This window comes from Thermobia domestica, chromosome 11, assembly GCF_964235325.1.
Source record: "Thermobia domestica chromosome 11, izTheDome1.hap1.1, whole genome shotgun sequence".
Classification (NCBI taxonomy): domain Eukaryota; kingdom Metazoa; phylum Arthropoda; class Insecta; order Zygentoma; family Lepismatidae; genus Thermobia; species Thermobia domestica.
In genome coordinates this window covers 11,226,538-11,348,433 of record NC_137464.1, presented here as the reverse complement: position 1 = coordinate 11,348,433, position 121,896 = coordinate 11,226,538, and the positions used below count along the sequence as shown (strand labels likewise).

Below are 121,896 nucleotides of genomic sequence, written 5' to 3'. Positions count from 1 at the left end.
CTGTGAGGTTAAGAAACCCCTACCATTCCTACAGGTGAAGAGGGAGACGACACGTAAGAATAATCAACAATGACCGAAATTACTACCGAATCCATAGTTTTCGGAGTTGCTGAGATGAACAGTGACACTTCCTATATCGTTTAAATCCAAATTCAGCCCTGCAACTTGCGGGAGGTGGAGATATATAAAAGTGATCGAAAATGACGGATATCAGAGAGCGATCCAGTAACAGTAAAAACTGACTGACTAACGGAACATTTTACTATTTTTTCTTATTTCAACCCAGAGAAGCAGGTAATTGGCGCGAGTTTGAAATAAAAATTATTTTAATACAAGTACCGTTTATTTGCATTTTCTTTAATCTCTTTCATAAACAATTAACATTTTGTCTAACTTTTAGATAATAATTAAAAGTATGTACGTTCATATATTCTTCTTAAATGACTAATAAATAAAGATATGCGAAGGTTAGGCAAGTTTTTCATTTATTTTAATAATTCAACAACAAAATTTCATTTATAACCATGTGTCACATACCTAAGCACACACCAAGCACGCTCAAATTCAAGAATACATAATAGTTTTCTTTAAAAAAAATGGAATTAAAGGATTCTATAGTATTTTATTTTATCTTTTACATAAATACTAAGGAATCTCTCCCAGAAAACTAGACAATATGTTTTACAATGCTTTACACTGAAATGATGACTATCAATGGGTGAAAACTTCCACTCCTGACAACATGATTATATATATATGTGTGTGTACGCTTTTCGTTTTGTTGATTGATTGATCACAGTTCAGCTATCGACAGTCGCTGTCATCCACTTTATCGGAACTGCAGAAGGCTAATTCTCAGTCCAATCACGTCCATTCCTACCTCTGCCACAGTACATACTTTGCAGACGGATCCTTTGAACTGAGGGAGATAGCTGGCGCCACACAACGGACATTTCTCTTCAGGTTTTCCTCTGTAGATGGGTCTGTAGGTCTGGCCACACAAGGCAAACGGATTGTGTTCATCATACTGCAACTGGTGCTCATCTACAGGGTTTTTGTCGCAAGCCTATCAACAAGAAAGAACATAAATTTTATTCAAATGAGATTTTTTACTATAATGTTGCATAGACTGATGGTTAATATCTCGATTTTAACAGGAAGTTTTGAGTAACTTCAAGAAAAGTTTCAGACTGCTTCTGTAAAAGTTCTAATATTTAAGAGCGCAACTTCTGTTACACATATATCTAAAAATACATCGGGAAGATACTGTTCACCACCATCTTACGGTCTGCGATCGAACTAAGACTCTTTGCATCAGAGGTAAGCACTCTAACACAACCACTATATCCCTCTACACATGTTATTATAGATGCAGTTTACAGTCTATGTAACTATTCAGTCCACTGAATTTAATGAACCAACTAACTACATTATTTTTAGAACATAGCAGTGTACTCAGAAATAACCAGGATTGCTTCTTGGTGGGAATATGTCTCTTTCGGATCTCATATTACATTGTAGGTCCAAATCTCATACAGTCCCAATGCTTAAAAGAAACATAAGTTTGAGTCAAGCAAAATACACCTATTGTTATCTACAGAAATCAAGTAAAATTTACAAAAATATTACTAGTGATCATAAATCATTCGCAGTGACGACCCACTTCCAAAACTAATGTTGAAGCGTTGCTCTGGTTTTATTCAATTTCTGTGTAAGACTTAATTTTATCACTGAGTACACGCCTTTCATCGTACCACACAGTACACTCTCTCTCTGCGCTTAGAGCAAACCGCGCATACAATGTATTGTCGGGGCAATTCCTTACTTCACTCGAAGTATCTGACAAGTTCTTAAATCTTAAATGTAGACTCACTGTAGAAAACAATGTAAGTGCTACCTTGAAATTGTTTCACCTATTTTATTTTTTGAATACGTTTATGTCTTAGTTAGATTTTCATACTTGGTTATATGCTAGGTTGTGATTCTAAGCAATAGTATTTTCTATCTTTTTGACGCTTGGGCACAATTTACTATCTTTTGTTTCTACTGTTACAGTAACTTTTGTTCTTGGCACTTACATTGTTTTATACAGCGAATCTTCAAATGTAAAACCAAGGCCAATGTGCGATAGGTTTTACTGTTTGTAGTACAGGATATGTCATCCTGTAAATGTAACAGGACTTTTGGATCACTTTTGTACAGCAGTAATAGTAAGATTCAAAACTAATACCACCTTTTTCAATACGTATGGTTTTGTTTATATGGCAATTTATTATTATTATTATTATTATTATTATTATTATTATTATTATTATTATTATTATTATTATTATTATTATTATTATTATTATTATTATTATTATTAAATGCAGAATATTAAAGATACATACAAACAAGCTTACCTGTAAAATCTTTCTAGTTTGTTGTGCTACTTCAGGTCTCGGTCCTAATTCTAACAATCGTCGAGCAAACGAGGCAGCCGTCTTATAGTTCTTGAGCTTGAAGAACAGGTTGAGAGCCGTTCGGAGGGTTAGGATTTGATGTACAGGCTGAAGATTGCAATGCGTGAAATATGCAGCCATCTCACATATTCGTTTCTGTTCCTCTAATGTGCTCTTTGGAAGCTCCTTTCTAGCCGTTTCCATTGTTAAACCTGAAAGATAAAGTAAGGTTTATCTATTTGCTAGAAGGTACATATTAATAATTAAAATAAGCGCTAACCTCGTATTCCGAAAGAATGTTTCGTATTTTATTTATATAATTTCGACTCTTACTGGGGTCTTCTTAAGCAATTCTCTCCTTATCATTTTCTAGAATGTTCATTCAAGAGGGAGAACCATCACCATTATTCCATTCATGAATCACCAAAACTACGAATCTTCAACTTTCTCTTGTAGTATCTCACAGATTTCCACTTTTGGCCTTTGTATTTGAAAACTGAATTATAGACATGTAAATGATAAAACTAATTATTTATAAAATGGTTGAACAAAATGATTTAGCTAAAGAGTATTAAGTTTTTAATTCCCAAACGGGCCTATCCGGTTTCCATAAGGACCAGACTGTCACGTGATCTCGCGTGCTAAATCAAGTCTAGATTCCAAACCCAGATGTGTACTATTTCAAGCACGTAATCTCCGCGTAGGGCGCCCTGGGTAATTCGCAGAAGATGCATATACTTTATCATTATTATTGATTTTACTCAAACAACTTGGCTTTTGACAATATTCTATCCAATATTTACCTTACGTGCTACACATCGTTTATAAGCACTTCATTATGTATTTGCAATTAGCTTTCAATTAGGCATCTCTTTATTATAGTTTTTGAGATATATGGGCGACTTCAGTTGTTTCATTGATGTTCCATTGACTTCGACGTTCATGTTTCGTGATATTTTTCATGTTCCATCCATTTTAGGACGATTTATTTCTTGAATGTAGAATCTACATAGTCTGTTCTATCTTTAAGCTGGATTTCAGCATCTATCTCTTTTTGGTTTTTGAGATAAGTGGAAGAATTATTTGGTTTTCATTGATTTTCCATTGACATTAATGTTGTGTGCTTTTTTCTTTTTAATGTTCCATCCACTTTAGGGCGATTTGCTTTTGGAATATGTAGAATCTACATAGCCTCTTCTATATTTACGCTGAATTTCAGCCATCTTTTTTTTTTTTTTTTCGTTTGTCTGTTTGTTTGTTTGCTTTTGAGATAAGTGGAGGAATTATTTGTTTTTCATTGATTTCCATCGACATTAATGTTAATTTTTTTTTCTGTGTTCCATCCTTTCAGGACGATTTGCTCTTGGAATATAGAATCTATATAGTTTCTTCTACATTTGAGCTGAATTTTAGCCATCTCCCCCAAAGTCTGTTCACATCATTGCAATCGGATAGGCCCTTTTACAAAAGGAGCAACAAAAAATGTTCACAGGAGAAGTTCAGTTTAGTTACTTCAGCAAACAGATTGTGGATACGTATGAAAATGGACTCACTTTGCACAGTAGCGTTGGAAGGAAATGTGCGTTTGAACTTCATACTTAGTTTCTTAACGTTATTAGTAGTACACTTTTGCAGTTAGTTTAAAAAAAAAAAAAAAAAAAAAAAAAAAAAAAAAAAAACTGAGAGGCAAAATTGTTTAAGAGTTAAGAAATGTAGTTCTATTGAGATACTTAGTTGATTATTCTTTACAATGCTCCTCTTACATGTGTGTGTATGTTACAAATGTTAATTTAATTCTTAATATAAAGTTAACAATTATTAATATACACGGGTCTATGATAAGTCTTGGACTCTAACATTTCTTTTACAAAGTCAAAATACACGAATATTAATAGGCAACACACTTGCGTATTTCCAATACCGCAAAGGACTTCTACAGAACAAGTGAACCAAAAAATTAGATCTCATTTAACGTCACAGCCTATTTTTTTAATTACTTCTTTTAATAATATGTTACGCATTTCCTTGTATATGATGAAGATTCAGAAAGTGAAGACAACACTCATAAAGTCTGAGTTGTAGGTGAGAATTTCACTGACTTAAGAAAAATACCTGAAATTTATATTTAGATTTGAAATATACCAGGCTTAAATATTTATAAACAACAGTTGTATAATATACAAGTAGAAAAGCAGAGAAACGTAGAACTGTTTGGTACATACATATTTTGCTCTAATGATGTCGATATTTCACAAAGCACTAAAGCAATAAGCACTTGACTAACTCACCCAAAATGTACTCCCTGCAGATCTGCAACAATTGCTGAGCTTCTGCAATTTCTTGCCTCGTTTCGACAACAAGCAGAGGAATACTGAGTAAGATGGTTCGCAACTTCTCTATCGCTTCATGGAATTTTCCGCCGGTGGTCAGTTGATAGCACACCTGCAAAAACACATTGAAATCTTTAAATACTATATACTATATATACATACTGCTACTTGAGTAAATGTCTCAGATAGTCTTTTAGTTTTGATACGAAAGTGAATCAGTACAACGCTTAATGCCTACCGTTATAACAGTTACTGATTAACCTTAATATGTTTATACATATACTTCAAAGAAAATTGTACAAAATAATCATGTTCGAACTGTCAGAGCTAAGTGTACATTTTATTCACATGATGCATTATATCCAAGATAAACAGACACTTTGTTATTAAGAGCCCTGTAGAACTGGCGTGGCGATCTATTGGTCGAAAAAATGACATGAAATCTTTTAGTTTAACGTCCCACCATTATTCCCATTAGGCTAAGGAAGACGGATGATTAAGGCAAGTGAATGATGATGACTGTGAACACAATTTCCTCGTAAATATCCCTGACAATACAACTACAGACGTTATTGCTTCACCTACCTGTAACCTTTGGACCAAATCGTTGAGTTTTAAGCCTATCGCAGGTAATCCTCCTTTTGCCCCTGCATCCTTCCAGTTCCTATGCGGATGCCCGTACAATGGCGGAAGAGGAGAAATGGCTGTGTACGACGTTCTCGAGCGACTGAATGTACTGAGAAACAGCGTCCGATAAGGAGCAAAATTCACAACGCCAACCTGTAATTAGAAATATTTGTTAATGTAAGCCGTTTGCATAACAGTATTGTAAACACACACATCACACTTACTTCTTCTCTTTTCTATTATGTTGGAGTTTATTGAATAAGTGTGAAATCGTCGAATTCTCGTTGCCTTTACTGACAGCACTGTCAAAATAGGTAAACGTCACGGGGTTAATAAAAAAAAAGTAACGTACTATTCAAAATATAAATATCTTAAAGCTTCCATTGTGGGATTGTCAGAGTACAGAAATCTAAAACTGTTGTCCTTTTCGTTTAAAAGCAGAGAAATTCAATGACTAAACATTATTTAATAAACCCATAACAGTAAACAAAAGTACCGGGTGAATATTTTTAATTAGAGAGCTATAATTAGAAATATATTAAGATAAATGAAATAAGCACTAACTTTGTATGCCGAAAGCTATTTCTTCTTTTACGTAATTTCAAATATAGAAGTAGGAGCGAGAAAATATAACAGGTGACTAGTTTTCGATACCTGGGTAGTATTATCGATAGTAATATGAAGTGAGAACGTGAAATAAAAACAAGGACAGAAATGACGAAAGAAGCCTTTAGGAGAAAGAAAAGTCTATTCTGTAGGTTCGTGTGGAGTATTGTATTGTATGGAGTAGAAACATAGACATTGCGCAAAATTGATGAGAAACGATTAGAGGCTTTCGAAATGTTGGTGTGGAGAAGAATGGAGAGAATCAACTGACTTGAGCGGAAAACGAATGAGAGGGTGTTTAGAAATGGTGGGGGAGGGAAAAAAACATTTTAGATATTATTGAAAAAAGGAAGAGAAACTGGTTAGGACATTGGCTAAGAAGGAATTGTATCGTGAGAGATGTGCTAGAGAATCTGGTGGTAGGACAGAGAGGAAGCAGAGGAAGGTGAGAGGGACTGGAGACTGCTTATTTATTTTTTTTTAATATATATCCTATAATGTCCATTAACAAGTAACTGAAAATATATTTTACGCTCAAAACCTAGGAAATAAATTGATACGAGGGAGGATCAAAAACTAAGCTTACAAGGCCGATATTTCTGTAGTTTTGTCTGTTATAGACGAATGCAGAGTATGCGATAATTTTAATACATGAAGTTGGCAGCTGTGAAGTTTCAGCCACTCGCTACTTTCGGTGCTAGTTGTATGTAAACACAAATAGTTTCTCGTTTGGAAAACTAGTCTCGTGAAGAAGATCGCTCAGTTATTCGATTTCTGTGGGCAAAACATGTAACCGCGGCTGAAATTCACCGGCAGCTGATAGATGTTTACGTAGAGACTGTTATGTCTCGTCAGTGTGTTGCAGAATGGTGTCAAAAAGTTTGCGGTGGTAGAGCTCGCGCACCCGCATACAGCCCAAAAGATCACCACGCTGTTGAAGCAGTTTCGCTGGGACATCAACCACTCTCCCTACAGTTCGGACCGCGCTCCAAACGACTTTCATCTGTTCCCGCACTTTGAAGGAGCACCTAGGCGGCCGTCGCATCGCTTCAGACGAGGAGGTAAAACACTTGTGACAACGTCTCTGAATACGCAAGGACAGGATTTTTTTTTTTTTTTTTTTTTTTTTTTTTTACCAGGAAGGAATCTTCAATCTCATCCCACGATGAGGCAAGTATCCCAACCGATATGGAGACTATGTTGAAAAATAATGTATGTACTATCTGTTGGCTGTATTGGTTGTATGAAATAGTATATACTCGTTTACTGCAGACTGTAACCTTACTTTCCGATTACTCCTCGTATAATTTACGCTCAAAAATTTAAAAATACAATTAAGTCACGCTGCATTCTACAAAGATAAACACATTTATAAACATGTTTTAGTTACAATGTCCCTTTACAAAAATCAAAAACCGTAAAAATTCGTGTCAAACATCCAAGAAAAAAATCAAATACAAGTAAGCTTCAACAGAGGTCAGGTAGACCAACAGAGAAGACTGAAATGAAATATAACCATAACTATAAAAGTTACATGGGTTAGAATAACACATAGGTGTACTGCATTATTTTTGAACGTAACTAAAATAACTCCGACTCTTGACACCAGATCGGGAATTGAACTCTGTTAATATACGTAATTATCTTGTCCTTTGTTAAATACTGTTAGTATATTATATACTATGGTTGAATCCTGTGGTCCACCCCGAACTAATTTACCCATTTCTAGTAGAGCTAGGATATTATTCCTTAGTAATTAATGACCGAATTTTCTGTAGTTTACACACAAAATTTGAATTTCTTAACATGTATGCATTTCTTGATTCCAGATATCTAAATGATCAGAAGTATTAATTTGTTAGCAGAATGCGAGTTTGTCAAGCAGAGAACCATTACTAAATACTCGCAGGAACAAGTAATGATTCCAACCGAACTCTCAGCAATATATCAGCAACTGAAGAGGAATCTATTGAGTCCTGCTGTTACCAATTTAAATGTAGAGAATATCCTGTCAAGATGAACATGGGGACGGACCTTCAGAAACGTGTCACAGAATTGTTTACTAGCCAAGTACATGATATACTGATGCAAAATCAGAGAAAGACACTCTGGAGCACAGGCTTCCCAAAGTTAGTATACACAAGGCAAAGAATTATATATATATATATATATATATATATATATATATATATATATATATATATATATATAAGACAATAATTGTAAGATGGATAATGTTAATACAAAAGGAGAGTTGAGATTTGCAACCAAAGAACATTTTCAACAACTTTTAGTTAAATACACAAAATTTCTTAATAGATAGGTGGCGATGAATGGATCATGGGTTTACCACTATGATCTTGAAATCAAACTTTTAAGGTCATATCAATGGCGCACCGCTGCCACAAGTGCATCGATCTGCAACGTAATTATACTGAAAAATGAGGTTAAGAATTATAATTTTGCTACAGAAATAGATCTGGAGTGAGCACTGGGATAATATTCTCATACTTACTTGGTCATGTAATAAACGAAATGCAGATTCGAAAGAGCCTGCCAAAATATGATCCACAGGAAGCTGAGAATTGTTGGCCCAAATTTGAGTTTGTGGTGGACCTTTGACAGGGGGAACGAAGTAGCCAGCTTCTCCTCCAGCCGCAGGATGAAGAGACGCTTCTAATTCAGGTGGAAGCTCTATATCATCATCTACATCCCAGCCGCCTCCTGAGAATTTGAGAAAATATTAACATGTATAAAGATTAAAATCGTAATTAGGTTATCTATTATGTCTATTTCTATTGAAAAATACATTAGGTATTGAACAAACAAATCAACCATGCAGGTGAATAATCTTTCTAAAGAGTAATCGTATGCATTTAATTTGTTGAAGTACAAAGATGTATGTTTTCACTACAAAAACGTATAAAGTATTCACCAATATTTAATTGTTCTCATTTTACTATTTTCTATCTTTTCTTCTTTCTTTCTACACTCCGTCAATGAGCCATTCATGGCTACAAAGTTCAGTACTTTTAATGTGCATTTGTTTCCAATAAGCAAATACATTTTTCGTTGTTTTTTTAATTAATTAATTAATTTTCGTTACCTTCTTCTGCTGCAGCAACAACGACATCTCCATCTTCTCCAAATGGTTCCTCTTCCAAACCCAATTCCGCATCATCTCCCCACCCTTCATCTCCTGTGTCATCAACGCATTGTACATTCATAGCTGCACTCACTACGCCTTTAGAACGAGCAGCCATTGCACCTTCGAAGAAACCCTGCAAAACACACATTAAATTACGGTTTGCATTATTTTTCATTAAAAGGCTTGTCAAATGAGGGATCCTGACACTTCTATACATGTACAATCAATAGCAAAAATTAGATTAACCTACACAATTTTTCTCAAAAAAGTATTTAAGTACAGATTACAATTAACTTAATAAATAAATGGTAAACTAAAGGAAGTGCTAAACTATCTGCGCAGTAAATTTAAGTAGCTGCACGGTTTCTTTTTTCTTTACTCCAGGCTTCTCATGTAGGCCAGTTGTTGGTTGCAGACACGCAATCAAAATTATTGATGAGTTGATTTTGAGTTTAACGTTCCTTTCAGCAGCGAGGCTATATGAGACGGAACCTACTGATTAACATGGAATCACATGAGCTCCCGCAGGGAATCGAACCCGGGCTTCCCCAACGCCAAAGGCGCGTATGCTAACCGTCAAGCCACAGAGATCCTCAAAATTATTTACCCCAATAAATTAAATCATTGTGCAAATAATTAAGAATGTTCCTTAGCCTTTCATTTAGTAAAACATGCCCACTGCATGAACTCACTCTTGAATGAATGAAAGAGAAAATGGAACGAAATCTTTAAGTTTTACGTCCCACGGTTATGTCGGCTACGCTAAAGGATAAGGTAATAACGAGAAATGAATGAAATGGTGGAATGGAGAAAGTGAGAGGAAACGGGAGAACCCCGAAAAAACTCACGCACATGGTGTTTGTCCACCACAAAGCTTATTTGGCGCGAGCTGGGATCGAATCAAAGACCCCATGCAGCAGAGTGAACGCACTACTACTACTGGAATGAATGAAACAAACAAAGAATGAATGAATGGATGAATGAAAAAAGAACATGAAAGAATGACACAAAGGAAGAACGAAAAATAAATAAATAAATAATGAATGAGTGAATGAAGAAAAAACTAACTAAATTTTACGTATATGATATTTTCTTTAAATTACAGGAACATGAACTTCACGAGTTACCTGCATTTGGAATTTTTTGAGGGAAGAAGTAACCTAATTTTTGCTTATGACAGTACCATTAAAAATACTGCCCGAAGTCTAGCAGCAGCTGGTATATGACATCCTGAAAGAAGATTTTAGACTGGGAGAGGCCCACTATATCATACAAGCATGCAGCTAATGTTCCATCTAAAATGTTGATACTCGATATATATATATATTCCCTGAACCGAATAAATACAGATCGCACGCTGGGGGATCTTGGATTATAGGATGAATCTTCCAGCACTTCTGAATGAAACTGTCAATGTGCGATTGTTTTCTGAGATGTATGTTGCTGGGAGCTGCCACCAACTGATGAATGACAATAGGTATAGTGCCTTTCGGGGTTAAGATCCTACCACAGCATCTTATATATTGCCAGAAGAATTTTCCATTCAAAACACAGGACATCTTCACGAGTTTACTAGGCTACATTTTCATTTGACCACTCCAGAAAAAAATAATAAGGTAATATGTACGAGGATCAGTCAAAACGTTAGTTGCACTGCTTAAGAAAATAAAATAGGATAGAAATTTTACAATAATTTTATTTGTATCGTAAAATTCCAGTCACAATCTACTTTTCAACGTAATTACCTCTGTTATTTAAACATTTGTTCAGCCGTAGTACAAGTTTTTCTATGCCTTCTGCAAAGAAATCCCGTCCAATGCCCGATAATCATTCTTGGGCTACAGGTTTCACCTCGTCACCCGAGTGGTATCGTTGCTTTGAAAGTTCTTCTATTGTTATGCGTCTGTTTGCAAGAATACATTCATTCATGCAAGTAACGATTTCCGGATTTGTCACAGTTGATGGTTTATCCTCGCGTTCAGCATCGTCAATATCTGTACGTCCGTTCTCAAACATGTTCCACCACTTCACGATAGCCTGACGTGACATTGCATTTTCACCATACACCTCATGCAACTGCCAATAAATTTCCGTGCATTTACACCTTTTCGCCCACAAAAAACGAATCACTGCACGCATTTCCAATTTGGACGCCACTTGCAGCTGTCGAGACATTTTACGACTGATTATTATTACAACACCTCCACTTGCCTTGTGAAAGCCGCTACGTCACACGATACAGCTACATGTCTTCAGTCTTGCTACACAGTTTCATCGAAATAGCCTTTGACGAAAATATTTACGAAGGAGTGAAACTAACTTTCTGACTGAGCCACGTATGATCCAAGAAATACATAAACCACTGAAACGAAATTACATTTCAACTTTCAGGTTTTGCAATTAAAGTGTTTAAGCTGGAAGATGTATGATATATACAAATGAATAAAAATTAATGAAATGATCAGATGAGGTAATAAGATGATATACGAATCTTACCTTTGCTACTGTAAGCAACGGCCAATTGGTTTCAGCCTGCATTATGGGTACTGGAGGCCACAACAAAGTTGCATGACTATTCATTTCAGGTAAGTAACCCTTTGAATGCTCAAACTGTGACTGGATTTCCTCTGCTTCCTCATCAAAGCCATGATGTGCAGCCGTCAGGAACGCCAAGTGTTGCTGTCCACAATTCTGAAAATAAGAAACCATGGAAGTCGTGTAACTCTTCCAGTGAAACAAACTGTAATGTAACAACTCTTTGTACTTAGATGAATTAGAATACTTCTGTACTACAAGTAAAATACAACTCCGTCTTAGTTGTTCCCCAACTATGCTTCACCCAAAAAGAAATACTAAGTGTTTCACGGACTTACCATCCGCTCTGACAGAGAACTGACAGGAAGACTATTTAATTATTATTATTTTAAAGAGCATGGTCAAACCAAACTTCGTAATATTAATTGGTTCTCTATAGTTCCTCCTATTCCAGAAACAAGCATGTCAATGTATCACAAACATCACGGCTCACTATTCATGTTCAAAACAGATGAAGTGAAATGAAGTATTTCAGTTCAACGTCTCACGATTGTAGCTTTCGACCAAGGAAGACACTGATTAAGGCAAAGGAATGATGATGAAAGAATTGGTGGAATCCGAAAGTGGGAGGGAACAGAAGTACCCCATGTTCAAAGCAGCATTAATGTGACTAATACTCAATACCTTTTGAAGCATTCTGTCTCTACACAATATTTTATTGATCAATATATTGTTCTACCGAAAGTGTTCATCCTTGTCCAACTATCCCCTTCGGTCCTTCCTAGTTCAATAAAGAACAATGCCGACAGCTCTTGTTTATCTTAGATGTCTTAACACCTAAAGGGAAAAAAATGAAATGAAATCTTTAGTTTTACGTCCCACGGTTATGCCGGTTAGGCTAAAGGAGACGGTGATGATGAGAAATGAATGAAATGGTGGAATGAAGAAAGTGAGAGGAAACGGGAGAGCCCCGAGAAAACCCACGAGCACGGCGTTTGTCCACCACAAAGTCCACACGGCGCGAGCTGGAATCGAACCAGGGACCCCAAGCACCGGAGGTGAACGCTCTACCACTGAGCCACCGTGCCCCCAACACCTAAAGGAACAAAGCACTACGTACAAGCAGTGAAGATATACAATATACATATACATCAAACTTCAGAATAGTTATTTACGTTAGAAACCGGAGTTAAACCAGAAAGGGGAAAATTTTGATAAAATATGGACACCGCTCATATATCGTATTTGTCGCTCAAAGAATTCATCACTCACATTCGATTTAAAAAGAAAACGAAATTTCAATTATCTTCAGTGAACACCCTCATCTTGTTTGGTCGGCAGTTTGACAATTATGAACGGCTTCATCACCTTTTAATGAGGAGCCCTATCTTTGTTTCAGAAACATACGCTGTTACTGGAGCAAATTCTCTTCGCATATTGTGATGTTTTTGCTGTTTGCAAATATAACAGAAAATTGTTATTCTTCTGGTGCGGAAATGTTAGTAATAAAGTTTCTAATTCTTTTAACAAACACTTGACAGAATACTTAAAAAAAATTCCTTATACCTATGTGAAGATTTTACACGAGAAACATTTTAACAATTTTGTCCATCATAATATGGAAATATGGAACGAACATGTATAGGTTGTCATTTCAAAAGGTATTTTATTTTGTTAACGATTCAACAGAATGAAAAATTTCAACATGACGCAAGTTAAGCAACTCAGAAATAGTAAATGTTATAATGTATTACAAGGATGTAAGGTAAGATTGCGGAACCCAGCTCCCATTGGCGACGAAACTATAAATCTCTAAAATAAATCATAATAATAGTAATACATTATAACATCTTCAATGGTAGATCGAAACAGTACAAACGTAAGTTTAAAGCGAACTAAACTGCTACTTACTCTTAGTATCTTGATCCTCTCAGCTACATCACCCAGAAGAAGCGCGCCTTGGTACTGGCCCGACATGTCCTTTCTTATCTCAGCAATCTTTGTCATCTTCCGCAGTTTCTCTAAATTTCCAGTGATCAAATAGAGGAACGATAACTTATCGAAGTTCTTGGTTCTTTGGTAGCACATCTCTACGACCTATAAATACAATACAAGACAAATAGAAGGAATCTTAAGTGAGATATTCTTTCACACACCATTACTATTTGCATGATTAAAAAAGAATGTGTAGAGCTAACTCATTATGGGATATAATTGGCTAGAAACTTATCAGCTGAATGATGTTTGTTTAGTATAACGATTCGTATTGACAATATTACTGACTTTCATGATCCAATTCGCAACATCTTTAAGTAATTTCCAAATTGCCTGTCAATAATGGATCAACATTGAGAATCCTGGAGAGTGCAATGGAAAGGGGAATTCGACAGGAATGTTGTTTCTCGCCTACATTATTTAATATCTATCTAGAAGAGATAGCGAAAAAGAGCCTACAAAATGAAGAAGGCATTTCAGTAGGACGTAGAACAGGGTGTCTATTAAAATTCCAAAATGAAATTTCAAGACTTTCGTGTCCTTCCCCCCCTCCTCCCCCCAAACCATAAAACTTAGTAACATTTTCAAGAGCAAATTTGGGTGCGAATTGAGCCAAATTTTCATGTATGAGATAGAAGCGTGCTTTGATTGAGATTTGGTAGCGTCTAAAGCCGACCATACACATTTTTGGTGGTGAATTTTGACGCTTTATAAAACAAAATTTTCCAGTCTATACTTATATTTGTACAGATGAAAAACATCGTGACCCAAAAGCTAAATTACTTGACTTTTATGACCGTTTTCTGATTTCGTGACTTTTTCATGACTTTCGAGACCGATAGACACCCTGTAGAATGATTAGGTGTATAAAGTTTGCAGATGACATGGCGCTTGTTGCAGAATTTGAACAGAAAATTAATAAGTCAGAAAACTTGAGGAAGGGCTGTGAAGAATATGTGATGAAAATAAATGTTAGAAAGACAAAAGCCATGGTGATTGAAACGAAGGAGTCGGTGTCAAATAGAAGTAAGTGGGGAGAAAATACAAGAGGTGACTAGTTTTCGATACGTGGGTAGTAGTATTAGTAATGATATGAAGTGTGAACGTGAAATAAAGCCAAGGACAGGAACGGAGAAAGAAACCTTTAGGAGAAAGAAAAAGTCTATTTTGTGGAACCTTGAATAAAGACTTGAAAAAAAAGACACATATGGAGTGAGAAACATGGACATTAAGCAGAAAGCATGAAAAATGACTGGAAGCTTCCGAAATGTGGGTGTGGAGAAAAATAGAAAGAATTAGCTGGGTCGAGCGGAAAACGAATGAGAAGGTGTTAGAAATAGTGGGGGAGAAAAGAACAATTTTAGATATTATTAACCCTTAAGTACTCACGCGGGTTGTTCACAGACCCACAACCAGCTGTGGACACTAGTTTGTGTTATTAGCCAGAAGTCCTGATAAAAAAATATTTAAAAAATGTCTCGAAACGAGTTCAAAAAATCTGATTGCAGCAAATACTTTTAAAAACATGTCTAGAGTTACGCTACGTTGTGTTAATTATTTTAAAAAATATACTTTTATTGTAATAAAACAAATATCAATTTGGGGGTCTACTGGACCCCCGCGCGAGTACTACTGTCACAAAAAGGGCGTGAGTACTTACGGGTTAAGAAGAGGAAGAGAAACTGGTTGGGACATTGGAACTGTATCATGAGGGATGTGCTAGGGGCTATGGTGGCAGGAAAGAGAAGGAGAGGAAGGAGATTACAATTAATAAACCATATCAAAACAGAAAGATCGTACGTGAAGACGAAGAGTTAGCGGAAGACCATGGAGCATGGAAGCTTTTCAGCTGCAGAACTCGACCTGCCAATAATGGTAGAATACCTATACCATCATTGAGAATTCTGATTCACGCTCAGAAATCGAAAACAGGATCAATTTATATATCAACGCTAAACATTTGACTATTTGAGAATATAAATAAAAGTTTGTAATTACACAAATGAAAAGATATGTTGCGATTGTTCTTTGTACAAAAATAAAAGCTAATTGAATAAGATAAAAAAAAAAAAAAAAATCAGACCCTAACGTTAAAACGTGGTGGTAATAACGAGAGAACTTACCTGATGATTTCCTTGCATGAGGGCTGCTTGGCCTAAACGTTCCCAGCAAGCTTTGTCATCCAACGCACGAGCAGCCTCCAAAGCTATTTCAATGTTTCCGCATTCCAACGCAAGGCCAAACCGCGTTTTCTCGTCCTTCACAAAATGCAATGCTACTTCAGGATAACCCTTCTGCTGCAGATAAGCGATGATCGACTGACCAACTAATCTAGCGTTGCGAACCATGTGCAATACCTGGAACACACACAAATTATATCGTCATAGGTACACATGTACTACAAATAAATACACAGACGGGTAGTCCTTTAGAAATGGATTTTCAACATGTACAATATTGTTTTCTAAAACTAACTAGCAGTGCCACGTGTCCACCACGTGAATTTTGTTTGATGAGTGGTTTTCACAATATTGAAACCGGGAGCCGCGGTGGCTCAGTTGTAGAGCGTTCACCTCTGGTGCATGGTGTCCTTGGTTCGATCCCCGCTTGCGCCAAGTGAACTTTGTGGTGGACAAACACCGCGTGCGCGGGCTTTCTCGGGGTTCTCCCGTTTCCTTCCACTTCCTTCGTTCTACCATTTGCTTCATTTTTCATTATCGAAACCGGAAGTGGTAACAGATCTCCACCACTTCCGGTTTTAGTACAGAGAAATTAGAGTGGAGGTGGAATAAATTCTTGGAACCTTAATTTATTGCAGAAAACCACTTTTCGCTATCGTTATTGTTTTCAATCTACAGCGATCAATGTTAAAACTAAAAGTGGTTGATTTCTTCCCTTTTCGGTTTGAATAGAGGGCTAAGAGAGAAAAATTATACCTATTCCTGGAGCGCCAAATCAATTCCAAAAAAAAAATCTCGCTCTCTTATCGTTTTCAATCTATGAAGATCAATATTGAAACCGGACGTTGTAGTGGATTTCTACCACTTCCGGTTTTAATAGAGTTAAGAATGGAGATGAAATGTATTTTAGGAACGCTCAATCGACTGCAGCAAACCGCTTCTCGCTATCTATTACCGTTTCTGCTTTATAGTGATCAACGTTAAAGAGCAGATATGATTGCTTTCTAGCACTTGTAAAAATGAAATGAAATCTTTGAGTTTTACGTCCCACGATTATGCCGCTTAGGCTAAAGGAGACGGTAATGATGAGTAATGAATGAAATGGTGGAATGAAGAAAGTGGGAGGAAACGGGAGTACCCCGAGGAAACCAATGCACACGGTGTTTGTCCACCACAAAGTTCACTTGGGGCCTGGGATCGAACCCGGGACCCCTAGGTGAACGCTCTACCATTGAGCCACCGCGGCCCCTTTTCAGCACTTGTGTTTGAATATCACTCAATTTCTAACTTCTGACCCTCTACATCCTCGCTAAAATTGGAGTTGAGTCATCGAGTAGTTCTTGATATGTTTTTGTCTTTCAAATGGACCGATACCCGAATAGAAGGGGAAACAGGGTGTCTACTGAGTTTCATTTTCAAATTCCAGTATATTTCCAGTACATTCAGTATAACTATCAGCAAAATTCCAGCACCTATTACAATGATATTTTTAAAGTTCTTTAAGAATAATCTCACTCTTGATGATTTCAGGTTTGTAACTGCTTTACCATTAAAAGTATATTTTATTTTCAATAAATTTAATCAGCCTTGATTTATTTGAAATACAAATGATTTTTTAACATTTTTTAAATGTCTAATTACAAAATGTATACAACTCTTGCTTTGGAAAAATTTACTATCTCAATGAATACAAAATTGTTTCTAAGACTATTAAAACATTTACAAAAAAAGTATTGAGACTATCCATGGCTTTGGATTGATTATTTTAACAAAAGAAACACTGACCAAAGCTTAAAACACACTTTATTTTAAATTATATTCTGAAGAATTTAATTTAAATGTCTGAAGAAGGATATGTTAGATATCCGAAACCGTCACAAATTATAATTTAAAATAAAGTGTATTTTACGCTTTGGTCAGTGTTTCTTTTGTTAAAAAAAAAAAAAGTATTGTTGACGAATTACCAGTTTCGTGATTTTTCCAGTATGTGGATCAAAATTCCAGTATATTTCCAGTATCAAAATTAAATTACAGTTAAGTATTTCCATTATTTTCAGTAAGTAGACACCCTGGGAAATATATAAAGTAGTGCTGGACTCCTTTAAAAAACCCTGACCATCCACCTGTTCTTAAACGGCCATATTCTCACAATGGTACCTATCATAACTTAGCACTTTGATTTGAAATATCTTCACAAGTCAAACGAGATTCAGATTTATTTCATTTACTCCCACTTATGAAGTACAATATAATTTCACAGGATAAGAGTATAGGATATTTCACAGTCAAGTGTTTATTGAACAAGATTGTACATAATGAAAATAAGGTACACTCATGTCCAAAATGATTGTCGCATATCTATAACTGTCTTGTTGTGGAAATACCATTTGATAATGATTTTGCAGGGCATTTTTTAATACTGTTACTTTGTGTATAATCGGGAAATGCATATTTGTGGTAAATTTCATAGGAAAAGAATTATAAATACGAAAATTACAATGAGTAAAACAAATGGACAAGAAAGTTTTTTTTTTTTCGTTATATTGTTTTTATTTACTGCTCTTTTGACTGAAATTTACCACATATATGTCTTTGTCGATTATACACATACTAACATTATATAAGAAATACCGGGCGAAATCGTTATCAAATTATATTCCTATACTAACATATTTATAGATATGCGACAGTCATTTTGGACACGATTGTACATCAGCAAGGATCCAGAAATGTCTAGTATCTGTAGTATGAAATACACAGGGTATCTGACATAGGGTAACTCTGTTATTTCAGAGTTGCAACAAAATGTAAGAGGAGAAACCGTCTTCAATATGATGTTTTCAATCTCAAGTGAAGGATTTTTTTTTTTTTTTTTTTAAATCGGATGAGCTGTTTGGGCTGTACTCTTCATGCCTTCAATATTAAATGAAAATGCAACATTGCCATTTGCCTGGGCCCATAACGTAAATGAATGAAGTTACTGTTTGAAATGGGGGCTGGCCATCGACATGTTAACATAAAAGACAGTAACTTCGTTCACTTATGTTATGGGCCCAGATAAATGGAAACGTTGAATTTTCATTTAACATTGGGCTCATACAGAAAATGAAATGAAATTAAATATGTGAGTGTTACGTCCCACGGTTATGCCGGTTAGGCTAAAGGAGACGGTGATGATGAGTGATGAATGAAATGGTGGAATAAAGGAAGTGGGAGGAAACGGGAGAACCCCGAGAAAACCCACGCACACGGTGTTTGTCCACCACAAAGTTCACTTGGCGGGGGAGGGCTCATACAGAGTGTACGGCCCAAACAGTTGGTCCGATTTAAAATATTCTTCACTTTAAATTGAAAACATCATAGTTGGAGACGGTTTCCCCTCTTACATTTTGTTGTAACTCTGATAATAATAGAGATACTCTATGTCAGGGGACTTTTCAGACACCTTGTATTTCTTGTATATGGCAGGAATCCACTCCTCAAAGCTTGTTGTGTATTTTTGAAACACGACATATACATTTATATTTAAAAGTTTACTTCTACTGATGGAAAAGTCAAGAATGCTTACCGAGTATTGAAGTTTCGAAAGAAGTTGTCAGAGTTTCAAAGATCAGAACGGAACGAGAGAAAAATTATTAAAAAAAAAAAAAATAAAATAAAAAAATAAAAATAAAAGACCAGTCTCGGACGTGAAACACAATCGTCTGTTTCTAATTTTCTCGTGCGCACAGAACTTTTCAACTTCTTGACATTTACAGACTAAATGTTATATTTATCAGTTGCTGAAAAGTATCAAGCCGTTGTAGGTCGAAATTGAGAATACATTTATTGTAATTTGCAAATTATATTATTAAACTGTATTTGCACAATTTTGTTCGTTGACCTGCCATTTTTCCAGTCGCTATGTAACTTACCACCGTTCAGGGAGTTCTACAGAGACTGCAACAAATTATAAGTCTCACGGTGCCAGGTTCGGGCTATAAGATGGATGCTTTGGTTCTCTCGATTTTTAACGAGTCGTTAAAGATGAATGCAATTTGGCGTTGTCAGCGTGGTATACAACACCCTTTCTGTCGACCACTTCCGACCGTTTCTTTTCACGTGGTAGGTGCACTCATGCTAATTACCGACAGTATAGGTCCGAGTCTAATGTTGTGCCCGGCGGCGGTAGCTCGTCATGCACGATGCCCTTCCAATTCCAAAAAACATAAAACGTAACCTTCCTAGGCGTTAGTCTGGGTCTTGCCACAGACTGTGGAGCTGCTTCCTGCTTTGACCACGATCTTTTTCGCACATTACCGTAGGTTATCCACTTTCCATAGCTCGCGATTAACCGCTTCAGAAACGGCTCGAGTTCGTTACGTTTCAGTACAGATTTGGAGATTGAAAACCGAACGAATAAATGTTTTAAAGTCAGATTATGTGGTACTCAAACATCGAAATTCTTTTTGAAGCTAGCTTGTTTCAAATGGTTTGACGCTATTTCACGGTGTCTACTAAAATTCCAAAATGAAATTTCGTGACTTTCTCTTTACCAAATCATAATTTCTTTTACGAATCTCGAGAGCGAATTTGAGTGGATATTAGGCCTAAATTTCATGCATGCAATAGAAGCATGCTTTGCTTGCGATTTGGTAGCGTCTAAGGCCGACCACAGACATTTTTGGTAGTGAATTTTGACATTTTATAGAACAAAATTTTTCAGTCTGTACTTACATTTGTACAGATAGAAAAAAAAATCGTGACCCAAAAGCTAAATGTCGTGACTTTTTCTTCAGTTTCATGACCGTTTTCTGATTTCGTGACTTTTTCATGACTTTCGTGACCGACAGACATCCTATATTTGCTGATGGATGTTTACGTCATTGATGATATCGTGATTGCTTACATGACAGTCTTGCTCGACTTTTGCCAGAATATTATCCACTTTTGTTGTCGTTGGTCGCGCATTGCGAGGAGAGTCTTCCACATTTACATTTCCAGAACGAAAGCGATTGAACCTCCTTTGGCTGTTGCTGTTTATAACGTCTCTTAGCCGTGAACACACACAATTTCTTCACGAGTCTACGCAGCACTTGAGCATTCATGGAATTGAAATTGTAAAATGATTATAAGAATTCCAAAAATTGTTGTATCTCTACTGCTTTCAAATATCGGCTATCAAATGACGTTAGGTCTGACCCGCTGAGACTCAGATTTGAGACATTAACGCATCTCGTGCAGAGAAGGCTCAAACATTTTTAGACAACCTGATATTAAATTTAATAAAATTTTTCAAGGTTTTATTTAACCTTCAAAACCTTAAGAGTGGAAACACCTGTTGGATCATGTTACATGATGCTATATAATGTACATTGGTAGCTATGATCATCGGTATTCCTTTTGTTTTGCAGATAGGAAAATAGCAACTAAACTTTTATAAAGCGTCGTCTATCAGGTCAATTATATTAGAACGCACGCTACACGGACACAGATCAAAATGTTAAAAGCAGGAAACTGAAAAATCTTATGACGTTAAATGATGAAATATATAATACAATAACTGTGTGGAAACTTCAGATAACTCTATTTCAGTGGCGGCGTTAAGGATTAAAAGCTGGCGCCGTCAAAAGTATTTAATACACGTACACACATCAAAGATATATGAAAAGAACCACAAACTCATCAAGTTTGTACTGTGTGGTAGCACGAGTTCATTATTTTTTCGATTTGGAATGGCAGTGTGGCAGTACGAGGTTAGAACCTGTCCAGAATGGAGGGAAAACAAGAAAAAATGTTTTTGTGCTTGAATATGTTAGATGTTCGTCTGTTATATCTGTGCAACGCACTTTCAGAAGAGAGTATGGAAAAGAACCGCCATGTAAACAAAGCATTTTGCGGTGGTATTGGCCATTCAAGGACATAGTTGTTTGTGTAAAGGGAAAAGCAGCGGTTGACCAAAAATGCCAGAAGAAACATGGAGAGAGTGAGGGATAGTTTTCTGCATTAAGGACCTTGTTTACGTACCCCCACTACCGCAAGCCTTAGTCGAGCTCAAAAGAACGCATCAGTGCTGCAGTGCAGACAATTGACAGGACTATGCTATAAAATGTATGGAATGAGCTCGAGTATCGTCTGGATGTGTGTCGTGTCACCAAAATGAATGAATCATTTATGCTAGCACTGTATTTTAAATGTCCATTACAAATATTGTTTTAAAATCTCAAGAATTCTCATCTTGGGCGTTAACGAATTAAAACATTATTCATTTAATTACAATTTAATCTCTACTTACTTCATCGTACTTTCGGTTGATCAGTGCCAGTTTGAACTTAAATTCTGTTGGATCAATGCTTAGGATACGAGGTCGGCATTCCCTGTCTAAGCAGAACACCTGGTTCCCCTTCACCCGTGTAATGTAGATCGGCAGATCCAATGTTCGAATAATACCGTGATCGCTGAAACAGAAAATTATCACGTAGGCAAGTTAAAATATATATATATATATATATATATATATATATATATATATATATATATATATATATGTGTGTGTGTGTGTACAGTCACTATCATTATAGTTAATGTTCCGAAGATTTTAGAACTAGTATGAAACATATTTTCCTATATTTGCGAATATTTAGCCTATACAACTTCCATACTTCACTATTTATCAAGTTCAATCTATTTTGTAGCTCTTATTCTTGTTAATGCAGCACAAATTATGAAGGGAAAGATGAGGCAATTGACAAACACAAAAATACAAGGGTCATCCAGAAAATAATGACCGTTTAGTTATACAAAACGAAACACCACCTTTACTGGAGAAAACAATTCTGTTACACACCTGAAGCTTCCTTCACTTCTCTATATAAGCAGCACCTTCATTTAAACATTTGTTGTATCTGGTCACGAGGTTCAGAATTTCCATGTTATACTCTTCTGCCGCCAGTTTATTTAGCCAAGTGGTCACTGCATTCTCCAACTCTTCAGCACTTCTATAACGTTTACAAGCCAAAAAGTCTTTCAGCTTTGGAAAAAGATGGAAACTGCTAACAGCAAGGTCCGGACTATAGGGCGGATGATCAAAACTTTCTCATCCAAATATAGTCCAGTAATTCTTGAGTTACGGCAGCTGTGTGAGGGCACCATTATCGTGAAGAAGCACAATTCCTCCAGAAAGCATTTTTCGTCTCCTGTTCTCGATGGCTTGCCATAGTTTTCTTAAGAGTTTCACAATAGCGATTTGCCTTTTTAGCATGAAATCCACCAAAAGAACATCTTTACGATCCCTAAAGACGTTGCCACGACCTTTGATGTTAAGAGAATCTATTTGATTCTTCTCGTTTTTTTGGGTGATGAGGGATGATACCACTCAAGTAATTGACGCTTGCTCTCTGGAGTGATGTAAGACACTCAGGTCCAATCGGCGGAAGAAGAGTAGAACATGGGAATACTGAAGCTCATGAACAGATACTACAAATGTTTAAATTAAGGTAGTGATTATGTAGAGAAGTGAAGGACGCTTCAGGTACATAATGGAATACATTGTTCCAACAAATATTGTTTTCATTTTGCATAACTGAAGGATTTTTATTTTCTGGATGACCCTCGTACAAAAATGTATCATGACAAAAAATATGAAAGAATTCTACACCTGATGTTGCTCATGTGCTTTCATCTAAAATTAAGATAGTATACTAAAACATCTTAAATCTTCGTTTCTATTCAGAGGGCATCTTTTGCATGTGATGCTCAATAGAATAGGGGCATAAGGGAAAAGTGAACTGATACACATAACCTCTACTACCCAAATGTCAACCTTACCTATTCTGTTTCTACTAGCGAGGCTCTAGCAACCAAGAATCAGCGAAGTAACACCCAGTACAAAGGAAATGCTTCTCGATGTGCATAGGCAGCAGCCTATCACAAGGCTCATTCCCTATGATAGCTAACAACTTACTGGGAAGACTCTTTTATTGCATTCAAGTGTAATAAAAATATAATTCCTCTGTTTACTAGGGGTATAATGAAAAGATTACGTACGAGGTTTGGAACACTTTTTCTCTCCACTATCATATAAAATATCAATTCTACTCTGTGCTCCATTAGAACTGTTACTACGAGATGCGTTAGAGTAGGTAATGACACTGATTTTCTTGTAACAAAGAATTTTATTATTTTTACAAATTAAGATCATCTTCAAAATAGTCCCCTTGGAAAGATACACAGCGATTGAGGCATTTTTTCTTTTCGTTCTTGGTAGCAGTGCTGGAAGGCTTTTGCTGGACGGTTACGCGCTTCTGGTTATTATCCAAAGTACCAAAATGGCGGCCTTTTAAGTGGTTAAGAGCAAGGAAAATAAGTCACGCGGCCTGAGAGCTAGCAGATACGGGGCTGAGAAGCCACGTTTTTTTTCTTTCCTTTTCTGTCAAAAATTCATTACTGGAGACTGCGGTGTGACATGGCTCTTTAAAACCATCTTGGCGCACACTTTCGCCATATTCAAATCCTGCACTAAAAGTTGATGGACGGTAAACACGTTCAAATTTAACTTACGTCTGATCATTCTTACCATCAATCGATCTGTTCACAAAGGAGACTTTACTATGTCCACACTGTCATTGTTTGAGGTTGAAGGTCTTCCCACACGAGATTCGAAGGTCTTCCATTTGTTTTCGGCCTTCTAAATTGGACTTGTGCAATCTGAACACTTGTGTCCTGGATAGAAAATGTTCTCCATAAGCCTTTTGTGAGATTTCGTAAGTCACTGTAGCGAATTCGCCAAACACATACAAAATTTGATAGAACGTTGGTCAAACTCCACTGCCGGCACATTTTCGTAAAGCGCCTACTTCAGATGCTCCCAACAATCGCGTAGCAACTGGAGCAAGTTCAAACTTATACTGACAGCACGGCAAGGATTACCGTATTTGCGCGAATATAGGCCGCACTTTTTTCTTAAAATTTGGCTTGAAAAATCATGGTGCGGCCTATAAACGAGATTTTCCCCCTCAGATCATAAATCGTCAGCTTTAAAATGATATGTACACGTATTATTCTGCAGCTTTCGATTTGAATAATTTCAGTTGTAACGGCACATCCACATTTCCATAAACTACAAAATCAAGCAAATCCTTTTCCACATCTGGATGTTTGCATTGTTACCCTCGAAAAGAACACCGACTTTTCAAACTACTTAAGACTTTCTCTTCACTTGCACACCACCGACGAAGTTTTTTTCATCAACAACAAATCTGCGTCCAGCCTCGTGTTCTTTTGTAGAGCTGATAACTTGAAATTTAAATTTCGCTGTGCAACTAGTCAGCTCGTTTTCCATCGTCACTCGGAAACCAAATGATCAACTTCTCTCCAATAAATTAACTTCGACCTTCCTTACACTGTCGCTTTATTAGTCAGTCACCAGATCTCCTAATACGCAAAACTTGTCCTGTTGGTGACGAGTCACCCTTAGTTATGCGAGAGTTGAAGAAGGGGAAGGAGAGAGATGTAACTCAAAGTACTGTCTAATTGAGCTTTCTCGTAAATTTGGTAGTGCGAGATTTACTTTTTCTATAATCTTGTGTCAAAAGTTTAGGTGTGGCCTATATTCGCGCAAATACGGTAACTTAACTGTCGTGTGAAGGTGAAGACAGCAGCGTTGTCGGTTTGTGCACATTGTTGTCTTTTTACTTTTCTAACATACCTCGTATATTGAGGTGATTGCTTAAATCCTTTATAGAATACTATTGCTCCCTTATTTTAACAAGAAAATTAGAAAAAAACAAAAATGGATCAAAAGATAGCGATCTTGGCCAATGATTAGTTTTTGGATCAGGGGGCACAAAATTTTTGAACGGCCCCTAGATCCAGTTTTCGTATTTTCTGCCGAATAAGCATATCATACTGAGTTTACTGATAGTTTGGATTTGGCTACACTATATGTAGTTCTCCGGTTATAAGGCCTACAAGAAAATTTTTGATTGAAATATATTGGATCTTTTAATCCAAAAACGCTGTTTTTCTTCTCACTCTTCGCTTGTATTATGACGTAGTTAAAAAATTGGAAAATACGTTTCCTTATACCCCAAAAATTGTATTTCATTAACTGTTGATTATTTTACAACAAAGAATAATTATATTAAAACACACATTACTTATCAGACCACATATGTGTATTAAGAAGCAACTAAGCTACAGTACTTACCCATTCGATATGGCATATTTGATGTGATTACTGGTAGTGTAGATGAATACACCACTATCATCCCATGCACCTGATTTGACACGAATGTTCTCATGAATGGAACATAGACTCTCCAGACGGCGATTGCAAATGTTCACAGTGTGCTTCGCCAGCAAAGCAACATGGGACAAGTCCGACGACCACACCACATAACGGCATTTAGAGATCTTCACTTGTGCCAGTGTTCTGACATGGGAATGAAAAGAAAATATCAGAATTATTAAGTTCCACACGAACGTTGTGAAAATAAAATATTTAAACTAACTGTAAATTATTATATGCCTGTTGTTCTGTATGGTTGCGAAACATGGTCGCTTACTCTGAAGGAAGAACATAGACTGAAAGCGTTCGAGAACAAGATCCTGAGATGAATATTCGGACCCAAGAGGAACGCGAATGGGGAATGGCGGAAATTTCATCACGAGGAACTACATAATTTATACGGTTTACCAGATATTGTTAGGGTCATCAAATCTAGGAGGCTCAGGAGGGCAGGTCATGTAGTCAGGATGGAAGAAAGTAGGAACGCTTTCAAAGTCTTAACTGGAAGACCAATCGGAAAACGACCATTAGGAAGATCCAGGCGCAGTTGAGAGGACAATATTAAGATGGATCTCGCAGAAATAGGAAAACAAAGTAGAAACTGGATCCAGTTGGCTAGGATAGAAGCCAGTAGAGAGCTTTTGTGAGCGCGGCATTGAACCTCCGAGTTCCATAGACCATAGAGTTAATAAATTATTAAACATTTTCTTCTTGTCTCTCTTAATTAACAAAGCAGAAAATACGCTTAATAAAAGCTATTATATTAAAAGAGATATCTTTTGAAAGTATATATAAGTTGGTTCACATTCTTGTAAATTAAAATGCATTTAGTTTATAAGATTGAAATGTTTCACAAAATCTGCAGTAATATTACGCCTTTCTTTCTTACTGTAGAATATTCATACGATTAACAATTCGTAAACCCACACATAGAGCAAGACGGTAGTAAAAGCTAGCGTTGAAAAAGATAGAAGTGACAAGGCAAACAAGGCATAACCGTAGTTTTGCATATAGACTATTCGTGGATCCATAACAAATCAAAAACTGGCAACCTTGTTTTATTCCATTCCATCTATAGGGTGTCTACTAAAATTCCAAAATGAAATTTCGTCACATTTTCTTCACCAAACCATAAAATTTCGTAACATTCCAAAAGAGCGAATTTGGGTGCGAATTAGGCTGAATTTTCATGCATGCGATATAAGCGTGGTTTGCTTGCGATTTGGTAGCGTCTAAAGCCGGCCATAGGCGTTTTTTGGTGGTGAATTTTGATGCTTTATAGAACAAAATTCTCTTGTCTGTACTCATATTTGTACAGATAAAAAAGAAACTCGTGACCCAAAAGCTAAATTTCGTGACTTTTTCTTGACTTTCATAATCGTTTTCTCATTTCGTGACTTTTGTGACCGATAAACACCCTGATCTACTTCGTTCCCTCTCCGTTTCTTGTTCGATCTGTTCTCTCTGCTGGCTCTATAAAAGCCCGTTCCTACCTCATATATTAGCGAGTTGAAAATGACTGCGACACTCTGAGTTATTTTATCTCTGAAACCCTGTAAAAATCTATGGACTTAAATGAAATGCTAATAATAAAACAAACAATTTGAGGATATTAAGATTCGTTTGTACATATTACATGTTCAACATACTATTTGACTATATGATCATTCCTAGATATTGATCTATTCTTACTGTATTCCCATGAGGATCGTTGACTCGATTAAAGTCCAGTTGCAGTTAATCTGATGGTTTCTGTTAAAGAGCTAATTAAATCCAGCCATCAGACACTACTTGAAATTCATAACTTAATTTTGATTTGATTTTCAGTTTTGAGTTCCTTTCAGCAGCCAGACTACATGAGACGTGAACCTACAGCTTAACGTGGATTCCAAACCACATGAGCTCCCGCCGGGAATCGTGTCCGGGTCTCCCACGCCAAACGCGCGTACGTTAACCGCTTAGCCACGAAGGAGCTCATTGAAATTCATAATTAGTTACTCAAATTTTTTTTTCGTGGGAGCGAGGGACGGTTCTCAGTAGTAGAGCGGTTAGCTCTGGTGCAGGGTTCGACTCCAGGTCATGTAAGTGCGGTAGGTTTTCCCGGGGTTCTCATGTTTCCTACCACATTCCCATTCCACCAATTATTTCATAATCATTCACGTTCACATGTTATTGGTGTACGTCCGTGGGACGCTAAGTTGAAGTTTTCATATTTAGAAAAAATACTTTTTCAATTCATTACTTCCCCCTTAATTCCAGACTATTTGTAGATTGAATATAAAATCCGTGCTAAGTACACAAAAATGGAAAAGATCGGTTTAATGTAAAAATGTGACCTATGTGACTAACACTGCTCAGTGAAAAACGGACTATCTAGTACTCACTGTGGAAGTAGTTCAAATAATCCCCAAAAGAATGCGCGTCCCTATATGTTCCATCAGTTCTGAAGTAATCTGGACTGTTTATTAAATACTTTCGCTTTGGTAGTTAGCACGGACTTTATATTCAGTCTACATTTGTTTTACTATTACTAATACAGTTAAACTTCGATAGACGTTTTTCTGAGTAAAAAGGTCAGTATTAAAGCAAGTCAAGTATGCTTTTATATAAAACAGAAAGTTCTTTCTCTATAGCAATCATTTCCAACTGGATGCTGTATGACGTCACAGTTTGCTGCTCAGGTTCTTGGTAAACCCACAAACAGAGCAAGAAGGCAGTAAACCTAGCGTTGATGGAAAATAAACGTGACAGGAAAAATAATGTATCTGCGTAGTTTTCCAGATACACTATTCGTGCATCCATGACAAATCAAATACTGACAACCTTGCTTTATTCCATTTCTTGTTTCGATTCAACCTTCTCTCTTTCCTTGCTCCGTAAAAGTTTGTTCCTACGTCACACATTAGCGAGTTTGAAAGGACAACTCTATAGCGTCTGAATTTTAGTAAGATGTAGTGTGGCATTCTGCATTACATTATCTTAAAAATTACCTAAACAAACATTATGAGAATATTACGATCATTCGTTTGTACAGTCAGCGACAAAAGTTCTTTCCATTTGATGAAATTAGTTTCGTAAATAACTTCAGAATGGAAGGACAATTTCAGTACAGTTTTCAGTAAATTAAAAAGAATGTAATTTCCTGTACGTTCCAGCCATACCACCGTTGTACGTCCAACAAACCATCTCAAAATACATTTTAGCAAAAGGAAAGAACTTCTGTCGCTGACTGTACATATATCACATATTCAACATGTTAATTTGACTATATTATGATCCCTAGATATTGGTCTATTCTTATTTCCTAATCTATTTCAGTTTCCATTATTAACGTACAGTTAAATTTCGACAAAAATATCCAAAGCGATTATAGCTAATGTGAACGACTCTTGCAGCTTGACTTAGCGATTAACATTTACTAAATTTATGTTACGTTAATATTAAGTATAATGTACTTTATAGTGAAATCTAAATGTATTCACCTCTTTTGCTGCACATCAAACAAAGTCACTCCATCTGTGTCTCGCAGCAGCAACATTCCTGTTCCTGCATAAAATATTTCATCACAATTTGGAGCCTGGACCTTCTTTGTGACTTCATTCTTCAAATTCTTCACCACCAGCTGACAAAACAAGCATGTATTTAAAATTATTACTAGTACCTAATACATACATACACACACACACACACACACACATATATATATATATAATTAAAGAGCAAACAATAACAAGCTACTTAAAAGTATTAAAGATATGCTGCAAAAGAGAAAAATATTATCCTACATCTATTACTTTGTTTAGTTTACATATCTTAATATTTATTCGAGTATCAATCAAATTATTTAACAGAAAGTGTTCATTCTAAATGCAAATGCATTTTAATACGTAGTAAATTTAGTTTTAATAAATCCTGAAGGCTCTTGACCTCTGAGTTTTATTTGTTTATCTATATTATAAGATTGAAAGTGACTATGTTTGTGACTTAATAACTCTTGAATCACCCGACCGATGTCGATCAACATAGATGAAGTTCGGGACTGGGAGTTTTTTTATAATTTCACTTTGACGTTAGAACCTAGAATAACTCTTGCACCACCCGACCCATCTTGATTAAATTTTCAACATAGATGAGGTTCGGCACTGTGATATTTTTTTTTCTATTTAACTTTGACGATGCAACTTAGAGAAGCGGGAGGGGATATATATATATATATATATCTATTATATAAAAGAGAACGCACAAATCCTTTGTTAGCTCATCACGCTAATACGGCTGAACCAATTTCTTTCATTTTGGGGGGGTTATTAGGATTTGGACCCTAGATGGTTTTTATCATATCACTTTAATTTTTAATTACCAGTGTCTTGAGATAATTGACCATTCAAGTGTCCATACGTACAAATCCTTTGTTATTAGTTCATCATAGGTATAAAAATAAACGTATTTATATGCAACCCGCATGACCGTGTCACTCGGCGGGTTAACATAAATGACAGGCGTTTTAATGTTAACATTTACTGCAATTTGAGAGCGAAAAAGTAAAAATTATCTAAGTAACAAAGTTTATTGCGTTCCGGGGTGACCGCAGCGAAGCGGGTCACTCGGCGGGTTAACATAAATGACAGGCGCTATAATGTTAACATTTACTGCAATTTGAAAGCGAAAAAGTAAAAATTATCTAAGTAACAAAGTTTATTGCGTTCCGGGGTGACCGCAGCGAAGCGGGTCACTCGGCGGGTTAACATAAATGACAGGCGCTATAATGTTAACATTTACTGCAATTTGAAAGCGAAAAAGTAAAAATTATCTAAGTAACAAAGTTTATTGCGTTCCGGGGTGACCGCAGCGAAGCGGGGTGAACGCTGCTAGTATAAAATAAAAATGAAAATGACTGTCTTTGTGACTTCATCCCTCTTGAACCACCCGAAGGATCTTGATCAAATTTTCAACATACATGAGGTTCAGACCTGAGATGGTTTTTGTCATATCACTTTAACGGTGCACCTTAGGGGAAGGGGAAGAGGAGAGACACTTATAAATGATCCAAAATGACCGATATTGGTGTCGAATTTATAGTTTTCTGGGTCGCAGAGATGAACAATGATACTTCCGATGATGTTTAAATCCAAATTCAGCTCTGCAACTTGGGGAAGGGACATGATATATAAAAATGATCGAAATTACCAATATCAGTGTGGAATCCATAGTGTTCAGGGACGCTGAGGCAAATAATGACACTTTTGACGCTGTGCCTCGCAAGATGGGGAGAGGAAGGATGATATATATCATCGAAAATGATCGATGTTAGTGCCGAATCCATAGTTTTTGGGGTCGCTGTGAAGAACAGTAACACTTCCAATGTTGTTTAAATTTAAATTCAGCCACTCCACATGGGGGAGGAAGAAGGGAGAGAAATATAAAAACGATCGAAAATGACCGATATCGGAAAGCGCTTCAATACTAAAAAGTGACTGACCAACGGAGCATATTGTTACTTTTTCTTAATTTAACCCAGCAAAGCGGGTAATTGATGCTAATTAACAATAAACATGGAATCTATAACTTATTAATATACATCTGATAAAGGTACATAAACGCAAAACCAGCTGAATGGTTATCTGCTAATCTTCAATCTGTTTCAACATTCAAAATGAACTTCTAAAGTTCAATTCTACTATGTAAAGCGTATTCTAAAACACGTAGGAAGTGAAATAGAAATCAAGAACTGGATATACCTTGAACTCTATATGCTGTTGAAATGACAGGGAATGGAAAGCCGAACTCCCTGGAAATAACATTTACTCAACATATGAATACTTACCGAGTGAGTTCTATCCAAAACAGCGAACCTATTTCTTGCAACCCACAATGCAGTGACTCCTGACGATCTTTTTCCTTCTGGGGAATCCGGATTCTGCGTATCTGAGTCTTTAGGGATGGTGTACAGATCGTACGTGCTGTTCTCTACGTTGGTTGTCCTTGTACATAGAAGAACAGCATTCTCAGCTGGGTTGTACGACATGCTGAAAGAGACCCAGATGAAAATATGAAAATACATGTACTAAAATCATATTACCTGCTCATCTTAAATTATAGCTTGTAAGATAATAATAATATACATTTTTTGAGCCACTATATATATATATATATATATATATATATATATATATATATATATAGATAGATAGATAGATAGATAGATAGATAGATATCTTGAACAGGTTTCTTGGTCCCCATTTTGGGACGTATCGACCTCTTGCAATTTTCTCCAGAAAGCACAAGCGGTCACTTTGTCCCCGTAAGGTCTCTTCGTCCCCGAAAAAAGGTCTCTTCCTCCCCAAATGGATATCCAAACAGGTCGTTTTGAATCTTCGAGGTCTCTTCATCCCAATCAGGCTTACCAACTAACTTTTGGATGGAAATTGTTGACTTAAAATTTTTAAGCACAGAATTCACTGTTCAATACTTTATAGATGTGTATACTGTTCTACACATCAGCAATAACATATTGATTAAAATTTTCAAATTACACCCTGTTTTCGAGATCAGGATTTTATTTTGGGTATATCAATAACAAAGAAAGGAGAAAGAGAAAATAAAATATATGAGAATATTCATTTCAACTGTTAATATTTCAAATTTGAAACATGTGCAATGATCTCGCACTATTACAGTAGTTATTTAAACTAATTCTATCTTTAAAGTAAAAATTTAAAAAACAAAATCTTTCAGTTTAACGTCCCATGATTATGGCCGTAGACTAAGGCAGTCGATGATTAAGACAAGTTAATGATAATGGAGGAATTAATTGAATGAGAATGTTAAATGAAACGAGAGTACCCCGAGAAAATCCACGAAAATATTGTCCACCACAAACTTAAGTGGCCGGGGATCGAGCCAGGGACTAGATGCTTCAGAGTTAAGCACCTTACTACTGAGACACGGTGCCCCCTTTCTTTAAAATTTTCGTTGTACGAGTATTACATGAACAATACTCTAATGGTTTTCAATAATATGCTAGTAACACAAGTAATTGAGTGACTGACATGGTAACAAAAATGTTTACGTACATATCGTTTAAATACATATAAAATTCGACTATACGTAGGAGTTACAATACCACTATCTCTGGTGTAGTCGGAAATATTATACGAGGGATATGCCATAAATCTAATAACACTAATAATCTATTTTATAAGATATAGTTAAATTCTTTTTGACACATTATCCCTCTCCTCATTCATGTTTAGACTCCAAGTACAATATCATGGTATTCCGAATTCCTATCATTCGTTTATTTATAGCTCATTCGATTCTAGTTTATATTCTTTGTGTAACAACAATAAAATATCTTCCCGAGCTCCTCCATAGCTAAGCGGTTAGCGTACGCGCCTTTGGCGTGGGAGGCCCGGGTTCGATTCCCGGCGGGAGCTCATGTGTTTCGGATTCCACGATAATCACGTCCACGTCTTATATAGCCTAGCTGTTGAACGGGACGTTAAACTCAAAATCAAATCAACTCAAAATATTTTCCCCGCCACCACACACACACTAAACAGGTCTTTAAAGGAGTTTAAGACAAAAGAACCTCCCTCTGGGCAATCCGCGAAATGTATGTATTAAATCCAAGGTCTCACCCGTGTCTTCCGAATATGTAAATCAATTATAGTGCAGTACATCAAGAATCATTTATATATTTTTTCAAGATGAACATGGAAACGACATACAAAGGACATACGACTATCTTCAATATTAAGTACCAAATCTTTTAGTCTCCTTGCCTTCCGTAAATAGGCATATACTCAAGACCAGCCTGTTGCAAACTGAGTCCGCGTATCAAAAGTAATACTCGAGATCTATCCTTCTGGTGCTCTTAGAAATTAACATTGGTCCAAAAAAGAGAGAGAAGATAAAATTGAAACAAATCAGATATGAAAATCAGACACTACAGCTAAGAATCTCAAACATAATTTGAAAATTACATACGCAACCATAATTTACTTTCTCCTTCAGGACTGACATTTTATAAACTTTATGACTCTAATGTATAAGATATTCTTCTTCGTTTTCAATTACAAAACTGACAAACCCGCACGCAGGACAGCATTGTTGTTTGAATGATTGAATATAATAGAAAATTTAAAATATTTATGGCTAGCAAAGTAGCTGTAATAACACGTTAATAACATCTTTAATTAAGAATTTCTCGATAATTACTCGAATTTAAGACGTCCTCGAATCCAAGACGCACCCCAATTTCGCTGGGTTAAATTAAGAAAAATAGTATTATGTTCCATTTTTACTATTAATAAAGAATTCTTTGATATTGGTCATTTTCGGTGATTTTTATATAACCCTCTGCCCTTCCCATGATAATAAAGTTGCGGTTATCTTTTACCTTTACAGGGGTTAACTTCCATATTACGTCCCCGTTCATCTTTAATAGTAATGAAGTAAAAGCTTTTGTGTATCAACTACGTGTCTCACCATATTGAACTTCTTTATTTTATTTATTTATTTATTTTACATAGGGTCTACTGACAAATTATATTTAATATAAATAATTCGTAAGTATATTTGTAAAGTTTTGTACACATTCCAATTCCAAGCAGGGCGGGATCCAGGATTTTCTGATCGGGGTGCATTAATAACTACCAGTACATTTGAATTAAATTTGATTTTTTAAAATGTCTTTAGGCACCTGTGGCGTGAATTAAGAATTGCCCTGGAAGTGCTAAGTGTCTGCTCCCGGTGAATCCTTTTCATTCAACCTTCAAAAAATTGACTTAAACTATTGATTTTTGCAAAACTTCACTTTCTTTTAAACCCAAATGGAAACATGACAGCAGAAGTTTTCAGAAAGTGTTGCTACTTTCACTGGTACATTGTAAAAAAATCGTTGTGTTATTTCAACAACATGCCTATGTGTTAACACGATTGTGTTAAAATATAACACAAACAAGTGGTTAGAATAACTCACTTTCCATTTGGAGTTGTGTGTCAGATGCCGGTAGTTGAAATGACACACAGCCTGTGTGTTAAATCAACACAAGTGTAGAATCTTCGGTGTTGTTTTCTGCGTGATTGCCAAATATGGTGGGCATCTAATTATAAAGGCTTATGAATTGAAGCTAAAGACAAACACAGTAGAAAGAAATACTTAAACAAATCCAGGTATACGCAAAATTTCATGTCCAACATTTGATGCATTTATTGCTTCTTTTTCTAAGCGATTGCATACTAGAAACAACAAACGAATCAACTTTATTAGATGGAACTGGCGCCGATTATTTGAAAGTGTATATGGAAGAACTATAAAATAAAGTAAAAAGACAGTCGTCATTTTTTATAAAATTAGGTCTACATGGCGAGCAGATTTTATCTTATCCCGAATGGTTATCGTCGAATATACGCGGATTAAAGGAGCACTCTGATTAGCCAAATTCAAAAGACCTCAACAATTTATCCCTTTACAATCGACGTTTTCTTCATCGCCTCCGTGGCCAAGTCGGCACGCGGCTAGTAATTGAAAGGATGGTGATTCGTGCCCTCCCCAACACTGGAGTACATTTTTTTTTTTACTTGTTTAAAGTATTTTTTTACACTCAGCATAATGTAAACACATTACGCATATAGGCGAATTAACATATTTTGGGGGAGTAATTTTGTGGTTCATTAATGCTTACGGCACGGCTAAACACCGGTTGTGTGTTAAAGATGTAACACCCCCCCCCCCTTTGCTAAACGCCAACACCGCGGGGTAGTCACGCTGGAACCACTGCCCTGTGTTGAAATTGAGTTGAATTAATACAACCATTTTTTACTGTGTAGCTTCTCACTTTAGGTACTGTATATTTACAATGAAGAAGGGTGTACGTGCACCTTTGCATCCCCCTAAACGGCCCTGATTCCAAGTATAAACAGATTTTTATCAAGGGACAATTTCTACTGATCCAAAAGCCTTATATTTTTAAACGTATAAGATCTACTTCTTCTTTATATACATTTAGGCAAATATTTCTATTATCACCTAAGCACTTCGGAAGTCACTGCCTGGCGTGCCCTGTTGGGATTTTTATTTTTATTTTAATTTTAACGTATCAATATGTCTTTCTTAACTTTCCAATGATAATAGTAATATCTTGTCATTGTGCAAAGAACAGATTTCAACAGATTCAGGCGCGTTCCCAGAAATTTTTAATGGGAGGGGAGGGGCTGAAAAGTTTTGGGCAAAACTATATACAACACATTCCTATTTTGTGTTGAACATGAATCCAAGTATGCAAGAATGGCTATTACGCACACTCACAAACACACACACACACATATATATGTATATATATATATATATATATATATATATATATATATATATATATATATATGTATATGTATATATATATATGTGTGTGTGTGTGTGTGTGTAGTGGCGGATCCAAGGGGGGCTATAGGGGATCATATCCTAGATCCGCCCCTATATATATATATATATATATATATATATAAATGCACAGGAGAAAAGTGCCAAGAACAGAGAGAGCCGAATTGGAATGGGGCATTAAAGCGTTCCACTACTATTACATTTTACTTGTTAAAGTGTTCGTTGGTGTGTGTGTTTGGAGATGGAGGTGAAGAGGGATGGATCATTCTGTTGCAGATATGCTGCATTTTGTTCTTCATTTCGACAAGAGACGTTAGGTAACAATTTCGTGAGTTTTTCTCTTTTCGTTGTAAGTACATTAAAAAAAAACTTTGCACTCAATGAAGGAGCTCGAGCCGGGTGCACCTCCCTCTAAATACGCCACTGAACAGATTTACATATTTTAGGGCTCTTATATGTTGAAAAGGCTATGTCAGTTCATGTTTTTCATGTCAGTTCGTCACGATGTACGTGTGCACACTTAGAAACTATACGGTCAACGTATCGGACCAAAGTTTAGTCATAAGATTGTATATAAGTTTCTCTAGAGTAAGGGGCATCGAATTTAATCCTTACTCCCGTATAAAAGTAATTTTCTTATAGCTAAAAACTTGAAATCGCTGTTTCTTCGAAAATGGCTCTAACATTTACGATTGTCTCATAAACAAGTATTTCATCAACAACTTCATGTAATGTTTCTCTGAGGAAATTTCCGTAGATTTACTGAGTTTCTCTTGAAGTAAATTTGTTCGGATAATTTTCTGAAAAACGGCTAAAGCAATTATTTTTTCACATTTTGTAAGAAAACTCAGTTTAGTTTAACGTCCCATGAATATGAATCCAAGGTTAACGGTAATGATGTGAAAATAGTGATGATGAGGTGAATGATAATGGTGGAATGAAGAAAATGGGAGGAAACGGGAGAACCATGAGACTATCCACGCAGTGTTTGTCCGCCAGAAAGTCCACTTGCCACGAATGAGATCGATCCGGTGACCTCATACACTAGAGGAGCGTCCTACCATTGATGCGTAGAGTTCCTGCCTCGATCTCAGCTCGCGCTAAGTGGACTTTGTGGCAGACAAAAATCGTGTGCGTGTGTTTCCTCGGGAGTTCTCCTATATAACCCTACAATATAGAAAATAGAATATCTTTTTTCTTAGGAAAGCCTGAAAAGATCACGTCACGATGTATGTGAAGAGATAGTTTACAGGTAAAATGTGCTTTTGACTTTGGAACAACAGTACTAGTAAAGAGTCTTGTAGTTATAATTCAAAACAAAAGCTTCGTCGGATTTACCCGTTTCATGTCGTATACATGACTTAAAACTGGCTTTCTGATTCGGTCCGTCTGTCCTCCCCTTTACAGGCCTAGAGGTCACACTGCCCAATGTATCAAGACAAAATTCTGGAAAACTGTTTTAATAAAAATCTCTCTAGGAAGGATTTCGAATGTCCCTCGCGCAGCATAAAGGTAAAATAGCAAACATTCTTTTCAATCATTAGAAAGAAATTGGAAAATCTCGTCAAAATACTTAATGTTTCACAAAATAGTGTGTGCAACAATGCGTTTTGGCAGGGAGAAATTTACTATTAATACTCGTAATTTACACATTTACTCGTAATATGTAAATTGATTGCAGTGGAGTACAGAAAGGCGGGATTTCCTGGTTTTAACTCCCCATTTAACAAGATACTATGAAAAAATAAACAATTACTATATTAAGACATGTGTTCAAAAATGTGTTTGAAACAATAAGATTTTGGGTGATTGAACTTATTCCCTCATGAAATTTTGTGTACGTCACTAGTTGGTTGATTGATTTGATGGGAGTTTAGAGTGGAAGCCGAATCACTGTAGTCCATTTAAATTTCTGAATCGCAGGTGCTCGCTCTAGGTACTAATTAGCGTGGAAGGCATAGTAGTATTTAGTTCCATGAGCTAGCTTTCATTTTTGAAAGATTTAGACTATATAGAGAGGGTAGAAGTGACACGAGAAAACGTAGAAGGATCTTACTAAGGGACATTTTCAGCAATACTTTAGGATAATGATGTAGTTCTACCTTAAACTGAAAAAAAAAGTTCTTATCAATATCTTATCAATGTTCGTATAAAAAACCTCCTACTATTGATAGTCTATATAGCCTCTTTGGATTCAACAATAAAATCATATTATAATAGTAATACTTTGTGATCAACGCTAATTTCTATTAGTTAACAATTGCCGCTCCATGGAAAAACGTCCAAAATAAGACATTCATCGATCAATAGGTGTCATTGAACTGAATGACTTGTGTGAATCTTAATACTTATAAGCGATCCTCATGCGATAAAATTCGATAAAACTAATTTTTTATGGTACAAAACATGTCATTCGTACATAATATTAACAGGGTAAATAATTAAAATGAAACTTTTTCCAAAATATACACTATTCAGCCTTTCATTACTACACTAGCATGAGGACAGTCCACCCTATCCTTAATAAGATACAACAACCTAAATGTCCTAAAATTATGATTACCTTTTAAATTTTAAACACTTTCAATTAATCTTTTCAGAGTTACACGCACTTCTATATGGGCACTATAAAGTTGCAACACTTTGCACCTTTTAGATCAAAATACCATTTTATTATTATTATTATTATTAAAAATGTCAAACCTTAAGTGAAATATTCAAATAAATATTTAGTCAAATTTCAACATTGTAGTTGTAATAAGGTATCCTCATGAAGCGAGATCGTTTGAAACTTACCGCCTCGGGGAATAGTCTGATATGAACTATGACATTTATCAGGGTGGTCCCGTGGGAAAATTTCACCTGTGAATAATCCGTGCCAAACTGATGTGGCTATTCGTCAGAAAAGATTTCTAGCGAACAAGAAAACTTTTTAAATAATGACAATAAAAAACAAAATGTTTGTTAATAAAATATCAAATAAAAGCAGCAGCTATATTGTCTAAACTTCAAGGTTCTGAGTGGTTTCGACTGGTTGCTGATGAATAATCACTTTGCTTGATCGTTTAGTTTAAATTATGTCGTCTCTTTTCAGCACCGAGACTATATGGGAGATGCACTTTCATTTTAACTTGGGACCCGAACGAAATGAGCTCCCAATGAGAATCGAACAAGACTATCGTACGAAGAAACTGCGTAAGCTAACCCCTAACTATTATGTTTAATTATTATAGTATCATCGGAAATGGAAATATTAACTTGTTTGTTTGTTTATAAAATTTAGCGTCATTTTCAAAAACTGAGTTTATATGAGACGTTGACCTACGGTTTAAAATGTGGAATCCAAATCATCGTAATGCATTTAATGATCTCCAACAAAGAATGGAACCCGCGACCACGTACTACAAAGGCGCGATTACTAGCCGCGATTACTAAACCAGCGGGGAGGGCAATAAACATTAAGTAGTGTGATGGAAATGATTCAGTATTATCTCGTACTTTCTCATTTCGTCTGTCATTGACAGCTAATCGCTGCATCTCGTACCTTAAGGGTCTTCACTACAGCGAAATTAACCTACCGCTAATTTTAGAGTTTTTCTGTAATATCTTCAAACCAAATAAACATATTCGAAAAGCAGAAACGTAGTGAACGAGACAATACGATTTTGCATGTGATACAGTTATCACAACTCATCTATCTGCCTTCTATTTGCAACTGTAGATAGATTTAGCTATTTATTGTGGGTTCTGTAAATAGCGGCATACTAAAAGCAGATAGGTTAATTGTGGTAAAGGTATTACATCAAAATCATATTGTCTAGTTCACTACGTTCCTGCTTTTCCATTTTTTAAATTTTTTTTTAGACATTACAGAAAAACTTTAAAACTATAGGTAGTTTAATTTCGCTGTAGTGAAGACCCTTAACACCCGTATCATCCTGTATCCTACGCGCAACATGTCTATGATTCGGCATAAAGTGGTTACGCATTCTCATATTCAACTAAATGCCGACATTTTTTTTCGTAGTAAACTTACTTATAGTTGCCAAATGCTCTAATACAATCATTTAAAAAACATAGTTTGTAAATAACCTGTAAAGTTACAAAATTTACAGTTACTTGAATATCATAACTTCATTCATTTCAAATAAACGACTATAAATAATATTGTAGGCTATTGAGTAGTAAATCTTTAAATAAATGTCGATTATGCTTACTTTATTTAAATTATCGTATAAATTGTTGATTTTATTTAAGTATCCCCTTCAGCTGTAAGGCTATATGAAACGTGAACCTACAGCTTAACGTGAAATCCGAACCGCATGAGCGCCATCGGGAGTCAAACTTGGGTCTCCCGTGCCTATTGATTGATTAAGGATGCTATTCAGTTATTCCTTGTGATTGGGAGACAGTTCTTTGACCTTGTCTGGAATCTAAAAAATGGGTAAAATTGATTCAGATTAACTTAGATCAACAAATGAGGAAGAACATTAGAAACTGAGAAGCGAATATTCTTTCTGGAATTGGAATAAAAGAATAAACAATTATAATATAAAATAAAAGCATATGACATAGTTGAATTGTATGGTCGGCTTAGAAGTAATATGTGCGTAAGAGTGAGTGTCACCATCCAAAAAGATAAACAACAAATGGGCCTACAGTCTGCTAGTTAACAGTGCATTTTACTACACATACATTTTTAAATTCAAAAACAACTAATTTCAGTAAAATTAAGAATGGCAGTTATTATTATTGACAACGAACAGTTTATAGGACCATTCTGCTCAGTGCATTGTAGACAGCTAGGGATGCGCACGAGTCGAGATTTAAGCCTGTCTCGAGTCGACTCGAGAAAATGTTGTCTCGACTCGAAAATATGTTTTTGTCTCGAATCGTGTCTCGACTCGACAGTTTCTGTCTCGACTCAACTCGAATTCGAGTCGAGACAAAATATACGAATTAAAATATACGCACACATCAGCCAGAACATTATGACTACCTACCTAATTGTCAGTATGTCTATCTTTGGCACGGATAACAACGGCGAATGCCCTTGGCATGGACGCAATGATCCCTTGTAGGTCGCTGGAGAGAGTTGGCACCAGATGTGCACACACAGGTCACCTAATTCCCGTAAATTCCGGGGAGGAGGGCGATGCGCTCTGACGTCACGTTCAACCACATCTCAGATGTGTTCGATTGGGTTCAAATCCGGCGAGTTGGGGGGCTAACACCACTTGGAACTCGCCCCTGTGTTTCTCGAACCACTCTATCACACTCCTGGCCTTGTGACATGTTGCATTATCTTGTCGAAAAATGCCACTACCCTTGGGAAACATGGTCGTCATGAAGGCGTGTACGTAGTTTGCAAGCAGTGTGCGATACGCCTTGGCCGTCATGGTGCTTTACTCGAGCTCCACTAGACACATGGATACATAAGCATAACCTTGGCCCATATGGTTGGGGGGAGCAAAACATTCGTGCACAAACACACACACACACACACACACACATATATATATATATATATATATATATATATATATACAGGTGGCGGATCCAGGATATGATCAAGGGAGGGGCTAAACCATAGTTTGCCGTTTTACCTAGTGTAAAGCAGGATTGAAGCCCATTTTATCCAGTGTAAACTTGAGCGTCAAGGGGGGGCTACAGCCCCTATTGCCCTCCCCTTGTATCCGCCACTGTATATATATATATAATTCTCAACCTTCGCCGACCCACTTCTGGATGAAGGTTTCTCCAATATTTTTTCAAGCGTATCTATTTTCGGCAGTTCGTTTCCACGTTACTCCACACTGTTTCCTAATTTCGTCACACCATATTGTATTACAACGTTTTCTGGATCGTTTTCGTTCCCTTAGGATCCCTCAAGAATTGCTTTTGTCCACCTATCGTCAGTTGCAATATGACCAGCTCACTGACACTTGAGTCCTTTTATTTTCGCGATGATATTGGTCACTCCTATCATCTTCCTTATCAATGTATTTCTTTTTCTATCTCTCCGAGTTATTCCAAGCATACATCTATCCATGCTTCTTTGAGTTGTATATGCTCTCTCCCTTTGGAAGTTTAAGAAAGAGCATTATACATTTACAACTGATCACAGAAAGTTGTGAATTCAACCAAGCGTAGATTTTAATTCCTATTTTAGATTGGAAGCAGCAACATATTTCAAATTATTGCCTTTGGTATAAAAAACAATTATAAAGTTTGAATTTGCGGTGGCAGCTACATGGCATGAGTGTGAACTGCGATTCTTCTTTTCTTTCATTATTAAGAGAGTTTTATTTATTGACTTTAAGATTCACAAGCTGTAATTAGACGTATATAATATACATTACTCACTTGTGCACGTTAAACTTTTCTTTGTTTCGACAAAAATATATTCACAAATTTCCACTTGGGTAGGTAGTCTTCGACCTTAAATTGTCACTTTTTGAAACCAACCATACCTTTACTTCTAATGTTTTAACCAAATATTTAGTACCGTAGTTTCGAGAAAACCTCCTGATTTTGGATCACAATTGTGTAGTCGGAGTGTGTGAATGATAGAAATACTACTCAGGCAGATATCCAGCCTAACTTTACGTCAGTTTTTGAGGATGAGACCTAAAATTAAGCCTTTGCCTCTGTGCTTAAAATTGTTTTAGTCAATAGCCGGAACGTCTTTTCCCTAGAATAATTTCGCGGAACACAATGACGCAGAACAAAAAGTTCTACATTAGTTCTTTATCGTGCTTTAATAAGGTATTAATCTGCTTAAAATATGACAATAATAAACTGAAAAGGTACAAATTTGGAGCGAGACAAGTACAGCACAGGATCTGAATTCGGACACCACACTGACTTACTGGAGCGCAGAGCTGGTGCGTTCTGGCCCATTTTAAGCCCCGCTTAGCCAATCTTTCCATGATCTTTGCCCAATACCTCATATTGCACTGAGCCTTAAATGTTGTTAAGGAATTACCTGCAACAAGCTATCAGCACAACATCCACATATTAATTTAGGCCTACCGCAGCTCGTTAATAGTGTTTCTTTCAGAAAAAATCTCCAAAGAGGGTATTTTAAAAGTAAAGAGGGGAATTATAGTTAAACATGTTTCTTGATATCCTGATTTTCTCTGAAAATTTGCCTGAAGGGTATTTTGCACTTGACTGTGGGTGTGTATAAAGGGAGCGTGGAGTATACTTAGCGCCCGTAGATTTAGCGCCCACATATAATATCGTATACTTAGCGTCCAGAAAATATTTGATGCTTATCAGTGTGCTAGGGTTGACCAAAGAGAGAACTAGTTTATATGTATAAATGTAATTTCGTACTCATATCATCTATCCCCATTCCCTCTCTTTTGACGACTAAAGAACAAGGATTTTTCACTTGAAAGATCCTGCTATTCTTGCTGCACAATTGTCATGTTACTTTTAAAACCCCTTAGGCAAGTTGAAAGAAATGTGTTCTTTTCTTCCTCTTCTGTTCACCACCATCAGCTCTAACACTGACTTTTCATGTACATCTGTAATTACGTACAATTTAATTACGACTTAAGAGCATTACCATATCACCTATGAGATGGATGTGAATTCATGTGCAAGTGTTATTTTAAAATTTATATAGTTTTAAATAATAATAATTACACGCACCTTAATGCAAATACTACTGCATGGAAAACAGCAATTATTTATGCACATTGCATAACTTCATTTCCTATCGTAAATACAGGGTGTCAAAAAATTCAACTGCCAAAATTTGCTGGGTAATTCTTTATATCAAATGAAAATAAAACGTTCTAATAAACATGTGTCATAAAACGACTCCTTTCAGTGTTATAAGCCGCTCTAAACGCAACTAATCACATTTTAAACCCTAGTTTGAAAATAATGGAACACATTGCAACTAGTCAAAGAAATTCGGCAAGAACTAATATTTCCTCTATCTAAATATCCATACAAGGATACACTTTTAACCCTAGAACTACCAGGTGGGTCCATTGCACTCGTACGCATACTTTCTTTAATAATTACTAAGACTTAGTAAGTATTGAGATTCTATGACATTTCCCTGGTTGTGTTCTTGTATTATGTTATTAAGTTTTTTTTTTTCTCGTGAGTCAAGTGATAGTTTTTAAAATGTATAGCATTGGGTACCGAGTGGGTTCATTAAACTCGAGCCTTATTGAAGAAATATGATAATAGATTCAGTATAGATTGAGATTGTGGCTCGTAGCGGAGCTAACGTTCTGATAATCTTCTAACTGTCCCAATGAAGTCAGATATAACATATTGCAACTTTATGTGTTATTATGTACTTTGATTGATTTAATTATTTGCAATTTTGCTTATTTTAGTAGCAGCGTTTCTTTATTTATTCACTTATATAAGTCCCTTGTCAGAAGCATAATAGTTGCTTTTGTCTATCAAACTGTATTAATTTTTCCATTGTATGCAGTTACGTATCCAGGGGGAGTTTCCGGGGATCTGGACTCCCAAGCCCCAAAATTTTAAAAAGTTGTTAGAATAAAACCTAAATTTGCGCTTTCAGTCTCCACATTGACAAAAAAGAGTTTTCCAGAGTAGAACACTGACCCCCCGAATAGAAACCCTGGCTTTGCCACTGATTGTATGTAAAGTTTTGTTTTTGTTAGTGTGTTTTGATATTGCACGTGGTAGACTAACAGATCACTAACAATACACGTCACTATTGATGGTAGAGGAGGTAAATCAATAAGCAATGAAGAAACTGCTTCCCGACAGACGATAAGATATTAGCAGACTTATATACAAATGCAACTGAAGTTTCTTGTTCAGGTATCGATATTGAAATGAGACGTTGGGTGTTTTCTTATCCAGTGGATGGGTTAGAAGTTTGAAGCGTAGCACCTATAGCTAATGCAAAAAGCACGCGCTAATGCAGAAAGCAAACTCCGGAGAAAAGCGATCCTACAAGGGCTGCCTTAAGTTTTGATGACAACATCGGCGCTATTAGAATACCTGATGACGAACTATTCCTAATTCGTGAAGATGCAGATTCTTCACACACTCTGCAATATAATTTTATTCTTACATATAATATGACTGTAGATGAACAACTTCTCATTTTTGGGGGTGCGCTGTCTCTATTGACAATATATAACCAGTAAGATCAGCAATTTTACAATTGCAAAACACAATGCACAACTATCCTGAAGTGGTCACTTCTAGAGCGGAGGAAAAAACTCAAAGTTATCATATATTACAACACAACAAAATCAGACGTTCACACTAACAATCATATGGCTCTCTGTTACATCGCAAAACAATGAACAAAATGGCCTATGACAGTATTTTACATAACTGATGTAAGTGGACCCAACACTTATGGTATTGTGTCATCAAAGCGTAATTTCAAACGAGAAACAAACATTAAAAAGTTCGAAATGCCGTAAATTCTTTCTGGTTAGCAGTTCGCCAACGTTGAGAAGAAATCACGGAGAATAGAAGCTTCCCAGCATACTGAAGAGGAACAGCCTAAGAAAGTCTCTCCAGCAAAGAGGGAACACAAAACAAGAACTTTCTGCCGCAAATGCAAGCTATATGAATGTACTGACATGTAACATTTTCCAAGTGTAACACTCCGATTTTGATAAAATTTGGCAGGTAGATATTACACATGAAATAAAGGAATACGTGTTTTTTTTTCTTTTCTGGGGAAATTGTTTTAAGGGGTAAAAGCACCCACAAAAAATTTGGAGAAATTTGAGGAACGAAAGACAAGAAGAAGTTAGCCGAAGTGAACGGAATTTTGCAAGATATTATAACCTGTGCCTTTCGGGACTCAAATTTCAAAATTTTGCTTCAGGGCTTTTGCCCCCTAAAACTGTTTTTCCGCTGAAAAGAAAAAAAAACATGTATTTGTTTACCTGTTAAGTTTTATCAAATTCGGAGTGTTACACTTGAAAAGCGTTACATGTGAGAACAGCAAAATTGTATGAGAAGAGTCTTTGAGAAATTATACTGTAACTCGTTACAATCCAATAAAACAATTACCTTGACTAATTAATTTTTAAATTTTGTTACGCAGAAATAAGTTTCCTTCTTGCAAATTTCAATATTATATTTCTGAATAGTTTTTACTTCATAATAAAACCTTCCTTTTGCGAAAAAAGGAAAGGTTTGTATATAGATTTACGTCCCAAGGTTTTGCCGGGTAGGCTAAAGAAGACTTGAATTTACTGATTATAGTGGAATCCGAACCACTTTGTTCATTCAATGCTCTCCCACCAGGAATCGAACCTTGAACCTCATACGCCAAAGGCTTGCGTGCTTGCCACTAGACCAGCGGGGAGGGATAAAACAAACAAATATTGGAATATGTAAATTAAATTCACAACCAAACGTGGCTAGTGAGGGAAGTCGTAAGCCAAAGCGTTCCAGACAACTCACACGAACACGAAGTACATACTGCAGCAGTTGGGATTGGCGAATTTTTACAGGGAGAATGAGAAAGTCCGATTTCTATGGAATGGTGAACGGATTTGTTTTCCTTCTCTCTGACAAGGGTCAGAAAGGATGGATTACTTACAGCAAATCGTACCAGAAGAAACTGAAGAATTCTTAATTTATTTTGATCAACATTACGTATCAGGTAGTCTCTGGAATATCCGACTTTCATCTTATGGTGATCTTACAATTCGATTTCTTTGCTAGCCTCTTTTGTTTCTTCGCAGCATACCCGTTCATATAGCAACATTACAGAAAGAGACACGAACGAGTAAATTGACAGAAGCTTCGAATTTGAAATTCCAAAAGGTTGAACCTGTCCATCCTTCCTTGTGGATGGACATTGCAAAAGGAAGAGGCCATGGTTTGAACTGCATCGAACAAGAGTAGCGAGATGAATTACCGAAGAAGACGGTAAAATGGAAGACGACTAGCCTTCAAAGGCGCTTGTTCAACTTAGTGATGGATTATTCTCAATGAAACACCATACTCGTTCAATTTCTGATTGGAATTGATTACTACATAAGGCTGTAACTTTAGGGTATAATGTGTACAATAAGGTTTGTAGAGCGATTAACTTATTGTTCGTAAAGTAACGTTCTTTTTATTATAGAACGTTACGTTGTTTTTCAGTGTTTGTAGTGTATGATATCAATTGCTTAACTAAGTAGATTTATATTATGCATAAAGTTGTGAAATATGTATGAGACTTAATGCGGCCAGTTTGTTAAATGTTTTTTTTTTTCTGAAACTGTGTAATACCATATGATAATTTGACTTTTTTTCTTTTTTACAAGGGAAGTATGAATGAGCTCATGTCGAAACCTACCGTAAAATTTCACTCAGAGGAAGGAAGTCCCACAGAAAGACCACATACAAAAAAGCGGCACACACAATAAATATGCCTGTACCTTTTTACCAAATGCACGTATCTTAAAACTATTGCTACCATTGTTTTTCTGCTTAAATACTAGCCCAAAATCATGAATCATATTACCCTATTTACAAAACTTGACCTGAATTCAAGATGTCGGATTTCAAGATGGCTGCTGTCAAGGTACACCTTACCGTACGATTCCCCTTAGGTATAGTATGTACCCACACCGTTGTTATGGCCTTTTTATTATTAACAGGCCGTTTACAAGGGGTGGTACTGAACGTATTGTGTAATTGTCGACATGGATACGCGACATTTCAATCTGCCATTTTGGTTAATTCAACTTCAAAAACGCAGCTGCTTTTTTGTGTGTGGTCTTTCTGTAAGACTTCCTTCCTCTGAGTGAAATTTTACGGTAGGTTTCGATATGAGCTCATTCATACTTCCCTTGTTAGTATCGAACCCGATGTTGTTATATAGTCAAAGTTACCATATGTCAGGTTTTTACCGGGACAGTCCCGGTTTGGAAGCTCTTGAAATGAAATGAAATCTTTGTATTTTACATGCCACGATTAAGGAGATAGGAGTAGGATAGAGGAGACGGTGATTGTGAGAATGAATGAAATGGTGGGATGAAGATAGTGACAGGAAACGAGAGAACTCCGAGTTTATCCATACACGCAGCGTCTGACTACCACAAAGCCCATTTGACGCAAGATGGGATCAAACCAGGGACCCCATGAACCAGATGTGAGTGTTTCTACCACTGAACCACCGTGGCCTCCATGAAGACTCTTATCCCGGTGTCTCGCCAGTTTACATTTTGTCCCGGTTTTCAGTGGTGAGAATATGTTCACCGTTTTTTGTATGCCTTATCCTCATTGCGGTATTCTAGATTACGTCTGTTTTACATAGTTTTCACATTAAAAGCTACATATGTAATCTTAGTTTATAGTACATTTAAATATTGGTAGAGCATTGCATACCACTGCGTACAGTTAAGCAATCTTTGGATCTAATATGCTTGTTACTTTCCTAATCATCATCATTGATACATCCAATAGTAATTAAATAAAAATGTCTCTTAAACTGCTTCTGTTGATGAAAAGTGGTGGCAAATAATGCGCTTTGTCGAATATTAGTAACAAATTGTCTCTCAGCCCCCGTTCTTCCAGACATCTTGTATCATAATTTATGTAAAGTTATAATAACTTATAGTTTTGGGTATATAAAAAAAAACTACTGCCCTCCTAAAATTTTCTCCGCCTCCCCCCAAGACGTTAAAGCTGGCGTCGCTATTGGTCGGTCATAGCGCCAGGGAATTATAGTTTGGTTACTAGTTATTGATAATTATGTCCATAAACTTCCTTTGAGGTCCCGCTGGCTCAGTGGTAGAGCGTTCACATTTGGTGCCTGGGGTTCCTAATCGATCCCAGCTCGCTCTAAATTGGTCTTTGTGGTGGACAAACACCACGTGCTTGGTTTTCTAGGTTTTTTTTCGTTTTCTCTCACATTCTGTATTCCACTATTTCATTCATTCGCATCTTACCATAATCGTCGGATTTAAAACTCAAAGATTTCATTTCATTAACTTCCCTTCACATTTTCTCCAGGCTTAGGACTGGTTACATTCCTTACAGGAATATAGGCGTGTTTAGAAGGTTTTTTTTTTTTTTTAGCGAACCTTGCCATGCTATTTTGATTGTTGTTTTAACCAATCAAAAACATTTTCTTTATATTTATGTATTAATTTTCTTAAAATAATTTGCAGGTATTACCCTTGTCAGTGATGATATGCACAGGAAACTTGCTTTCATTTCTTACCCTATTCGCATACTGTCTCTGACTACCTTTCTGCGTGTCACCCTCTCCCCCGGAGCTTATGATTCATTGAAGCGTCATAATCAGTGCTATCGGCTGGTGTCTCTGTCTCTGTCTCTCTCTCTCTCTCCCTCTTCATAACAGGTTTACTTAGTGGACGCTAAGTACACGGAATATGGATGTAAGAAAATAATAGGAATTAACGATCTGTGGAAAGAGTGGTAAAATAAACTGGACATCCCTGATTGTGAGATAAAATCAATATAAAATTCCTTCGGTGAGCCAGAAATACTGGGCGCTACATATACGGAACCAAAGGGAGAAGCCCCGACTCACCCTCTGAAAGAAATACTGCTGATCAATAATACAAGGAAATCACAATATTAGGAAATCCAAATATTAGCCAGTAAATATCACATTTATAATTTTGATTTAATAAGTTAATATTTCACTTACCACTAAATGTAATGATATGGAAACTGGATTTGAACTGTTAATGGGGCTGCAGTCGCCTTCCTCGAAATATTGCTTCTGAATCAAATTTGTCGATAATCTGAGAAACGTTAATGTCGTAAGACCTTTCTATGCACAACACAACTAAACTACGAAATTTTTCTTGGCCAATAGTGCTACGAACGTATGTTTTTAGCCGTCTCAGGCACGAAAAGGAACGTTCACTGGTTGCGGAACTGACAGGCACGGTTAGAAAAGTCTTATAAACTTGGTTCAAGTTTGGGAAGCATTCGTAAAGGTTCAATTTTTAAAACAAATTTAGAAGCGATGAAAAATCATTTTCAATCTATCTCTCTGCACACAAGTTGGAGAAAACTGTTAACTCTGATGTCAGCTCAACTTTGGGGATTGTGTAGGTGTTGCTGACAATTGTGATACTTACTGCTGATGGCTTGTGTTGATTCAACACGTCGTGGAGGGAATGAAGAACCTGTATATCATTTTCTTTGAACTTTTATTGCTAATATCTGCCACAATGATGTCAATAACGGAATAATACACTTTGCGTCTGTAATATTCAGCTGCTGTCTCACACTCGAAGAAATATCACCATCCATCCAATGCTCGTGGGATTTGTCTTCGCGGAACGTTCGGTGCACTGCATCCTATGGTTTCTGCAATTTCTTCTGTTTCTGCCCACAGCGTTTTGAAAATTTTCTCATTCCGTAAGGACTGAAGGCTGCAGATATTGGCTTGCGACAAATTTTTTACAGTAGAAAAATTGGTACGTGTATTCTGTAAGTGCATGGACAGTTGATTCGTGTATTCAAGAACATGTCTCATCAGTTTAAGACGAAACAAAAATAAAAAATCATGAACATTTCTTAACAGGGAATGCGCATCTGGACCGTAAATTTGATAGTGATCTGCTATTTCCTCTAAAGTTTCAACTACAGGTCCAAAATTTTCTAAAACTGCACGAATAGCTTCCGATTTACAGTTCCATCTAGTGTCGCTCAAAGATTGTAATGTTACCAAATACTTTTTCTCTTTGAGGTTGAATATTTTCAAAAAATAGCGTGCTTTCTTGAGGGCTCTTCTATGAAGGAATGCAACTGCTCAGAACACCAAACATGTTTCGAATCGTAGACAGTTTTCCGCACACATCAACAATACATAAGTTCAAAATGTGAGCGTAACAATTAATATAAATGGCTAAATAGTTCACGTTCCTGATCCTCTTTGCAACGCCAGAGTACTGACCACGCATAGCGGCTGCACCATCGTAACATTGTCCTCGGATGTAATCTACATTCAGACCCAATGATATTAACACATTTGTTAACAGTTTGGACAAACTTTCGCCGTGATTTTTCTGTATTATAAAACCCGATAAAACTTTCGTGAACATTTAATGTTTCATCACAGTATCGCAAAACAAAAGATACTTGTTCGCTTCAAACCTTGAGTTTCATCCATGATGACACCATATATACCTGCAGTCTTCACACGATGGATTATTTTTCTCAGCACATACTCGCACATTAAATCTAGAAATTGATTTTGGTATTCGGGAATAACGTATCTAAATGTTTTCTCTTTGTTAACATAATACCGAAAAATCACGTCATTGTCTTTGGATCTTAGCGATAAGAGTTCTAGTAAATTACCTTTATTTTCACTTTCGTTATTTTCCTTATGGTCTCTAAGAGGAACACATTGGCGAGCACAATACAAAATACTATTTAGAAGTGCTTCCAAATATATTCTATTGCCATTAACTATTTGGTTCGTCTGCAAATCTAATTTACGCGCAACTGATCCGTGCAATAGTGCGTTTCAGAATTCCGCAGCCTTAGAAATGCAAGTCTTATGAGCGTTACTTGCCTCATGAATACCGAATTTATCTACGACCTTCTTCCAGTTACGGAAACCCTCTTTAGTAAAACTGTCTTCAGATTTCGGAATATCTTCGGAGAATGCGCGACAATAAAAGCAAAAAGCACTATCTCGAGAAATGTTATATTCTAACCAACTAAATTTCCTATACCAGTGGTCGAAATGAGACGGTATGCGGTGGTATGCCATACTGCCTCTGGTTTTTCAGTAATGAGGACATACCGTCTGTGGTTTTTCAGTGATCAAGACAATATTTAAATAGCCGGTATGTTGAGTCAAAATCATAATAAAACATACCGCCTCTGCTTTGTTTTCCACTTAGAACACTGGCCTATACCACTCAGATCGGAACTGGCGGCCATTTTTATTGGGGTACGTTTTCAATTGCGGTTGGAAGGGTCCTAGACCTACTGCCAGAAATGTCTTTGCCTTTTCACAACCTTTGACTGGATCTTCTGAAACTTCATCTTGTGACACTGTTTCTACAGTAATACCGACATTTTAATTCTTATCTTCTGAGACTTCATCTTCTGACACTGTTTTCACACTAGCACTTGAATTCTTATCTTCTGAAACACAAGAAGCAGATTGTTTAGTCACTATTTCATTATCTCCGCTGGCACTGTCAATATTGCTAAGTTTCGGCTTCTTAAAATATTCCAACATTTTTTTTTTTTTTTTGGAGCACTGCATATTAGTCACAGCAACTTCCTGTGAAACTTGAGAAATCTTCAAATACCCTAGATAAAATATAAAAAATGAAACCACTATACACCGATACACGTGAAGGCTATATATACAGAAAAAAAAAAACTTTCGAACGAACTGCTCACTGCCAAGGATACTGATTTCTCTGTAACTCTGGGAGGGGGGAACATTCAGACGTGGGTTTGTATATTCATAAAAAAATACATATAATACAAAATGCATATAAATATACATATTCAAAAAATACATGGGGGCCCATATGAGCTTTGGGGGGCCCGGCCCCCCAGAATCGGCGCCCTTGCTCACTGCAAACACAAACTCCAGAATAAATCAAGTGTATTATTTTTGGTTTGGGTGCCAGGGTGACTATTAGTAAAAATAGCTCACCTAATTCCAATTGTAAGGTACACTGGCGAATATTTGCTGTTTTTCTAGAGGCGTGGCCGATATTACCCCAAATTAATTTAAACCAGTAAACACAATTCCATAAATCTCCCATCCTTCCTTGATCATTTGCCAAAAACCGCATGAAAATCGGACTTCAGTCAGAAATTCTAGACCCAAATGAAATTCGTGAGTTTGAAAAAAAACACCCCGTATATGGTCTATTATGTACTATATGAAAGGTGTCTTTAGTTGTTTCTATAACTATTCTCTGAACTTATAGCTGTAATTGTTTTAATTGTGACAAAAAGTGTCAGCTTCATTGTGTGATGAAAAGTAATTTATAGTAACACCCCGCAAAAGACGCAAGAGGTATTGGACTCAAGGGAAAATAAGTAAATAGATAAATAAATAAATAAATAAATAAATTTGCTGTTCTTGAAATAGGTAACACTAGCAGCGTTCACCCCGCTTCGCTGCGGTCACCCCGGAACGCAATAAACTTTGTTACTTAGATAATTTTTACTTTTTCGCTTTCAAGTGATATGATAAAAACCATAGAAGATTGCAGTAAATGTTAACATTATATCGCCTGTCATTTATGTTAACCCGCCCCGCTTCGCTGCGGTCACCCCCGAACGCAATAAACTTTGTTACTTAGATAATTTTTACTTTTTCGCTTTCAAGTGATATGATAAAAACCATTATAACGCCTGTCATTTATGTTAACCCGCCGAGTGACACGGTCATGCGGGTTGCATATACATACGTTTATTTTTATACCTATGATGAACTAACAAAGGATTTGTACGTAATGGACACCTGAATGGTCAATTATCTCAAGACACTGGTAATTGAAATTTAAAGTGATATGATAAAAACCATCTAGGGTCCAAATCCTAATAACCCCCCAAAAATAAAAGAAATTGGTTCAGCCGTATTAGCGTGATGAGCGGACAAAGGATTTGTACGTTCTCTTTTATATATATAGATTTTATTCGTTACATTTTATGATTTTCGTTTTCACAATATGAAGTGTCGTACGCTATCGTAAGTGGTAATATTCAATATGTTTTACACCGAATCTACCTTACACCTAAATTTCCCCACACCGAATTTTCCGTACACCGAATTTTTCTACACCGAGTTTTCTTACACCGAATTTTCCTAGACCCATTCGTCTTATCGGGAGCAGGAAAATTCGGTGTAGGAAATTTCGGTGTAAGAAAATTCGGTGTAAGAAAATTCGGTGTAGGAAAATTCGGTGTACAGAAAATTCGGTGTAAAGAAAGATTCGTTGTAGTAGACCGTAAGATTTATTAAAAACTCGACTTTGAGGATAAATGAGTTTATTAGTTTGAAGTTCAAATTTTGTGTAGTACGTACTTTTACTATCTACTATCATTTTTACTGTTTACTGTCTACTTTATATTGCTTTATATTGAATTGTGTTCCTGAAATTATTGGAATTCTAGATTTCGAGGGATTTTAACATTTTATGGCCCTTTACATGACGAGAAATTTGTCCTCCAATCAGACATTTTAGTCCTCAAAGTCCTCCAATCAGACACTTTAGTTTGTTTACCTTAAGGCAAACAAACTAAGGTGTCTGATTGGAGGAGAAGTCAACTATTTGTACAACTATTATCTGATAAACCCATCCTGCTTTATATTGCCCGTTCCACTAAGACTTTTTTGATCAATATATTTTTGCATCTTACATATGTATATACAGAGTGATTCTTTGAAAACTCACGGATTTCATTTGGCTCTAGAATTTCTAACTGAAGTCAGATTTTCATGCGGTTTGCTGCAAATCATCAAGAAGGGATGAGAGATTTATAGGACTATGTTTAATGGTTTAAATTCATCCGGGGTAATATAGAGCAGGCCGCAAGAAAAACAGCAAATATTCGCCATTGTACGTTACAGTTCGAAAGAGATATTGGATATTTGAAGCGAAATCACATGTTGAATAGAGATTTCTTGGGTGACATAGAGTCGGTACCTGACATCTTTCACAACATCCGCCACCGAGGTCGGTTGCTTCCCTGTCTTCCTCAGAAGCGATCCTGTTTCCTCCAATTTATTCACTAACGACCATATTATGTTCCTGTCTGGGGCAGAACGTGAGGCAAAGTTGCGTGTAAATGCCCTTTGCGTAGCAACAACAGATCCCATTCTCCAAAAACTTTTTAACGATAAAATCACGTTGTTTCAAAGAGTACATTATTGTAACTATGTCCTGATCATATTGATACAGTAGCACAGCATAATTCTCAATACAACGGCCCAGTTTCTTGTTTCTTATTGACCGTCGCGAGGTTGCCATCTAACGAAGAAACTCAAATCTCCACACCGCACCTCACCTAATTCCAATTCGATACAGTGGCGAATATTTTCTGTTTTTCTAGAGGCGTGGCCGATATTACCCCAAATGAATTTAAACCAGTAAACATAGTTCCATAAATCTCCCAACATTCCTTGATCATTTGCCACAAACCGCATGAAAATCGGCCTTCAGTTAGAAATTCTAGACCCAAATGAAATCCATGAGTTTTAAAAGAATCACCTTGTATATGTTCTATGATGTACTATAGGAAAGGTGTTTTTCGTTGTTCCTATAACTATTCTCTGAACTTATAATTGTTTTATTTCTGACAAAAAGTGTCAGCTTCATTGTGTGATGAAAAGTAGTTTATAGTAATACCCCGCGAAAGACATGCAAGAGGTAGTGGACTGAAGGCAAAAAATAAATAAATAAATAAATAAATAAATAAATAATATAATAATAAATTTGCTTTTCTTGAAATAGGAAATAACATTTTATTTGTTACATTTTATGGTTTTCGTTTTCACAATATGAAGTGTCGTAAATTATCGCAAGTGGTAATATTCAATATGTATTACACCGAATCTACCTTACACCTAAATTTCCCCACACCCAGTTTTTTGTACACCGAATTTTCTGTACACCGAATTTTCCTACACCGAGTTTTCTTACACCGAATTTTCCTACACCGAATTTTCCTAGACCCCTTCTTATCACCACCGTCTCCCTTAGCCTCGAGCCATAATAGCGGGTCGTTAAACTAGAAAGAAAACAAAAGTTTTTTTTTTTTTTTTTCCTTTACCCCATTTTGAATCGGAACGTATATATTTGTTTGCATCATATGTTAAATGTGGCTTTCGTGTTGCGTAAAGCTTAAGATTTAAGAGGGAAAAAAAACCCTCTAACTAATCAACTCAGCTTTGCATTTTTTCCTAGCTCTACCTTACTCGCATAATATAAATGGAGGGTGTCCAATATACAATGCAACCTGGAGTTTGAGATAGTAGAACTTTTGAATTTGAAGCGATACACAAATAATGATTATACCATAAAGAAGCCTTGTTCATGCATATATTTTTAAACTAAGAAGCAACGATTGAAGTACACTAGGAACCACGCAGTGTCGGTAGATGCAACCAAAGTTTTTTTTTTTTTTTTTTTTTTTTTTTTTTTTTTTTTGCAAAACATGTAAATTGACAAATAATTTATACGTATGGATGTTCTGTCATTAATTTTCAGTTTGTTTAGTTGGAGTAGCTTGGAAACCATGGAGCAGAAAAAAGAATTTATCATTTACACCGATAACTATTCGGATGAGGTCTCTGTAAGGGTTACTAAGGAAAACGTGGTTCTCATAAATTAACATTTTGAATTATCAACTCTGCTGATGTTTCAGTGCATTAAAAGGTGTGTTTAAGGGTCTGTCTACATTATGCACTTCCTGAAAAGAACGGAAAAGAAACTAGTATTTTTTTTCAAAGGGGAAGTGTCAATTATTAAATGAAAATGACAAAATGGAAAAACGCAGGATATGGAAAATCATTGTATTTTATTTTACTTTAGTATAAAATCTATCACGTATAGTGTGGAGAAGAACATTCGTATTTCATTATTCACTGGGATGATGAACATTTGGTGTGTTATCAGTAGAAAATTTGAATTATATTTTCAGAAATAAGACAAAGTATCATGCCGTCAATATAGACGATAGCTATTGTGACTGGATTCTAAGTTTCGGCCTCGATGGTAACCCGTAACTATTGACTACAATAATCTTCTGAACAATCTTCTACGATAAATTCAGTTTTTATTTAAATAAATTAATTTTAAATTTTATTCCTCTGTTAGGTAGAAATTCCTAAGTTTAGACTTATTTAAATCATTTATGCACATAGAACACAGTCAATGCATTTGTTTAAACAAAATACCAGAAACGCCTATTGTGATTAGTACTTATATAGGCCTGTAATAAATCAAATATACAGGAAGCTACTTACAATTCAATAAATAGCTATTATTATGAACAATTGCCCTACTGTTCTGAATTATACATCATATATAAGTTATATAGTAATTAAGAAGTTATAAATTCGTATAATAATAATAATATTGTTCTTTGGTGAGTGTGACCATGGTTAGAAATGAATCACGTAGCCTCCGGCGGAAAATAGACAAAAATACACTACTCCAGGCCTTCAAACTTCCTCAGAGGGACGGAAGGAGAATATATGAAAGTCAACTTTACCAAGAAAAAAATACCTTCACGTACCACATTTTTTCTTTTTTAAACTTAAGAATGCTTAGTTCAATTTCAGTACAATTTCCTGAAGCAAGGTATCTACTTGATGAATTATTTTATACTAACTGAAATACCCGTTCTTTGCATGGAGAAGATAAGATTTATACAATATATCATATTTAAAGGTAAAGAAATCAATGAAATAAATAAATAAAGCAATATATAAGCATAATATAAGTGCAATATAGAAATGCCGAAGAGCAACGCCGACCAGCTGCCATGTTCGTTCTTGCCTAAACTTGGATTTGAGTGGCATTAGGACTGTCACCGGTGGCATGGAAGACACGGCTTCGACTGCCGGCGGGAACTCATGTGGTTCGGATTCCACATTAAGTTGTAGAACCACGTTTCATATAGCCTAGCTGCTGAAAGGGACGCTAAACTAAGAATCCAATTCAATTTTAATCCTAATTCTCAACCAGTTTCTCTACTCCAGCATATAAATGCCAGTTTATAATTTCCCATTTGGAACCACAGGAGAATGAAATTGACCACCCTACAACTACCTAACTAGTTTAGAATAATAAGTGGCCTAAATTCTGCCTTCGACACCAGCAAATTTTGCTAAATGGGGGCAAGATTATTCACTCACATAAAAAATTATTTTTTAATTAGTATATTATTATACAATTGATTAATATGTATTTCTCAAACTCAGAGGAACAATTGCTCTCCTGTCTTCCTCAAACGATGACCCTGCTTCAGATAGATAACTCAGACGTACTGACTAACAACTATACTCGTATTACGTACTGGAATTTAGGAAAAAAATAGTAGTAGCAAAAAAAAAAGCCCAATAGGCCTATCAAAGTCAGTGTATAATGGTGCTTCCAGAAGATTTTGGGAGGACGATTCCCATCATGCATCCAATCTGCTGACTTCGGCTGAAATTTAATTGATCTTTAAATCCGTATGTACCACACAAAATAAATGCACAAGATTGAGCCTTATACCTTATCCATAACTTTTTGTTTAACCACTGCATCCTGAAGAAAATTTTCTAAACCAAACTAAAAATAATGTGTAACAACTTTTCTTTTTTTTATCGTTGTGTTTCCAAATTTCATTTTAATTATTGCAAAAAGTCCCTATCTGACAGGATTGTCTTTCGACCACTGTTGTGCTTTGCAGACGTCGTTTGCCCATGAATTGTGTATGCCCTCATGACATTGGACACAGTGCCTTTCGATAACCCCACAATGTTCGCCACTGTTGCGACTAAAGCTCCAACCAGACGGGCACCAAGGATCATGCCTCTTTGAAAGTCTGTCAGGTCACCCACTTTACCGCCCCACTTTCACACCACGACACTCACAGGTGAACTGGTTACTGCTGATGGAAGAGGAAGGTCCACATGACACATTGAAAACAAAAAACGATCAATACGTGCCCCCCCCCCCTTGACGCTCAGGTTTACACTGGATAAAATAGGCTTCAATCCTGCTTTACACTGGATAAAACGGCAAACTATGGTTTAACCCCTCCCTTAATCATATCCTGGATCCGCCACTGTATATATATATATATATATATATATATATATATATATATATATATATATATATATATATATATATATATATATATATATATATATATTACCTGGCGATACACATAGTTGATGGAAAAATGATCCCAATAAAGTCCTTCAAATTGGAAGCATTTCATATGTTAATGGACCAAAGGCAATCACTGGTAGTGATCAGTCTTTGAAAAAGACGAAATTCGTTGGGTTAAGTTCTGATCCCTTGAGCCCCTATTCTACAACTGCTTCAGGTTTTAAAAAAATGTTATTATTTACCTTCTTTACCTTCATTTTTAACATTCCCTCGTAAATAGCAGGTTGTGTGTGTTTCTTCACCCGCCTTATTTTTCATACTTTCATTCTGACTGCCATGATTAATCCGATTGGGTAGAAAAGTGTGATTAACGAACCAAACTCATCATCATTAAAACGCCTAACACGTATTTGAGACTTTCAAGGTTTCCAATTTTGAAAACGCTCCTGCATACACTATAAATCATTACTGGGCAGCTTCTATATCACATAATCATTAAGGAATCATACTTAGGTACAGGGCCGTGCCGTGGAAAATCAGCGCCCGGGGCGAGAGTATACGACGGCGCTCCCATACATATATTCCAAACAATTTTTCGTATCTTTTTTCCTTTTTTCTCCCGAATTTTTCGCCCCCTTACTTCGGCGCCCGGGGCCATCACCCCGCTCGCTTCCCCTACGGTACGGCCCTGCTTAGGTATATAATGACTTTCTTAACTATTACTGACAAGTAATAAGTGAAAACCTGTTCTGACTCCTATTAAGAAGTTTGGATTGCGAACGGAGCTTAGAAGAGAACTTTTAACAAATCTATTTCTTTGCAAACTGACAACAGTATGGCTTTAACAGAGCGCTAATACTGTTTTGGGAATGTTTACTCTTTTCCAACACTTTTTTCCTTCTTGCTCGTTAGACGGCTCTTGCAATCAGCGCCCGAGGCGACGTTTTAACTAGCCCCTCCCCTTTCTGCAAATACCCATTGGGGTCTCAATTGTGCTTAACAATGTGACTAAGTGTTAAGCAGAATCAATTTCGAAAATGTAACATTTAACATAGTTCTTATTCATGTTTTGTGAGTGTCATAACAGAAAAGCTCCTTTCACAACCAGCTGAGATCACAGGCAGTCCAATAGCAATTTTTATCCTCTTCTATACTTTAGAGTTTCATGATTTACTTCTCAAGCGTTCATCCACCACAAATTCTATTTGGTAGAACTTAGGTCGAACCATAGACCATTCGCACCAGAGGTGAGCGCTTTGCAGCTGAGCCACCGCGCACTGCCTTATATACAGCATAGGGGCAATGTTGCACTTACGATTAGATAAGTCTGTTGAGCTTCTTCTAAATGGTTCTTCCGACATTTTTTTTTTTTTTTAATAAAGAGTGTTGCTACTTTCCATGTTGGAGTGTTGCTCCATGTTTGAAGCCGTACAAAGCTTTCTTCTCTTAGCTTCTTGTTGAAGGTGGAAATTATCGAAAAAAGAAGGAAGAAAGGTAAAAAGAAGGTTGATTATTTTATGTTGGTTTCCAAAAGGGTAGTTGCTAATCTGTATAAAATTTAGTTTCAAGAATCTTTTTCTTCTTTTTTTCGGTTATGACTAGCAGAATACCCGTTCTTCGCATGAAAGGCGGAAATTTTGGCACCGGAAATTTTGACACGGTAATTTTGGCACCGGTAATTTTGGCACCAAGAAACGAAGCAAACGGAAATTTTGGCACCATTTATAATAGAAGTACAGAAAATGTGAGAAAATACTCTGAATGTAATAGATATTTAAATTCACATGTTATTAACTAGGATTGTTCCAGCGCGACGAATCAAACCAGTGACGAATGTACAGTCAGCAACAAAATTTCTTTCTCTTCTGTAAAATTTATTTTGCTTATAACTTTGAAATTGATGGACTGATTTGAGTAGTTTTCTGAAATTTACCGAAAACTATATCTGCTTTAAGTTGCTGAATATTTCACTCAAATCTGTCCGTCCATTCGAGAGATATTCGCGGAAGAAATTTTAACATAGGAAAAGAATTTTGTTACTGACAGTACAGACACCGGTAAAGATACTATTGGCAGTTTCATTATATATTCAAAGCAAGTTAAAATTCCCCTCTAATGGGTTTGTATTTTACTTTCAAGTGCAAACAGTAAAAGCTAATTGGAACCATGGAAATTGAAGTACAGAGAAAGAAAATTAGAAAATACTCTGGATATAATAGATGTTAATGTACCAATTTATTTTGCAGAAGAGATTACAGCGAGATTCTTTCCTTCGAAACTTCCGGCTCCCCTCTCACGCATATCCCAAAGCCTCATGAAAAGGTGCAATGTTTTACAATTGGGATTATTGTGAACCATATATCATTGCAAATCATGTTATTGAAATTCATTTATTGATTTGTTAATTTTTCTTGCGTAAGTGTGTATTTAAGTTTTCTTAGTTAAGAGTTCAATAATTTTGACTTGCTTTGAATACCTAATGAAGCTACCAATATTACCTTTTACTGGTGTTTGTACATTTGTCGCTGGTTTCATTATTCGTGCTGATACAGTTCTAGTCATTAACATGTGAACGTAAATATCTATTATATCCAGAGTATTTTCTATTTTTTTTTTTCTCTGTACTTCAATTTCCATGGTTCGAATCAGCTGTTACTGTTTGCACTTGAAAGTAAAATACAAACTCAGTGCAGTGAACATAGTGCAGTCTTCAGCAACTCAAAGAAGATACAGTTTTCCATAAATTACAGAAAACTTCTCAAATCAGTCCATCAATTCCAAAGTTAAAGGCAAATACATTTTACAGAAGAGAAAGAAATTTTGTCGCTGACTGTACATTCGTCACTGGTTTGATTCGTCGCGCTGGAACAATCCTAGTTAATAACATGTGAATTTAAATATCTATTACATTCAGAGTATTTTCTCACATTTTCTGTACTTCTATTATAAATGGTGCCAAAATTACCGGTGCCAAAATTACCGTGTCAAAACTACTGGTGCCAAAATTTCCGGTGCCAAAATTACCGCGCACCTCTTCGCATAGGGAGAATGCGTTTCAATTCGGATCTCCTTCGTGGCTAAGCGTATGCGCCCTTGGCGTGGGAGACCCGGGTTCGATTCCCGGTGGGAGCTCATGAGGTTCGGATTCCACATCAATCAGTAGGTCCATGCCTCATATAGCCTCGCTGCTGAACGGGACGTAAAACTCAAAATCAACTCAACGTTTCAATTCGGTAGGGATGAGCACGAGTCGAGTCGAGACAGAATTTTCCTGAGAAAATTCGAGTCGAGACACAGCTCTTCCAATAGAAAACTGTACGTTTTTCGAGTCGAGACATCACTTTTACAGTACATTTTCGAGACGAGACAGCCTCAAATCTTGTATCGTGCGCATCCCTACAATTCGGATATAAAGGGCAATAAAACTGTCACCAATCAACTTAGGGATCCCAAAAGCTAGGAATTCGACACTAATATCTGTCAATTCCAACTATTTTTACATGTTACCGTCTCCCCTTAGGAGTACTAATGGGGGATGCTTTTGGGATTTAAACGGCATCGGAAGTGTCACTGTTCGTCCCGAAAACTATGGATTGGACATTAATGTGGTAATTTACGATCATTTATATATATATATATATATATATATATATATATATATATACAGTGGTGCTATTCAGCCGGTTCGCCAGAACTGGTTGTTAAAATATTTCGAGTTCGCAGAACCGTTTGTTAGAACCAAACATGAAGTAATTTTCACCCAGTTATATCCAGGAACAGAAAATTTTAGTTTAAGCATCTTTGTTTCTAGAAATTCTTACATCTACATGGTTAAACATATGATCTCTCAAAACAAGGTATAACCGTTTATTTCTTAATCTCAAAAGCTCAGGTATCAAGAATCAGAACTAAGATCACATGAGTGTAGTGGTGAGGGTAATTTATATATGAAACGCATACGTATCATTATCAATAATAAATTGTTGGTCCATTGCTCGATTAAGATCTTCTCAACATTTTTTGAGAACCATCTATCTTGGCTAATCCATCTCCAAGATATTCGCAGTGCTACCTAGCCTAATTTCGTCACACTACATTGTATTAGGATGCTGTGCAGGTCTGTACATGGCGCTTGCGGTACCCAATAAATATTTTTGTTTGGTCTATCTTGTATAGTTTGTTTCATAAGAGAGTAATATATATCCTTTCACTCTCTCTCTCTTTCAATACTATATACAGTATATATGAGAGAGAGAGAAAACCGGTTGTTAAGAAATAAGAATAGCACCACTATATATATATATATATATATATATATATATATATATATACCCATCCCCTGCTCCAAGTTGCACCTTCAAAGTGAAAAGATCCCAGGCTCAACCTCATTTATGTTGAAAATTGATTGAGATTGTTGGGGTGGTTCAAAAGTTATTAAGTTACGAAAATTGTCACTTTCAATTTTATAGGCGTATATATAGACAAAACAGTGTTTAAGAAGTAACTATTTGGTTTGAATAGTCGGTATTAAATAGATATCTCAGTAAAGAAAAAGTGAAATGTGCTAATGTAGATACTTTAATTGGTAAAAGTGCAATTTTTGATATTATAATTTCATTGGTATTTACATTTGTTGGAAATAAATACAGATTTGAAGTTAATATGTGTTTTATGCGTTTGTAAAATTTTAGTTACAAGACTTGTAATAATAAAATTTAAATTTTTACCGATGTCACTTCCCTCGGGAGCCGCTACTGCTCCCACTTTGTTACTCTTATTAGACTAACTGAATGACTAGCGAATTTATTACTGAATTTTCCTCTAATATTTCCTCATTCTTAATATCTATGTTAATGCAAGTCAAATAAGTGGACTTCGATGAACAATTTTTGTTTCCTTATAAACTTGCATATCTACAGTCTATTTTTTTTACATAGTCTCAGGACCCATATTTTAATAAAGTAGAGAATAAATAATAAATATGAAACAAACTTGCTTTGCTTTTAGTGTAAAATGTTCACCCCTTCTAAAAGAAGTCCTGCTCCCATAGGAAAAAAATGCTGGCTATTCTGGTGCGTATGTTACAGAGCAAAAGATAAACAGAAATATATCTTCAGTAACAAATGCTTATATTATCCTTTAAAAATGCGCTTTTAGTGAAAAATAATCAACACATTGAAACAAATTCCAAGAAAGGTGTTTACAAAGAAAACTATTTTGTACTCAATGAAGCGCGAACGGTTGAATTGATTCATTTCATTGACCACATGTTAGGTTCTCTTTCTCTCTCACACACACACCACACACACACACTCACTCACTCCCTTCCTCTCTCTCTCTCTCACACGCGAACATTATGTATGCTAGACAACCCCTCCCCTGCATGGAGCTACCGTAAGATTCGATTCCCGCTTCACTTCTTCATTGTCTTTGCACAATTGCGCCCTCTACTTCTATGACCTTGAACTGAATCGTCTTTCCTTATGCAAAATCAGTATCCCGCCAAGGATTTTCATTCGCTAATGTCACAAGAATATATTCTTAAAATGTTGGTAGCTCTGAGAGTAGTTACTATTTTTAAACACAATTTCAAAATTGCCATATAGAAATTTAGAAGTTGTTAAACGCTCTTTCGTCGCACAACCAAATAGAATTATTTGATTGGTTGAGAACATGTGGGGTAATATCCAGCAATTGGAAACACTTCAAAGTCGAGAGGCGACCGGTTGCAAAAGTAAGAAAACATCATTTTTAATTAATTAATTTTCGATGTAGATAATAAAACAAACTTTAGTGATATTAAAAGCAAGTTCAGATAGCCAACATATTCAAACCTTGATGCACTAAAGACAACAGTTTTAAAAATATAAGCTTTTTTCTCATTTTAGGGGATTCAGTGACCTTGATTTTTTGAAAAGTATATATTTTTTTAAAATTATCTTACGTTATTATTAACGGAATGGAGCGCAATTTTTTTCTAAGATTCTCTGTGTAAAACCCTAGCATATTCTTCAAATCCGGTTAAAAAATAACAAATAGTTTGCCCGCAGTAAATTTTTAAAGTTGATTTTTATCATTTTTGACTTAGTGCGAGAAGCCCATGTAAGGTATACAAACCAACATAGACTTCACTTCTGAAAAAAAGTCAACTTTTTTATTTGTGAATCGATACTATAGTAGATAATTCTTAGTACAATAATAACACCCTAAAATGAACTTTCCGCAACAAAACATTCAAATTAATTAACTAATTAATTAGTATTTTGCGGAAAAAAGGTCAATGGAAGATTGAGGTATATTTCACCAACAAACTCACGGTTTTCCATACATGTTACAGAAACATTTTCTTTGACTTCAAGGAAAACAATTTATTAAGCTAGGACATGAGAAAAGTTGACGAAAATATATTTCTTTTTTATCTACTACTCGGGGACGAAGCGACCGGTTGAAGCTATAGATAGATAGATAGATAGATAGATAGATAGATAGGGAGAGAGAGAGTTATTATTATGTAATTAACTTCCATTCATCTAATCCTCGCTAAGCTACTTTTTTTTCGTTACCTATGTCTTAACCATGGTGACAGCATTTAGCGAAAACTTGAAATTTAATATGAATTTTTCGAACCAATTCATAGCAGGACACAGAAAAGCAACGAACCTTTCTAGTTTATACGGAAGCTCTTCTAGCTCTTTAAGTAAATAATACGGCTTACATTAGCAATGCATACAGAGTGCATTATACTCACAGGTAACTAAATCACGTCATTGCACGAAAAAGGAAACACATTATTCATAATGAATATCTACAATCTAGCAAAAACTGTTCCAGTGAACACAACTAAGTTTATGGATATTCATTAGGAATTACAGAAACTTTGGGCATAATCATAAAATTGTACCTGTAGACAGGAGTTCGTCCACCTCCTCGAATCTGCATAACAGCTACGTCCTTAGAAGTTGTGAAATCAAGTTTCCTTAAGAAGCGCTCTTTAACATAAAACAGAAGATTTCCATGAACAGCATATGCAGGACGCTCCCTTTCAAGCTGAAGTACAAGATAAAGAAATCTTAAATTAAAAAATCGCAAATAAGAAGTTTAATTTTATTACTATTAAATAAAATTCGAAAACAACCTCTAAACTTTATTAAAATATATAATAATATTAATAGATCAACTCTAGAATATGTACATGAAATTTGAAAGTAAATGCATTACTTTTATATGTAAGAAGTACATACAACAGCTGATAAGAATTAAAATGGATTTTTATCTAAATGTAAGTACAATAATGTACTTACCTACGCCGCTCCTTCAACATCTATTCCTGAAATACTGTATTAGCTCAAATATAGTACGATTTCAAGATTGTGAGATGATTTCAATGGAAAAATAAAAATACATATGAAAAATACAGGGTGTCCCAGTGAATTTTGGCGGTTTTTGAAACGTTACCGTTGTGAATCTCACGGTAGTGGTGGGAAGCTATACAGTTTAAACCCTTCACATCAAAGCGACATATTTATCTCATTTCTTTAAAGTGTTCTAAATTTGTTTCCTGGGCTATTTAAAATGTTCCAATTTTTGTGTGTTGTATGTTAAGAAGTTTCAGGGATTATTTAAAAGGAACTGAATATAAATACAAATTGCTCTATAATAGTTTGAAATTTAGCCCCTGGTTTTGTATAATTTTTACTAGCTACTCATGGATTTATGAAGCATATAGAAAACACTACTATAACATAGACAAACGTTATAATTTGCTAACACTATATAGAAGGATAAATAGGTTTTTAAAAAATTATCAAGATAAGCTTAAGCTTATTTGTTTAAAAAAAATTCTTTATTGGCCATAACAGACATATTTATCCCAAGTCATAATAAGTTGATTTGATTTGATGTGATTTTGGGTTTAACACCCCTTTCAGCGGCGAGGCTATATGAGACGTGGACCTGCTGATTAACATGGAATCCGAACTACATGAGCTACCGCCGGGAATTGAGCCATTAACTAGTAACCGTTAAAGTGAGAAACTTGTGATGGCGATTTTTGGAATCTACATGTCTGCTTAAGCTAAAATATTTCAAAACATAGAGGGCTAACATAAATGATTCATTCGTTTTGAAAAGGCTTTATTTTCAGAAGTATTACACGAACACACATCAAAGATATATGAAAAGAACTACAAATTCACCAAGTTTGTATTATGTTGCAGCACGAGTCAATTATCTTTCCGATCGGGTATGGCAGTATGAGGTTAGTACCTGTCGAAAATGGAGGGAAACCAAGAAAAAAGACGTCGAAGTATCGTCTGAACGTGTGTCGTGTCACCAAAGGGCACATATTGGTGAAGATTTGTAGAGGGTGTATAAACTTGGTGAGTGTAATACACCCTGTTTCAAAAAGAATATACGTATTACGAAGAATTATTTTGTCCAAACTATCGATCGCTGCGCCTCGGCTCGGCTATTGGAGAAACGAATACATAGTCTAGTTAGCCATTAGATGTCAGTTGTCTTCTGTTTTGCTCGTTAGCCGTCATATGTTTAAAATGGCTACTCTGCAGCAGAAATTATTTTGTGTTCTCGAGTTTGCGAAGTGAAATTCCGTGATTACAGTGCAAAGACGTTTCAAGTTGAGGTACCAAATTGATCCTCCGAATGGGTGGAACATTCGCAGATGGTATCGACAGTTTGTAGATACAGGATGTGTATGTAAAGGAAAGAGTTCTGGCCACCCTCGTGTTCCTGAAGAAAATGTTGCACGAATTCAAACTGCTTTCCAACGTAGTCCTTCAAAATCAACTCGTCGTGCCAGTCAGGAGTTACAAGTGCCGACAACAACAATTTGGCGTGTTTTGAGACGTCGGTTGGTTATGAAGCCGTACAAGTTACAGCTGTTACAAGCTCTGCGTCCTGATGACAAACGCAAACGTGTGGCATTTTGTAACGAGATTCTCGATGCTATTGACAATGATAACACTTTTGCACAACGCATCGTGTTCAGTGACGAAGCGACTTTCCGTGTTAGAGGTCAGGTAAACAAACAAAATGTTCGAATTTGGGGGTACAGAACCCACATTCATTCATTGAACATGTACGAGATTCGCCCAAAGTCAATGTGTTTTGTGCTATATCCCAATCATCTGTTTACGGCCCATTCTTCTTTAATGGAAACACGGTTAACAGTCAGCAGTATCTCGCTATGTTACAAAACTGGTTGTTTCAGAGGCTGCATGAAGATAACTTCATTTTTCAACAAGACGGGGCACCCTCTCCCTGGAGTCGACAAGGGCGTGAATATCTGAATGAAACTCTAACGAACCACTGGATTGGTCGTCAAGGAGCTGGCCACTTAGCATATCTCAGCTGGCCTCCACGGTCACCGGATTTGAAACCTTGTGACTTCTTCCTGTGGGGTTTCGTTAAAGAGAACGTTTATGTACCACTACTCCCACAGAACCTGGAAGAGTTGAAGAACCGGATCCGTACAGCCATAACATCAGTGAGGCAGGACATGCCTGCCCGAGTATGGGAGGAATTTGAGTATCGATGTGATATTGCTCGTGTCGCTGATGGAGAACATATTGAACATCTGTTATTTGAACTTGAGAGGTTCGTAAATATGTGTGTAAAATTTCATATTCGTATGTCTTAAAGTTTAATAAATATATGCATTCGAAATACGTATATTCTTTTTGAAACAGGGTGTACTTCTGAAAATATCACCTTTTCAAAATGAATGAATCATTTATGCTAAACCCTGTGTATTCTACCTGCCTTACAATTCTTATGGACCTGAAGAAGTTAAAGTATTCAGCATTCCTTCTAGTTTTAATAACCATGAGTTTGTGATAAATGGAGCAGTCCTAGGTCCGAACTTTTTGAAGATGACCGTACAGTTACTGTAACTTCCAGACTATGTTTACAAATAATTTAGATATTTTTTTTTTCATCAGTTGAACTGTGACGACAAAAACTAGAAATAACTATTTAAAGGATAACATTATCCAAGAAATCAATGCAATAAACCCGGCCACACTGCGTAAGGTCATGCAGAATTTTTCAAGCCTGCAGTTGTACTGTTTCCTTCTTGAACAAAGCACGAGTTTTGGATGGCCTCACTGACCAACAACTCACGGTTTCTACAACTGCAAGGAATGCTGAATAATTTAAGCAGTATAGCTAGCATCCGCACCATTTTCTTGATGTTCACATAGTGTCCTATAAAAAAACAGCACAATCCACTGGGGCATTCTGTATTACATATACACTTCGAAAATATTATATAATGGATAAATCATAAAGCTCTTTTTAAGATTTATCTTGGTCTTTCTTGCACCACCTTTAGTGGTTGCAGAAAGAATATGTAGATCGATTTGAATACCCCATAAAAGTGTAGTGAACACACACTAATAGCGAATTTTAGGTGTCAATCAAATGGAACCTTAGCATGAAATATTAATATTAATTATTTCTTATACACATCCGGCCTTGATGTGTCTAGCAATCTCAAAACTCCTACTTGTTTAAAAAACTCCTGTAAAGTTTTTTTCTTCTTCTTCTTCAAAGAACTATGGCAATCTGATTTCTTTAAAAATGTATTTGCAGTTACAAATACTGATATTTGAAACTGGCTTAACTTGGCCATGAAAAATACAACAGCCTCAGTGATTCTAAAAAGATTATAATAATGATACGAATATCGAAGGAACTAAATGTTTGCAGCAGTGAGACTCACCTTAAAAATGATCATTCCTGAATCATGTCCAGCTGCAAAAAGATTCAACGAAGGATGGGCTGCAACTACCCAAAACCTTTCGTGTTCTCTTCGAAATGTGTGCAAGCACGTTCTCTTGGTCATATCCCACACGCGAATGCTTTTATCTTCGGAGTTGGAGAGAATCAACTCTTGACGAGGATGGAAAAGCACACACGACACATTGTTGTAATGTCCTCGACATGTATCGACTTCCCAAGCCTGTAATCACGAAAAGAAATAGTTTAGATTTACATAACTTCTGGCATAATATTACTATGATTTTCACTGTGCTAAATACAATGCATTTAGCCACAAATTCAGTTAATCTCTGCAAACACTGAATGCGTCATATATCAATTTAATTTAGTGTACATTATCTTCCAAAAATTTGGAAACAACTTATGTAATACTCTAATACAGGAAAAAAAAACTGTTGTATATCTGTGATCTGTGTAAGTATTTGGTAGCAATACAGATAAAACAGCTGAAAAACAGTAATGATCTTCCGTTAGGGCAGCTACAAATCTGATTCCTGAGTAAAATCACGGGTCAGATGGTGTAGCTTAATGGGTGATGCGTGGATAGCATATCAGCTCCCAACCAATTACTTCTGACTTGACGGATTTTGCTGCCGGTGAAAACACGCAATCACAAACGGAAAATTAAAATGTAAAATAACCAAAACACTACGATAACACTCTTCTTTCCTATTTTTTTTCCAAGTTTGCCAATAAGAATGATAATCAAAATCAAACCCATAGATTGCTTTTGATCACCATGAGTATTGATTTCTATGTTGCAAAAATAGGTAACTTCGATAACAAATTATGATCATAGATAGATTGCATTTTGTTTATCCAATTTTTCATTTGCATTGCATTTTTTTTATCATTTTGTGTGTAGCAAACTGTAACGCGATACCACTTTTAAAAAACACTGTTACAAAATGCTTGTTATTACCTTCGCCTCATTCATCCTCCACAGTTTAATTTGTCGGTCATCTGCTCCGGACACAATCAGTGGCAGTGTAGGATGAAAGCAGGCCCAGTTCACTCCACGGTCATGACCTTCCAAGACATGTTTTACTACTGCATCGGCTTGTCCAAATAAGTCAGTAGCGCCTGGGTTTTTCAGGTGTTCTTCAAGCCCTCCCGGTCCCGGAGCCACATTTTTCTTCCGCAAACCTAAAAAGTACGTTGAATCCTGAAGCATGTTACATTTTATCTATTTATTTTATTTTATGATTTATTGACTAGTTCGACATGTACAAGCATTTACATAAACTCCTACATTCTACCACACTAAACTCAAAACCAACACACATGAACGAGTACGACAGAAGAGAAATTACAATATGAAGGTTTGGAAGTTCTTAAATCTACACCCAGCAAAAGGTATATTTAGCTACAAACTATATTTGGCTACAAATAAAGATTTACTGCGAAAGTTCTGCAACAGTTACAGTCGTCAGCAAAATAATACGTCAATGCACAGAAACAGACAGCAGATTAGTTCTCTCCGAACTCAGCATCACTTTCCACCTACAGATAGTCATCAAAGTAATGGAAACATGTCGAAAATGCAGTTTACCTGATTAATATGACGAGGTACTACCGCTACCCTGCAAAACAGCTTTGATTCTTCGTGGATTGATTGAGGAAATAATGTGGATGTCAGCAACGTGGCTATTTTCCCCCACATTCGTCATGGAAATGAGGACAGAAATCATGGATGGTTTCCAGGAGGGATGGCCACAAAATTCTGGTTCCGGCGGAACCGGTTCTCGGAGATCCGGTTCTGGAACTGGTTCCGGATCTGGATCCGAAAACCCGGTTCCAGAACCGGATCTTAGGAACCGGTTCCAGACCTGGATCCGAAAAACCGGTTCCAGAACCGGATCTTAGGAACCGGTTCCAGATCTGGATCTGAAAACCCGGTTCCAGATCTGGATCTTAGAAACCAGTTCCAGACCTGGATCCGAAAGCCCCCAAAGACCCGTAAAGGAGGCACAAAGTTCACCTTTAAAAAAATGCAGAGAGGACTATGCGCTTGTGCCTTCCTCGCCCAGACCCGCTTGTGCCCCCAGAAAAAAATTTTGGTCCACCAGTGGGTGTTTAGCCAAATGAGTTGGCCAGTTTGCCTGTTTAGCCAATGAGTTAGCCAGTTACCCAGTTTATTTAGCCAAATGAGACAAGCGGCCGCCGCCTGGTCACCTGCTTGTCGCTTCCACCATTTTATCCAGCACTGTTCACATCCTGCCAGCAGCTCGGGTTTAGCGTAGGGATGGTCACAAAGTTTCGGTTCCAGCAGAACCGGTCACGCGAGGAACCGGTTCTTGGAGATCCGGTTTTCAGAACCGGTTCTAGACGGATCCGAAAAACCGGTTCTAGACCTGAATCCGAAGAACCGGTTCCATTCAGACCCGAAAACGGTTCTACCAGGAACCGGTTCTGGCCATCCCTAGTTTCCAGAGCATCACTGTAGTACATCGTATGCAGCGCACCTCTCAGTCATGTCAGAAAAGACGGACGATATTTGCTCGAAAAAAAAAAATGAAATCTTTCAGTTTAACATCCCACGATTATACCCATTGGGCTAAGGGATGATTAAAGCAAATGAATAATGATGGAAGATTTGGTGGAATGATAATGTGGAAGGAAATGGGAGTACCCGAGAAAACCCACGGACACATGTTGTCCAGCATAAACTTACTTGGCAGGGGATCGAATCAGGGACCCCATGCAACAGAGGTAAGCGCTCTACCACTGAGTCACTATGCTCCTCTGATGTCTGCTCGGAGTCTGTGCTCTATAACTGATTACAGGTATTCAATAATGCTGACATCTCGAAACTGAGGGAGCCAGAGTTATTTTCTTTTTTCTTTCTGTCTTCCTTTTCTTCTTTTAGTTTAAAGTTTCATGATTATGCCCCGCAGTTAAGCGAGACTGTGACAATGAAATGGATTATTCTGCTGGAATGAAGACAGTGGTAGGAAACAAGAGAAAATACACGCACAAGGTGTTTTTGGCCACCACAAAGCTCACTGGGCGGGAGCTGGGATCGTACCGAGGATCCACACACCAAAAGTGAGCACTCTACCACTGAGCCTCTGCGGCTCATAGGGAAGGATAGTCCATTCCGATATCCACGCAACCATCATTGATTGGAAAACTACGTCATCGGCCGGAAACGAACATCTAATCTATAGGATGCACCAAAATGTCTACATTATCATTGGCAGCAATGTGTTCTGTGAGTATACTCACAGCATCCACGAGATACCAACAAACTGCAGAACACAGCACCATATAACTGCTACTATGTTTCACGTGTAAGACAGAAGCGTAAGCTCCCTTGGGTAGCCGCCATTCATAAACACGTCCTGTTGCTGAAAATAAAGTGAAAGAGGAATTATCGGACTATGTGTTTGCATGTTTTTGGTACGATTTGCTTCGCGACAAAGCGTTGTTTGCAGTAATTAATAGTTTGAGGATGCCAATCCAACCTTAAAAAAGATTCGATGCTGCTCAACACATGCTTACGTGGCCTTCAATCGAACCATAACTCCTCGCACCAGATGCGGGCGCTCTACCACCGAAGCACAGAACCCGCTCATTTTGCTGCGAGTTCTTCAGTCCGTTATGTCATTTCCCTTCCAATTCACTAACGAGCTACCTTACATGCATGTGTCGAACACTCGCGATGACAGGCCTATTTTGTATCATCACCGTCTATCACATCAATACATGCCTCCGTTCTATCTCGTCTGACGTACTATAGACAATCACCCAACATACCACTACAACGCCAGGCGCTGTACTTCAATTCTCAGTATTACAACCTTACACAATTTACGCGTTACAAACTGCAGGTGATTCTATTATTTCGATAACAACCTGTATATAACACATGCAACTATAACTTAAACATGTAATTAGAAGTACCGGATCTCCTACTATTGTGCTGCCAAAATGTCTTGAGCCGTGGCAAAAATGCGAACTAAAGCTCACACCCTCACACACGCACGCGTTGAGCCAATAAGGGTTCAGCTGTTGCTAAGCGAGAGAAAGTGAGTGGAATTCCTTCAGCCGATAGCAGCGCTTGCTACGAAAGACTAGGGATCAAATCAATGTGGTATATCTTTAATAATCAAATTCGTGTCTGCTGCACCAAAGGCAGGAACAAGAATTGGCGTCCAGAGAAAGAACTGTAAATTACTGAAAAGTGTACTGGGGAAAAACAGCTTTCGACTTACATCATACCTCAACTAATAAAATCGTACTTAAGTACAAGAATACTGTGAGTCCCCTTTCTATATTGGCCAAAGCTGCGATTCAATTTAAACAAAGTTGCAAGGAAATTTGGGTTTCAGGTTAGCTGCAATGAACCATAAAAACTGAAAATTATTTTCAGGATTATAATTTATATATCGGAATGGCGCAGTGGCTAAGGCAAAATGTGAACAGAAAAGGACATGAACACAGGAAGAAGGTTAATAGGAACCTCAAACCACGGAGAATAGAAATGAAATGAAATCTTTGAGTTTTACGTCCCACGGTTATGCCGGTTAGGCTAAAGGAGACGGTGATCATGAATGGATGGATGGAATGAAGAAAGTGGGAGGAAACGGGAGAACCCGAGAAAACCCACGCACACGGTGTTTGTCCACCACAAAGTTCACTTGGCGGGGACTGGGATCGAACTCGGGACCCCAAGCACCAGAGGTGAACGCTCTACCACTGAGCCACCGCGGCCCCCCACGGAGAATAGAAATCAACGTATTTGAAGACAAAGAAGAAAGACCCATGATTGAAGCTGGAGATAAAAATGAAAACGTGGAAGAAATATTTCGAAACGCTCTATGGAAGCGACAAGCAATTAGAAGAATTAGAAAACAAGGAAGAAGTAGAATAGGCAAGAGGAGACTTCATATTCAGATCCGAGTACGATAAGTATTACGAGACCTAGAACATGGGAAAGCTCCAGGTGTAGATGAGATACCAGTACAAATCATCAAAGTGTGGAACACGAAGTTCAGAACAGACTGTATAATTAACAACACTGAAGAAGGGTAGGCGTCTCCCAACTTCCGGACGAACAAGATAAAAGTTAAAACTAAGTCTTACGTCCCACGATTATGAGGTTGGGCTAAAGGAGACGATGATGATGAGAAATTAATGAAATGGTGTTACTCCACCACAAACTCCTGGTGCGAGCTGGGATCGAACTAGGGACGCCATACACTAGAGGTGAACGCTCTATTACTGAGCCATCACGGCCCCCCTGACGAGAAAGATTGTGGCAATACCAAAAGCAGTAGGTGCTGAGAAATGCGAGAATCACAGAACGATAAGTCTGCTTAGGCATGCTTCAAAAATCTCGACAAAATAATCTATAGACGACTGAAATCCAAGATACAAGAAGTACTACCAGGTGAGCAGTTTGAATTCCGAACGAAAATCGGAATGAAAAAAGCAATACTTGCATTAAGAGGACAGCTAGAAGAAATAATTCGAGTGGGACGAGCAATTTACGTGCCACTCATTGGTGGACCGTGTAAAAGCTTTCGGTAATGTACTTGTAGCATGGAACAAACTGTTCACGAGTCTGAAAGAAGTAGGAATAAACTATAAGAAGCGAAGAATAATATATAATCTGTACATAGAACAGAACGCAACAACTGGGATAGAGAGAGAGAGAGATAGAGAGAAAGAGAAAATACAGAAATTTTGAAGGGGCTTAGAAAGATGTTCACATTGTCTGCAATTTCGTTTAATCTCTACATTGAAGAAGCAATAAAAATGAAATCTTTGAGTTTTACGGCCGAATCTCTGATTTAAGCCGCTTATGCCAAAGGAGACAGTGATGACGAGAAATGAATGGAATGATGGAATGAATAAAGTGGCAGGAAACAGGAGAACCGTGAGAAAACCCAGGCAGACGATGTTTGTCCACCACAAAGTTTATTTGGAGCAAGATGGGATCGAACTAAGGATTCCATCCACCAGAGGTGAACACTCTATCACGGAACCACCGCGGCACCAAGAAGCAATAAAACAAATCAAGGATATTTACAACACAGAAATAAGTTTTCATGGGCAGAAAATACACTGCTCAGGTTTGCAGGCGATATCGTAATGTTGGCAGACAGTGAGAAAAAAATTAGAGAGAGAGATCTAAATGGTATGCAACAGGTATTTAGCAGCAAATTCAACATGCAGATCAACAAAAGTTATGTGATGTGCTAGAAAGCAAACAAGAAAAATGAAAATCAAAATAGATCACTCACCTGATGGAACTACAAGATTTCTGTTAAGAGGGCGTAAAATAACAAGCGATAATAGGTGTAAGCAAGATGTAAAATTCAGAACAGCTCAGGCGAGGAAGCCATTTGAAGAAAAATAGAAGTTTCTAACCGGAAGCATCGGCATAGAACTGAAGAAAAAGGGTTATGAAAGCATATGCATGGGATATGGCGCTGTATGGATGTGAGACACGGATATTAGAAAAAGAAAAACAGAGAATGAAAGCCTTTGAAACACTGAAAATCAGATGGACGGAAAGGTATCAAATGAGAGAGTATTGAAAATCGTAGAAGAAAAAGCAATATAGCGAAACATATTTCAAAAAGACGAAATAGGATGATTGGACATATTATAAGATATGGAAGAATCTCGCCCGTAGCTATGAGGGAAATTGCAGAAGGTAAAATACCGAGATGAAAGGCTACGATTGATATATACGGGTGTGAGAGATCCTAGGTTAGATTCGGGGGGAAGGGGGGGGGACATTCAGTCGAAAAAGTGTAAAAAAAACTTTTTCAGGTCAGCCATCCTGAATGAGTTTTCTTCATTCACGCTAGGCAAATAAATGCCGGGGTGGTACCTAACTTACAGGTCCCAGGCCGCTTTCTTCTTTTTTCCCGGATAGTGTGCTCGCCGGGGGACGTCATTCCTCAATACATGACGGGATATATGGTCATAGCTGTCGAAAGAACAGAAATCTAGATCCTAAATCCTGAAACATACGGATCACATAATACAAAACATAGGGAAGAAAAGCTACAAAGAAATGAGAAGTCAGGCACAGTATAGGTAAGGGTTGAAAGCTGCAACAAACCGAGAGATCGCTGATCTGAGATGATGATGTAAATATCGAACTCAAGCGTTTCAATATTGATTTTAGCTTAATATTATAAAAGCTGCATAGTAAACGTAAAATGGGTAGTATACAATCTGGACTTCAAAGTTTCCTTCAGTACGGCAAAAGATTTATCTTGTAAGATCTAAAATCTTGCCACATCTGTTGGGAACCACCGGGATATTTGACAATGCGATAGTTCATATATTAGAGTAACTAAGAATGAAGAAATTAAAATAAAACATATGAGAGATACAAAGGATCAAGATTCTGCAATTTATAAAAGCACCTAGGCATATCCAGTCACAACATAATGGTCAAAATTTCAAGAAAAACATGAAAACCACAAACAGACAGAAATGTATTTCACTCATCTTACATTATGATCAAACATCCATTGTTACATTGGATAAAGGCAACCTCGACAAGAATTGGAACAGTGTTACAGCTAGCTTCACTCAAGAATGCGAACCTCGATAATGATAACAGGTAACTTAATTATCCGGTTATACTCAACATAAATTACGATTAAGATTTAGATTTTTGTGCTTTCGGCACCTATGGCCATTTACCCCGTCACTTATGAGGAATGACGTTCCTCGGCAAGCACACTATCCAGGGAAAGAAGCGGCCTGGGACCCATAAGTTAGGTACCATCCCGGCATTTGCCTGGTGTGAATGAGGAAAACCCAGGACAACTTCACTGAACATGGTTGGCCTGAAAAAACTTTTTACACTTTTTCGACCGTGCCCCCCCCCCCCTGGAATCGATTCTGGGACCGCTCGCACCGAAGACGAGAGCGTTAGCGCCTACGCTACGTGGGGCCACTATGCTCAACGTAAGAGTATTACAAATTGTACGTAGTTACGTTCTGTGTATATGATGTTCGGGTTTGTGGATAACTGTCATTAAAATAAATAAATAAATAAGAAATAAACCTAGCGTTCGGAAAAGTGACCACCAACAGTTAAAACAGTTACTGTGTTTTGTAAAACAGAAAAAGTAAACAGTAAAAAGATCGTTAGAAACCAAAGTTCTTCAATTCAATGTCTGGCAAAAGATAGTAGGAGAGATATTTATTGAAGTGATATCAATAAAGCATAAAACAGATTACAAAAATATGTGAGTGGTTGTTACTTTTAACAAAGATGTGACAGACTTTATCTATATTAGAGTTTACACAAATTATTCAACCATTCCAAAGTTACTGACAAAAGTACATCTATGACATGGGTATATTCTTTTGCTGGCGACTGAACGAGATACGAAGGCATTCAAGTCTTTTCCAATCTGTAAAAGCTACAAGAGTGACAAAATACCCAAATTATGGCTGTAAAGAGTTGACATTAAATTTAAGATATGCAAAACAAAATCCTGATTCGTACAGTATAATAAAACACTATGCGCACTATTACACTAACTACAAAGCAGAGAAAAAGTAGCTTCCATTAAACTGATTTAATATCCAAATACTGAACATTAATACACATTTTCTAAACAATAGATATATACTTTATGATCAGTTGTGGTGCAATAATAGTTTTCCTTCCTATACGCAATACACTTAAAAGTTCAGTTTCGTTTCACAATGTGAAACTACGGAACACTTCCAAACTATATGAATTCACTACTCGAAGTAGTACATCAACAGGGTGTTTCAAAACAACCTAGACAACGTTTGGGAGGTGATTCCTGACACGATAAGAAAAAAGTATAGACCAACCTGGGTGCAGAAATCCCTCATTTCAGAGTTATTGCCTGTCGAAAATATGAAAAAAATAAGCTTTAAAGATCCATAGCTCCAATACTATGGGACCTACCGTAGACGAGTTAAAACTTCACTTAGGAACTAGTATGTGTCCTATTCAAATTTCCACCTTTCAGTATATTTTGGTATTTCCGCTACAATTTTTATAGAGGTAATTGGTGAGTACTTCAAATTATATGAACCAGCCAAACTCCCCTCTGTAAAAATTGTTGCGTGAGTATCTTAGGATTCTGAAACATATATTTTTGGACAACATACCTATTGGTTCTTAATTAAAGTCTTGACTCGACTACGGTAGGTCCCATAATATTGCAGATATGGACTTTTAAAGTTCATGTTTTCGGCAGCCTGTAACTCCGAAATGGCAGATTTTTTCACCCAGGTTGGTCTATACGTTTTGTTTTACCTTGGTGTCAGAAATCACATCTCAAATGTTGTCGGTGTTGTTTTCAAACACCCTGTATATCTACTGTTGCAAAAGAGTAACAAAATCAAAGACGCTGAATCCATATCAAAAAACCATTAGGCTTTACCCACTGTCCCTTACTGCTTTTGTTCTATGGCGATAAATGATGAAACCGGAATAATTTGAACCACTTCCGGTTCAAACAGAGAGTTAAATGAGGAGACAGAAGCTATTCTTGGGACGCTGAATCGATTGCAACAAACTGCTTCTCGATATGCTTTGCAGATTTTACTCTATGAAAATCAGATTTGAAACCACAAGTACTAGTAAATTTCAACCACTTTCGGTTTTGGTCAAAGGTTGAGGGCTGTGACGGTTTAAGTTCTCATGAGACCCTGAATCGTAACACGTTGTCGCTATTACAATTTTTGTTCAATGGCGATAAATGTTGAAACCGGAATTTATTAATTTGAACTATTTCCTGCTTGAATAAAGGGTTAACGGAGATGAAACCTATTCTTGGGACGCTGAATCGATTGCAAGAAACAGAATCTCGCTATCTTTTACCGTTTTTGCTCTGATACCGTCGGCAGACGGACAAAGTCGTTCTGTAAGACTTCCGATACTTAAGCACAGAATAGTTTGGAAGTATATGAAAACCGACTCCAAGAGTGAAAATGCATAAGAGATCTAGGAACGAGACAAACTGTCTACCTGCACGGTAAACTGGAGACGCAGGTTTTATCTGTTTTCTCACTTTATCCATATCGGTCCCAGCGTCTCCCACAGGGGACATAAAGTATGATGACATTATTATTGCTTTACAACTTGAAAATCCGAGTGGCAACACTGCAAACTATTTACAGGAGATGATCATAGATGGATCATCCCTTGTAAACAGTTTTCATTATTGTCACTCGGATTTTCAAGTTGTAAAGCAATAATAATGTCATCATACTTTATGTCCCCTGTGGGGGACTCCGGGACCGACATGGTTAAGTCTTTAATGTCTTTAATGACTTATTAAAGACATTAATGTCCTGATCATAGTCATTAATGTCTATGATCAGCCACACAGCTTTAGTTTATTGTTTAAAGGTTTCCTGTCAGCTCCGAAGATTTATTAAAAATTACTCTTCCGGTTAACGTGACAACAAAGCCACATATACTATCAATGAGAGTCGAACTCGGATACCAGACAGTTTTGGTCGGATATGTAGTTAACACAACAGTTCTCATCGAACTTCTGGTTTTTCAGATAGAAGTTCACTACTTAATAATTCAAGTAACTACTAAAACTGATTCACAGTAATAGATCAACATTGAAAATTGTGTGCCTGACCGCGAATTGAAACCCGGATCACCAAAGGCACGGACACTAACTAGTAAGACACATAGAAGCATACATAAGCAAGTAAAATACATCAACTGAACAGCGTATTTCCTATTTAGTAATTATGCGTATTTAAGAAAGGAAAACTATGCACGCAGAACACAACATAGCACGTGCAGTCATGTCCAAAATGACTGTCGCATATCTATAAAGGTCTTGTTGTGGAAATATAATTTGATTTTTAACAGTGTTACTATATGTGTAATCGGGAAATGTATATTTGTGATAAATTTTATAGGAAAAGAATTATAAATACGAAAATTATAATGAGTAAAGCAAAATGCTGCTAAAAACAAGGAATTTTTTTTTTTTTTTTTTTTTTTGTTATATTGTTCTTATTTACTGCTCTTTTGACATGAAATTTGTCACACACTTGTCTCTGCTGATTATACACATACTAATATTACAAGAAATACCGGACGAAATCGTTATCAAATTATATTCCTACAACAACATATTTATAGACATGCGACAATCATTTTGGACATGACTGTACATAGTAATCAACAGTAATTCACAAAATAATTTTCACACAAAATCCCACCATCCAGTATACACAAACCACAAGGTGCAAGTAGATACAAACAAATTCATGTACTACAACTACAATATACTTTTTAAAAAAAATAATAATAAAAAACGGAAGCACAAATATGCAGACAGGGTACACAGAAGTTTATTAGCATATTAAAGTTTCAAAAAGTTTTAGTAATCAGATTAAAAATAATAGCGGGAGATCTCTGTTTGGAATTCTGTGTAGAGTCTTCGACATAAAGTTATTTCTGTTCATTACTGTTACACTGACTTTTTTTTTTCTTTCTTTCTTAAATGATCCCTAATTCCAACGAGATGGCATCTATTATCGAATTGTATCTACCAACACCAAGCACCGTTCACCATTCCAAGATCTATTTACAATTTTATACATTGATAGTTATTGCGCAAAGAAGACATTTGTATTTCACATGAAAACCTTACTGATAAGCACCTAAAACCAGAATTATCACTGTTATAGTCCTAATGTTTCATTCTGACGCGTAAACATTCTCAAAATATAAACAATGGCAAATCTAGTCTAAACAATGGCAAATCTAATACACATCTAGTCTAAACTATATAACTTCTATCATGAACATGACAAAACAATCACGTTGAATCGCGACTTATTTTCAGACGCTTATCAGGTTAAGATTTTCGTGTGCATTCACAATTTATTGTACAAGTATCTACAATCAATGTTTATACAGCAGTGCCCTGGAAGACTCAGACTGATATGTAATATTTTCTCACATACTGTAAGCAAATGGCAGCACAAAAATGTACGGACCATTAACAAGAGAAAAAAAATACTTAAACAAGTAAAGTGAAAATCACAAATATTTTTTTCCTTTAATTTAGATTTGCTGACTTTTATTTATTTAAGGGATGTTCTGTTTCTTTCTTTTTTTTTTTTTTTTTTAAATTGTCTAAAGAAAATATTTCCCGTCCTTTTGTGAGACGTTGTACGAGAAGAAACCAGCAATGACTGTGAAAAGCTCACGTCAAATGACCAAACTAACCAGGACAAGAACCCAGTCAATCGGTACACGTAGTTGCTATAAGAGCCAATTTTGCCTTCGCCAGGGACTAAACTGAAAATTATGCACACTAAAAAGTTAACATGAAATTTTCACATACATAGAGTGAAAAACTGCACGACTGGATCGAAATTTGAACCTGAGTATCCAGCTTACAGTCCCGCTCATGCGTCAACCATTACACTACCCAGTTCACTCCCTGAACAGCCACACTTTTTATCACTTTTCGATTCTAAATGGAAGCGAACTGGCTAGTCTGATGGTTAATGCTTCGGCACAGAAAGCCGGCACTCGGGTTCGATTCTCGATCTAGTCGTGAATTTTCCACTCTTTGTATTTCACCGAATTCGCAATTATAGAAGAACTGGTGTGATATAAAATTTATTATATCTGAAATTTTCAGATCATTGATTCGTCTAGTACTTACTATCATCATTAACAATACCCCAAACACAGTCGTCTTTTATTTTTAGCTCGGAAATATTTTATAACTGGACAAATAGGTTGGTTAGGAGTTAATTGTTGGTTAATCCCTCTTCGTATCATGGTATCAAGTCGAGGCTGTATGGGACGTCAATTTACAGCTCAATGGGCGATCTTAACATGAGCTCGCACCTAGAATAGAACCCAGCTTCCTCTACGGCGAAAATGTTTAAGACAACTCTATAGTTATGAAGGAACTCAAAATCAAATGACCGCATTCACAGCTAGTTGTTAAAGAGCACTCCTTCAATATAAGCATTTTGACTCTGAATATTTTAGTTGAATGCTTCGAACGTTCCAAAGATCCTGGCCTGTAGTAATTATGACCTCACATTTCAGCTAGCGACGGAGTAAACGTAAAAAGAGTTACGATTAATCACGACAGAATATCTCAACTACGAGGTAAACATTAACAGTGGGTACAAAAACCGGTTTTCCGATTTTTAGAAAAACCGAAACCAATCAGCTTTTGGAAACTGAGGTCGGCAAATGGATAAATTAGATTTGACTTTGCTGTCTGGTTTGATTTGCGAAGTCCAGTCTCCAATCAGTGCCGTGCCTTCGGGCGAGGGTCCCGGAGCAAGGGGGCACAAAGTTCGGAAGGAAAAATTTTAGTCATGTTAAGAAAATGCATGTGCACATATATAAAATGGAAGGAAAAAGTAATGAAGTGTGCTTTAAATCAAGGAAAAGTCGTGTTAGTTTTTGAAAATTTTCTTACGTTTCGCGCCTGATCTATCAACTTCACTCATATGTGCGGGAACGCCGTCGTTTACTCTCGCTCCGGGCGCTGATTTTCCACGGCACGGCACTGTCTCCGATAACAAACAATCAATGCAGAAATGAAACAAGGGATCAAGAAATATTTGTTTACATTGGCATTTGCCATTTCTCTCTCGTAAACAAACTTGTAAACTGAAACTTCTACACGTATCGATACCCATTTCTGTGCTCTGCATATAATAAATATCCACAAATCTTATTACTTAGACTAAAGAAAAATAGACGATGAAATAACACCGACATAAAAAAATGAGAAGCAACTAAAATGAATAAATAAATAGACATCACCACAAAGCCCAAACGGTGTGAATACGTGACCTTCCATATCAAAGAACATACAAATACAACGTATCCCCATTGTGACAAGCTGATACAGTTTGCAACAATAGGAATAATCTTTTACTTAAAAAAAATTAGAGGTACATAAAATAGGTCTTTCTTGCAAATACAGTAAAGTGTAGTAACTACTTTTTTTTCAGACCAGGTTCCTTTCAAAACATAAATATAAAAAAAAGTAACAGTAACACTAGAAGCTGTCAATTTGTAGTAATAATACATTTGACTAAACTTCTTGTCACACCATTCTAAAGGCTGTGGTTATTAAAGTGCGTTGTCATAAAGTGTACAGAATGTGCAGGATTATTAAAACTCTCCATTACAGTTTGACAGCTAACAAGGATCTGTTAATCTTGAAAAAAAACAGAACCATTCCACACACGCAACCAAAAATAAAATCTAAATAAAGAAAGTGAAATAATTTGTAATTCTTTTTATACAATCAAGTAAACAGAGATGGCCACTTTTAGCATAGAAAGTATAATTTCTGATACAGTCTTTCCTTTTAACTCCACACAAGAATAAAAATAATTTGGATATTTGATATTGCAAGGTACGTCTTGCGACCTTGCTGATATTATATTCAAATATAAATGATATAATTTAAATATTGCTCTATTTAATAATTGTGTTTATTTATAAGTTAGAAATCCAGGCCTGGAGTATATTAATTTATTGGTATATATATCTATTCATTTATTTTATTATTATTAGTGTAAGGAAATATTTAATCAATTTATGTTGTATATTTATGTATATATATATTAGAGCATCATCCCCTATTATTTAAGAATTAACCATATTATTATTTACAGTTTAGCTAGTTCTATCGTTGCTTTTTTCCATGCTAACTTTTTCTCTTAGAAGCCTGTCGAGGAGGCTAGCTGCTAAATCCATTGTATTTCAGTCTCCCTTACTGGGAATTTTCCATTCTAGAAGTTGGCGCTAAAAAACTTTCTAAAGAATTTTTGTTGCTATTTTTTTTAGCAGGTCAAAACGTATAAAAAGGCTGCCTCCCCTATCTTCGTCGCTGTGCGTTTTGAGGATTCCTGAATGTAGGATCTTGGCCAGCCATTCCGCTGCACTGGAAGTGAATAGTGCAGTTTGGAGAGAGTCCCCTCTAGTTTAGTTACTGTATGTAAACAGAATAGTGATTCTACTACATTACAGATGCCCGCTTAAGCAATTGAGCTTTGGCCGTGAGGTAGGATATACAAATGATAGGGATTTAGGAAATAAGTTGTTATTTTTAGATGCTTAATCCTACGCCTATAACAGAGGCTATTGGATTACTATTGCTTGTTTAGAATGGGAGTATATAAGCTTCCTAAGGGTCTATGGCGGAGGTGAGTGACGCACGTATAGACTCGAGGTTTTGGTTCCGTCCTAGTGGTGGAGGAACATTTATTTTGAAATCCAAATGCGTTTGGTTCGATCCCTGCTTATGTAATTATAGCATATTTAGGTGCTTTAAGAGATTAGAGATTTCTCACTGCAACTTTCATTTAAGAGAGTGTTAGAGTAAGTATTTAACCAAATTCCTTTATTTCCTTGAGTGTAAGGAAATTTAGATAGAGCCGTGAGTAGAGGCTGACATCCTATCCCTAATACCAACCTACCCTATATAATTATTTGCTTAAGCTAGATAGAATCCTTTTGTGGACTTAACTTGGAGTCCCAGAGACAGGTTTAGGCCAGACAGTAACCTATGACTCAAGGTCCCGTCTTTAAAAGCAAGGAGTACGGTCCAGGAGTAACTGAATTCTGTAAACCGTATTTCCACAGGTCCCTGCTATAATAGAGAGTAATTTGATTAATAAGGAAATTAGGATTTCTAGAGTTTAGATTAAAATACTTCCTTTCTCCATTAGTTATTGGGGAAGGGTAAGAAGGAAAATAGAGTGCATATAGGGCGGAGTGGCGTCCTGAGTTAAAGTTAGTAACCTACCTTTAAATTAGAGTTTTCTATTTGTAAATAAACGAATAATCTCCTATTTAATTTCTCGAAATTTCATTTAATATTCTTTGATATGAGCCTAATACCCTAGACATTACGAGCAGATACTATCGTAAGGACGTAGATAGGAAGTTTTGAATATTTAGAAAGTAATTGGCTGTTATCGCTAATTATACGGAATTGATATTCATACTTGGAAGATTATTAGCTTAAGAGATAAGAATAGGATTTTTTTTTCTTCCAATATATACCTCTGATAGTAAGGTAATACCTTACATCTAGAGAAATTTCGAGTAAATGAAAACTTGAATTCAATTAATTAACGGATTTATCTCTGTACATTGAACTTTTATATTATTTTTCAGTCAATTTTTAAGAGCCTTTGTACTCACATTAGTAGGTTTTTGGGGTTTAGCTTCGTGTTCAGCAGTGAAACGTGGATCTACGCTTGATGTTGGATCCTAACCACATAAGCTACAGCTGGGAATTGAACCTGGCTCTCCCGCGCCGAAGATGAGTACGCTAACCATATACGAGTGCCGTTCCGAAAGTAACCTCCGATTGATCACTGTGCATTAAGTCGTGGAAGTAGCGCTATCATCTTTACACAAACATGCACGGTAAATCAGTCTGCATCCAGCTGTGGCAAAGTGAAGGTTGTCTGATCACTAGTTCCACTTTTGTAGTGTCTCAAAATGTGTGTTGCAATAGAAAACCCCGCCAAGTGAGAGGTACGAGCTGTTATACGTTTTCTTACAGCAAAACAATATCCGGCAACGGCTATACATCTTGAACTTTGTGCCGTGTATGGAGCAAGTGTGACGAGTAAAGTTGTTCGTGAATGGGTTCTTTCTTTTAAAAGTGAATGAACAAATATTCATGACGAAGAGAGGAGTGGAAGGCCATCAGTGATCAGGTCACTGATCAACTCGTTCAGAAATTTGATGAATAAGGTCGTGAAAACCGACGTTTCACAATCTCGGAGCTTTCCGATCGATTTCTACAAATTTCCAGGACTGTGTTATATGATCTCAGCGCTTTGGTAATGATGAGGAGCTGAAAGATGCGATCACAGGCGTGAGATTTTTATGCTGATAGAATTTCCAACCTAGTGCAGAGATAAGTGCTTGAATGTTTATGGAAACTATGTTGAAAAACAGAGCAAAGTAGTAGTTTTGAGATGTATATAGTAAATTATTCTTATTTACTTTGGTATTTCTCTTTTAACCAATCGGAGGTTACTTTCCGAATGGCCCTCGTATTACGATTACATTGTAGCGTATCTTTTCAATGTTACATATGTTCTGTCTTTACTGAATATAATACTTCATATTCCTGAAATGACAATTCAAATAATAAAAGTCTTCGCACCATTCTGCTGATAATATAGCTGTGGGATTCACATTACAACCTTCCTTTACATTCTAAATTTAGTCACCATTATTTGTAGGAACGGGAGATAACACAGGTTGGCAAGGGGGTATGTTAAGATAAGAATGCAAAAACGTTTGTGTTTCGTCAAGTAAAAGGCATGGTCCTTTTCCAAACCATCTGAACCGATTATTTACAAGATAATTTGGCTCTGTTCCTTCTTTTCAGAAGTATGGCCATCTCTATTCAGAAAGTTAAAACATATTTGCAGTGAAAATTCCTTGAAAGAAAAAAAAAAAATGATCCTTGCCCACTCCATTCCTCATGCTAATCTGCCGGCCCCTCCCTCTTCCCATGCAAAAAAAATATAAGTGAAAGTACTGTACCTTCCAGGGCACTGTTCATACCTTCAAGCTTGTTGGCTATACCTGAAATATCCCACACTCGAACCGTTTGGTCTAAAGAAGCGGAAACAACCAGATCCTCTGATGGGTGGAACTGGGCACACATCACATAGTGATTGTGACCAGTCAGCACGCAAATACAAGCTCGACTCTGCCAATTCCAGATTCTTATTGTTTGATCATCGGACGCACTGAGAATCCACGGGTACTCGTGGTGGAACACAGTGGTACGAATGTAATCTAAATGGCCCAGCAAAGTAAATATGCAGCGACGTTGTTTGTAGTTCCAAACCTACGAAAAATGAGAGATGAACAATATGTGTCAATACTTAAAAGATAGAACGCACGAAATATATTTTATAAATGTAAGTATTTGTTTGTATGTAAGGACGAATTACTTAACACTCTAATGCTCTATATTTGACACAAAATATTCAATTTTTAGAAAAAAGAAGTTCATGAACATTTATTTAGAAGAAACTGTAGTTCTGATATAGATCATTACAGGACGGTAACACCATGTCATGCTTCTAATAATTTCTAAATTTGCTTTTTTTTTCTTTCTGAAATGGCGGTGGAAGGTCTGTTTTTGAATATCAAATGAAAGAACGATCCAATATCATCAAAAAGAATTACCGGACATACATGTATATATAAATTCATAAATAAGTCAATAAACAAAAGCACAATCTTAAAACCAGCTCTGCTTACCAGTTAGTATATATATATGAGTTGAGTTGAGGTGATTTTAGTTTAGCGTCCCTTTTAGCAGCGAGGCCATATTAGCCACGAGGGAGTTCAATATAGTATATATATATATATATATATATATATATATATATATATATATATATATATATTAGAGTGGTCCTTAATTTTTGATTTTCTAATTTCTTTGGACTCACCCCCTAAAATGGTTCCATATGGGACTAAATTAAGGAAGGAGAAAAATTAACTTCATTGAATAATATTAAATGGTGCCCCAAGCGACCTAAAATTTTGAATCCGATTACAGAACATAATATATGGGAAAAATCTTGAATAAAATCTTGTAATTTAGAAACGTCTTAAGGGAACGCAAAAATACCCTGGATAATGGAACTAGAGGAAGAAACACACCTAATGTTGTATAGTATTGTTACAGCGGCCATCTTGAAGTTCGCCATCTTGGATTCAGATCAAAATTTTCAAATAGGAAGAGGGTCATGTGACATATCGTTTTGAGGTGGCGTTTTACCAGGAACACAAATCTGGCACTATTTTAAAGATAGCCTTAGTCGTCTAAGAATTATTACCTGTGAAAATATTTCTCTTTTTCACAATTAATAACTCTTACACAACTAAATGTAAAGACATGAGTTTGGCTCGAAAAGAACAAGAGGGATATGTGCGGCTTCATTAGAAAGAGGAACGCAAAAGAAAAATGCACTTCTGAAAATGATTTGTATGAATTTTACACCAAAATACACGGAGGTAAGCATTTCAAGAAATGAAGAGGAAAACCCAATTGAGTATGTAAGATAAAATGTAAATATGTACCTGTGTGCGCCCGGACCCTGCAAGAGATGTAAAAGGGGAAAAACTAATTTTAAAACTCCAAGACAGGTTGCTGCTCTTGATCGATACAAGTCCACTGATAGAACGAGAATACATATTCTGACAGCGACGGCAGAAACATTAGGCTATAATGTAAAGGAACTAGTAATAAATATGCATCGATGCTGAGAGAAAATCCGTAGCAAAGTTGCATAAGACCACAAAAACAATTTCGGAGTGCATCAAGTGCGTTAGTTGTGCAATGAGACGGAAAGCTACTGCCGAATTTGACTGGTAGAGAGACTATCGACGGGTTATCAATATTACAGGAGATGCTCATGAGAGGCTAATTGGTGTTCTCAGTTTGTCATCATGAAGAGGAGAACGAACATATTATTTCTACTACAGTTAATTAGCTTGAAGAATGGAACTTGGTAAAGTTCGTGCAGGCAGTTTGTTGTCACACTATTCCCTGTAATATGTGTCATGTGAACGGTGCTTTCATTCTGCTAGAGCAGATGCTCCAAAATGATCTTCTACACCTTCCTTGTAGACACCACATTTATGAATTGGTTTTAAAATGTGTATTTGACAAGTGTTGTGTTTCGTTTGCATCTGGACCGGACGTTCCCCTATTTAAGCATTTTCAGAACGATTGGTCTAAAATAGATTGTACTAACTTTATTCCAGAATTGATGATGATAATGACGTAAAGAACATTTCAGATGTAAGAAATGAAGTATTGAATTTTGCTATCAAACTTGTAGAAGCAGGACACCGCAGAGAAGATTACAGTAAATTTTTAGAACTGACATTCTTGGATGGCATACCTCCTCGAAGAGTTTTCTTTCGTTTGTCTGGAGCAATTCACCATGCAAGGTAGATGGGAAAAGCAATATACTGTTTAAAAATATTTCTCTTTCGCCAACATTTTCATTTAACGAAGCAAATAGAAACGGGTCTTCGGAGAGCATGAATTTTTCTGATACGACTATATGTCCAAGCTTGATTTAAATGTGATCAAGTATCCCATTCATCCTTACAAGACCTGCAATTTTTGAAAGCTTTGTACAGTTATAGGCAAATAGATAATTAATTATCTGAAGTGGCTCTTTCTAAATTTTGTCGGCATCTCTGGTACTTGAAGGAGGAATACGTAACATTGGAGTTTTTTGATGATGAAGTTAACATAGTGGAAAAACAAAAATTGGTTGAAAGAATTAAAACTGTAAGGAGAAACCGTGAAGCAGCAAAGAGGCTTGACGCAAGGATAATACCATAAAAATTCTTGCGAAAAGAGAAAGCAGTGATTTTTATACAACAAACAATTTTTCCCTCGTGAGATTTAAAATATCCAAAGGATTTCTTGAGTGTGATCCGATTTCATGGTCAGATAACAATGACTATCTTCAAGGAAAGACAATAGTTAAATTCATCTCCGTAATAAACGATGCAGCAAAAAGGGGAGTGAAACTAACAGAAGATTACAAAATCGTTTTTACGAAAAATGAGTATCAGAAACAGTTTCTTTTACACATAGTGAATTCTCATAGATAATCTTTTCCTAGATGCGACAAAAGTGAACTGTGTAGTATATAAGATTGAAAACCTATTGAAAACTTACCCCAAAGCTACAGTACTACATAAATAAGGGATATCTCAATTTCTTCCATGTTATATTTTTTCTTTTTCCTCATAATAGGCTATGAATTATCGTGATGGAAAAACTTATTGGTAGTTCATGGGGAAACAAAGATTTAACTTTCTCTAGCAGTTTGTTTCCAGTTTATGTAAAATACTTCCAAAATTCTTACAAATCTGTGGTCCATAACTACAATAAAATAACATTACATCGAAGCATTTCGTTTTTCACACGTAATAACTCTTACAAGGTTATTGGTAGCTTGAAAATAATACGAGATTTGTGCTTCTGGGAAAACGCCACCTCAAAATGATATGTAACATGACCCTCTTCCTATTTGAAAATTTTGACCTGAATTCAAGATGGCGGACTTCAAGATGACCGCCATAATAATGCTATACAAAATTAGGTTGGTCATTTTCTCTAGTTCCATTATCCAATATATATTTCCATTCCCTTAAGACGTTTGTAAATTACAAGAGTTTATTCCAGCTTTTCCCCATATACTATGTATTGTAAACGCATTCAAAATTTTAGGTCGTTTGGGGCACCATTTAAAATTATTCAATGGATCTAATTTTTCTCCTGGCTTAATTTTGTCCCATATGGAACCATTTTAGGGGGTGAGTCCAAGGAAATTCCTAAATTTATTTTTTCCCATATAAATAAGGACCATCCTAATATATATATATATATATATATATATACTCTACTATATACACTACTACTGAAAAGTTTTCGAATACCCCAGATTTTTGTAAGCATCTACTGTGATCATATTAATTTGACAAGAGAACTTTACCACCCTGCGTCAAAGGTACTCCTGCCTAAAGCATAGAATTTGACAAAAGTTGAATCGAGATCTGAGAGGTACTACAGATGATAGGTCAAATTATAATTCTTAAAACTCAAGCCAAATAAAGACATTTTATATAGATATTACATAGAATAAACAAAACTGAGGAAGGTGAGGCAACATATACTACTTTTATTTATAAATGTAGACATAGAGCGTGAATGCAGTGTCAGAAATTTTAAAGAAAAAGTAGTTTTTCAAAGGAGGTGGGCGGATAAGGGCCATTTTTTGCCCATCAGACAACTGAAAAATGAAGTGTCCGATTCCGACAAGTTTGCAATGTATTTGTATACTAGAAGATATGTTGCATATGTAAACATAATAGATACGTGATAAAGAAAATAGTAAGTCATAGAAATGAGTGCCCAAAAAGAGTTCGTTTCAGCGTTTTGCGACATTTTGGTAATGTTTGCTGTCTTTGATGGAGGCTTTTAGGAAGAAGGAGTCGATGAACCAAAATAAATCTGACTCGTCATAATATAACGCTGTGTAACCTTTGATATGAGTACTAATTGATTTTGGTTCAGTGTGTCCTTCTACCTATTAGAGAACAAAATGTATTGCGCGAGAGTATAGAGCGATGACTACCGTTTATACGCTGTAATGTACGAGTTCAACTGGAGACTTCAGCTCTGATGTTATTTACCGATTGTGACTGAAAATACATGCTCAGCATGTCAATAAAATATATGAAGAAAATGTATTGTTTGCGCGGATGTGTGTGTAGGGCAGCAAAACTAGAGACAGCATGTTATGGAGTATTGAGAAAGCGTGTCATTTCTGAAAGTGGTATGAGTAAAAGTGCGAGCAGGAAAACCAGTCGCAGAATGGCATGAATTTCTGCAATATATATATATATATATATATATATATATATATATATATATATATATATCTCGAAGAATCATACATACCACGCGTCAATGAAGTACCTATGGGAATTCATTGATACGCTATATTGCAATACTAAGGGAAAGATGAAAAACAACAAAACAACGACCAACAATAACTACCTGATGTGTCCGATCCAAGTTAATACATACCCATACCCACAAACACCCCCATCCCCATATATATATATATATATATATATATATATATAGCCAATCTTACACTCACGAGCACTTAAGTGACGAAGGAATGTACTCTCTGTACATACGAGGTACATCATGACGATGCTTCTGTTCTCCGAGTTCAGTTACGATCACGACACATAAGATTTAAAACCTATAATATTTGGATCAAAACAGAGCAAAACAACATCGCACACATACAGTGGTACTGTCAATGTAAAGTAGGCGCACGGCTCGTCAGATGTTGTGCGCATGTTGCTTCCGTACTATGGTTTCTGGCTTACTGGCGCCACAATACCACCGCAGTTAAGAAACCAAGTCTAGAATATACTCATACACTACAAGATGGCGCCTGCAGGATGGTCCAGTGGCGATTCGGATGACGACAGCAAGCACGATGCCTAATCTGCAAACTAGCTACAAGTGTCTCCAGCTGTCTGATTATTATCTATGCTTGATTATTTCCGATGTAATATATTGATCTCATAGTCGTAGTAGACTTCATTCTTCTTATTCTTGCCGTTAGTGTTCTATTTACTATTGCTTTCTCGGATTACAACTCATGACATTAGTGTTTACGTTCCTTCATTAACACACGACTTACCTCTTTATTTATTTTTTTTACCTCTCACTTATAGCGCTTTCCGTTAAAATATATTTGTTTTCTTATTTTTATGAGGTATACTATTGAAAACCATGCATTTCACATCTCGGGCCTGATGGGCGAAAAATGGCCCTTATCAGCCCACCTCCTTTTCCAGTCTAAGCTTCTGCATATGTTAACGTTTAAAACGGCAAAAACACTATGCTCTGGAAAGTGCTTACGACGGTCAATACACATCCTTTTTCTGGTCAACTGTTGCTCAGTGGAAGCGTATATGTAATACTCGTTCTTACTATTTCAACGAGCAACAATGGAGCATACAAACCATCGTAAACACGCTTTTCAAAGCATTGTACTTTTGGCGTTTTAAACGTTAGCATATCAACAAACTATAAAGAACTGCAAAATTTGGAAAACTAAATTTTCTTTAAAATTTCTGGCATTGCATTCACCCTCTATGATTACACTATTCAAACAAAACTAATATCTTGCATCACCTTCCACACTTTTGTTTCTACTATCAAATATCTATGTAACATTGTCTCTTTTTTTTTTTTTTTTTTTTGTTTGTTTGTTTCAATTTTAAGGAATTATAATTTGACATATCATTTGCAGCACCTCTCAGACCTCGATACAATTATCATAAAATCTTTTGCTATAGGCAGGAATACCTCTGATACACAGCAGCAAAGTTCTCGTGCCAAAATAATATGATCACAGTAGATGCTTACAAAAATCCAGGATGACCGAAAACATTTGAACAGCATATTTTACATACACACACACATATATATATATATATATATATATATATATATATATATATATATATATATATATAACGTCCCATAATGCTCCGTAAATGAAAGGAAAAAATGAAATTTTTGAGTTTTACGTCCCACGGATATGCCGGTTAGGCTAAAGGAGACGGTGATGATGAGAGATGAATGAAATAGTGGAATGAACAAAGTGGGAGGAAACGGGAGAACCCCGAGAAAACCTACGCACACGGTGTTTGTCCACCACAAAGTTCACTTGGCGGGAGCAGGGTTTGAACCCGAGACCCCAAGCACCAGAGGTGAACGCTCTACCACTGAGCCACCGCGGCCCCCTTGTAAATGAAAGGAGACGCACAAATGCAAGAGTATGATTGTGAAATATTTTACGTAATAAAGATTACGGGAATACCCGGAGAAAAGATGTATGTTAAAGTACGAAACAGATGCACACTGCTGAATAAAGAAAACAGACTTATCCAAACATGTGCCTTTCTTAACCTTGGACACAATGCAGTTTCCATAGAGACTTCTACCTTTCTCGGTTGATAAGAACTTCTGCTAAATACTTCTTACAATCCAAATCAGCAACTGGACTGGTGGTGTTAACATACGAAATAGGTATATGAGTAGCATGTACCAAAATTTTTTACCAACGTCGGAAGGACAAGTTTCCGTTGAAACTGTAATGAGATCAAAGTAAAACAAGACACATTTCTGGATAAGTCTATTTTCTTTCTTTCCGCGAGAAAATATGCTGCTATAACAAGTTCATACGGGGCACGGTGGCTTAGTGGTAGAGTGCTCCAGCACATGTAATTTTGTGCATCATGCCTGTGGATTTTCTCATGGTTTTTCCCTTTCGTTCCACATTCTCATTCCACCAATTATTTCCTGATTATCCCTCTCCTTTACCCACAAGGGATAATCGTAAGATGTTCAATTTCATTTGAATACGAAACGACAGAACTCTCCTTCGAGACTAATCCATAGGTCTATATCTCGTATAGCCTTGATACAAAGAAAAAAAAAGTTTAACAACCGAATCAGGCATCTTTGACTGCCACTGAGCATTACCAAAGTGTCACTGTGTTCCCCAGAAATGACAATTATTAGAGAGGGAAATATTACTATTCTACACAATGGTAGCAATAAAACTTTTTTTTTTGTAATGTTTAATCCTTTTACGATCTTGGATTTTTGAGGTAAATTTCAGACTTTCAGTCAGTCAACCAGGTACTGCTTCATTGCTATTCATCGTAGGATCATGGTTCATACCCCGTTTTCTTCGCAACAGAGCAACCTTTCTAACGGTACTGCTCGCCTGTCCGTATCATACACCTAAAACGGGAAAATCGAGGAAAACAGGGAGATTTTTCGAAAATAACTTTTTTCAAACTTTTGCGCCCCTCTGAACCGGCTCTGGGTTGACGTAGGTATCTCAAAATCACTGGAAAAGTACGTAGTTCAGTACACAATATGTGCTCAAAATTTCAACGTGATATACTGAATATGCACTTTCCAATGCTAATGAAAATATATATAGGAGGTCTCGTGAAATTGTGAAAAAAAAAAAAAAAAAAAAACATTTCAATTATCCAACAGGTAGAAATTAAAAAAAAAAAAAATCACATGTAAATTAGATCAATTGTTATATTTAGAATAGAATGAATGTCCATATAATTAAATGGGTAACTATCTCGTTTCAAAATTGTATACGATTTTCTTCGTGTTTTCGTATGTAGCTCACCAGTACTAAGCAACGACCATAAGGAAAGTGTAAAAATGATCTGCATCAGAAAATCAGTGTTTGTGAGTATACGTCTCCAAGATGGAAATATCTACGGAAAGGAATATATATATAACAGTAAAAATATCAATTACACTTTCATTTGCCATCTTCCGTTTCTCTTTGTTCTGCTTGTCTGGAATTTTCTGTAGCTCATTCATCTTCAAGGATGCGGACCAGGGCCGGATTAACCCATCTGGAGGCCCGGGGCTAGAAAAAACATGTGGCCCCTGCAGGGTTTGAAAAAAAACTCGGGTTTTTTTGAAAAAGCCCAACCCACCTGGGCCCATATGGGTTTTTTCGGGTTTAATCGGGTTTTTTCGAAATATTTCAATGTCTTTGCGGTAAAAGAGTTAAAATGCGATTTATATTTCAAAATTGTCATTGTCACAACTTGCAACAATTTTCTACTTACGGCTGTTTTGAAAAAAATGGCCGCCATTTTGAAATTTTACATTCGATCGCCGAGAAAATCTATACAGCAAATTTAGCACATCTCGTGCTTCCACCGTCAAAATTTAAACTTAAAAGACTGAAAATTGCGCTTCGTAGCGTGGATACTCGCTGTTTTGAAAAAATGACCACCATTTTGATATTTTACGTTGGTATGCCGCCAAAATCTATACAGGAAATTTAGAGTGTCTAGTGCTTGTATTCTGAAAATTTTAACTTAAAAGGCCAAATGTTGTACCCAGTAGTGTCTGTGGTAGAGGCAGACAAACGAGTTGAATTGATTTTGTGTTTAACGTCCCTTTCAGCAGCGAGGCTATATGAGAGCCCACTGGGACAAACCCTGGCCCCTACTGACTTCGCCTAACGCTTTTTTGTGAAAATACAGTAGGATACGTTTCATAATTTTAGTCATATTTTATTTTATTATGATGGTTGTATCCTTATGATTCTTTTTAGATAGCCAGTTGAGATGTTGATCAGAGTAGAGGCCCTTATCCACCTGAAAGGCCGGGGCTACAATGCTCCTAAGCCCCTCCCTTAATCCGGCCCTGATGCGGTCTGAATCATTACCTAGGCAACACTAACATCAGCCATGTCCTTTTTTGATAGCGCAGAAGATAGTCTTGTCTGAGCATCTGTCATCAGTCTAGTAGCCTATTTCCATTTCCTTCTGTAATGTTTTATCCATATTACTTAATTTCTTCAGAGACTATTCAATCTTTGAAGCTTCCTTTCATATAGCTTCTTGCTTCGCGTTTCTTAACGCACTTTCTTCTCTGGAAATCTCTGCTACTGCGGTCTCTTTGCATCTCCACTCTTCTAAGTAATTTTTATACTTTCTTCAGGCGTTCTGCATGGCACCTATTAATTGCTTTGTAACAGGTAGGTTACTTTCACAAGTGGAAGTAGTAATGCCACAAAAATGTAAGAGTTTTGTTAAAAAGTATGAAATATATGAGTTTACAGGAAGAGATGCAAATATATAGGAAAAACAGGAGCATTGGAAAGCCTCAAAATTTCAACGTGATATTCTGAATACTAAGGGCGGGATTTTATTTTTTATTTACTTATTTTTTGAAAATCTCGTATATTTATACGACGTGATGTAAAAATTTCCTAAAACAAGACTATTTGTCTCTGGATCATGGTTCATACCTCATTCTCTTCAGAATAAAGCAACGTTTCAAAGGGAACCCTCTTGTCCTTGGGCGCCACCAAGTTGACTATCTGGTTCCAAAACGCATCTGAGGTGTTCTTTGGTCCATATCTGACTTGACCAATAAAAACACCCCGAATTAAACGGTACGTGACGTTTGGGTGCCGCCGTTTGGGCCCCGCCGTTTGGGCGCGAAGCCATTTGGGCGCCAGACGTTTGGGCGCGAGTTAAAAAGTCGTTATGTTAGGCGCTGAGTACAAAGTTCGAATCAAGATATCACAAGGTGTCTACTGTAGTGGAAGTCCTTGAATTATACTGGATTTTGTTTTACATACTAGAAATACTGGAATTTCAAAATTATAAAAACTGAATTAACAATTAAATTTTGTAAATTTAAGTTTCAACGAAAGTTAAGTGTGCTTTTTATTTGATAACTTTTCAAGCCAAATGTAAGTCGACCAGACTACATATGATTGACTGCATTACATACATAGTGAGCCTATTCCATTAAAAAACTTAAAGCAGGCCTTCTACTGTAGTTACGCAATAAGTGTGAATGTCAAACACATTTCTAGTGGCTAAATGACCAATATATGTACACTTAACTATTATTTTTCACTTTGAAATCGTTGTTTTTTTTTCTTTCGCCACTTTCTTTAATGCAGATTAAATGCTTACAATGGGACGAAAAAAACGTGTGTTAAGTTTTGATTTTTATATTGGAATGTTAATAAAAAAAAAAAGTGATACCAGAAATACGGCATACTACAGTTCCTAAACTCAATGTGTTAGACATCCTGTATGCAAAATATGTCTTACACACCATGTATGCAAAATATCTTTCCCTCAACTCGATTAGGATATAGGATTTTTAGATTTCTGGGCTCTCGGCATCTAAGGCCATTTAGCCCGTCACGTTTGAGGGAGCACACTATCCAGGGAAAGGGAAGGAAGAAAGGATTGGGGAAGGAAGGAAGCGGCCTGGACCTATAAATTAGGTACCACCCCGGCATTTGCCTGATGTGAATGAAGAAAACCCAGGAAAACCTCATTCAGGGTGGCTGGCCTGAAAGAGCGTGTCACACTTTTTCGACCGAGTGCCCTCACCGGGAATCGAACCCGGGACCGATCGCACCGAAGGCGAGAGTGTTAGCGACTACGCTGCAATCTTTTATTGGTAGTTCTTTATTGGACTTAAGGAAGAGAAGAGTTTGGCAAACGTAATACGAAAGAAAACAAATTTTAATATTCATAAATATGTAATTATTAACTTTCTTTAAAAAAATACAAAAATTAAATCAATATGTTTTAATTAACATTAAGAAAATTAACAGTTCGTCTGATTCCTTTATTTCCTAGCTTTCTTATATAATACAAAAATTAGATCAGAAGTACAAGAATCGTGAACAAGCGAAAAATCAATCCATCACGAGGTTAGGCAACAAATGCCACAAACGCATTAAACCATTTAATTTAGATGAATAAATAAGAGAGAAAATAGATAGATAAATGAGGTGAGATAAAGATAGAAGTGTAGGAAATGTATACATCTTGATTGGCGCTTAGTTTTCAGTGCCTAGCTTACTTTATATGTCGTAAATTGTGATTTTTACTATGTACCTCGCGCCCAAACGTCTGGCGCCTAAACGGCTTTGCGCCCAAACGGCAGCGCCAAAACGTCCGCGCCCAAATGGCGGCGCCCAAACGTCCTGTCCCGGAATTAAATGCCTTCTATAGGACCTAAGTAAGTGGTTAAAGACAACACTGAATTATGGTACGAAAACGTACCATGGTTCGTAGCAGGTTAAACAGAACAAAGAAAAGTAACTGTCCAAATATTATTTTACATTTCTACTCGGATACAATTCACTAAAATGATAATAATAAATGAAACAAATCTTTGCAAATATTCTTTATGTAAAAAGCTGTACCTTAATTTTGTAGTCATCGCCACCAGAGACAAACAACGGCTGTTGGTTATGAAAACAGATACCTCGTACAGGTCCTTCGTGTTCATCATACTTATCCAACAGAGTACACATGCGATAATCCCACAGCTGAATGACTCCATTGTGCAAGCTGAAAGAGGACATAAATCATCACAAATTTCTCCCATTCAAATTGTACATTTCTGGTTTATATATATAAAATCGAAACAAATACTGTAGATCAGGGTTTCTCAACCTGGGGGTCGCGAAGATAAGTGGAAGAGAGAACTATAATTAGAATCTAATACTGAAAAATATTTTTAAATATTATTTTGAATTTTGTACTGTTAGGCATATTTTTATTTTTATACATACTGTTAAGAATAACAAAAAATAGGTCTACTAACCATTTTCAACAAGTGCAGAGTTGTTTAAAACTCAATTTAAATGAAATAGGTACGATATTAAACTAATGAGAACTGCATATTAAAATACCAGAAAAATACAAATGCAACAAAACTTGGACATTGAAATATAATTAAAATTGAAAGCTAATGAGATACTTGAGCACGGTGTGATAAATCAACAATGGATAAATTATTCTGTCGGCAAGAACAAGGATTGCTTTTGTTTAGGATCCTTTGTTGTTCTTTGCAGAATTGTACACTTATGTGTGTGTGAGTGAATAGTCTTATTTCCAGCAAGCTGGCCACAATGAAGGCAGATTTTTGTTGTGGGATTTTATTTGTTTCCTAAATTTTAAATGTAAACAAGTTGCTTTTAACAGATTTTGGTGATACTGAACACATACATAACAATGTACGAAATTTACAACAATATGAGGTAACTCTAGATGGCGGTCTCTTGAAAATTAAAATATTCAATAACTTTTTTACAACTGTCCAACTTTTTTTTTAAACCAAAATTAGAAATCACTTTATTTTTTTTATCATATGACCCAAAATTAAGGGAGTCATGAAGTTTTAAAATATTCAAACGGACTCCATTTTGAAACAGTATGACGGATAGTATTCGATATTTGTAATATGAATGAACTGACCAAATTTAGTTTTAATCCATTCGCTTTTAGAGAAGTTACTGTATCCACTATATACAAGAAATAAGATTCTACTGTTATAGAAATAGATGGATATCATGAGATCTCCGCAATAGGTATATTAAAAATTCCACACATGCCTATTATAAACTACAAATTACAAGGGGGGTCGCTGGCAAGAGGATGTGATAAAATGGGGGTCGTGATAGGAATTAGGTTGAGAACCACTGCCCTAGGCCCTTACGTCCCTCAGATCTGTGTTTACAGGGAAATCTATTTTTCCTTCATTCTGCCACAGAGTACGATGACCATTTGGAGCAGAGATATTCACAATCTGGACGCTGCAGTGAAGTAAACATGTAATGGCCATATACAGAAAGGTAAATGAAATAAATATCTGGCTTATTGTGTGATACAGAATTGATGTTTGTACGAAGTGTAGAATACCAAGGTTAAAATACATATACAGAAGGGCAACTTCTGGAGTAAATCCTTCTCGTTGTAGTGGTTAGCATAACGGAGTTGGGTGCTGAACTTCGTCTTAGCATACGCTCGAGACCTGTTAACGAAACACACACACACATACATATAACAACGAATCTGCGTTGTTTTATTGAAAAGTGTATGGATGCAAGAAAATTATAAATATGTCAAAGCTGTGTAATATAGTACATTACATCCTATATACTAAACCAAATCATAAAACCTTCTTTAATCTCTAATGTATACTCTTGTGCCGAAAGTAACACAAAAAGTGTTCATCTCGTTCTTCAGTATTTCGCGCAATGGGAATTATTATGTAACAAAATAAACGGTCACTAAATCATATCTATAGATTCAACCGCAACCAATGAGAATAATCTGATTGGCTTGTAGAAAATACATATTGTGATTGAAATGCGAGAACACATTTATCTTGTAGTGCAAATGGAATAATTTCTGAAGTAATATAACAGAGTTATTGTACCGAAATATCTGAATTATAGACACCAAAGAACATGATAGTTAATTAAAGAAAATAATCATCAAAGAATCAGGCAAGGAAGAGAAAGTAACGGGAAAAATCACCAATATGAATTATGTTTACTACTTTGCGGCATAATCAAGTGCTTAGTGTACAGAGTTACCACGTGTGAGATAAGGGTTGGAATTCTATCCCATCTTTTTTTTTTTTTTTTTTTTTCGTTTAGTTTTGCCATTTGATTAAAACATTGTTGAAGAACAGTTGAAAAATGTATACGCATTCGAGATATTGTCCATTACTAACACTAAGCAAATAGTGTCATATTAAGGAAATACCTAGAGAGAGGCAAAGAAAATATGAAAATCAAAAGTCCAAAATATGAAAATATACAAATATAAATATAGAAGATAAATTAGTAGATTTACACAATTATTTCAATAAAAGCTGAAATTAATAAATTTAAACGAAATTTCTAGTTTGATGTCCCATGATCATACATCTTTAGGCTGAAGAAGACGTCTGAGTAATGAAAATGAATGATTATTAACACTTTGTGCATTAAGAATGTGGGAGCAATCGTGAAAACCCCGAGAAAACCCATTGGACTGATAATGCCTGATACTACTGTTACTAGGTTACCTAACGTTTTCGAAAAACACACTAATTCAGATTAGGTTTCTAAATATCATTAACTCTTACAACAAATTGTGTACGCCTTCCATACGTATCACTGTTACCATTGAAATTAACAATTAACACTATCTCCAATTACACTATTTATTCAGTACTCTTTTCCAACTTACGAATAGAACTCCAACTTTCTTTTACGCACTTTCTATATTCACCTCTTCTACAAAAGCATTCAAATACTATTATTTAACCGTCTACGTAACCATTAAACAACAAACTTCTTTTTAAATCAATAATTATTTATTTGTCTTTTTAACAAATAAATTCAGTGGCACTCTAAACAAGGTCTTTCTTGCATTGTACATTTTTGACCCACTTATTCAACATTTCTACCATCTTCAATGCCCACCGCACTCACGTGGCCGAACTCTGAAGCTCGGACCAGAGGTAATCACTTCCACTGAACCACCGTGGCCCTCAATATGAGGACAGAAATTGTCCCTAGACGCCATCTGAATTCATCTCTGATTTTAGCATTCGGTGGCAAAGAATCAAAGACTAAATATTTTCACACCCAGTATAATTTTCAAATCTGGGAACATTGTATTATCCTTGTAACTATCTTTCCAGACATAATAACGGTAGCACGTTTTTCTAATGAATATCTCTTTAATGCCATTTGTCGATTGACTTGAAAGGACAGACTTGAGCCTGGAAGCACAACATGACCATAGCTTAAACGTATCAGATGTACAGCCTTGTTTAATAAAATCTGCCTCTCTCCCGAGTCTGAAATACTCTGTATCGTTATCCAAAGATAAAATTCAATCAAAGGCAAATCTTCTTTAACCAAGCCAAAGTATTAAAATGAGCCACATACGGTTGCAAGAAAAATGGGTGGCTAGTATTTTCTTTATAATTATTAGTATTTTTTTTATTACATAATGCATTCTGAATATTTCTCAATTTTTTTTTTACTAGTGTACACATATAACATTTCTGGTTAATGAAGTTTCTAGAAAAAAAAAATAGTATATACAAAAGTACTAATACATTTAGAGAAACATCAAAATTAACATATTTAAAACAGCAAACAGTAAAAATTAAACATAATTTTGGTACTATATAAACCGACAATTGTAGAAACGAAGGATAACACATGATGATTAATAAGTGTTTCAGTCCTCTATACTTAGATTTTGCCATAATCCCAGTCACACAATAATAAACAAAAATATCATTTTATACTGTATATGTCTTTGAAGTAGCAATTATTAACATTCAGAAAATGTTTATATTTATTTTAGATAAAAAATTTCGTCTAGCTTGGGTGAAGATGGGAAGGAGTTTAATATGCTAATGGCATTGCCTCTTTGTATGGCTAGGCTTATCCTTTGTGTCAAAAAGTAACCACTTCTAGGATCTCCTGATTTATTAATTAATTTTGATCCTAATTCCTTTAAAAACATTCTGGCTTCTTTGCTAAAAACGCCCATTGTTTCCGTGGCAAACGCAATAAAAATGTGATCTTCTTTAAGTTTTGAATATTTAGAATGTTTCCGCATACACGCTGTCTCTGCTGCACTTCCCGCTTCTTCACTAGTTGACGTTAAGTAAGATGGGGCAAAAGTATCTACACATGTTACATCCCATACTAGACATTGACCCCTTTTCCAAGGTGTCAAAGTAATTCCATCTGGCCGCTTATTGTCATTCCGATACATTCCTGGTGGCTCTAAAATGTTAGGACAGTCTATACTGGTGAGGGTTCGTTTTATTATTTGATTTAATTCACTGTGACGTGAAATTCTCCCTCCACTTTTGATGCAACTTAATGCGTGTAAGCCTTTCTCATCCATCCGACTTTGACACGCACATGTGAATTCATAGCAAATACTAAGTCCTAGGCGTAAAGCTACACATATTTGAAAAATATTTGTTTCTAAAAATGTTCCGATGTTTTTAGAGGGTGTGGCTTGCAACCATGCTCCAGACTCTTTTTGACGTAGTGCTTTGAGGCGAGCTGAATCAATGTCATTTTGCGAAACTACCTCGTTTTCAGCTATCTCGTTGATTACAATTTCATTCCATTTTCTTTGCGACTCCTTTACAACCGGAACTGTGTTGTAAATGCCTGTCCATATTTCTAATGCCTCTGTCAGATGAGGAATCTTCACTTCGTCAACTGGAATATTAAGAACTTTGGAGACGAGCGACAACACCCCATTAGTACTATTAGTATTATTTATTTATTTTAACAATGATGAACTTAACATATTTAACATTACTAGCCATCGTCTTCATGAATCGGTCGGTGAAAGAAGTGACCACATGTGTTTCCGAGCAATTGTTTTATCATTGATACCTTCGAACATTGAGATAACTCATACCCTACACATCCTCTCGTCAATAACTTCTGAACGAGACGATTCGACTAATTTTTAATTCAGGTGTGTGTTTGTTTTTTGAGAGAGAATTTGATTTTTTTTGTACAACACCGAGTTCAATTTATTCGCAAGTTATTGTCAAATCAATACCCAGGCTGTGTTTACTCTTTTGCGGGTAACAAAAAGTTGAAACTGAATTTATCTTAGCTTGAAGTGCCATATTACGAATAGGACAATAAGAACCGTGATAGATTAATTACAAGTTAACTAGTTGGTAACATGTTTACATTTAAGTTCAAAAACCAGCTATCTGCATTTGTTTGCTGATCTGGATATAACGGAGTAAATACCATATAAACATAATTGGTAAATCATAAAGTATCCTCCTTTTCACTCTAATGTATATTCTTTTAGAAGCGTTATGTTTAGTGATGTATGCGAAATATTGAGGATTTATGAAACAATATTCTCTCTTTATTATGCTGTAATGTATTCCTTTAATTATATAAGCAATTATTTGTAATGGACCCGTTTGGTCTCCATTATAGAACAAGATTATTTTCCTTTTAATACGCCCTTATTGTTTATCTTTACCATTACCAAAAACTTATTAGTTATTGTTATTCGGATATTGCATTTGTGCCATTATTTTTGTTTATTACGTTGTATAAGTTAATGTTGGATTATAATTAATCTGCGCCATCGGTGTACTGGCGTTAATGGCCGCGAAATTGAAGCCAATTGTATTCCTTTTCCTCTGTTGAATTGAGATTTTCTGCTGTTTATATTATTAGTGATTGAAATAAAAATTGGTGTGTGTGTGTAACAAAGTCGTTCAGAAGGAAAGAAACTTAAATATGTCGTATTAGATCCAATAGTCCGGAATCCATGAGGATTCCGTAATTGGATTATCTTCTCTCTCCTGTTTATTAGTAACATCTTTCGCATCAGGAAGAATAAAATGAAATGAAATGAAATTTTGAGTTTTACGTCCCACAGTTATGCCGGTTAGGCTAAAGGAGACGGTGATAATGAGTAATGAATGAAATGGTGGAATGAAGAAAGTGGGAGGAAACGGGAGAACCCCGAGAAAACCCACGCACACGGTGTTTGTCCACCACAAAGTTCACTTGGCGGGAGCAGGGTTTGAACCCCAGACCCCTAGCACCAGAGGTGAAAGCTCTACCACTGAGCCACCGCGGCCCCCGAAGAATAAAATATCTTGCACACATAATTCGGATGTATGTATACATATGATAGTGTACTCATATAATGCATTATTGTGCTTGCCATGTTGAATTATTCATTTAGCTTTCTATGATGAAATGAACATCCCTGTGCTATATGCAATGGTCAGTATAAAAGTAATATAATGTGTATTGATATATATGTTTTGATGAAACACGGCGATTTAAAGGATTAAATATGCATTGGAATATGATGACGTAATTAAAAATGTTAATTATGTGTATTAGTGGATGAGTCATCTAAAACAAGAATACTGTTATTACTTAGATGCTAATGTGAATAAGTTTGGAGATATGTATGAATGTGTACACTATTATAATCTACTGGTATAACCGTGTTAACTGTAGCCGATATGATGAGATGACAGCAGTTGTGTGCTATATACAGTGACGTTAATAAAAACGGCTCAATATTCTATAGTTGTATTTGATTTCCATCGTTATCTTATGGAACGCACTGTGTATTCATTCCTGATGTACTTTATTCAATTCTAGTTTCCTGTTTCCTTTCCTTGTTAGCCTGTCCTACGTTCAAGGTTTGAAAAAACCCGGGCTTTTTTGAAAAAGCCCAACCCACCTGGGCCCATATGGGTACTTTCGGGCTTAATTGGGTTTTTTCGGGTTTAATCGGGTTTTTTCGAAATATTTCAATGTCTTTGGGGTAAAATTGTTAAAATGTGATTTATATTTGTAATTTATATTTCAAGATTGTCATTCTCACAACTTGCAACAATTTTCTACTCACTGCTGTTTTGAAAAAATGGCCACCATTTTGAAATTTTACATTCGATCGCCGAGAAAATCTATAATGCAAATTTAGCATATCTTGTGCTTCCACCGTTGAAATTTCAACTTAAAAGACTGAAAATTGCGCTTCGTAGCGCAGATACTCGCTGTTTTGAAAAAATGGCCGCTATTTTGATATTTTTCGTTGGTATGCCGCCAAAATCTACAGGAAATTTAGTGTGTCTCTTCTTATACTGTGAAAAATTTAACTTAGAAGGCCGAAAGTTGTACCCTGTAGTGTGTGTGGTAGAGGCAGACAAACGAGTTGAGTTGATTTTGTGTTTAACGTCCCTTTCAGCAGCGAGGCTATATGAGACGGGACCTACTGATTAAAGTGGAATTCGAACCACATGAGCTCTCTCCGGGAAGCAACCCCGGGTCACCCACGCCGAAGACGCGTACAGTAACCGCTTAGCCATGAAGGAGCTCGGCAGACAAACGAACAAATGTAGATCAAGTCATCCAGAAGCCTGACTAATGTTCGCCAAATATGAATACCAAAAGGGGTCTATTAACTTAAAACAAAGATACAATTAATGAAATTAACATCTTCCAGCGTAAATAAACCTGCCATATTTTCTCCATGAGAATACGGGACACCTCAGATCCCACCCCTCAACTTTCCAACCCAATGAATTGAACTATAGTTTGGTTATGAACAAAAGTATAATAGACCGCGGTGGCTCAGTGGTAGAGTGTTCACCTCTGGTGCATGGGGTCCCTAGTTCGATCCCAGCTCGCGCCAAGTGAGCTTTGTGGTGGACAAACACCTTGTGCGTGGGTTTTCTCGGGATTCTCACGTTTCCTCCCACTTTCTTCATTGCGTCATTTCATTTATTTCTCCTTATCACCGTCACCTTGAGCATAGCAGTCATAACCGTGAGACTAAAAGTAAAAGATTTCTTTTCTTTTTTTTTTTTTTTTTTTTTCAAGAATATAACAGGCGAAAGTTCACTAAGTAGCAGCTGCTTTTCTCTGTTCGTACCCTGCAATTAATTGTATAGACTGAAGATGCCTAAAAACTTATGATGTGCTATAAAAATGCTTTACAGGAAATCAATATGCAAATTATTTAAATCAGAGGTACAATCTACCTTCAATATTCTTCGCGCGTTTAGCATTATTTATTTATATGGATGTATTTGCCAAAATTACGTTCGTCAGTTTGATCTGATGAAAAGCTGATTTTTCTCCTGTGTCGTGTGTAATTGACAGGACCAGATTTACATTTTTCTAAGACCTGGACCAAAGCACAATTCTGAGCCCCTGTGTTACTGGAGAAAAGGTCAGCCATCTTCCCCCGTGTTTGTAAATGTAGAAACACTCAAAGCCATTTTATTTTTTTTTTTTTAATGTTCCGGAGAGTATCCGAGTTTCCATCAAGTTCAATGGAAAAAGTAACATTCCATATTTCGCTCGCTATCAAGTCGAACAGGGTGGTGTAATAACTTCCTCGAAACTGTTACATGCAACAGCGTACTGTACATTCACTAGTTACAGGATTCCCAGCCAATGTCAGAATTTTTTATTTTTCACTTTTCGAATAAGCTGATATTGATAACAGAAATGGAACGGAGTTAAAATACGGGACATTTCCCTGTCCCGACTAAATTTACGGGGACGCGGGACACTCGGGCCCAAAAACGGGACTGCTCCGTTTTTTACGGGACGTATGGCAGGCTTAAGCGTAAAATAAATAGTTTTATTATTGAAGTATTCATTCCGATCTTTCTGCGTTTAATTCGGGAATTTCTCGAGCACTTCTTTCACGGCGTGTACATCAAAACTTCCACTAGTGCGGAAATTTGAACTCAGCACTTGAAATAGTAAGCGTTACATAGGCTTCGTAACCCCGAGCATAAGCTTCTTAAATTTGAAAAGAATTTTCACGCTATTGCTGGTGTTGATTCTACAGAATGCTTATTTGAAGAGTAGCAACAAATGACTGAACTAAACTGTTATTGTTCAACCAAATTTTAGTTGAAAAAATTTGTGTTTTACATCAAAGGTAAGAAATAATACTAATAGTTTTACTAATGTATTTACATATGTACTATTAGTACCGGCACATATGACCTTAAACCCGTCAAACGTATGAGTGATAACGTCCCTCGGTGTCGCCGAGTCGACGAGCACACTATTCACGGAAAATATTTTCTAAAGTGCAAAATTGCTTATTTTACTTCAAAAGGCCATAACCATAATCCATACATTAATTTGTTCTATAACTACCTCAAGCTAAGGTAAGTTTTTTAAAATTTATTTAGCACATTCATAGCTTTATAAAGGTCTTATGTTGAATGTTGTTGTATACCCTAACGTGAAAACCTCTAATTCGCCCAAGGAAAGTCTAAAATCTGATAAAAATCACTTACAATGTGATTACCTTAGTTGTACCAATAATATACTAACAAATAGGTCAAAAACCCAGGTGGGTTTTAAAGTGGGTTTTTTCAGGTGGGTGCAACCCGAAAAAACCCGCCGGGTTTTTTCGGGCTGGACCCACTCGGGCAAACCCTGCCTACGTTGGCAACGAATCAGCACTCGGAAGTCCGATGCTTTAATGTTAACCATAACACTTATTGTGGGATTGCCTGCGCCGTACTAGAACGGTGGAAGAAAGGGCACTACATATTAGCTTGTGGCATTGAATGAGGGTTTCTAGCATTGCAAGACAAATTTAAGAGGGAAGAGGCGGTGGCTCAGTGGCAGAGCTCTCAACTCTGGTACGTCAGTTCTCTAGGCTTCTTCCATTTCCCTCACACTCTTCATTCTACAATTTCGTTTATTATCATCGTCCCTTAGCCTTGGAGCATAACAGTGAGATGTTAAAAAAAGATTAATTTCACTTATTCCCTTGGTAAGTAAAACTGCATCACGGATTGTATGATCGTACATGAAACAGATTCTTTTTTTTACTACTATTAATTTCGACGAAAATACCCTCTTTGTATCAATCCTAACCTATTCGAAGCGTATAAATAAAGCTCAGATAACATGTACAGGACAAGTTGAGGCACACCACTGCAAATAATCTTTGAAAAATTATAATTCTTTCACTAATATCCTTTTTAACTTACAAAAGATTTTCACTGGGCGACATGAGGTTACCTCACATACGGTAGCATAGATAAAACCACAATAAGTACATGTTAACATAAAATTCTGTCTTATCTTCGTATAAATACAGCGTTCGGACACATGCAGTAAATTCATAGTGCAAAAAACGAAAACCCATCTGTGCTAGTGGGCTATTTTAAAAATCATATGCAATCAGGGTAGGGCGGCGAAGCTGGCAGAACTGCGCGGTAGCGCGCCAGCGGCGGTGGGTATGCGCGCAAAAACTAGGGTAGTGAAAACCCACTGGTTTTCGCAGTGATATGTATCCCTACAGCCTTGTAACTGTTTCCCACTAGTAAAGGTACATTTGTAAAATAAAATACAGCTTTTGTATACTGTGCAGATATACTACGCTATTAAAAAACCTAATTTAATACAGTCCTTTTTCATATGCTTTTAATTATTTGAATGGTAGTATATTTGTGTGTGTGTGTGTGTTCAAGTGACAGTCTGTTTCTTGTGTGTTTTTTTTTTCTTTTTTACTTTCTAACTTTTTTTCTTTTGCTATTGTTAGCTATATCCTTTGATTATTCAATTTTGTGTCATGTTTAGGTGGTAGATAAGGCTACATATAGCCTTAACCTCGACATGTAAAATAAGTCAAAATAATTAAATAAATGAAAATAGCACTTGTAATAATTCTACAATTGTAACCGTACCCTTGTAAACATAAAATACACTTGTATTACTTAGCTACTTTTTAATTTTTCCACTTTCCGAAATTTACTTCTTATAAACATGTCGTTCCATGGATAATACTGAATTTCACCTGTATTTTTTTATTTTTTTTTAATGTGGCGTGCCTAAACTTGACCTGCACTAAATGTTCTATTTACGTATTGTTTACGCGTAGACCCACCACGTGAGCTCTCTCGGAGGAGTCTGTATTTTGCCTGACCGAAACGAGTAATAAAGTAAAGTAACATGGTTAAAACATTGCACAAAATCAATAAATTTTGTTCTCGTTGTTTAATACTGTTGCCTCGACTCATTTAATCTATATCTACTTTGTAATATTAATAATAATAATAAATAAACAATGGCTATATAATTTTTATCGAAATCACAATTCTGGTTAACTGCCGGGTAGTAGGTCTACAGAAATATGAAAAAGACGTAAAATTTACAGGAAAGAAATGGTGAATCGGCTATTATTATTATTATTATTATTATTATTATTATTTAATTCACACGAAGTTAATAATCTTAATACGTTATTTTGACATGTTAAAAGCTGCATTTTGTTGGCACTATTTTATATGAAGGCATGCTAACATCAGACATTAGGGTGTAACGATGCAGTTACTTCTCCATATTGAAGGGCGGCAGTTCCAAGTGACTGATCTGACGCTTCGATATTCAATTTTATAAAAACAAATGCTGGTGAGGAACACAAGGTTTGTAAAGTTATGATTATTGAAATTGAGCAGAAAGTATGATAAATATAGGAAGATCTTAAAAAATACAAAGAAATAGAAAAATAGTCACATATTTAAATGTTTATACCGTCGCGATGGTGTGACTGTAATTGCAGCTAATGATATATAAAAGGAACTGACTGATTCTAACCTAACCTTCTGTTTTTAGATACCCTCGTTTACGCGTATACTCACAGTCGCTAACCCGCCTAATCCCTTCCCAAGGGACGCATCCCGCGCAGGCCCACCAGCTTTGCCTTTCTCTGACTTGGTTAGATACCACTTTTGCTTTTCAATGGCCACCTAGCACAGGAAGGTTTTTTATAATGTAGTTTTTGTGACGTATCATTGGACGGATTCTAATAAATGATAAATTTTTAACGTGTTTAAACCTGAACATATCAGACCCATTTTATGGCACAAAAGCCGGTCTTCTAATGTCTATCCTACTAATGAGGATTACCCTACACTCATCCTATATTAACTGTGTGCAATGTGGAGCCACCTACTGACAGATCCTTTGCAAACTCTGGAAGGGCAAAAGTGTAATGAAATTTCAAATTCTATTAAGCACTTGTTTTTGCTCACGGAATCTTAGTCAATGCACATGAGCAGATTGATTTTATTATACTTCCATGTACCGGTTAAAAATATATTTCCTTCATTTATTCATATTAAAAAAGATATTTGAATCTCCTATAAAGAATATTCGACCAATAAAAATAACTAAAAATTTACCAACGTTTTGTGAAGTTATGAACTCATTACAATTATTGCTTTGATGTTAAGTGAAGTCCTGTCAATAAACTGAATTTACCTGGCAAGAATCCAGGGCCTTTTGGGATGAAAAGATAAACCCTTTACTCGGGCAGACTTAGTTTCAAATTTCGTCAGCATCTTCGCTGCAACTCCTTTACTTTACTTATGAAAAATAATCCATTAAACGAAGACTGGAAACACAATTACAATATTGCACCTCACCACTTTAACTTGTTCCACGTATCACTATCGGTCACTAGTCTTCATTTGTTTTCATTCCCATCAGTGGGTGCTCAACAATAAAAAAAATGATCATCCAATATTTTGGACCATTCAGTGTAAGGTACATTTTTTTTTTTTTTTTTGAGTGAAATAAATACTGGATAATAAGAAACGATGTAATGAGGAAACATTGAGTGTTAGGTTGTAAAAGTAAAAAAAAAAAAAAAAAAGTATTTTCTAAACTGTCATTATAAATTAACAGATAAAGAAATCTACTATCACATACAACTAACGAAATTATGAGATGTTTAGTTTAATATCCCATTATCAGTGACGACGCCAGCTTTAATTTCTTCGGAAGGCAAATTTAGAAGCATAGGAATTTAGAACTGAAAGGATAGTTTTATATTATTTGACTATATTACAATATGTATATAACATTGTTTTGTTATGCTTTCTAGATAATTCTAGGTTTGATTTATTTTAAGTAAAATGTTCAATGAACAATGAATTGTACCTATATGTAAAGATTCTAGGGGACTTATGTAGACTCGTTCTGAAGTGTGCTTAGTGCCATACTAAAGAGTTCGATTAACATATGTTTCCTGCAGTAGTCAAACTTTTAGTATGACGCTAGTCACACGTCAGAACGACCGTGCATTAGGTGGTAGGAGTCTGAGGGAAGACAAGTGTAGCCATGGGGAGAGCACTCCCTTGATGTTTTCTAGTAACGTAGGTAAAGTTTGTCAAAGTGTCGTAGCCAGAATTCGAAAGCAAGGGGGCTGAAGCAGTCTTGAGGGGCCAACCTGACTCTACGCTTTCATATCCATTGTTGCTATTTAACCTTTATACACTGGCCAGGAACTTTGAACGAAATCATACACTCTCACACTGGGACCTAGTAACCTCCTAATTATCACAGAATAATGATTTATACCTCGTTGGAAACCTTACGGAGCAGATTCCAACGAGATATCACGGGTGGAATTCCCGTTCTAATCGTAGAAGAAGAGGAAGAAGAAAGGCCATTAAAAATTTCAAAAATACGGAAAAAATAGAATTTGGGAGGCCTGGCAAGCCATACATTCACCCAATGCTGACAAAATGATTCTGATGTATATGCAATATCTTGTGATAATAGTATAAAAATGGTTGCTATTGCTGCAATCCAAAGCGAGGTCAAAATTCAGAACATAATTCCTATAAAACGCCCTGTATATCATTTTGAAGGGCCATTACAGACCTTCGCATTGGCACCCTGGTGACTCCCTCCTAATCATGATTGATACATCGTTGGAAAGGTTACCGTCAAGTGCGGTTTCTTGAGACTTAAGGGTAAAAAATGAAATGAAATCTATGAGTTTTACGTCCCACATTATATGCCGGTTAGGCTAAAGGAGACGGTGATGATGAGTAATGAATGAAATGGTGGAATGAAGAAAGTGGGAGGAAACGGGAGACCCCCGAGAAAACCCACGCACACGGTGTTTGTCCACCACAAAGTTCACTTGGCGGGAGCAGGGTTTGAACCCCAGACTCCTAGCACCAGAGGTGAAGCTCTACCACTGAGCCACCGCGGCCCCAGACTTAAGGGTAACTTGAGACAAAATGATATGTTCTTTTCAAATGGCTGTGTTGGCTACATTGTTTTGAGTTGAAGCATTTTCTGACACCGGTCTACTTTTGAAAGGTGCTGAAGAAAAGTATAAGTAATAATTACCCAGTTATTATTTTACAATTAAGATTTATATGGAAATGTAAATGAGCTTTTGGGGAATCTATTTTGATTGTCTTTCTAACTGTCCATTATTTTCGTAAGGGATTTGTTGAAGTTCGAAATGTTTTTGACTAGAGCCTACCCTAATGTGTTTAATAGATGACTGAATATTCAACTGTCCAGTGTGATCAGGCCTTTTTCATACTTAATCAAATTTCTCCGAAGTGGGTTGATGAGGAGTAACTTGAGACAAAAAAAAGGGGGGTAAAATGAGACACTTGAGTGTTTTTAATTGGGAAGTAAATAACTAATTAGAAGAAAATCGAGGTATAATTCCATGTATAAAAATTAGTTTTGTTGATTTTAACCCTAATGTAACACAATCCTATTACTACCTCCTCTAATAGCGGCACTTCTTTTTCGTTTCAGGTCTATTCTTAACGAATTGCCACGAAAGTATATACGGAAAGCTGGCAGCAGATCTTATCGGATCTATTCAGAAGACCAGGCGAGACTATGGAGAAAGCTCTCGCGGCTTTAAAGGGAGGTGCTTCATTGAGGCAAGCTGCAGAAAAATACGGGGTTAGCAAAAACTCTCTTCATCACAAGTATAAGGGTAAGCATGCGGGAAAATATGGACGACCATGTGTTTTTAATCCTGATCAAGAGAACACAATGAGAGAATTGGCAATTGGCAGGTGAGTGGGAGTTTCCCTTAACAAAGTTTGATGTGCGTCTCATTGTGAAGGGGTATCTTGACCGGAAAGGAGTTGTGGAATCACGTTTTAAAAACAATCTTCCAGGCTCAGACTGGGTTGACTCATTTTTGGAACATTTCGAAGAACTCACTCAGAGACTTTGTCAAAACATTAAAAGATCCAGGACTGCACTTACTAATGAAGTTTTAGACAGCTATTTCGACGAACTTGAAGCTACAGTGAGAGACGTGGATCCACAACTCATTGTGAATTACGATGAGAGTAATGTTTCTGACGACTCTGGAAGGAAAAGGGTTCTTATCAGGAGAAAGTGTAGGCATCCTGATAACAACATTTGTTTTTTCCGGATATTGATGACGAAAACGAGTTAATTTGGAACATATTGTCTCTTAAGGTTTTCCCCTCCAAAGTCTCAAGAAGAAGATGCTTTTTTGAGATTGCTGCATAAAGATCTGCGTGTATTTTTTGTATTTTTCTTTCCCTTGTATATGTAGTTCTTTCAATAAAACGTTTTTCCTGCTTTCTACTGTGTCTCAAATAACGCTTAGGATACATAACTTGCGACATTGATTGATTTCTCGTGCTTAATAACACAATTTTGATTCTTATCTCAAGTTTCCCCGCCTTGCTGGGTAACTTGAGACATGTAGTTTTTTTTTTTTTTTTTTTGTACCTGTAAAAAATCTAGAAGTATAACTTAAAATATTCTGATTTTCTTTTAAATATCGTATGCACACCGGAAATCTGATTATGTCAGTTTTAGTATAGATCGTACAGTTTATAAAAAGTTACTTAGAATATTTTTAGTGTCTCAAGTAACCGCATTTGACGGTATGTACAGGGACGTCATTTAGAGGGGCAGGGAGGGGCATTTGCTCCCCCTGAGTTTGAGATTTATATAGATTTTATCAATAGAATAGTAGTAAGTCAGTGAAAAACGCGAAATTTTACTTATATCAAGGGGTCTTGCCCCCTCCCCCAAGCCAAATCTGAAATGACGCTGCTGGTTATGGAACACAGATTGCAACGAGGCAACAAGAATTATGCTGCTAGATCAATTCAGTGGAGGGAAAAATCTTGTCTTACATGGAACCGCCCAGAAAATAGTTGTAATTTACACCAAAAAACTAAGAATTAAAAAAATTTTCCAACTTTGCCCCTCTTTTACTCTCCCATATAAACAACAAGTAGTTTTGCAGGGTATTAGCGTGCATCTTTTTGTAACTGTACCCCCAATTGAGGAATGACCCATAAACTGTTGCACAAAAAAAAAAAAAAAAAAAAAAAATACGAAATTTACCCTCTCCGACATGGTATTTTCCACATACATAAAATGCATATCGGAAAGAAGCTCCCTTTCAGGAAGACTTTCATACCAAAATTATCTTCCGGCCTTATATTGTATTGTATTTATTTTGATCCTTTTTCATACAAATTGTTCACAACGTGAACGTATGAGTTGGACATGTCATAAGAACATTGAATGTGTACATATGTATAGATTTAAATCTACATGCAATATTAAAATAGTGTGATTTTATGTAAAACAAAAAAGGTAAAATTTTTCATTATTCTAATTTACATACATCGATATAAAACAACATAACAGTTAATAAAACCTTACATTATAGATATACAAAATAAGGTAAACGCACCGGATTTCGGCAGGTTAAGGACCTTTTTCAAAATCAATTGCTTATTGTGGCCATAATATTGGTCGGTGTTGGCCCATTTTTTTCCTTGAAATGTACAGTCTCTACTAATACTAAAAGTCACTTCAAGGCTCAAATGCTAATGTTAAATTTTTTTTATGAAACTGGAACTCGCCAATGGAACCCGAATTCGACACACTTCACCTGGTTTCGACAGTTGCGGTATCTGAATTCGACACCTTCAATTATATCCATGTAAAACATTAAGTCGGCATTATTAGTAGTAGTAATCTCTTCTCAGCTTCAAATATTGTTTTATTATTATGCAGAAATTATCAGACGGGCAAAAGAACACAACTTAAATTTTCTGGACTGAGTAGTTACTTCGATGATACTCAATTCGACATGCTGGAACCTGATTTCGACATTCCATATCGAACTGAGGTTACAACTATCGGAGAATTATGCAACAAATAGCTTTATGAAAGACTTTGAACATACTTGTACGTTTAGATATTCAGTTAAAATTATATTTGCACTACTGAACATGAATTCGATAACCGTGTCGAAATCCGGTTCACGTTACGAATAAAGGCCCGTGTTTTCGACAACCCCCGTTCATGTTACATCACAACCTTTGTCCTCACAGAAGAAAACAAAACGCACTGATTGAAACTCCTTTACAACATTAAAGTACCACTATTTGCTTGAAGCAAACCTAACTTTAATAAAAGTCTTACGAAAATAACCTGCCGTCTTATGATTTTCTTAAGATTATGTGTTTTTTCTCGAAGAGTGTATCATACACACAACCATGTACTTCTTTTCTCCATGCGTATGACTCATCTACTGTAACCGCACTTTTGACACGAGAAAATACACTCCCATAATGTTGCCACTTCTATTCACGATCGCAGGGATGACATCTTACGCTTATTTCACAACATTTAAGCACAGGTATGTCGAATTCGGGTGCCTGTCGAATTCAGGCGCGTTTACCTTATATATACTTTAAACATTATTTACTACAGGCGAGATATTCTACAGAATAGAAACAGTGCTCGACTAGGTAGGACTTGACTGCTTTATTAAAACCAGATGTTTTGTTTTTTAAAGTGGAAGGAAGCTTGTTATAAATATTCACTGCCATAGGAAATGTACTATTCTTATGTATTTTTAAACGTGAGGACTCTACATGAAGGTCAGACGCTTGTCTTGTATTATGCATATGAATATCTGAGTTCAACCGGAAGCTGCTTGTATCTATCTGTATATCTTTTCTTACAAATTTTAGAAGTTCATATATATATGAACAAACTCCATAGCTCTGGATAAGTAGCTTAACAAACACAGTTCTGACCAGAGCAGAATGAAATATATTAAAAACTATACTTACAATGTGTTACAGTTTCAAGGACCTAACGTCCTCTTCATCAGACACCAACACTCAGATATATATAAACATGGAAGAGGTAAGATTTCAAGAAATTTAAATAGAGGTTTACAAGAATTTCGGGGTTTATTCCGGTCATAAACCTTAAAGCTCTTTTAATTAGGGGCTGAGTTATTAAGGTTTAAAGTCGACGCAGTAGTTCCGTCCTTCGGCGTTTAAAGGTTAAATTACAGCTATTAAGTTCCCGAACTAGAATTGAAAGTAGAAATAATCGAAAACTACACATAAAAAGTTAGAGGTCAGTAATGTGAGGACTAGTTCGGGAGAGTAATACTCCCGGAAGTACGAATTAAGTACACGGTTCTGATTGGTTGGCGTTGTTAGGTATCATACTTAAAGTGGAAATCAAACACTTGCTGCTGTCGGCCCTCGTGGCCGAGCATACTAGCTCTACGGGCTAGTAATAGAAAACGCTTTTGCTGTGGGTTCAAACCGGCCGAAGGATTTTTTAAAAATATTCATAACATTCTTTTTATTAAAATTAAGATGAAAATAATATTTCAAAAAGTGGTTTACTTACTTTTGTGCAGATAAGTAGTTGTACTAGTAGTAGTAGCAAGGGCGCCGATCCTGGAGGGGCCTGGGCCCTGCCAAAGATCATGTGGGTCCCTGTATTTTTATGAATATGAATTTTTATATGTATTTTTCTTGTTATATGCATTTTTTTATGAGTGGGCCCCCAAAGTTACAGAGAAATTGGCGCCCTTGAGTAGTAGTAGGAGGAGGAGAAGAAGGAACGGGTTAGAAGCCCCGCAGGGCTCGTTTTGTTCCACCTTGACCCCATGATACAAATTACCAACTTTAAACAGCTAATTAGGGTAGCGCGCGAATAAAAGTACTTCCGGTAGTATTAAATCCCGAGCGGGTCGTATAATGTGACATATCGTCGACACCGTCAAAAACTGTCGTATCTCAGTTTTCTAAACTTTTCAGGAGAGCGATTTTTAGGTTTTCACACAACTTTGAACTGCTATAATAACTCAAAATCTATTTTACCGAAAGGAGAGAAAATTTACCAAGTTATAACTTAAATCATAAGAAATCAGTGTAGAAAGTTTTATGGAATTTGCCTGTAAAAGCTTGTGGAAAATTTGGCGGGAAAAAGATACGACAGTTTGTGACGATGGTAATCCTGTCTTGTATGAAAGATACGACGCATATTTTTTATACCGAGAACTACATTAATAGATGAACAATCGGAATATATTGCACTTTTATTGAAAAACTTCGTGTTTATTACTCAAAATAATTTAACAAATGCTTCCTGAGATTCTTGAGGGTAAAACGAAATTCCTGAGAACACACAAGAATCACAATATTAAGAGCACACTAACCATAACATAAAATAATGCTATCAAGTTGTCATTGCCAGAATATAAAATCTTGCAAAGTAATTTGCAAATTGCATGCATTGATATTGCACTTGAGAAGGATGGCTAATGTGGTAAGTTTCTGTAAAATGTTCAGGGTTTCGAATGATTGGAGCTGGACCCGGACACAATGATAACGAGTCCTCGTAGGCGTGGGAGACCCGGGTTCGATTCCCGACGGGAGCTCATGTGGTTCGGATTCCACGTTAATCAGTAGGTCAAATCTCATATAGCCTCGCTGCTGAAAGGGACGTTAAAAATCAATCAATCAAAACGAGTCCTCGTACTTCTCTGGATCGATAATTTTTGACAAGTCTGCAAAACTGGTCAACTATCCAACTTCTATCTGGTGGATTCAATCTGCGTTCTTTTCAGGGAAATAGTTATGTAAGTGTCTTCAAAATGACTTGTCTTAAACTGAATGCAGTTTGGATAGTCTTTGTTCACTTTCACTTCGCGCATTTACGTCCAATTGATTGGATCTCCATTTTCGTCACGTCTAACTGACAGAATACAAAGACATTGGGACAAACATCTAGTCTCATACATCGCTTCTGTCAACACAATGAACGGTATATGGGTTATTTTTCTTTGCCAGTTTAACAATCGGTTCAAGTTGCGAGGGTACAAAATTACTGCCACAGTGCTTAATAGATGTGCTTATAGCACTGTGGACTGAATCTCCCTCATTTTGTCCATGCCTAGATTCAAAGAATCGGAGAGAAATTTCTCTGATGTTCTTGCGTGTTTGCACCGCATACCCCATCATAGCAACCAACCTGAACTCCTACTAGGTCCATCCTGTATTTCTCTAACTCATTCGTTACGGATTTTAACGCGCCTCCCTATAAAGAATTCTAATATTCCATGTTCCAAATCTCATGTCCATTTTCTTTTTTTGATGTCGTGCCAAGTTATCAGACTTGGTCCGAGACTTCTGTGATTGTTTTTGAAAAAGTATCTCTTTTTTTTTCTATTACAGGATGAGTTTGTTAGGCTCACCTAAACCCCCAAGCTGGAGGGCCACTCCTTGTCTTCCCACGACTGCTTATTCAGTATCTTCGCAGCTAACCTCTATATCTAAAGGCCTTCTCCTCGATCCGCTACCTGGGGCTGCGGTGACTCAGCGGTAGAGCGTTCATCTCTGGTTCATGGGCTCGCGGGTTCCAACCCTGCTCCCGCCAAGTGAACTTTGTGGTGGACAAACAGCGTGTGCGTGGGTTTTCTCGGAGTTCTCCCGTTTCCTCCCACTTTCTTCATTCCATCATTTCATTCATTTCTCATAATCACCGTCTCCTTTAGCCTGATCGGCATAAGCGTGGGACGTAAAACTCAAAAATGTCATGTCATGTCGATCCGCAACCTGAGAACGCCCCATGCCGTGTAAAAATATATGTATACAGCCCCGCATTGATCAAGTATAACATTCTAGCTTATAAGTTTATTTGCTTCGGCTGTTCCGAGCTTAAGATATAAGTAAAAATACATTAGGAACAAATGATAAAGAAACTAAGTCTACCTGATGGATAACAATAAGAAATGATATGAAAAGCAATGAGTTTTATCAGTACGGGACTGTATACCTACTTTTGGGCCACTTTGTATATATAAACAAATTGCTTTGAGTATAGGCGTATCTGTCCAGTTGCGAAAGATCTGTTGCTCACAAACTGTCGTAACTCAAGATACGACTGTTTGTGAAAATGGTTTATATGCTTCATCTTAAGATACGACACAGTGACGTCATCACCACCGTCAAAACAACGCACATTACAGATGTGTCGTTTTGGGAAATTGTGGAAGTCAGTGTATACAACTACATAGTAAAATATCTCAATTTTCGATTTTTTTGAGATACGACACTTTGTGACACTGTCGACGATATAATGCATTATGTATGACCAGTTCGGTATTAAAAAAAAAAAAGAAAAGAAAAGAAAAAAGATAGAGTCTACTCCCATCTATTTTACATTTATAGATCGGAATTTCCGGTGTGTAAATTAAAACATTTTACAGGGGAGAAAAAGTGTACATCTGAGAAAATTATCATGAGGAAATCAAAACTTATGTGAGATATCTAGCGTAACAAAGGCGGATTTGCCCATCATCCCCCTTGGTAATTTGCATTGCTTACTGTTAATGCATTTTTCTAAGACAAATTTTGGAGAAAAAACAGCTATAAGAATTTTTGTATAAATTGAATTATATTAAAAATTGAATAAAAAATGAATACGTAATTGTTTTAGGAATATATGAGGGAATTAATACAAAAGTAAAATAGGTGAATAAATTATACTGTAGTTACAATTTGGACAATCCGTATTCAGCTATAACTCTATACTCTGAGTGAGTGAGTGAGTATGAGTGAGTGTGTGTGTGTGTGTGTGTGTGTGTGTGTGTGTGTAAAAGTTTTAAATGTTAGTTAAATGACCAAAACCAATAACAAATAATTAATGACTGTAGACTATAGATGATTATCTACTTTATTTTTCTTACATTGTATACAAGGAACAAAACAATAGGGTGGGGGACAGCAGTGGCTCAGTGGTAGAGCGTTCACACTGGTTCGATCCCAGCTCGCACCAAGTGAAATTCGTAGTGGACAAACACCTGCGTGGTCTTCTGGGGGTTCTTCCACTTTCTTCATTCCACCATTTCATTCATTCATCATCATTAACACTGTCTCCTTTAGCCTATCCAGCATAATTGTGGCACGTAAAACTCAAAGATTTCTCAAAAAACGATAGAATCTACTTACTTGGCTTTAAAAAGCTATAATCGACTATTCTTAATTGCACTGAACTTCTGCAGAACTTTCATGATATCTATCTTTTCAGTTCGTTTCTTTTCAAATGCTAG

At 36.4% G+C, this 121,896-nt stretch overlaps 1 protein-coding gene across 2 annotated transcripts; it reads right to left on the bottom strand.

Annotated features, from left to right (window-relative positions):
- Positions 1 to 335: 335 nt before the first annotated feature.
- alphaCOP (coatomer subunit alpha) lies at positions 336 to 112,168 on the bottom strand. 2 transcript variants are annotated; one of them, XM_081730022.1, is made up of 19 exons: positions 111,963 to 112,168; positions 99,540 to 99,687; positions 87,727 to 88,015; positions 71,065 to 71,288; positions 70,084 to 70,323; positions 66,244 to 66,389; positions 31,954 to 32,155; positions 29,612 to 29,751; positions 26,049 to 26,273; positions 22,137 to 22,299; positions 15,806 to 16,039; positions 13,599 to 13,784; positions 11,649 to 11,843; positions 9,111 to 9,285; positions 8,520 to 8,728; positions 5,357 to 5,551; positions 4,730 to 4,883; positions 2,403 to 2,653; positions 336 to 1,066 (listed from the first exon to the last, which is right to left on the bottom strand). In XM_081730022.1, the coding sequence occupies exons 1-19, from the start codon at positions 112,040 to 112,042 to the stop codon at positions 830 to 832; spliced, it is 3,693 nt and encodes a 1,230-aa protein (XP_081586148.1). In that variant the 5' UTR covers positions 112,043 to 112,168; the 3' UTR covers positions 336 to 829. The 2 variants fall into 2 exon arrangements, with proteins under 2 accessions (XP_081586148.1, XP_081586149.1); XM_081730023.1 differs by having other exon boundaries at positions 87,748 to 88,015.
- Positions 112,169 to 121,896: the final 9,728 nt, after the last annotated feature.

What these genes read in the sequence shown, in the direction of transcription:
- alphaCOP (XM_081730022.1), bottom strand. Translation starts at nt 112,042, where the DNA reads ATGCTGACGAAATTTGAAACTAAGTCTGCCCGAGTAAAGGGTTTATCT. An exon ending in TCATGCAAGGAAATCATCAG is followed by an intron (nt 13,785 to 15,805) that starts GTAAGTTCTCTC and finishes TTGTATTTATAG; the next exon opens with GTCGTAGAGATGTGCTACCA. An exon ending in ATTTGGTCCAAAGGTTACAG is followed by an intron (nt 4,884 to 5,356) that starts GTAGGTGAAGCA and finishes GTGTTTTTGCAG; the next exon opens with GTGTGCTATCAACTGACCAC.